The sequence below is a fragment of the Salmo salar genome, chromosome ssa07, assembly GCF_905237065.1.
Source record: "Salmo salar chromosome ssa07, Ssal_v3.1, whole genome shotgun sequence".
Taxonomy (NCBI): domain Eukaryota; kingdom Metazoa; phylum Chordata; class Actinopteri; order Salmoniformes; family Salmonidae; genus Salmo; species Salmo salar.
This window is the reverse complement of record NC_059448.1, coordinates 13,497,412-13,641,590: the sequence shown is the minus strand read 5'-3', so window position 1 is coordinate 13,641,590 and position 144,179 is coordinate 13,497,412. Positions and strand designations below refer to the sequence as shown.

Here is a 144,179-nt window from a genome sequence, read left to right as displayed (position 1 = left end):
TCTGGCACCCCAATGGTGGAACAAGCTCCCTCACGACGCCAGGACAGCGGAGTCAATCACCACCTTCCGGAGACACCTGAAACCCCACCTCTTTAAGGAATACCTAGGATAGGATAAAGTAATCCTTCTAACCCCCCCCCTTAAAAGATTTAGATGCACTATTGTAAAGTGGTTGTTCCACTGGATATCATAAGGTGAATGCACCATTTTGTAAGTCGCTCTGGATAAGAGCGTCTGCTAAATGACTTAAATGTAAATGTAAATGTAAATAACCATAACATGATGCAGCCACCACTATACTTGGAAATATGGAGAGTGGTACTCAGTAATGTGTTCTATTGGATATGCCCCAAACACAACACTTTGTTTTCAGGACAGAAAGTGAATTGCTTTGCCACCTTTTTTACAGTATTACTTAAGTGTCTTGTTACAAAGAGGATGCATGTTTTGGAATATTTGTGTTCTGTACAGGCTTCCTTCTTTTCACTGTCAATTAGGTCAGTATTGTAGAGGGACTACAATGCTATTGATCCATCCTCAGTTTTCTCCTATCACAGTCATTAAACTCTGTGACTGTTTAAAAAGTCACCATTGGCCTCGTGGTGAAATCCATGAGCGGTTTTCATCGTCTCCGGCAACTGACTAGGTGTATTAATACACCATCCAAAGTGTCATTAATAACTTCACCATACTCAAAGGGATATTCAATGCTTTTTTAAATGTATTGTTATCTACCAATAGGTGCCCTTCATTGCGAGGCATTGGAAAACCTCCCTGGTCTTTGTGGTTGTGGTGACTTGTCAAGCAAATGTTGACTCCTGAACTTCTTTAGGCTTGCCATAACAAAGGGGTTGAATACTTATTGACTCAAAACATGTCAGCTTTTCATTTGAATGAACTTGTAAACATTTCAAAAAACATTATTCCACTTTGACATTATGGGGTATTGTGTGAAGGCCAGTGACACAACATCTAAATTGAATACATTTTAAATGCAGGCTGGAACACATAAAAATGAAGAAAAAGTCGAGGGGTGTGAATACTTTCTGAAGACACTGTACTCTCTCTGTCTCTCACACACACACACATCCCTACAGGTCCACAGCCTGGTATCGCAGAGCAGTATATACAGCATGTACCGTGCAGTAGCAGAACGGGCAGCTTTGGGCCTACTGATCAATGGCTGTGGCAGTGTAGTGTGGGGGAGAGAGGGAAAGAGTGTGTGTGTGTGTGTGTGTGTGTGTGTGTGTGTGTGTGTGTGTGTGTGTGTGTGTGTGTGTGTGTGTGTGTGTGTGTGTGTGTCTTTCTCTCTCTCTGTAAGACTACTTCTAATTCTGTCCAGTGTTTAATTAATCCTGTTGATGGTCTCTGCGTTTGGTGTTTCCCTCCATCATCATTACGGCCTGGCATGTGCCTTGTGGTGTCCATTCTCTCCCTCTCCCTCACCCCCTTGGGGGGACCGAGTGGCGCAGCGGTCCAAGGCACTGCATAGCGGTGCTGGAGGCGTCACTACAGACCCTGGTTCGATCCCGAGCTGCATCACAACCGGACATGATCAGGAGTCCCATGGGGCGGCGCACAATTGTCCCATCGTGGTCCGGGTTTGGGGAGGGTTTGGCCGAGGTAGGCCGTCATTGTAAATAAGAATTTGTTCTTAAATGACTTGCTAGTTAAATAAAAATAAATGTTAAACATTTGCGAGAGGGATGACAAATGTTTTCTCGCCCTCTGTTATGAGATGTCTTTCAGAAGCAGCGTAAAACCCTTGTGGCATTGAGAGCTCCGAAACACGTCTCTCTCCCCCACTGTTGCATATCTATTTTCGTTCCACATACAGATGAGGCACATCTACTGTGTTTTCCACAGCTCTGAGGTGTTGGAAGTTAGTGTAAATAGGATATCATGAAGACAGGTGTGTTCTGTCTATTCCCTCTGAATGGAAACAGAACTACTGAATGTAGGGAGGATATGTATTCTGTATTCATTACATGTAACATAAGAACTGACAAACAAACTGGAAAGGTTAAAAGTACAAAGCGAACAAATACCAGCTGTAATTTATACAGTGAGACTGGTGATCGGTTCAGTGTAAGGTTGATCTCCCATAGTCAAGCTAAATGACCTGTGAATGATACTACGCCGAATGTAAGCATCACCACACAAGCAGATGGAAAAATACACAGTTAAAAAGTACCTAGCCATGCGTGAATGCTAGCGTTAATTGGAATAGGAATACTATGACTGTTAACATCCATGCTGCAAGTGTGTGTAGTGAACTTGTGCATTTGTATGTTTGATATGCGTGAGTAGAGGCCTTAATTGGGATTTGTGTGTGTGTGTGTGTGTGTGTGTGTGTGTGTGTGTGTGTGTGTGTGTGTGTGTGTGTGTGTGTGTGTGTGCGGCTCTGGCTGTAAGTGTATAGTGCCTCAGACCACATCAGCAGTATACCAAATGAACAAAACATTTCATAAAGCCAATAGAAGATTAGACTGCAAATTACATCTGGCTTCCCTGGCTAGAGGCTACTGAGTGAGAGAGAGTGAGAGAGAGAGAGAGAGAGAGAGAGAGAGAGAGAGAGAGAGAGAGAGAGAGAGAGAGAGAGAGAGATTTTACTGTGGCCTTTGCTACCTCCTCTGAGCCTCTCCTTAAACAGCTATTATTCTAAACAGCACTATCTCAGAGAAGGGCTCACTAGAAGCTAGACACACATAAATCAGAAATACGTATACACACAACCTATGGGCTGCTGTCGATAAGTGTAGATTTATTTAAGCAGATAAACAGTAAAAACAGTAAAAAATACAACCATCCTCATTGTCTTCAGTATTTCACGAAAACGGTGTATATTTTCTTCCCACTAGGCACACACTGGTTGAATCAGATAGATGAAATTGCGTTGAACCAATGTAGAGTAGACGTTAAATTGACATCTGTGCCCAGTGGGTTGTCTCTCTCTGTTTGTTGGTGTCACATCATCGTTATGCGACCAAAAACAACAACAGCAGCACCACCAGGGGCCATAATGCCAAGGGTCAAAGACCTGTCAGAGTCCCCTGGCCCCTGTATGTACCGTCTGTCTCAGGAAACTGACAGGTGAGCAACACAGGGGTCAACCTGGAGACTCAGCTGTCTCACGTCCCACTGTCGCTGTGTGTGTGTGTGTGTGTGTGTGTGTGTGTGTGTGTGTGTGTGTGTGTGTGTGTGTGTGTGTGTGTGTGTGTGTGTGTGTGTGTGTGTGTGTGTGTGTGTATTTCTCTTCCTTCCTCCCTCTCCCTCCAGTATTTCTCTTCCTCCCTCCCTTCCCCTCCAGTATTTCTCTTCCTCCCTCCCTCTCTCTCCAGTATTTCTCTTCTTCCCTCCCTCTCCCTCCAGTATTTCTCTTCCTCCCTCCCTCTCTCTCCAGTATTTCTCTTCCTCCCTCCCTCTCCCTCCAGTATTTCTCTTCCTCCCTCCCTTTCCCTCCAGTATTTCTCTTCCTCCCTTCGCTACCTGACAGATGGAAGTGTTGGGGAAATAAACCTGTCACTATTTACCATATTATTTATTAGCTTCAGCCCCTTAGTCAGACCAGACCTAAAATCCCTCCACACAGATCAGCTGGAGCAGGATTTATGAGGGCCAACTGTTTAGTCAGAGCAATTTAGTGCCTTGATCAAAGAGATGTCAGGCTGAGTAGAGATTCACCTCAGACAGTGACCTATGGGTTAAGAGTACATTTCCCACCGCTGAGTTCCTAGACATCAAACAGTCATCAGAGGCTAGAGATGATGGGGTGGGGGAGGGGGGATAGGTCTCATCTGGAGATATTAATCCCACTAGAAATACAGTTGCTATATCCATTTAATGCACATCTGTTAAAGTAATAGAACAGGAAAGGAGGTGTTGTATTGTGACTAGTCATGTGAAGGGTAATAGGTCACAGCTGAAGCTGTGTTAATGTAGTCTTCGTTTTAACCCCACAGGACTCATAAAGAGACGCTAACCACTGTATCTAGAATGTTTAACCGCCGCAGCCGCAATATAAACACGTACCGTAGTCATCTCCAGTGTAGCGATTGACAGGCTTGACCCGATGACCCTGCGGCTACAGGACAAGTGCAATACCTTCTGTGCCATGACTGTTCCGACCACTTCAGAGAAGCCTTAGTGCGATACACTTACTGACAGGCAGGCTTTATAATATAACCGCATTGACCATCTTCACACGTTTGTCCATCTTCCTATACTGTCCAGCTCTCTATACTGTGCTGGGTGGAGGGCGTGTAGTTGAGTGAGTGAGTGAGTGAGTGAGTGAGTGAGTGAGTGAGTGAGTGAGTGAGTGAGTGAGTGAGTGAGTGAGTGAGTGAGTGAGTGAGTGAGTGAGTGAGTGAGTGAGTGAGTGAGTGAGTGAGTGAGTGAGTGAGTGAGTGAGTGAGTGAGTGGCGACCTGGCGAGGTGAGGGTGAGGGTTTGTGAGGTGGAGTCTGGAGGTGCGAGGGATTCTGAGGTGTGTAATCATGGTCACATTAGGGGGAGATGTGGCCGGCATGGAGCAGTCTTTGATTTAAACACTCAATTACCCTGCTAAATCTGTCTCTCTACCCCTCTCAGGTTCACACACACACACACACACACACACACACACACACACACACACACACACACACACACACACACACACACACACTCCTCTACTACCGACTCTGCCTCCATTCTGTCTGAATTACAGTGTATGCTCTCTCTGTCTCCCTCCCTCCTCCCTCCTCTCTTCTGCTCCCCTCTACCATTCTGTCTGAGTTACAGTGTATGCTCTCTCTGTCTCTCTCCCTCCATGCCTCTCTTCCTCCCACTCTTCCTCCCTCCCTCCACCACAAACTCACTCAATCTTCTCTTTTAAATCTTTTCAATGTTTTTATTTTCCATTTTAACCATTATTATCTCTATCTCATATATATATATACATATATATATATATATATATATATATATATATATATATATATATGCACTGTAAGCAGGTACTATCTTATTCCTATGCTTGCCTTTTACTGTAATGTATTTTTCCTTACCTGACACACCCCGAGATACAGTGCAGTATCTATCCAGGGTAGTTAAATGGAGAACCAGGTGACTGTGTGGTTGAGTTTACAGGCTGCTGAGTGATTCCATGTAGAGCCCAGGCTTCATGGTAAGTGTATGGTGAGTGGAGGAGCACTGAACAAATCCTGGAGCCGGGGACGGGCTGTGTGTGTGTGTGTGTGTGTGTGTGTGTGTGTGTGTGTGTGTGTGTGTGTGTGTGTGTGTGTGTGTGTGTGTGTGTGTGTGTGTGTGTGTGTGTGTGTGTGTGTGTGTGTGTGTGTGTGTGGCCTATTACTGTGGGTCTGGGAGCAGGTAGATTGAGGGTTAGCTTCGATAGAAAGGTCAGGTCTCCTATAAGGACCATTCTGCCATTTTTATTTGGTCATTTGGAGGGGGGGGGGGGGGGGGAGTCCCTCTTACCATCGCTCTCACGCTGATGTAAAACAAAATCAATCGTTGTGGAGTGGAACCAAAAGATCAAGTGGCAGGCAAAACGAGGGCCTGTTTTTGAAATCTGAATAACTTCAATGTTTTGAGTACTAGTAGACAAGCACTCTGCTTCAATGTCAACCATTTACGTCCTGCTAAAGATTAAATTGCTGTAGAAAAAATAGCACCCAGCCATGTTAAAAAAGAATGTATAAAACTTAAAATAGATGCTTTTTCAACTGCAATTGAGAACAGATTGAGGTAGTCATTGTCTTTAGATTGGTATTGTGATTCATAAAACAATAATATTGGTTCTCATCTGAGACAATTAATAAAAACATTGGAAGATGTGCTACCACCATCACAAACTGCAAGACGGTGTCATTTTAGCACATATAGCCTCTCCGCACTCATCTTCCATCCAGCATCTGTTGAGTATTGGAGATAACAACTTTACACATGACTGTTTATTCCAGAAAAAAGGAATGAAGGTGAGAATAGTGTGAGAAAGAGAGTCAGTAATGACCATCATCTTGATCAAACAGATGGCACCTCATTGGATAGGCTCATTATAATGGCGACTGTACATGACTCTGTTTGTCTTTGGGTAAATCTCTGTGTTTGTTTCAATGAAGTTGAGTGAAAAATAAAACAATCCATTGGTTTGTATGGACAGTGTGTCTTGATTCCAGCCTTTAAATGCATTCTTGTTTTATTATTTTTTGGAATTTTATCTAGTTTAGCCAATAGAGTGAGAGATATGGCATCTGTTTAGCAGGGTCGGAGTACTGAACAGGCACACAGTGCACTTGCCCCGGGGACCCCGACCTCGAAGGTAGTATGAAAAAGACAAAAGAACTGGAGGTCAGGTAGCTTGGCATATGATATCAAAATGTGTAGAAGATCAGGAAATTTGCTTTAAAACTACAAAACAAATTCTTTGTCTCATGGCATGAGATGAGCTATAAAACAGCTAATTTTTATCCAAATAACTGTTACCCCATTTTTTTTCTCTGCCCCGTGGAAAAAAGTGTAGAATTGCAGGACATTTGCTTTAAAACTGCAACATTTATTTTAGCCTCATGACAAAATGTATAGAATATAATTATAAAACTGCAGATTTTTATTTCATTTTTTAGGGAGGGGAGATCAGTGCCCCGGGGCCCAAAATGCGGTAGTCCAGCCCTGTGTTTTAGGATTGCTTTTTAACACACCTGCAGTCTTTTTTCATAAATCTTACAGCCTTAACAAATGTCCACATGATAGCCATTTATGGTGTGTGAAAGTTCATATCGTCACATCAACAAACACACACACATCAGTCCTTTTCCACTCCCCTGAAGGCTGTGTTCTTTATTTGATCTCCTCGGCAGTTGGAAGAATCACACGGCAGTGACATTTTTGTCTATAGCCCTAATGGACTATAAACCCAAAGGTCACTCATTTTTTCCACAGCGATTACTCACCAAAGTGAGAAAAAAACAGTTGGATGGGGAAAACAGGAGATTGGTTGTGGGGGAAATGCAATCCACTAGCTACTTTAAGGTTGCCAAGTCAGAGGCAATAAGGCTTGATGGCTAAGGGAGAGAGAGTGTGTCACGACTTCCACCGAAGGTGGTTCCTCTCCTCGGCGGTCGGCATCGCCGGCCTACTAGCCATCACCGATCCATTTTTCTTTTCCCGTTCGTTTTATCTTTGGTTCATTCACAACTGGTTTTCATTTGCTTTCATTTCTGTGTGTATATTTACCCTGTTTCCCGCTTAGGTTTGTGCGGGATTATTTTCATGTAGCTCGTTGAGGTTTTCCTCAGTTTATTCACGTGTGTACAGTGTTTGTTGGATAAGTAAGGAGCGTTGTTTTTTCCTCCTGTGAATGACTGTTTGTTCCTATGTCTTGGTTGTTTATTGGTATTGTACCTGACCCATTTTGGACTTGCCTATTAAAGACGCTACTTTGACATCTTTGCTCTCCTGCACTTGACTATTTTGACTACCCCAAGTACAAAGTCGCTACAGAATCCCGCACCCGTTAAAATTATGGAGTCAGCAGGAGCAGACGCTCTCCCGATATCAATGGAGGAGCGCTTTCAACAACACACGGCAGTACTGCAACGTCTGGGGACAGCGATGGATCAGGTGATGGCAACGATGGATAGGTGGGAGAGAGGTGGCCTTCCTACACCTCCACCAGCCACACTACAACCAGCCCCACAACCCTCTCATTCGTTGCCTGGTTCCAGCGGTATTGGGCTCGCGCTCCTGAGGGAGTACGATGGGACGGCTGCCGGGTGCCAGGGGTTCCTACTCCAGCTGGAGCTCTACCTGGCAACCGTTCACCCGGCTCGTTCGGGACGTGAGAGCGTGAATGCCCTCGTCTCCTGCCTCTCAGGGAAAGCCCTGGAGTGGGCCAATGCGGTGTGGAATGAGGTAGACTCGGTGAGGGATCACTACCCAGAGTTCACCCACCGCTTTCGGGCAGTGTTCGACCACCCACCTGAGGGCCGAGCGGCAGATGAACGTCTGTTCCATCTGAGGCAGGAGATGAGGAGGGCGCAGGACTTTGCACTGGAGTTCCGGACCTTGGCCGCCAGCGCGGGATGGAACGACAGGGCCCTGATCGATCACTATAGGTGCAGTTTGCGCGAGGACGTCCGTCGGGAGCTAGCCTGTAGAGATACCACCCTCACCTTGGACCAGCTGGTGGACATGTCCATTCGGCTGGACAACTTGCTGGCTACCCGCGGACGTCCAGATCGGGCTCTGTCACTTTCATCCCCCAGCACCTCCGCTCCGACGCCCATGGAGCTAGGAGGTGCTGCAGCGAGGGCGACTGGAGGAGGAGCCCGTTCCTGCACCAGCTGTGGTCTTAGAGGGCACACTGCTGACCAGTGTTGGAGGGGCTCTTCTGGGAGTCGAGACGACAGGCAGGACAGTGTTCGGTCACCCCAGGTGAGTCGACACCAGGCTCACCCAGAGTCTTCTGTTGCTCACATGTATGTGTTGATTTATTTTCCTGAGTTTGCCCCACATTCCCAGCATAAGGCGCTAGTAGATTCATGTGGGCCATATGCATAGGGCCATATGCAGCGTTCCTCACTGAGTTCCCTGAATTCCTATTGGACCTTGTAGTCATCGCAGATAATATTCTAATTTTTGGTGACTTTAATATTCACATGGAAAAGTCCACAGACCCACTCCAAAAGGCTTTCAGAGCCATCATCGACTCAGTGGGTTTTGTCCAACATGTCTCTGGACCTACTCACTGCCACAGTCATACTCTGGATCTAGTTCTGTCCCATGGAATAAATGTTGTGGATCTTAATGTTTTTCCTCATAATCCTGGACTATCGGACCACCATTTTATTACGTTTGCAATCGCAACAAATAATCTGCTCAGACCCAAACCAAGGAGCATTAAAAGTCGTGCTATAAATTCTCAGACAACCTAAAGATTCCTTGATACTCTTCCAGAATCCCGCTGCCTGCCCAAGGACGTCAGAGGACAAAAATCAGTTAACCACCTAACTGAGGAACTCAATTTAACCTTGCGCAATACCCTAGATGCAGTTGCACCCCTAAAAACTAAAAACGTTTGTCATAAGAAACTAGCTCCCTGGTATACAGAAAATACACGAGCTCTGAAGCAAGCTAACAGAAAATTGGAACGGAAATGGCGCAACACCAAACTGGAAGCCTTCCGACTAGCTTGGAAAGACAGTACCGTGCAGTATCGAAGAGCCCTCACTGCTGCTCGATCATCCTATTTTTCCAACTAAATTGAGGAAAATAAGAACAATCCGAAATTTCTTTTTGTTACTGTCGCAAAGCTAACTAAAAAGCAGCATTCCCCAAGAGAGGATGGCTTTCACTTCAGCAGTAATGAATTCATGAACTTCTTTGATGAAAAGATCATGATCATTAGATAGCAAATTACGGACTCCTCTTTAAATCTGCATATACCTCCAAAGCGCCGTTGTCCTGAGTCTGTACAACTCTGCCAGGACCTAGGATCAAGGGAGACACTAAAGTGATTTAGTACTATATCTCTTGACACAATGATGAAAATAATCATGGCCTCTAAACCTTCAAGCTGCATACTGGACCCTATCCCAACTAAACTACTGAAAGAGCTGCTTCCTGTGCTTGACCCTCCTATGTTGAACATAATAAACGGCTCTCTATCCACCGGATGTATACCAAACTCACTAAAAGTGGCAGTAATAAAGCCTCTCTTGAAAAAGCCAAATCTTGACCCAGAAATTATAACAAAAACTATTGGCCTATATCGAATGTTCCATTCCTCTCAAAAATGTTGGAAAAAGATGTTGCGCAGCAACTCACAGCCTTCCTGAAGACAAACAATGTATACGAAACGCTTCAGTCTGGTTTTAGACCCCATCATAGCACTGAGACTGCACTTGTGAAGGTGGTAAATGACCTTTTAATGACGTCAGACCGAGGCTCTGCATCTGTCCTCGTGCTCCTAGATCTTAGTGCTGCTTTTGATACCATCGATCACCACATTCTTTTGGAGAGATTGGAAACCCAAATTGGTCTACATGGACAAGTTCTGGGCTGATTTAGATCTTATCTGTCGGAAAGATATCAGTTTGTCTCTGTGAATGGTTTGTCCTCTGACAAATCAACTGTAAATTTCGGTGTTCCTCAAGGTTCCGTTTTAGGACCACTAATGTTTTCACTATATATTTTACCTCTTGGGGATGTCATTCGAAAACAGAATGTTAAATTTCACTGCTATGCGGATGACACACAGCTGTACATTTCAATGAAACATGGTGAAGCCCCAAAATTGCCCTTGCTAGAAGCCTGTGTTTCAGACATAAGGAAGTGGATGGCTGCAAACTTTCTACTTTTAAACTCGGACAAAACAGAGATGCTTGTTCTAGGTCCCAAGAAACAAAGAGATCTTCTGTTGAATCTGACAATTAATCTGGATGGTTGTACAGTCGTCTCAAATAAAACTGTGAAGGACCTCGGCGTTACTCTGGACCTTGATCTCTCTTTTGAAGAACATATCAAGACTGTTTCAAGGACAGCTTTTTTCCATCTACGTAACATTGCAAAAATCAGAAACTTTCTGTCCAAAAATGATGCAGAAAAATTAATCCATGCTTTTGTTACTTCTAGGTTGGACTACTGCAATGCTCTACTTTCCGGCTACCCGGATAAAGCACTAAATAAACTTCAGTTAGTGCTAAATACGGCTGCTAGAATCCTGACTAGAACCAAAAAATGTGATCATATTACTCCAGTGCTAGCCTCCCTACACTGGCTTCCTGTTAAGGCAAGGGCTCATTTCAAGGTTTTACTGCTAACCTACAAAGAATTACATGGGCTTGCTCCTACCTATCTTTCCGATTTGGTCCTGCCGTACATACCTACACATACGCTATGGTCACAAGACACAGGCCTCCTAATTGTCCCTAGAATTTCTAAACAAACAGCTGGAGACAGGGCTTTCTCCTATAGAGCTCCATTTTACTCAGTCTCAACCTTTAAGTCTTTACTGAAGACTCATCTCTTCAGTAGGTCCTACGATTAAGTGTAGTCCGGCCCAGGGGTGTGAAGGTGAACGGAAAGGCTGGAGCAACGAACGTCCCTTGCTGTCTCTGCCTGGCCGGTTCCCCTTTCTCCACTGGGATTCTCTGCCTCTAACCCTATTACAGGGGCTGAGTCACTGGCTTACTGGTGTTCTTCCATGCCGTCCCTGGGAGGGGTGCGTCACTTGAGTGGGTTGAGTCACTGACGTGGTCTTCCTGTCTGGGTTGGCGCCCCCCCTTGGGTTGTGCCATGGCGGAGATCTTTGTGAGCTATACTCGGCCTTGTCTCAGGATGGTAAGTTGGTGGTTGGAGATATCCCTCCAGTGGTGTGGGGGCTGTGCTTTGGCAAAGTGGGTGGGGTTATATCCTGCCTGTTTGGCCCTGTCCGGGGGTTTCATCGGATGGGGCCACAGTGTCTCCTGACCCCTCCTGTCTCAGCCTCCAGTATTTATGCTGCAGTAGTTTATGTGTCGGGGGGCTACGGTCAGTCTGTTACATCTGGAGTATTTCTCTTGTCTTATCCGGTGTCCTGTGTGAATTTAAATGTGCTCTCTCTAATTCCCTCTTTCTCTCTTTCTTTCTTTCTCTCTCTCGGAGGACCTGAGCCCTAGGACCATGCCTCAGGACTACCTGGCATGATGACTCCTTGCTGTCCCCAGTCCACCTGGCCGTGCTGCTGCTCCAGTTTCAACTGTTCTGCCTGCGGCTATGGAACCCTGACCTGTTCACCGGACGTGCTACCTGTCCCAGACCTGCTGTCCCAGACCTGCTGGAACCCTGACCTGTTCACCGGACGTGCTACCTGTCCCAGACTTGTTGTCCCAGACCTGCTAGAACCCTGACCTATTCACCGGACGTGCTACCTGTCCCAGACCTGCTGTTTTCAACTCTCTAGAGACAGCAGGAGCGGTAGCGATACTCTCAAAGATCGGCTATGAAAAAGCCAACTGACACTTACTCTTGAGTTGCTGACTTGTTGCACCCTCAACAACTACTATGATTATTATTATTTAACCATGCTGGTCATTTATGAACATTTGAACATCTTGGCCATGTGCTGTTATAATCTCCACCCGGCACAGCCAGAAGAGGACTGGCCACCCCCCATAGCCTGGTTCCTCTCTAGGTTTCTTCCTAGGTTTAGGCCTTTCTAGGGTGTTTTTCCTAGCCACCGTGCTTCTACACCTGCATTGCTTGCTGTTTGGGGTTTTAGGCTGGGTTTCTGTACAGCACTTTGAGATATCAGCTGATGTAAGAAGGGCTATATAAATCAATTTGATTTGATTTGATTCAGGCGCAGCGGGGAATTTTATTGACCGCGGTTTTGCGTATAGTTTAGGGATCCCACTTGTTCGGATTGATAAGCCCTTCCCAGTGCACACTTTAGATAGTCGACCATTAGGGTCAGGGCTAATCAGGGAAGCCACGGCTCCACTGGGCATGGTTACGCAGGACGGTCATGAGGAGAGAATTAGTCTCTTCCTTATTGATTCTCCTGCCTTTCCCGTGGTGCTGGGGATACCCTGGTTGGCCTGTCACAACCCCAGGATTTCGTGGCAACAGAGGGCTCTAAAGGGGTGCTCAGATGAATGCTCAGGCAGGTGTTTTGGAGTTTCCATCGGTGCAACGACGGTGGAGAGTCCAGACCAAGTCTCCACCGTGCGCATTCCCTCAGAATATGCCGATTTGGCTATCGCCTTCTGTAAAAAGAAGGCGACTCAATTACCACCTCATCGACGAGGGGATTGTGCGATAAATCTCCTGGTAGACGCCGCACTTCCCAGGAGTCACATGTATCCCCTGTCACAGGAGGAGACGGTGGCTATGGAGACATATGTCTCTGAATCTCTGGGGCAGGGGTACATTCGGCCCTCCACGTCACATGCCTCCTTGAGTTTCTTTTTTGTGAAGAAGAAGGAGGGAGGTCTGCGTCCGTGCATTGACTATAGAGGTCTAAATTCCATTACGGTGGGGTACAGTTACCCGCTACCTCTCATCGCCACGGTGATTGAGTAATTTCACGGGGCACGCTTCTTCACAAAACGATCTCAGGAGCGCATATAACTTGGTGCGTATCCGGGAGGGAGATGAGTGGAAGACAGCGTTTAGTACCACATCCGGCCATTATGAGTACCTCGTCATGCCATACAGGTTGAAGAATGCTCCAGCAGTCTTCCAATCCTTTGTAGACGAGATTCTCAGGGACCTGCATGGGCAGGGTGTGGTGGTTAATATCGATGACATTCTGATATATCCCGCTACACGTGCCGCGCATGTGTCTCTGGTGAACAGAGTACTTGGACGACTGGTGGAGCATGACCTGTACGTCAAGGCTGAGAAATGCGTGTTCTTCAAACAGGCCGTCTCCTTCCTAGGATATCGCTTTTCCATATTAGGGTTGGTGATGGAGTGTGACCGCATTGCAGCCGTTCGTAATTGGCCGACTCCCACCACGGTAAAGGAAGTGGGGCGTTTTTACCTCACTGCTGAAGGGGGAACCCGTGCGTCTGCGGTGGTCGGCTGAGGTGGACAGAGCTTTTGGTCGCCTGAAGGCTCTGTTTACCTCGGCTCCAGTGCTGGCTCATCCGGATCCCTCTTTGGCATTCATAGTGGAGGTGGACGCGTCCGAGGCTGGGATTGGAGCCGTGCTCTCACAGCGCTCGGGTACGCCACCGAAGCTCCGCCCCGTGCTTTCTTTCCGAGGAAGCTCAGCCCGGCGGAGCGGAACTATGACGTGGGGGACCGGGAGTTGTTGTCTGTCGTCAAGGCTCTGAAGGTGTTGAGACATTGGCTTGAGGGGGCTAAACACCCTTTTCTCATCTGGACTGACCACCGTAATCTGGAGTACATCCGGGTGGCGAGGAGACTGAACCCTCGCCAGGCAAGGTGGGCTATGTTTTTCACCCGGTTTAGGTTTACGATGTCACATAGACCAGGTTCCCAGAACACTAAGGCAGACGCACTGTCACGACTGAATGATACAGAGGAGCAGTCCATCGATCCCACTCCCATACTTCCGGCCTCTTGTCTGGTGGCACCAGTGGTATGGGAGGTGGACGCGGACATCGAGCGGGCATCACGTTCAGAGCCTGCTCCACCACAGTGTCCAGCCGGACGGGTGTATGTTCCATTCGATGTTTGCGACAGGTTGATTTGGTGGGCTCACACGTCACCCTCCTCTGGTCATTCGGGCATCGGTAGGACAGTGCAATGTCTTAGTGGGAAGTACTGGTGGTCCACTTTGGCCAAGGATGTGAGGGTTTATGTTTCCTCCTGCTCGGTGTGCGCTCAGTGCAAGGCTCCTAGGCACCTGCCCAGAGGGAAATTACAACCCCTTCCTGTTCCACAGTGGCCTTGGTCACACCTGTCGGTGGACTTCCTGACTGATCTTCCTTCGTCACAGGGCAACACCACGATCCTGGTCGTTGTGGATCGGTTTTCTAAGTCCTGTCGTCTCCTCCCTTTTCCCGGTCTCCCTACGGCCCTACAGACTGCGGAGGCCCTGTTTACACACGTCTTCCGGCACTATGGGGTGCCTGAGGACATAGTTTCTGATTGGGGTCCCTAGTTCACGTCCAGGGTTTGGAAGGCGTTCATGGAGCGTCTGGGGGTCTCGGTCAGCCTTACCTCAGGTTTTCACCCGAATAGTAATGGGCAGGTGGAGATAGTAAACCAGGATGTGGGTAGGTTTCTGTGGTCGTATTGCCAGGACTGGCCAGGGGAGTGGGCAATGTTCATCCCATGGGCAGAGATGGCCCAGAACTCACTTCGCCACTCCTCTACTAACCTATCGCCCTTCCAATGTGTGTTGGGGTATCAGCCGGGTCTGGTACCGTGGCATCAGAGCCAAACCGAGGCTGCTGTGGTGGATGAATGGGTGAGGCGCTCGAAGGAAACCTGGGAGGCCGCCCATGGGTACCTTAAATGGGCCGAAGAAGGCGAGCGCTGACCATCACCGCAGTGAGGTCCTGGTGTTCGCACTGGGTCCATGGTTTGTGGGGCCATTTAAAGTCCTGAGGAGAATAAACAAGGTGTGTTACAGGTTACAGCTTCCCCCTGATTACCGTATTAACCCCTCGTTTCATGTGTCTCTCCTCAGGCCGGTGGTGGCTGGTCCGCTTCAAGAAGCTGAGGTGCGGGAGGTTCCTCCGCCCCCTCTGGACATCGAGGGGGCCCCGGCGTATGCAGTTCGGTCCGTACTGGACTCGAGGAGTCGGGTGGGGGACCTTCAGTACCTCGTGGATTGGGAGGGGTACGTCCCGGAGGAGAGATGCTGGGTGCCGGTGGAGGACGTAATAGACCCATCGATGCTGAGAGAGTTTCACCGCCTCCATCCGGATCGCCCTGCACCTCATCCTCCAGGTCGTCCTCGAGGCCGGCGTCAGCGCGTTGCGGGAGCCGCGCGTCAAGGGGGGGTACTGTCACGGCTTCCACCGAAGGTGGCTCCTCTCCTTGTTCGGGCGGTGCTCGGCGGTCGGCATCGCCGGCCTACTAGCCATCACCGATCCATTTTTCTTTTTCCCGTTCGTTTTATCTTTGGTTCATTCACAACTGGTTTTCATTTGCTTTAATTTCTGTGTGTATATTTACCCCTGTTTCCCGCTTAGGTTTGTGCGGGATTATTTTCATGTAGCTCGTTGAGGTTTTCCTCAGTTTATTCACGTGTGTACAGTGTTTGTTGGATAAGTAAGCAGCGTTGTTTTTTCCTCCTGTGAATGACTGTTTGTTCCTATGTCTTGGTTGTTTATTGGTATTGTACCTGACCCATTTTGGACTTGCCTATTAAAGACGTTACTTTGACATCTCTGCTCTCCTGCGCTTGACTACCTTGACTACCTCAAGTACAAAGTCGCTACAGAATGCCACTCCTGAAAGATGCTCACAGCAACAACCTCACAACTCCAAAGGCAGCTTAGCTATGTTAACAAATAACAAAAACTTCTGCTCAACCTCCCTCTTCCCCCCCTTCTCTCCTGTCCCTCATCGCCGTTCCGCCCCTCCATGCGTAATTATCCACGTTTACTATTTAGCCGCTAATCAAGGATGAATTAAGAATATTCACGACTTCACACATTACTAATTTACACAGTATATTGCTCGTGAGGCGAAATGAAGCTTAATAAGTGCCTAGGCTGTGCTTGTCTTGAGGCTGTGTGACAGTGTTTTGAAACCTGACTACAAGTGCAGTTCTGTGTCAAAACTGTTCCTCATGTTCTCTGATGCTATTATCATCCCAACACTACAGACCTGTGAAGCTAGTATCCATGACTTGGGGCTAGAAGCAAGATAACACCACATGCTTGTCAGATACTATATAGGACCGTAATCATTGCAGGCCATTGCAATCGACTGGGACTTGAACCTTGCTCCCTTGACTTAGCCGGCTGAGTTTAAGCCTGAGCAAAAACTGCAAAATGGTTATTAAACGTGATGACCAAACCTGCTCTGCGTGTGTGTCCGCGTGTGCCATCGTGTTCATGTTGACTTTATCGATCTCCACCAGACACGATCAGGACACGCATGTTGAAATATCAATACAAACTCTGATCCAACTATATTAATTTAGGGACAGGTCGAAACATATAAAACATTCATGGACATTTAGCTAGCTAGTTGCTATTGCTAGCTAATTTGTCCTGGAATATAAACATTGGGTTGTTATTTTACCTTTCTTTTTCTGGGTCCCTGTAGAATCTACTCCAAACATTCATCCACAGATTAAAGGGGAAACCTAGATAGTTTCTAGTAATCTCTCCTAGTTCAGTCTTTTTCTTCTGTGGATTTTATATGACAACATTGGCAACCAACTTTAAGGTGCATTACTTCAACCAACTTCATCTTTCAATCACCCATCACCCACCCGTATATGCTCCTAAAAACCAACGAGGAAATGGGAGAGGCGGGACTTGCAGCACGTCAAGCATCTAAAATAGAACCAAGTTCTAGAAGTTCTAGAACCAAGCAGACGCTCATTAATGCACGCAAGCAGTTTGGATTAAACTATTGTAAAACATCTATGTGTACCTTTATTTTGCAACGCTCGCACACGCAAGGCAGTCGGTGTTGTCAGCATGTAACCAAGAAACACATGTACACTGTAAGGTCCCTAATGAATTGAAATACAACCCCAGTATACATAATGCCAGTCTCAGTTAGTGTTAACCGAGCCACCATGGTGGAGCACTGTTCAGCCAATATGGCCGCCGCCACATCCAGCAGCAGCAGAAGCAGACCCCTAGGTAGCACAGTAGGGGGGGCAGGTGGCAGCCAGCCCCAGCCCCAGCCATCCAGAGATAGAGGCACTGATTTAGTGAGACAAAAGGCAATGGTCGCTATCCTGGCTTGTCAAAACCGCTCTCAACCCCCTGACGCTGAGGCCGTCACAAGCCACACACAGCAGAGAGGACCCTGAGAGAAGGGGACACACATACATTCTACACTGTTACCCAGAGGTCTCCAGGGGCCGAGACCATTTATGATCACCTGCGGAGATGGGAAGGATGAGTGCTTTTTTCTCTCTCTCTCCATCTATCTCTCTCTCTCTCTCCACTCTCTCTCTCTCTCTCTCTCTCTCTCTCTCTCTCTCTCTCTCTCTCTCTCTCTCTCTCTCTCTCTCTCTCTCTCTGGTGCACTTGTCACACTCACTTACAGACAGACGTAAGTGAGATGAGAAATGTGTGTGTGTGTGTGTGTGTGTGGTGGGCGGGGGGCGTCATGGTGGGATCCCAGCAATCTCACTGTGATTTCCCACCAACTAAATCATGTGTGGCCAACAACTGAATGAAAAGCACCTTGCAAGGAAAGCAAAGGACCAACATTTAAATATGCATCCTCTCCTTTTGACTCTATTCTGCTATCCTCCCTCCCCTCATTGAACCCACAGTGGGACTCCACATGATTCCCACTGCCCTGGTTGAGGCTGCCACTCAGCCAGCAGCAGGCCAAATCCACTGGCCTCTCTGATCAGTCACAATTGAAAATACCATCAGAGTAAAATAAGAAAGGGGGATGGTGGGAAAAAAAGAAGAGCGACAAATTGATCAATATTACATTTTTCTCCCCAGGTGATATGTTCAGGAGCTAATCAGCAGAGATTGGAAAGATGACACCTGGAATATCAACTAAGTCGAAGTGGCCCACTCTCTCTCTCCCCCTCGTTCACCCTTTCTCTGTCTGTCTGTCTGTCTGTCTGTCTGTCTGTCTGTCTGTCTGTCTGTCTGTCTGTCTGTCTGTCTGTCTGTCTGTCTGTCTGTCTGTCTGTCTGTCTGTCTGTCTGTCTGTCTGTCTGTCTGTCTGTCTGTCTGTCTCTTCTGGCTGTCTGGCTGTCTTCCTGCCGGCTGGCCTGCATGTCTCTCTCTCATCCCCATTACAACTCACTGTTCCTCACCTCTACTTCTTTAATTCTCTCTCTCTTCCTCGCTCTCTCCTTCTCCCTCTCTACTCTCCTTCACCATAACCCCTCACCTCTCTCTCTCTCCTTCTCACCAATCGCTCTCCTATGTGTCAGAGGCCATGAGTCATTCACACGATGCACTGCATGTGTGTTGCATTAACACAGGCATAGAAGTGTTAAAGCACACATAGAATTCCTAGAACCTGGGGGAATGGTGATTTGAATGGGAATATCTGCTCTATGTATTCTAATTCTATGACAGTATCATTCCATTAAAATGTTTTCTGGATGGGCTATAATCCCCTGGTGTGCTGATAATGGATTATATTTGTTTTATACCATTATTCCCCCTCATTAAAAAATGTACACCTGTGTCAGTGCTTCTCAAAGATTGTACTTATGAGTACAATGTGACAATATACACTGAGTGAACAAAAAATTGGGAACACCTCCCTAATATTGAGTTGCACGCCCTTCTACCCTCAGAACAGCCTCAATTCGTCAGGGCATGGACTCTACAAGGTGTTGAAAGCGTTTCACAGGGATGCTGGCCCATGTTGACTTCAATGCTTCCCACAGTTGTGTCAAGTTGGCTGGATGTCCTTTGGGTGGTGGACCATTCTTGATACACACAAGAAATTGTTGGGAGTGAAAAATCCAGCAGCGTTGCAGTTCTTGAAACACTCAAACCGGTGCGCCTGGCACCTACTACCATACCCCGTTCAAAGGCACTTCAATCTTTTGTCTTGCCCATTCACCCTCTGAATAGCACACAGACACAATCCATGTCTCAATTGCCTCAAAGCTTAAAAATCCTTCTTTAACCTGTCTCCTCCCCTTAATCCACACTGATTGAAGTGGATTGAACAGGTGACATCAATAATAGCTTTCACATGGATTCACCTGGTCAGTCTATGTCACGGGAAAAGGTGTTCATAATGATGTGTCCACTCAGTGTATGAGCCTGCTCAAGCTTTTAAGTGCCTGACAAAATCCTCTAACCACAGTGCCGTCTCTCTGAAGATAAAATAATTCAATCAAATAAAATCTGCCATTTTTTACCTTATATGTCTGGTTCTTGATTGAGCATTAGGGTTTCCATTTTCTGAAAACGGAAAAGAAGCAGAGAATTTCTATCAGTGGTGAAAAAAGTACCTAATTGTCATACTTGAGAAAAAGCAAAGATGCCTTTATAGAAAATGACTCAAGTAAAAGTGAAAGTCACCCAGTAAAACTCTACATGAGCAAAAGTCTAAAAGGATTTGGTTTTAAATATACTTAAGTATCAAAAGTACAGTCGTGGCCAAAAGTTTTGAGAATGACACAAATACTAATTTTCACAAAGTCTGCTTCCTCAGTTGTACATGGCAATTTGCATATACTCCAGAATGTTATGAAGAGTGATCAGATGAATTGCAATTAATTGCAAAGTCCCTCTTTGCCATGCAAATGAACTGAATCCCCCAAAAACATTTCCACTGCATTTCAGCCCTGCCACAATAAGACCAGCTGACATCATGTCAGTGATTCTCTCGTTAACACAGGTGTGAGTGTTGACGAGGACAAGGCTGGAGATCACTCTGTCATGCTGACTGAGTTCGAAAAACAGACTGGAAGCTTCAAAAGGAGGGTGGTGCTTGGAATCATTGTTCTTCCTCTGTCATCCATGGTTACCTGCAAGGAAACACGTGATGTCATCATTGCTTTGCACAAAAAGGGCTTCACAGGCAAGGATATTGCTGCCAGTAAGATTGCACCTAAATCAACCATTTATCGGATCATCAAGAACTTCAAGGAGAGTGGTTCAATTGTTGTAAAGAAGGCTTCAGGGCACCCAAGAAAGTCCAGCAAGCGCCAGTACCATCTCCTAAAGTTGATTCAGCTGCGAGATCGGGGCACCACCAGTACAGAGCTTGCTCAGGAATGGCAGCAGGCAGGTGTGAGTGAGTGAGGCAAAGACTTTTGGAGGATGGCCTGGTGTCAAGAAGGGCAGCAAAGAAGCCACTTCTCTCCAGGAAAAACATCAGGGACAGACTGATATTCTGCCAAAGGTACAGGGATTGGACTGCTGAGGACTGGGGTAAAGTCATTTTCTCTGATAAATTCCCTTTCCGATTGTTTGGGGCATCTGGAAAAAATCTTGTCTGGAGAAGACAAGGTGAGCGCTACCATCAGTCCTGTGTCATGTCAACAGTAAAGCATCCTGAGACCATTCATGTGTGGGGTTACTTCTCAGCCAAGGGAGTGGGCTCATTCACAATTTTGCCTAAGAACACAGCCATGAATAAAGAATGGTACCAACACATCCTCCGAGAGCAACGTCTCCCAACCATCCAGGAACAGTTTGGTGAAGAACAATGCCTTTTCCAGCATGATGGAGCACCTTGCCATAAGGCAAAAGTGATAACTAAGTGGCTCGGGGAACAAAACATCAATATTTTGGGTCCATGGCCACGAAACTCCCCAGGCCTTAATCCCATTGAGAACTTGTGGTCAATCCTCAAGAGGCGGGTGGACAAACAAAAACCCACAAATTCTGACAAACTCCATGCATTGATTATTCAAGTATGGGCTGCCATCAGTCAGGATGTGGCCCAGAAGTTAATTGACAGCATGCCAGGGCGGATTGCAGAGGTCTTGAAAAAGAAGGGTCAACCCCGCAAATATTGACTCTTTGCATCAACTTCATGTAATTGTCAATAAAAGCCTTTGACACTTATGAAATGCTTGTAATTATACTTCAGTATTCAATAGTAACATCTGACAAAAATATCTAAAGACACTGAAGCAGCAAACTTTGTGTAAATTAATATTTGTGAAATTCTCAAAACTTTTGGCCATGACTGTAAATGTAATTCCTAAAATATACTTAAGTATCAAAAGTAAAAAATAATATAAATAATTTCAAATTCTTTATTATAAGCAAACCAGTCTGCATAAGTTTATTTTTTTATTACAGATTGCCAGGGGCACACTCCAACACCTAGACACCATTTACAAACAAAGCATTTGTGTTTAGTGGTTCCGCCAGATCAGAGGCAAATTTTAAGATAAGTGTGTGACCATTTTCCTGTCCTGCTAAAGATTCAAAATGTAACGAGTCAGGGAAAATGTATGGAGTAAAAAGTACATCATTTTATTTAAGAACATAGTGAAGTAAAAGTAAAAGTTGTAAAGAATATATAAATAGTACAGTAAAATACAGATATCCCAAAAAACTACTTAAGTACTTGACACCACTGGTGTCTTAAAACAACAAACTCCCAGTCCAAAACTAGAACAAATAAGTTCTTATCAATTCAAATTAGATTTTTGATTCCGATAATATTTTACATTTTAGTCATTTAGCAGATGGTCTTATCCAGAGCGACTTACAGTAGTGAATGCATACATTTCATTTCATTTCATGCATTTTGTTTTTGTACTGGCCCCCCGTGGGAATCGAACCCACAACCCTGGCATTGCACACACCATGCTGGCGTTGCAAACACCATGCTCCACCAACTGAGCCACAGGGAAGGCCGATAATAGCATCGTTATCCTCAGAGCTTGACTAAAATAAGTCTGTGTATTTCTACTTTATTTCTCTACTGCAGGACTGTGATAGACACAGTGTGTGTATCAAGTTTGAAGGTAAGACCCAGGTGCAGACATTGTCGAAGTAACAAAAGTTTATTAAATCGAACATGGGCAAGCAAAGGTACAGGACGGCAGGCAGGCTCAGGGTCAGGGCAGGCAGAGGTCGGTAATCCAGAGTAGAGGCAAAGGTACAGGATGGCAGGCAGGCTCAGGGTCAGGGCAGGCAGAAAGGTCAAAACCAGGAAATCTAGGAAACAGGCACTATAGACAGGACAGGAGCAAGGATAAAAACGCTGGTAGGTCTGAATGAAAAAAATGAACTGTCAACAGACAAACAGAGAACACAGGTATAAATACACAGGGGATAATGGGGAAGATGGGCGACACCTGGAGGGGGGTGGAGACAATTACAAAGACAAGTGAAACAGATCAGGGTGTGACAGTGTGGTTCTGAGTAAGTATATAACTGTCTTTTCTAGTATAGTGGCTGATGGTGAAAGAGAAAAGGTGAGAAAGGGTGATTGGAGGTGGTTGTGTAGTGGACAATCAGGCATAGCGGTGGGCCAGGCTGGCTGAAACCCGCTCCACTTGACACCAGTCATAACAGGCTCAGGCCGTCCCACTCAACCTGGATGAGGTCCCTACAGACACGTGTTGGATGCATAATTATGCACGTACACACACATGAAGTATGCATATATGTGAGAACACACACATACACACAGATGCAAACACACACACATACACACAATCACAATAATGCCTCTACAAACATTACCTTAACCTCTCTGGGCTAGGCAGGACGAATTCGTCCCACCTACGTAACAGCCAGTTGAATCCTGTGGCGCGATTTTCAAAACCTTTGAAATGCTATTACTTCAATTTCTCAAACATATGACTATTTTACAGCTATTTAAAGACAAGACTCTCGTTAATCTAACCACACTGTCCGATTTCAAAAAGGCTTTACAACGAAAGCAAAACATTAGATTATGTCAGCAGAGTACCAAGCCAGAAATAATCAGACACCCATTTTTCAAGCTAGCATATAATGTCACAAAAACCCAGAAGACAGCTAAATGCAGCACTAACCTTTGATGATCTTCATCAGATGACAACCCTAGGACATTATGTTATACAATACATGCATGTTTTGTTCAATCAAGTTCATATTTATATCAAAAACCAGCTTTTTACATTAGCATGTGACGTTCAGAACTAGCATTCCGGAGGAATTTGCTAACAATTTACTAAATTACTCACGATAAACGTTCACAAAAAGCATAACAATTATTTTAAGAATTATAGATACAGAACTCCTCTATGCACTCGATATGTCCGATTTTAAAATAGCTTTTTGGTGAAAGCACATTTTGCAATATTCTAAGTACATAGCCCAGGCATCACGGGCTAGCTATTTAGACACCGACCAAGTTTAGCACTCACCAATATCAGATTTACTATTATAAAAGTTTGATTACCTTTTGTTGTCTTCGTCAGAATGCACTCCCAGGACTGCTACTTCAATAACAAATGTTGGTTTGGTCCAAAATAATCCATCGTTATATCCGAATAGCGGCGTTTTGTTTGTGCGTTCCAGACACTATCCGAAATGGTAAAGAAGGGTCGTGCGCATGGCGCAATTCGTGACAAAAAAATTCTAAATATTCCATTACCGTACTTCGAAGCATGTCAACCGCTGTTTAAAATCAATTTTTATGACATTTTTCTCGTAGAAAAGCGATAATATTCCGACAGGGAATCTCCTTTTCGGCAAACAGAGGAAAAAATCACAAAGGCGGGGGCTTCTCTCCCTCTACCATGAGTTATGGTTTCTCTCCATCTACCATGAGTTGTGGTTTCTCTCCCTCTACCATGAGTTATGGTTTCTCTCCCTCTACCATGAGTTATGGTTTCTCTCCCTCTACCATGAGTTATGGTTTCTCTCCCTCTACCATGAGTTGTGGTTTCTCTCCCTCTACCATGAGTTGTGGTTTCTCTCCCTCTCCCATGAGTTATGGTTTCTCTCCCTCTACCATGAGTTGTGGTTTCTCTCCCTCTACCATGAGTTATGGTTTCTCTCCCTCTACCATGAGTTATGGTTTCTCTCCCTCTACCATGAGTTGTGGTTTCTCTCCCTCTACCATGAGTTGTGGTTTCTCTCCCTCTACCATGAGTTATGGTTTCTCTCCCTCTACCATGAGTTATGGTTTCTCTCCCTCTACCATGAGTTATGGTTTCTCTCCCTCTACCATGAGTTGTGGTTTCTCTCCCTCTACCATGAGTTGTGGTTTCTCTCCCTCTACCATGAGCTGTGGTTTCTCTCCTCTACCATGAGTTGTGGTTTCTCTCCTCTACCATGAGTTATGGTTTCTCTCCCTCTACCATGAGTTATGGTTTCTCTCCCTCTACCATGAGTTATGGTTTCTCTCCCTCTACCATGAGTTGTGGTTTCTCTCCCTCTACCATGAGTTGTGGTTTCTCTCCCTCTACCATGAGCTGTGGTTTCTCTCCAATACCATGAGTTGTGGTTTCTCTCCTCTACCATGAGTTATGGTTTCTCTCCCTCTACCATGAGTTGTGGTTTCTCTCCCTCTACCATGAGTTATGGTTTCTCTCCCTCTCCCATGAGTTATGGTTTCTCTCCCTCTCCCATGAGTTATGGTTTCTCTCCCTCTACCATGAGTTGTGGTTTCTCTCCCTCTCCCATGAGTTATGGTTTCTCTCCCTCTACCATGAGTTGTGGTTTCTCTCCCTCTACCATGAGTTGTGGTTTCTCTCCTCTACCATGAGTTGTGGTTTCTCTCCCTCTACCATGAGTTATGGTTTCTCTCCTCTACCATGAGTTATGGTTTCTCTCCCTCTACCATGAGTTGTGGTTTCTCTCCCTCTACCATGAGTTATGGTTTCTCTCCCTCTCCCATGAGTTATGGTTTCTCTCCCTCTACCATGAGTTATGGTTCCTCTCCTCTACCATGAGTTGTGGTTTCTCTCCCTCTACCATGAGTTGTGGTTCCTCTCCCTCTACCATGAGCTGTGGTTTCTCTCCCTCTACCATGAGTTATGGTGCCTGTCCCTCTACCATGAGTTATGGTTTCTCTCCCTCTACCATGAGTTATGGTTCCTCTCCCTCTACCATGAGTTATGGTTTCTCTCCTCTACCATGAGTTATGGTTCCTCTCCCTCTACCATGAGTTATGGTTTCTCTCCTCTACCATCAGCCACGGTTTCTTTGTCTCTCTCTTTATTTCTCTGAATAATGCATTGTTAATGCTTTGTTAACGCTTTGTAACTTAAGCTGTATTCCTTGTATGTGAATACATTCATTTTGCAAAGTAATTAAATACACTTGTATTTATAATTACATTCTCAACCATTTCTTGACTGCCAATTAAAGTTACTCAACTATAGTGTTCTATTACTGTAACTGAACAATAGTGTTCTATTACTGTAACTCAACTATAGTGTTCTATTACTGTAACTCAACTATAGTGTTGTATTTCTGTAACTCAACTATAGTGTTATATTACTGTAAATCAACCACAGTGTTCTATTACTGTAACTCAACTATAGTGTTCTATTACTGTAACTCAACTATAGTGTTCTATTACTGTAACTCAACTATAGTGTTCTATTACTGTAACTCAACCATAGTGTTCTATTACTGTAACTCAACTATAGTGTTCTATTACTGTAACTCAACTATAGTGTTATATTTCTGTAACTCAACTATAGTGTTATATTACTGTAACTCAACCACAGTGTTCTATTACTGTAACTCAACTATAGTGTTCTATTACTGTAAATCAACTATAGTGTTCTATATCTGTAACTCAACTATAGTGTTCTGTATCTGTAACTCAGTGTTCTATTCCTGTTACTCAACTATAGTGTTCTATTACTGTAACTCAACTATAGTGTTATATTACTGTAACTCAGTGTTCTATTACTGTAACTCAACTATAGTGTTATATTACTGTAACTCAACTATAGTGTTCTATTACTGTAACTCAACCACAGTGTTCTATTACTGTAACTCAACTATAGTGTTCTATTACTGTAAATCAACTATAGTGTTCTATATCTGTAACTCAACTATAGTGTTCTGTATCTGTAACTCAGTGTTCTATTCCTGTTACTCAACTATAGTGTTCTATTACTGTAACTCAACTATAGTGTTATATTACTGTAACTCAGTGTTCTATTACTGTAACTCAACTATAGTGTTATATTACTGTAACTCAACTATAGTGTTCTATTACTGTAACTCAACCATAGTGTTCTATTACTGTAACTCAACTATAGTGTTATATTACTGTAACTCAGTGTTCTATTACTGTTACTCAACCATAGTGTTCTATTACTGTAACTCAACTATAGTGTTCTATTACTGTAACTCAACTATAGTGTTCTATTGCTGTAACTCAACCACAGTGTTATATTACTGTAACTCAACTATAGTGTTCTATTACTGTAACTCAACTATAGTGTTCTATTACTGTAACTCAACCATAGTGTTCTATTACTGTAACTCAACTATAGTGTTCTATTACTGTAACTCAACCACAGTGTTCTATTACTGTAACTCAACCACAGTGTTCTATTGCTGTAACTCAACCACAGTGTTCTATTACTGTAACTCAACTTTATTGCTCTTGCATATTGCTAAATCATCTTTAGGGAATCAGATAAACATTTTAATAAGCTAATTGTATTTTCTATGCATAGTCACTTTACCCCTACTTACATGTACATATTACCTCAATTACCTCATCTAACCTGTACCCCCATACATTGACTCAGTACTGGTACCCCCTGTATATAGCCTCATTATTGCCTGTATATAGCCTCATTATTGCATGTTTACTGCCTCATTATTACTTGTATATAGCCTCATTATTGCCTGTATATAGCCTCATTATTGCCTGTATATAGCCTCATTATTGTCTGTATATAGCCTCATTATTGCCTGTATATAGCCTCATTATTGCCTGTATATAGCCTCATTATTGCCTGTATATAGCCTCATTATTGCCTCTATATAGCCTCATTATTGCCTGTATATAGCATCATTATTGCCTGTATATAGCCTCATTATTGCCTGTATATAGCCTCATTATTGTCAGGGATTTCTTCATCGTCAGACGATATGGCGAAATCATCGTCAGAAAAAGATGACCAATATGCAGCAGAGTTGATATAGTTCATTTTGAACATTTAATAAACTCAAAATGAATCTACAAAATAACAAAAAAACGAACTCACTATATACTGACAGTCCTGTTAGGCTTACACACGCTAAACACGAAACAATCTCCCACAATTACACAGACAAACACACCCAACTAATATAGGACTACCAATCAAAGGCAACACCACACAGCTGCCTTCAATTGGAAGTCCACCCCAATTAACCAAACATAGACATACAACCAACTAGATCAACATAGAAATACGTAGACAAGGAACAGTGCCCAAAAACCCCGGAATACATAAATCAAATGCCCTTTTAGAAAAAACACCACCCCGAACCACATAAACCAAATACCCTCTGCCACGTCCTGACCAAACTACAATAACAATTAACCCTTATACTGGCCAGGTCGTGACAATTATTGCCTGTATATAGTCTCATTATTGTCTCTATATAGCCTCAATATTGTTATTTTATTGTTGCTCTTTTATTTTTTTATTTTTTATTTTACTTAGTAAATATTTTCTTAACTCTTATTTTTCTTAAAACTGCGTTGTTGGTTAAGGGCTTGTAAGTATTTATTTCACAGTAAGGTACCTGTTGTATTCGGCGCATGTGACAAATACAATTTTATTTAATTTGATTTGATTTAATGATTTAGTCTTATTACTAGTCGCATGTGAGGTATTTATAATATCATCCATACTTTATATACACATGTAAAATATTATAGCCCACTACAGTTGTTTGTGTTGATGGGGTCTTTCCACTCCCCTCAGGGCCCTGGGGGAAGCAGAGAGCCATCGGGCCCAGTGGGTGGTCCCTCCAAGCTGCTTCCTGTCAATCTGTCTGTCTGTACAGTCAACCTGCCCACAGACACCTGTGGAGCCCTGGGCGCACTGCAGCCACAGGCCTTAACCATTACACCACAGGAGGGTGTGTGTGTGTGTGTGTGTGTGTGTGTGTGTGTGTGTGTGTGTGTGTGTGTGTGTGTGTGTGTGTGTGTGTGTGTGTGTGTGTGTGTGTGTGTGTGTGTGTGTGTGTAGGCAGGGGTCCAAAATAACCAGGTCCACTGAGCATTGAGCACATGTAACTTCCCTCTTCCAGATTCCACCCCCCCCCCAGCCCCCTGCTCAGTCAGTCAGACAGTCAGACAGACAGTTAGACAGTAAAAGAGAGAGAGACTGCTACAGAACAGGAACAGAGCATCTCACAGAGCGGTGCGGTCAAGGGCAAAGTCATTAATTAATCCTGACAAGACATCAAAAACCTGGACTACTGTGGGGACTGGTGGGGGATACAGTACGTGGACTGAGGGGTGTGTGTGTGTGTGTGTGTGTGTGTGTGTGTGTGTGTGTGTGTGTGTGTGTGTGTGTGTGTGTGTGTGTGTGTGTGTGTGTGTGTGTTTTCATCTGCGTGTGCACGTGCACGTGCGTGTGTGCATGTGTATGTATTTAGACTCCAGCTACGCCCATAATATTCAAAGCTCGTTCTCATACACTGAAGGCAATCTGAATCTCAATGTCACCTACAAAGTCTTAACAAGGTTTCAATTAACTGGTTAGCAGAGCAGCCATGCTTAAGAGGAGGGCTAATTAGATAACAGCAGATAGGAAATGAGCATGATGGAGGGAAGGAAAGACATGGAGGGAAGGAAAGACATGGATGGAAAGACATGGAGGGAAAGATATGGAGGGAAAGATATGGAGGGAAGGAAAGACATGGAGGGAAAGATAGGCAGGGAAGGAAAGACATGGAGGGAGGGAAAGATATGGAGGGAAGGAAAGACATGGAGGGAGGGAAAGATATGGAGGGAAGGAAAGACATGGAGGGAGGGAAAGATATGGAGGGAAGGAAAGAAATGGTGGGAAGGACAGACATGGAGCGAGGGAAATACATGGTGGGAGGGAAATACGAAATACATGGTGGGAAGGACAGACATGGAGGGAGGGAAATACGTGGTGGGAGGGAAAAAATGGTGGGAAGGAAAGACACGGAGAGAAGGAAAGACATGGAGGGAAGGAAAAACATGGAGGGAGGGAAAGATATGGAGGGAAGGAAAGAAATGGTGGGAAGGACAGACAGAGGGGGTGAAATACATTGTGGGAGGGAAAGAAATGGTGGGAATGACAGACATGGAGGGAGGGAAAGACATGGAGGGAAGGAAAGATATGGAGGGAAGGAAAGAAATTAAGGGAAGGAAAGACACAGAGGGAGGGAAAGACATGGAGGGAAAGACATGGAGGGAAAGACATGGAGGGAGGGAAAGATATGGAGGGAAGGAAAGAAATGAAGTGAAGGAAAAACATGGAGGGAGGGAAAGACATGGAGGGAAAGACATGGAGGGAAGGAAAGACATGGAGAGAAAGATAGAGGGAAGGAAAGACATGGTGGGAGGGAAAGGCATGGAAGAAAGGAAAGAAAGACATGGAGGGAGGGAAAAAACATGGAGGGAAAGATATGGAGGAAGGGAAAGACATGGAGGGAGGTAAAGACATGGAGGCAGGGAAAGACACAGAGGGAGGGTGTCACACCCTGGCCATAGAGAAGGTTTTATTCTCTATTTTGGTTAGGCCAGGGTGTGACTAGGGTGGGCATTCTATGTCCTTTTTTCTATGCTTTGTATTTCTTTGTTTTGGCCTGGTATGGCTCTCAATCAGGGACAGCTGTTTTCCTTTAGGGTTTTGTGGGTAGTTGTTTTCTGTCTTGTGTTTTTCACCTGACAGAACTGTTGGCTTTCGTTTTTGTTTCTTTGTTTAAGTGTTTCGTCATTTATAATAAATTATGACCACTTACCACACTGCATCTTGGTCCCCTCTTTCAGACGATTGTTACAGAGGGAAAGAAATTAAGGGAAGGAAAGACATGGAGGGAGGGAAAAAACATGGAGGGAAAGATATGGACGGAGGAAAAGACAGAGAGTGAAAGATATGGAGGAGGGGAAAGACACGGAGGGAAAGGTATAGAGGGAAGGAAAGACATGGAGAGAGGGAAAGACATGGAGAGAGGGAAATACATGGATGGAAAGACATGGAGGGAAGGAAGGACATGGAGGGAGGGAAAAAAACATGGAGGGAAAGATATGGACAGAGGAAAAGACAGAGGGAAAGATATGGAGGAAGGGAAAGACATGTATGGAGGGAAAGACATGGAGGGAAGGAGAGACATGGATGGAGGGAAAGACATGGATGGAGGGAAAGACATGGAGGGAAGGAGAGACATGGATGGAGGGAAAGACATGGATGGAGGGAAAGACATGGAGGGAAGGAAAGACATGGAGGGAGGGAAATCAGAAAAGGAGCATCAGAACATCTCCCAGTCAACTTGGTTGTGTCATTGTGTTTTTTTGAGAGGTTTGTCTTGCAGTGAAATTGGTTGATTTGGTTCTGTGGTCAGCAGGTGTGTGTCTACCCAGATCAGATCACCTGTAGTATTATGTCAGGTAAGACTATACATATATTGAAATATCAGTGTCAAGCCGGGCCGGCTCTGAGTTTTTCCCCCATCTTTTCTGTCTGAAAATACCCCCTTTCGCTTAATTACATTCTCTTGTTCTCCCATCCTCTCTCCCTTCCTTCTTTCCCTTCTATCCTTGCTCCCATTCCCTTACTCACATCCCCTTCTCTCTTCCTCACTCCCTTTTTTACCCCTCTCTCTCTCCTTCCCCTTTTCTGACTCGCTCCTTTTCTCTCTTCCCCTGACTCATGGTATTTTTCTCCCAGACCCTCAGTCCCTCTTTCTCAATCTCTTGCGTTCTCTATCTCTCTCTCTTCCCCTGACTCATGAGCTGTGTTCGAATACCCATGCTAGCATACTGTATACCAGTGGTTCAAAAACTTCTTATAGTCCCGTACCCCTTCAAACATTCAACCTCCAGCTGCGTACCCCCTCTAGCACCAGGGTCAGCACACTCTCAAATATAGTTTTTTGCCGTCATTGTAAGCCTGCCACACAGACACAATACGATACATTTATTAAGCATAAGAATGAGTGTGAGTTTTTGTCACAACCCTGGCTCATGGGAAGTGACAAAGAGCTCTTATAGGACCAAGGCACAAATAGTAATAATATAATAATCAATAATTTCGCTCTTTATTTAGCCATTTTACATATAAAACCTTATTTGTTCATCGAAAATTATGAATTACTCACCACAGGTTAATGAGAAGGGTGTGCTTGAAAGGATGCACATAACTCTGCAATGTTTTGTTGTGTTGGAGAAAGTCTCAGTCTTAAGCTATTTTCCACACACAGTCTGTGCCTGTATTTAGTTTTCATGCTAGTGAGGGCCGAGAATCCACTCTCACATAGGTACATGGTTGCAAATGGCATCAGTGTCTTAACAGCGCGATTTGCCAAGGCAGGATACTCTGAGCGCAGCCCAATCCAGAAATCTGGCAGTGGCTTCTGATTAAATTCAATTTTCACAGAACCGCTTGTTGCAATTTTGATGAGGATCTCTTGTTCTGATATCGGTAACTGGACTGGAGGCTGGGCATGAAAGGGATAACGAATCCAGTTGTTTGTGTCATCCGTTTGGGGAAAGTACCTGCGTAATTGCGCACCCAACTCACTCAGGTGCTTCGCTCGCTATATCACATTTGACATTGTCCGTAAGCTTGAGTTCATTTGCACTCAAAAAAATCATACAATGATGGAAAGAACGGTGTGATGTCCTTGTTAATGCAGACAGAGAAGAGCTCCAACTTCCTAATCATAGACTCAATTTTGTCCCGCACATTGAATATAGTTGCAAAGAGTCCCTGTAATCCTAGATTCAGTTCATTCAGGCGAGAAAAAACATCACCCAGGTAGGCCAGTCGTGTGAGAAACTCGCCATCATGCAAGCGGTCACACAAGTGAAAATTATGATCAGTAAAAAAAACTTTAAGCTTGTCTCTCAATTCAAAAAAGCGAGTCAATACTTTGCCCCTTGATAACCAGCGCACTTCTTTATGTTGTAAAAGTGTTACATGGTTGCTGCCCATATCATTGCATAATGCAGAAAATACACGAGAGTTCATGGGCCTTGCTTCAACAAAGTTAACCATTTTCACTGTAGTGTCCAAAACGTCTTTCAAGCTGTCAGGCATTCCGTTGGCAGTAAGAGCCTCTCGTGGATGCTGCAGTGTACCCAAGTAGCGTCGGGAGCAACTGCTTGCACGCGCGATACCACTCTACTATGGCTCCATGTCATGGCTTTTGTGCCATCAGTACAGATACCAACACATCTTGACCACCAAAGTCCATTTGATGTCACAAAGCTGTCCAGTACTTAAAAAATATCCTCTCCTGTTGTCCTGGTTTCCAGTCGGTTTGCAGAAGAGGATGTCTTTTTTAATTGACCCCCCATAAACGTAACGGACATATACCAGGAGCTGTGCCAGGCCCGCCACGTCTGTTGACTCATCCAGCTGTAACGTATAGAATTCACTGGCTTGTATGCGAAGTAGTAATTGGTTCAAAACATCTCCTGCCATGTCCCTGATGCGTTGTGAAACAGTGTTGTTTGATGAAGACATTGTCTGTATAGTGTTTTTGGCCTTTTCCCCCAGCATTGTCTCAGCCATATCCGCGGCAGCAGAAAGTATTAAGTCCTCCACAATAGTATGGGGCTTGCCTGTCCTTGTCACTCAGTAGCTCACCATATAAGACGCTTCTAGCCTGTTCTTATTAATGGTATCTGTTGCTTTTATACATGTCTTACTACTCGAAAGTCGTCTTAATTCTCGCTCAAAAAACTCCTGTGGCTTATTTTTCAAATTGGCATGTTTTGTTTCTAAATGTCTGCGCAAGAGTGAAGGTTTCATCGAGTTGTGAGATAGTACTTTTACACATATAACACACTGTGGCTGAGGAAAGGCACTACTCCCCATATCAGTGAACCCCAAATCAATGTAGTTCTCATTATATTTGCGCCTCTTCGATGGTACATTGTCCCTGACTGTTGTTCAGTACTTTCCCGGGTAAGGGGCAGGAGCTCTTCGGCTGCATCAGATTCACAACTGTCAGTGTCCATGCAGCTGGGCTAACAACAAATGTAGAATTACTGATGCTAGCATTGGATGTGCTCGTGGAAGCACAACAACTTGTGTCGTCGACAGGTGCAGGTGTAGTACTGCTGGTAGTAGCAGTACTACCAGTAGAGCTGGTATGTGTCTCTATGGATGCGAGCCTTACTTTTTTAACCATTAATCAATTTTCGAGCAAACGGAATGAGCAGCAGCTACGTTTGGCTACATACGGACCGTTAGTGGAATTCCCAAGAGAGAGTAACGGTTAATGTGATTGGATGTTAATTATTTGACTAGGCTACCTGTATTTGACATTGTGTTGTTATTTCGCTGAACACTAGATGGTTTCATTATATTTTTGGCAGTGAAACGAGGCTACTCAGGCGAGAAAAAACCTCACCCAAATGTATTGCCCCATTGGAAAATGTAAATGGACTGTTTGAAAATGTGAAGAAAAAAAACAAATATATATAAATATATTTTTTATTTTTTAAATGTGAATCCCATTTTTATTTGGCGTACCCCCGACGGCATTGCGCGTACCCCTGTTGTATACTACATACTTAATGAGTATATACTACATACTATTAATTAATTTTAGTTAACTGTAAACTAACGGTATCCTTTCAGTTGAGCGTACTAGCGCTTCGCCTTTCTACCGGAAGTTGATGCTGTTGCTATGCAACATCTTGCTAGCTTGCAAGCACAACAAATGACTAGCTAGATATCATACAGCGTTGGGTGTGTTCGTTAATTCAATCTGGAGTGCTCTGGGCATTTGTAAATTTAGAGCATTTCGCTCTCGGAGCGTTCAGAGCGCATACTGGACACTCTAGCCGAGGAGAAGGGTTGATCCGAGAATTCTGACCTCACAACGGCAATCAAACACCCCCGCTAACTGACTAACGTTGGCTAGCTTGCTAGCTACTTCCAGACACAAACGACAGAACACCTCACTCTGACCATTTTACTCACCCAAGCAGAGCTGGTTAGGCTGTTTTTATGTTATCCAGAGCGTTGGTGACTGTAACTGTACTGCTGGCAACAATTTAGTTATGCTTTTTTTGTCAACGTTTACGTTTACTATATTCAACGGGTGTTGAGCATTCGTAAATTCATCAGTTATTCGAGCGAATTAACAATGTCCATTGCGAACGCACAACGACCATAACACTTAGCTAAGCTAAGAATGATGTGAATAATCAAGTCAATAAACGCTGGGTAGTTTGTAAGATAGCATATAGTTAATATACTGGAAAGTTCGATGTATTAGTAGCCAACTAACATTACGTTAGGTAGGTAACATACTGCTGTAATGATATGCTATGCGGTTCGTAAGGATAGCGTAGCTAACAAATTGTCAGCCAACGTAACTTATTTGAAAAGTCATTACTTTATTACATTGCTTAACATTTGTCATAATTATTTAAAGCAATGAATTTGTATCCTCTCTCGTCAGACTTCAGCTGCATATTTCCCGCCATTTACTTCAAATCTGAGAACGTTGTGAAGCCAAGCCCATTTTCTGAAGAATTGCATTATGGGCCACTGCTTGCATACATCCGGGAACTTTTGGCATACTAACTATATCCATACTATGACCAATAAGCATACTACATACTCCATTTACATTACAAATATTACGGTTAGTGTGGTTAGTATGTATGAGTATTCAAACACAGCTATGGTCTTTTTCTCACGGACCCTCAGTCCCTCTCTCTCTCTCTCTCTCTCCCTTACTTATATTCTCTTGCTCCCCTACCCTCTCCGTCCACCTCTCCCTCTCTCCAAGGCAGCAGCCTCTGCACAAAGTGATGCGATGGCACTAATTGGCAACCCTCCGCAGGCTGCAGCCAATCAGATCACAGCAACAGGGATTACTGAGGGCCACTGCCGAAGAAAAAAAGAGAACAGAAGGAGAAAAGGAAATGGTTAGAGGAGTAGAACATACTAATTCTATCCATTCTCACTCATTTCACTCTCATCAGCACTCAATGTTACCGCTGCTCTTCTTCATTGATCCAGAGGGCGTCTACAAAAGACGGCTCAGCTGAATAGGCTTCCACTCTGTACTGTCTGTGTGTGTGTGTGTGTGTGTGTGTGTGTGTGTGTGTGCGTGCGTGCGTGCGTGCGTGCGTGCGTGCGTGCGTGCGTGCGTTTATGTGTGTTTGAGCATGCACATGTGTGTGTGTGTGTATCCCAGACTGTTGGCAAGCTGAATAGCATTGGCTTCAGCTCTAAATTCTTGCTCTCCAGATACCCTTGTCTGACCACCTGAATACCTGACCACGGTTAGACCCACGCTCCTATTCTAATGACCCTTTTCTCTCTATTGTCTCTCCCATCTCTCCATCTACTCTACAGAGAGGGGGGGCTGATGAGCAGTGTTGGGGAGTAGTGTCTTTCAACTAGTAATTTAACTACATTTTGCAGTAGCTTGGTGGTAGTTTAACTAAATAACTACTGTAACTACACACTTCTTTTTCAAAAAATACAATAAAATATGGGTGAAGTAGGAAATAATTTCCTTTTCTTTTTCAGCATCAGACCTGCCTAATTCTCACTTGAAACATCTCACTTGAGACGACCCGGAGGGCAAGGCGCAGGGCGATCCGAACGGAGACGGTGGAACTCCTGTAGTATTGAAGGGTCCAACACATCCTCGACTGGAACCCAGCACCTCTCCTCCGGACCGTACCCCTCCCACTCCACGAGGTACTGAAGGCCCCTCGCCCGACGCCTCGAATCCAGTATGGAGCGAACGGAGTATGCCGGGGCCCCCTCGATGTCCAGAGGGGGTGGAGGAACCTCCCGCACCTCAGACCCGGTCACTGCGGTGACGGTCTGCGCTGTTTTTCTGGCGCAGCATGGCCCGCTGAAGGTGAACACCCGCTGAAGGTGAACAAGGGCAGCTTCCCATGTCTCCTCCGTGCGCCTGAACCAGTCGTCCACCGCAGGAGCCTTGGTCTGACTCTAATGCCAAGGCGCCAGAACCGGCTGGGAACCCAGTACGCACTGGAAGGGGGAGAGGTTAGTGGAGGAGTGGCGGAGCGAGTTCTTTGCCATCTCGGCCCAGGGCACGAACGCCGCCCACTCCCCCGGCCGGTCCTGGCAATAAGACCGCAGAATCCTGCCCACATCCTGGTTTACTCTCTCCACCTGCCCATTACTCTCGGGGTGAAACCCCGAGGCTGATCGAGACCCCCAGACATTCCATGAACGCCTTCCAGGCCCTCGACGTAAACTGGGGACCTCGATCAGACACTATATCCTCAGGCACCCCGTAGTGCCGGAAGACGTGCGCAAACAAGGCCTCCGCAGTCTGTAGGGCCGTAGGGAGACCGCACAGAAGGAGGAGACGGCAGGACTTAGAGAACCGATCCACAACAACCAGGATCGCGGTGTTACCCTGTGAGGGAGGGAGATCGGTAAGGAAATCCACCGACAGGTGCGACCACGGCCGTTGTGGAACGGATAAGGGGTGTAGCTTCCCTCTGGGCAGGTGCCTAGGAGCCTTACACTGTGCACACACCGAGCAGGAGGAAACATAAACCCTCACGTCCTTGGCCAAAGTAGGCCACCAGTACCTCCCGCTCAAAAAGCGCACTGTCTGACCAATCCCAGGATGACCAGAGGAGGGTGACGTGTGGGCCCAATAGATCAACCGGTCATGGACAGCAGACAGGACGTACAGACGCCCAGAGGGACACTGGATGGGAGCGGGCTCTGCACGCAACGCCTGCTCAATGTCCGCTACCAGGCAGGAGGCCGGAAGTATGGGAGTATGATCCATGGGCTGCTCCTCTGTGTCATACAGCCAGGACAGTGCGTCTGCCTTCACGTTCTGGGAGCCTGGTCTGTAGGACAGTGTGAAAACAAAACGGGTGAAAAACATGGCCCACCTTGCCTGACAAGGGTTCAGTCTCCTCGCTGCCCGGATGTACTTCAGATTGTGGCGGTCAGTCCAGATGAGAAAAGGGTGTTTAGCCCCCTCAAGCCAATGTCTCCATAACTTCAAGGCCTTGATGACAGCCAACAACTCCTAGTCCCCCACGTCATAGTTTCGCTCCGCTGGGCTGAGCTTCTTCGAGAAGAAGGCACGGGGCGGAGCTTCGGTGGCGTACCCGAGCGCTGAGAGAGCATGGCTCCTATCCCAGCCTCAGATGCGTCCACCTCCACTATGAATGCCAAAGAGGGATCCGGATGGGCCAGCATGGAAGCCAAGGCAAACAGAGCCCTCAGGTAACTAAAAGCCCTGTCCGCCTCAGCCGACCACTGCAAAGGTACCGGGCCCCCTTTCAGCAGTGAGGTAATGGGAGCCACTACCTGACCAAAACCCTGGATAAACCTCCAGTAGTAGTTGGCAAACCCTAAGAACCGCTGCACCTCCTTTACCGTGGTGGGAGTCGGCCAATTACATTTACATTTTACATTTAAGTCATTTAGCAGACGCTCTTATCCAGAGCGACTTACAAATTACGCACGGCTGAAATGCAGTCACTCTCCATCTCCACCCCTGAGGTGGAAATGCGATACCCTAGGAAGGAGACGGACTGCAGGAAGAACAGGCATTTCTCAGCCTTGACGTACAGGTCATGCTCCAACAGGCGATCAAGCACCCTGCGCACCAGGGACACATGCTTGGCACGTGTAGCGGAGTATATCAGAATGTCATCAATATACACCACTACACCCTGCCCATGCAGGTCCCTGAAAATCTTGTCTACAAAGGCTTGGAAGACTGATGGCGCATTCATCAAACTGTACGGCATGACGAGGTACTCCTAGTGCCCTAAGGTGTTACTGAAAGCCGTCTTCCACTCGTCTCCCTCCTGGATATGCACCAGGTTGTAAGCACTCCTGAGATCTAGTTTGTGAAAGAAGCGCACCCTGTGCATTGACTCAATCGCTGTGGCTATGAGCGGTAGCGGGTAACTATACCTCACAGTGGTCTGGTTCAGGCCTCGATAGTCAATAGACGGGCACAGACCTCCCTCCTTCTTTTTCACAAAAAAGAAGAGAGGATACACGTGACTCCTGAGAAGTGTAGCATCTACCAGGAGATTTATCGCCCAATCGCCCCATCAATGTGTTTAGGAAACCCCTAAACACCCCCCCGAGCACTCTCGAGCCCTCCATTGCCAAGAAACAGTGGGGTCATGACAAGCTAACCAGGGTAGGCCTAGCACCACAGGAAATGCAGGAGAGTCAATGAGGAAGAGACTTATTCTCTCCTTGTGACCCCCCTGCGTCACCATACCCAGAGAAGCGGTGGCCTCCCTAATCAACCCTGAGCCTAATGGTCGGCTGTCTAATGCGTGAACGGGGAAGGGCACAGCCACGGGAACAATGGGGATCCCTAAACTAAGGGCGAACGATGTCTATAAAATTCCCAGCCGCGCCTGAATCGACGAGCGCCTTATGCTGGGAATGCGGGGAAAACTCCGAAAAAGTAACATACAAAAACATATGTGCAACTGAGGGCTCTGGGTGAGAATGGTGCCGGCTCACCTGGGGTGACGGCAGAGTGCCCTGCCTGCTGCCTCGATCCCCAGAGGAACCAACGACCGACAGTGTGACCTCTGCGGCCACAGATGGTGCACGAGCTGGAACCTCCTCCGGTCTCCCTGCGCACCGCACCTCCCAGCTCCATAGGTATCGGAGAGGTGGTGGAGGGGGATGGAACCGACAGACCCCGATCTGGACGTCCACGGGTAGCCATCAGGTTATCCAACCGGATGGACAGGTCCACCAGCTGGTCGAAGATGAGAGTAGTGTCTCTGCAGGCCAACTCCCGACGGACGTCCTCGCGCAAACTGCAACGATAATGGTCAGTCAGGGCCCTGTCGTTCCATCCCGTGCCGGCGGACAGGGTCCGAAACTCCAGGGCGAACTCCTGGGCGCTCCTCGTCCCCTGCCTCAGATGGAAGAGGCGCTCACCCGCGCGCTCTACTCTCGAGCGGGTGGTTGAAGACCCGGAAGCGGCGGGTGAACTTCTCGAAATGGTCCAACGCTGCATCTCCCTCTCCCCACACGGCGTTGGCCCAATCCAGGGCTTTCCCAGAGAGGCACGAGACGAGGGCAGACACCCTCTCACGGCCCAAAGGAGCCGGGTGGACGGTTGCCAGGTATAGTTCGAGCTGCAACAGGAACCCCTGGCAGCCTGCAGCCATCCCGTCGTATTCCCGGGCGAGACGAATCCCACTGGGACCAGGAGAAGGGGGGGCGAGTAATGGAGACCCCGGTTGTGCTGGTGGAGGCGCTGGAAGAACTCCCTGTCTCTCCCAGCGGTCCATTGTTTTGACAACGTGGTCCATGGTGGTGCCAAGATGGTGGAGCATCGCCACGTGCTCCCGGACGCGCTCCTCCACCCCTATACCAGGGACACCTGCTCCTGCTGACTCCATTAGCGGGTGCGGAATTCTGTAAGGGAGTGCGTAACTAGCGGCAGGGAAGGCAGGCGCAGGAGAGCAAAACTTGGTAATCAACGGAGCAGTTTTATTCATAAAACCACCGGTAACCAGAACCACAAACAAATGGGTACAAAACCCGTCGCGCACCAGAGAAAACATGCACATGCACTTACAATAAACAATTCCGTGACATTTTCTAAGGCTTCCATTGGCTCTCAGAAGGCGCCAGAAAGTGGAATGACGTCTCTCCTGTCTCTGGGTGAAAAACAGCAGGAGATTTTGTGAGTGGTCAGGTTGAGAACAGTGACACTGGAGATGCGCGTTCATGTGAATTCTCAATTTTTTTCTTTCAGCCTTTGAATGAATACAACGTCGCCCGGTTGGAATATTATCGCTATTTTACGAGAAAAATAGCATAAAAATTTATTTTAAACAGCGTTTGACATGCTTCGAAGTATGGTAATGGAATATTATTTTATTTTTTGTCACGAAATGCGCTCGCGCGTCACCCTTCGGATACTGACCTGAACGCACGAACAAAACGGAGCTATTTCAATATAACTATGGATTATTTGGAACCAAAACAACATTTGTTGTTGAAGTAGAAGTCCTGGGAGTGCATTCTGACGAAGAACAGCAAAGGTAATCCAATTTTTCTTATAGTAAATCTGAGTTTGGTGAGGGCCAAACTTGGTGGGTGTCAAATTAGCTAGCCTTGATGGCCGGGCTATCTACTCAGAATATTGCAAAATGTGCTTTCACCGAAAAGCTATTTTACAATCTGACACCGCGATTGCATAAAGGAGTTCTGTATCTATAATTCTTTAAATAATTGTTATGTATTTTGTGAATGTTATTCGTGAGTAATTTAGTAAATTCACCGGAAGTTTGCGGTGGGTATGCTAGTTCTGAACATCACATGCTAATGTAAAAAGCTGGTTTTTGATATAAATATGAACTTGATTGAACAAAACATGCATGTATTGTATAACATAATGTCCTAGGAGTGTCATCTGATGAAGATCATCAAAGGTTAGTGCTGCATTTAGCTGTGGTTTTGGTTTTTGTGACATATATGCTTGCTTTGAAAATGGCTGTGTGATTATTTTTGGCAGGGAACTCTCCTGACATAATCTAATGTTTTGCTTTCGCTGTAAAGCCTTTTTGAAATCGGACAATGTGGTTAGATTGTAAAAGCCCTAAGTAGTGAGTTGGTACAGTTCCAAGTCTGGAAGGTTAAAACCACCCTCAGACTTCTTATTCTTACAACCAAATAAGGAATAAAGTAGTCAAGTAAATCAAATCAAATCTTTTTGGTCACATACACATGTTTAGCAGATGTCATTGTGGGTGTAATGAAATGCTGGTGTTTCTGGCTCCAACAGTGCAGTAGTATCTAACAATTCACAACAACATACACAAATCTAAAAAGTTAAAGAATGGAATGATGAAAAATAGAAATATTAGGATGAGTAGTAGACAGAGTATACTGTATAGAATTGTGTTTAAGTGAATCGTTGAATTTCCAAAGATGTATAACTGACAACTGAGTCTGATGATATGCGATTTGAAATCACACCTGAAATACTAAATACTTTTTTTTTTTAATTGACAACTGGATGTAAAAAATTCAAGACTAACTTACTAAATTCAACCAAAGTAAATAGATAACATTTTCCAACACCTGCATCTTCTCCCTAGTTTTCTCCTGTCCTCCCACTGTTTGTTGACCAGAGGGCATAACAGAGATATTTCGTCAATGTTTAGGCGATGTCAGGACTGATTCACTGTTCAATTATGGGCTCAATAACACACACTATTGATTTATCGATCTGCTGGGATGAAAACCTGCATACCCAGGGGTGCTAAAGGACTGGGATAAAGAAACAACGACAGATAACATGACCAATAGCACTGGTCCACCAGGGATCTCAGTGCTGTTAAATCATCCCCTTCTCCCTTACACAGAATGGACTGCAGACCAGTGTAGGCCAAGTGTAGTGATAAAGCCACCATCCATGTCAGTGGGGGGGGGGGAGAGAGAGGAGAATTCACGTTAGTCGACAACTGAATTCTAGACGTTGAACTGACGTCTGTGCCCAGTGGGACTTACTCTCACATGCGTCCAATTTTTGATTCATGGCAGGCGTATAGCCTAGCTGTCGCACATGCCTGCCATGTCAGGACAGGCATCCCCTAATTATTACACTACAGCACTGCATCTCACAGCAGCTCAGACACACATCTCATATCTCACAGTCTGAATCAATAGACCCACAGCCCCACCAGCCACATTCTAAATGTCATCTCTATACATACACCATCCATATCTTGCCCTCAATTCTATAGGGGAGTAGGGGGAGAGTTGGAGATGTTGAGGGCTGTATAGTTAAGACCCTTCTGAATACACTAAAGCCCCAGAGAAGATATTCATCGTGGTGTCTCTTTTGGCTTAGATTCCACTATTCCACTATTCCTCGTCCACCATCTTTGAAATTGAGAGAGAGAGTGTGTGTGTGTGTGTGTGTGTGTGTGTGTGTGTGTGTGTGTGTGTGTGTGTGTGTGTGTGTGTGTGTGGAGTGTGTGTGGAGAAAGAGAGTGAAAGGGAGAGAGAAAGAGAGAGAGAGATGGTATCAGTCAGATATCATCTTAATCTATCTCTTCCTTCATCTCTCTCTCTCTCTCCCTCCCCGCCTTCCTCTCTCCCACTCTCTCTCTCTCTCTCTCTCTCTCTCTCTCTGCGAAGCGGACCCCTCTCAGTCCTCTCCTCCTTATCCTCCTACTCTCCAGCCAACTTGGGGCAGTGTGCGGTGCCCTTAAAAAAGCAAACTAGTAATCGGATAATGAACAATCTACATTTCTCCAAAGAAAACAGTAATGAAAAATATCTACCTCATGCCTGTGAGTGGACTGACCTTTCTGAGAGTTTGGGATGGCAGGCGAGGCGAGGCGACTCACTTATAAGGATTTAATTAGCTGCGCTCGGGGGTGTATGGGCTGTGAGCGGACAGAGAGAGGACAAGGAGAGAGGGGAGGAGGGAGAGAGAGAGAAAAAGAGAGAGAGAGTGAGAAAGAAAACAGAAAAGGCTCTAATTCCAGATGCTTCTCTTCTCAACCCCTCCCTCTACTCCTTCCTTCCCACTGCACCACCAACATCCTCTTTCATTTTAAATGTTTTTCCAATCCCATGTAACATTCATCACTAACTCAAGATGGTTAGTGATGGGGGGGTTAAGCCTACATGAAACAGGAAGGCTTCATGACCTGAGGGAGGGCTGGATCTTTGTTGTTGTTGTAGTTTCTTTCTGGATCGTCTCTCTGCTAGCCGGAGGATGACCTTTAAGGTCAGGAAGCGTGGCTTCATAGTGTGACTCAACAGACAGAGCAGAGCAGAGAGCCTGACTGACTGACTGGCTGGATTAGGCATTTGTTCTTGTTCTGTTGCTTTGTTTTATCTCTCTCTGTCTCTCTCTGTACTCCACTGCTCTACGGAGTAACCACAGAGGAACAGCGGTACAGAGACATACAGTGAGTGTATAAAGCATTAGAAACATCTGCTCCTTCCAGGACACAGACTGACCAGATGAATCCAGGTGAAAGCTATGATCCCTTATATATCACTTGTTAAATTCACTTCAATCAGTGTAGATAAAGGGGAGGAGACAGGTTAAAGAATCATTTTTTTAAGCTTTGAGATAATTGAGACATGGATTGTGTATGTGTGCCATTCAGAGGGGAAAATGGACAAGACAAAATATTTAAATTCCTTTAAAGGGTATGGTAGGTGCCAGGCTCACCGATGTGTGTATTTCAAGAACTGCAATGTTTTTCACGCTCAACAGTTTCCCGTGTGAATCACCACCCACAGGACATCCAGCCAACGGCAGGTCAGTGGTCGAAAACGGGTCATTGATGAAATAGGACAAAGGAGGCTGACACGAATTGTGCAGAGCAGCAGACAGGCTACAGTTAGTCAACTGACACTCTAGTACAACATTGGTGCCCAAAGACCCATAAAAAATGCACAACTCATCGTATCTTGACACAAATGGGGTATGGCAGCTGACGTCCTTGCAGATTTCCACTTCTTCGAGCAAAAAACACCAAGCTGCGGTTGCAGTGGGCTAAGGAAGGAAAACACTGGACACTGGAGAATTGGAAAAACATTTCCTGGTCTGATGAATCCTGGTTCCTGCTGTTTCACGCAGATGGGAGGACTAGGGAATGGAGAAAACCACGAGTACATGCATCCGTCATGCCGCGTGTCAACATTGCAGGCTGGTGGTGATGGTGTAGGAATGGTTCCACGAACATGACAGTGATTTCAGCTTACTGAAGTGGCCTGCCCAGTCACCAGATCTTAAACTCAGCCACAACGCTAGTTCTGAGCATTAAAACGCATTGCTTTTTATCATATCAGTGAGAAATTCTGAAAAAAATGATTTTACAAAAAGGTTCAATTACTATACACCTTTAAAGGGTTAGGGTTAGTGTTCCCATATGGCCATATCTCTACATTACAGCGCTTTACTGAAGACAGACAGAAGACATTCACTCATAGAAAAAAAGGTGCTGTCTAGAACATTGAAGGGTTCTTCGGCTGTCGCCATAGTAGAACACTTTAAAGAACCCTTTTTGGTTGGAGGTAGAACCGTTTTGGTTCCAGATAGAACCCTTTTGGATTCCATATAGAATCCTTTCTACAGAGGGTTCCAAATGGAAGCCAAATTATGGCAGTTGGACCCTTTAAAATGGCTGTCTGACTACATGGGGCGGTTACTGACAGGAATGGGCTCTGACATAATTTTGTGAGCCTATCTCCCTCTCTCTTTCTTTACAGTTTTCAACACTAGTGAAAAAAGCTGCAGCGGAAGATTTGCATAACCAATTGAGCAGAATATGCTAATCCTTACAAATGTAATTTGGTGTAAGAAGAGAACCTTGCTAAAGACAAAGCCTGTGTATTAATTTGTTATGATTATTTCCTTCTGTGAGCACAAACAACAAACACGGGCAGTGTGAGAGAGACGTGGGGAGGGGAGAGGAAGAAGAGAGTTAGTGATCTTCCCATTTCTGGCGAAGCACTTTCAGTTGAGATATTCCACAGAGCTGTGCATATTATAAACGACGCCATTAAAAAAATGTAAATAGACCTTTTGATTCAGACTCGGAGAGGAATGTTTGCCTAAATCAAAACAATTAGCACCACCTGTTACAGAAGATGGATTATGTCTTTACTCGCTCTCTCTCTTCTCTTGCTTCCCCTCTCTGTTCTCTCTCTTCTCTTGATTCCCCTTTCTGTTCTCTCTCTCTCTCTCTCTCTCTCTCTCTCTCTCTCTCTCTCTCTCTCTCTCTCTCTCTCTCTCTCTCTCTCTCTCTCTCTCTCTCTCTCTCTCTCTCTCTCTCTCTCTCTCTCTCTCTGTTCTCTCTCTCTCTGTTCTCTCTCTGTTCTCTCTCTGTTTCTCTCTCTCTCTCTCTCTCTCTCTCTCTCTCTCTGTTCTCTCTCTCTCTGTTCTCTCTCTGTTCTCTCTCTCTCTCTCTCTCTTCCCCTCTCTGTTTTCTCTCTCTCTTCTCTTGCTTCCCCTCTCTGTTTTCTCTCTCTCTCTCTTCTCTTGCTTCCCCTCTCTGTTTTCTCTTTCTTCTCCAACGTTTTTTAGATGCTAAGATCTTCCGGTTTCACAGAAAGGGGGGGGGAAGGGGAATTAGTTGCAGCTCATAAAAGCTATACCTGTGGCTGTGATCTAAATGTGTATTTAACTGATGGTTAAATTAACCCAGCATGTGTTCTATCCAATATTTACCCAGCACTGGGTTCCCAATTAACCCACATTGGGTTGTGTTTAACCCATCAGCTGACGCAGAACCATAGTCCTATGGTATACATTCAGACTAATATAGGGTCATCAACCTGGTAACTTAACCAAGTCAACCTCCAGATGAAAACGTCCCCTGGACTGGAGGTTGGGTTGCATTAAACACCCTCATAAGAGTATTTTCCAGTATACTAGCTCTCTTATTAAGTCATGCGTCAGTCTAAAGTATCCCCGAATAAGACTCAATAGAAGGGGCTTCAAACAAGTTAAGTTGCCCACATCCTTCTCCTCATTCCCATTCAGACAGCGGTCTGTAAACCACCCTCTGACATGCATTTTATTAGTACGTCTGCCTGCATAGCTCTCTGGCTCCTTTCCAGCTACATGTGGTGATATGCAAGAGTGAAGGCTATATAAATGCTAACAACATCACATTGATTTTCACTGGGTTTGTAGCCTCATCTAATACATCAATCTCAATAACTAGTGTGTGTGTTGTGTTGTGTTTTGTGTGTGTGTGTGCGTGCTTGCGGGTGTGTGATACCGAGCCGAACAACGTACGATGTAGAGTTAAACTGTCTCGGGTACAAAATAATGTGAACCAACCATCCCTCTGTGATTGGTCTCCATTAGAGCAGTAAAACAGAAACGGGCCGTAAAACTTAGCCACACTCAGAGGTCGGTCGATTTGGTAACACAAACACATCTAGTTTAACAACGTGAGAGCCTAAAAGTGTCTGTTAAAGAAAGCCACTCTAACAGACGGCTCTAACAAGGTATCGGCCCATCTTTTAGTTCCATCGTGTAGAAATTCTTAGAAAAAAGGGTTCTAAAAGGGTTCTTCTGCTGTCCCCATAGGAGAAGAACCCTCTGTGGAAAGGGTTTTACACGGAACCCAAAAGGGTTCTACCTGGAACCAAAAAAGGTTTCTACAAAGGGTGCTTCTATGGGAACAGCCAAATAACCTTTTAACCTCAGAACCACTGGACTTCGAGCAACACCCCCTTCAAGATAATGATAATTATAATTTGGTTGGGTAAATGAAAACCTTAGGCTAACATTAGAATACTAGTTATTTTAAATAACACAATAGCATTGTCATTAGTTTATGTTTCTGTAGGCTATATGTAAAAACAAAAAACACAAAAAACAAAAATTCAAGTGTTCCATTTTATTCATGGAGTTCCTTTGTTACAACTATGAAACAGAAAGCATATGTGATGGAACACGGTAACAGCTTATTTCTATACCGACAAAATAAAATAAAAAATGAAAAAAATGGAAGTAACAATAGCAGATTGCCCCTTAAACATTATACATTGAATGTCTTGTCTATATATTTTCTCAACTTAATTGAAACAGGTGTTTTATCTGTGATACAGTAAATTGTTTTAACACATATAAAATGTTTTATCATAGGATGTGATCTTAAGTTACAAATCTTTAACATTGTTCATTGTTTGAATCTCTTTTGTTAGTTTATATATTAGAACCTAGTTTTTCTTCAACTGTAGACTTGATGGCACATTTGGAATTAGGTGTTTAATCTGACTCACAAGAATTTCTGCACCTTGACACCAATGAATGATTCAGGTGAAAGTCCAAGTAGAAAGCACAGGACAGATTACCACCCTAACGACGCTGTCTTTCTTTATTGGAAGTTTATTTAGATTGGAAGAAATAATCACTAACTCATCAAGGTTTTATTTTAATTAAACTGCTATTTATATTTGACCAAATAAAGGTTTGTTGAAAATGTAAATCTGGTGTTTTTTTTATAGTTAGTTCTTATTCCATTAGTACATTACTCATCAAGACCCATCTGAACCACTAAACAGGTGTCAGCTGTAGCCATGACGTGCTGACCAATGGTTTGCATTTGGAGAAGAGGGAAGTTTTTAAATAATTCACTGTAAATGACAGAGGAGAGGGAGGGCAGAACACACAATGACAGAGGAGAGGGAGGTCAGAAAATACTCAATGACAGAGGAGAGGGAGGGCAGAACACACAATGACAGAGGAGAGGGAGGGCAGAACACACAATGACAGAGGAGAGGGAGGTCAGAGCACCCAATGACAGAGGAGAGGGAGGTCAGAGCAGCCAGTGACAGAGGAGAGGGAGATCAGAGCACCCAATGACAGAGGAGAGGGAGGGCAGAACTCAAGACAGAGGAGAGGGAGGGCAGAGAACTCAATGACAGAGGAGGGGAGCAGACACAATGACAGAGGAGAGGGAGGTCAGAGCACCCAATGACAGAGGAGAGGGAGGGCAGAGAACTCAATGACAGAGGAGAGGGAGGGCAGAGCACCCAATGACAGAGGAGAGGGAGGGCAGAGAACTCAATGACAGAGGAGAGGGAGGTCAGAGCACCCAATGACAGAGGAGAGGGAGGGCAGAGAACTACAGCACCCAATGACAGAAGAGAGGAGGCAGACACCAATGACAGAGGAGAGGGAGGTCAGAGCACCCAATGACAGAGGAGAGGGAGGTCAGAACACCCAATGACAGAGGAGAGGGAGGTCAGAGAACCCAATGACAGAGGAGTTTATGTTTATCTTTGTTCCTTTTTACCATCGCAACCCAATAATACCCTTGAGAAAATTCACATATACACAGGAGCATATAAAAACAATCCCAGGAACTCGTCATTTAAAAAAAAAATAACATTTTCAGAGAGAGAGCGCTAAGACCAGGGCAGTTGTCAGTGCATGTCAGAGCAAAAACCAAGCCATGAGGTTGAAGGAATTGTCCGTAGAGCGCCAAGACAGGATTGTGTCGAGGCACAGATCTGGGGAAGGGTACCAAAACATTTCTGCAGAATTGAAGGTCCCCAAGAACACAGAGGGCTCCATCATTCTTAAATGGAAGAAGTTTGGAACCACCCATACTCTTCCTACAGCAGGACACCAGGCCAATCTGAGCAATCAGGGAGAAGGGCCTTGGTCAGGGGGGTGACCAAGAACCCGATGGTCACTCTGACAGAGCTCTAGAGTTCCTCTGTGGAGATGGGAGAACCTTCCAGAAGGACAACGATCTCTGCAGCACTCCACCAATCAGGCCTTTATGGTGGGAGTGGCCAGACGGAAGACACTCCTCGGTAAAAGGCACATGACAGCCCGCTTGGAGTTTGCCAAAAGGCACTTAAAGACTCTCAGACTATGAGAAATAACATTCTGTGGTCTGATGAAACCAACATTGAACTCTTTTGCCTGAATGCCAAGCGTCACATCTGGAGGAAACCTGGCACCATCCCTACGGTGAAGCATGGTGGTGGCAGTATCATGCTGTGGGGATGTTTTTCAGTAGCAGGAACTGGGCAACTAGTCAGGATCGAGGGAAAGATGAACGGAGCAAAGTACAGAGATCCTTGATGAAAACCTGCTCCAGAGCGCTCAGGACCTCAGAGTAGGGCGAAGGTTCGCCTTCCAACAGGACAATGACCCTAAGCACACAGCCAAGACAACGCAGGAGTGTCTTCGGGACAAGTCTCTGAATGTCCTTGAGTGGCCCAGCCAAAACCTGGACTTGGACATCTCTGGAGAGACCTGAAAGTAGCTGTGCAGCAACACTCCCCATCCAACCTGACAGAGCTTGAGAGGATCTGCAGAGAAGAATGGGAGAAACTCCCCAAGTACAGGTGTGCCAAGCTTGTAGCATCATACCCAAGAATCGCTGCCAAAGCTTCTTCAAGAACGTACTGAGTAAATGGTCTGAAAACTTATGTAAATGTGATGTTTCATATTTTTTTTTGTATAGATTTGCAAAAATGTCTAAAAGCCTGTTTTGCTTTGTCATTATGGGGTATTGTATGTAGATTGATGATAAAAAACAATTTCATAAATTGTAGAATAAGCCTGTAACATAACACAATGTGGAAAAAGTCAAGGGGTCTGAATAGTTTCCAAATGCACTGTATGTAAGATTTACAGGGTTTTTCAGATGTAAGTGGTACATTTTCAAAACTCTTGGCTCTCAACTCAAATTGTGTAATAACCTCTCTTATGTTCAAAACCTTTCATTGTGCTTTCATTGTCTTTAAAGTCAGAGAGTGTGTGACCATAGGAAGCCTCCTCAGTGGAGCCTGTTTCTTGCCATTCATTTAGCAATATTTTATTCATGCCCAGTTTTTAAGGACCCAGTGTAGTATAATCATCCATGCGTTCCAACCCTCGTTGGCGCTCTGAAAATGTTGGGTTTATTTTCCTTCCAGCGTAATCGCTGATTGTTCATGTCTCTGAACAGGTGAAAATCCTCTATGTGGGGAGCCTTATCTTCACCTGCCCTGTCACGTCATATCAGTAAAGAAGGAGAAAGACAGTGTGCGTTCGTAAGGTTTTGCAACCATAGGGGTCTCTGCATGAATTTTAATCAAGTATCCTTTGAATTTCACAGTGATGGAAATGTTTTTGTATCTCACCCTGCTAACCTAGGTCAATTCAGTGTGTGTGTGTGTGTGTGTGTGTACAACTGAGTGTACTGTACGGGCATGGATGCATAGATAATGTGGTTGGGGGTGAGGGGTTGCTGGAGAAAATGCCCATCATGAATCATTATTCTATTCACAGGTTTCTACACACCTTCCTCATGTCTTCATCAATATCACAAAGTGCCAGGGCTGCCAATGAGTTGAAACATAGCTTTAAGTTGTTAATCAGTTATTGATCTGTTATCAAATCAATGAGAACATGGTTTCTCATATTGATTATTAAATTTGACTTTTGCAGGAAAACAAGACACCAACCTAACACACGTCTTAATTCAGGAGAACAAGACCTGGATAGATGCTCAGAGTTACTGCAGACAGCATCACACAGACCTGGTCAGTGTGAGGAACCAGACTGACAACACAGAGATAGATCAGAAGATATCACTGAGGGGACTTCCTGTGTGGTTTCAAGATTCCTGGAGACCGGAGTGACTCCTCATTCAGAAACTGGTGGCCAGGATAGCCTTCAGCAGATCAGAATAACAACAACACTGTGGTTTAGGCTTCTCCTTCCTATTCTAATAAATGGTGGAATGAGCCGTGATAGAAGCTGTCCTTTCATCTTCTATGGTAAGTTACCATATTCTCATCCAGATATTATGATGACAGGAGAACTCGAATGTTGCCCCATGATTCACTACTGTCATTGTGGGATTTTATTATCTTGTAGGCCCAGCTGTGGAGACCCCTCATAAACCTCAATTTAAGAGACAGGTGGTGAGAGTCAAGGTGACCCCAAAATATGAAAATCTGAACCTCAGCGGTCCTGCTGTTCAGGACGCCATCTTACAAGAGGTGAGTTTCACCCTGTTCATGAAGAATGAACTCCTTAAATGATACAAACTGTACAGACCTCTTCTCTGGTCTGGGTCCTAGTCTGTTGTGGATGATTTCCTCTCTGGTCTGGGTCCTAGTCTGTTGTGGATGATCTCCTCTCTGGTCTGGGTCCTAGTCTGTTGTGGATGAGCTCTTCTCTGGTCTGGTTCCTAGTCTGTTGAGGATGAACTCCTCTCTGGTCTGGTTCCTAGTCTGTTGTGGATGACCTCCTCTCTGGTCTGGGTCCTAGTCTGTTGTGGATGACCTCCTCTCTGGTCTGGGTCCTAGTCTGTTGTATCTGTCTTCTCGTGGAGTCAAAGGGTTGAAGTCAAGAATGACAGTATAGGTCTAGAGTTGTGATTCTTCAAGTTTCAACTTAATATTATTTTAATGTTTATTTGACACATTTCACCTTAGTGATAAAGACATCTAGACATAATGTGTAATCAACTCCTCTCTTCAGGACTCTGATACACTGGTACCAGTTAGAACCATGTCCTGCTGACCAGAGATTTAGTTACGTTTTACATCACTTCCTCAAATTAGACAGAGGGGAACTTTACCACATCAAGCCAGACCCAGGATATTTCCTGGAACACACAATGATGTGACAGGCAAACCTGGTCCCAGATCTGTTTGTGGTTGTGAAATTCATTCATTAGCTACCTTCTGCAGACACAGCCTAGGCTTTCAGTGCAGTGGATAGGGACTGACTTGAGGTCAGATCTAATGCCAAGCTGACCTTGGCTCATGTCTGATGGCTGGAGTTTGCAATTTTGGAACTATCCATTGGTTCCATTGTGCCTGGCAATTTCTAAGTGTAGCTATTTACTATTTGAAATACAATTATTTGAACTAAGTGATGGAGATGACCAACCTATATTTTCGTCAGTATTAAGTTATTTGAAGGGATAATAGTATGTGTTGTGTACGGTAAGTGGTACCATTGGTAGCCAGCATTTCCCTCCGAGCTGAAGAACCCCGGCAATAATGATATCACTGATATCACTGTTCGGGAAGGAAGCCATTGTAGAAAGAACAGAGTAGTGGAGAAAATGAAAGGAGGCATTGAAGGCCTTTTTTTTACTTTTTGCAAGTGTATGGCCGGTTACAATTAGTATGATAATTAGCCCATCTGTTTGGATCACCCACAATCATGCTAGAGCGATTATGAACACCCCACAGAATTAGAACGCACTGCCTAGCAACCGTTAGCACGTTAGCATTCTGTTAAACAACTGATCCCGCTGAGAAGTGGTGCGGACACGATCGTTTTTGAGGTATTAAAGGCGCTAAAGGTCGAATTGGACTATACTTAGCCAATTATGTGAATTTCACGGCTGATGTACAATTTAGCGCAATTCACTGCAAAGGGGCCGCTGCAGAAGGTAGCTAATGAATGACTTCACAATCACAAAAGTGAACACACTGTGAATAAGAAAATGGATGCCCATTACCGCCAGCTCTACCCAAATTGCATGTATTGATTTAATTAAACATAAAGGATCAATTTCATTACAGGTGACTTATTTATTATAATCTCATTCAAAAAGCTTGATAAAATCCCGATGCACATTGGCAATTGGTCAAGTGAGGATCAGTCTATCCTCACTAAATCCTAAACTGAACCGTTCAGTGAACATACAAAACAGACATCAGAGCAGTATAAGTCCTGGAGGGGCAATTTCATCCTATACCTATTCTCCAATTCCCCATACCAAGACCCCTTCCCAACCGTTGTCCAACTGGTTTCTCTCTACCCTCTCCCTCCATCCCTCTCCTCTGCAGTGGGGAGAGGCTAAGAGAGGGCTGCCTGGAATTATTTATTAAAGGCGGTCTCCCAAAAACTCTGTAAAACATCCCTGTCGAGCTCCCGGAGGTGAGCACTGAGCTTCAAAGCAATTAAATCCGAGCTAGAGAGTAGAGAGAGAGAATAGGGCGAGCCTTAGACCGAGCTCTGGCCTGATCAGTCATACTATTTATACTCTCCAGACCAGCCTTCGTGCCTGGTAGGGCAGGGGGACCTCTGAGACCATCTTCCCAGGTCAGGATCTCCTAGCCTGGAATTAAACCTGCCATGACCCAGGGTGGCTGGAGGAAACCCTCCAGAGGCTCCATGGAACCACATGGTCAATGGGAAAGTGGTGATCCCTTTACCAGGCTTAGTGTGTAGGAAATGTTCAGAAGATATACAGATGTAGGATCTTAATCTGATCACCCTGTTGCAGGAGAACTTTCCTGCAATGTAGGATAAAATGTGTATTTAACGTTTAAAAAGGCTTCTGAAGTGTGCAATATCACTGATTTTCCCTTAAGAAAAATGTATCAACCCCTACAAAAAAGTCCATTAATTATAATCCACATGACAATTCAAATGTCCTGTTGCTGCAGGTTTATTTCCCTGCTGTAGCAAACTGGCTCAAATTAAGATCCTAAATCTGTGGTGTCTCATGGTACTGTACATAGAATTGGGCAAGAAAATAGATTCAATATAATGTTGATGAATGGGTAGATCTGAGGACAGGTTAATTTGTCTATTAAGTAGTCCCTGTGTTATTGACAAACAGCTAATAGCTATTCTACTACTATAGCCAAAGACCCTATAAACCAACAGGAAGCAACATACAGATGTAGGATCTTAATTTGAGCCAGTTTGCTACAACAGGAAAATAATCCTGCAGCAACAGGAAATGTGAATTTGTCACACCCTGATCTGTTTCACCTGTCCGTGGGATTGTCTCCACCCCCCTCCAGGTATCGCCCATCTCCCCATTATCCCTTGTATTTATACCGGTGTTCTCTGTTTGTCCGTTGCCAGTTCGTCTTGTTTATCAAGTCAGTATTTGTTCTCAGCTCCTGCTTTTCCCAGTCTCTCTTTTTCTCACCCTCCTGGTTTTGACCCTTGCCTGTCCTGACTCTGAGCCCGCCTGCCTGACCACTCTGCCTGACCCTGCCTGCCAACCTGTTGTACCTTTGCCCCACCTCTGGATTATTGACCTCTGCCTACCCTGACCCTGCCTGCCATCTGGTACCGTTGCCCCACCTCTGGTTTACTGACCCCTGCATGCCTTGACCTGTCTATTGCCTGCCCCTGTTGGAATGTTAAACCATTGTCAATTCGGCGTGTTTGCATCTGGGTCTTACCTTGATTCCTGATAGAATTCTTATGTGGATTATAATTAATGGACGTTTTTGTAGAGGTTGATACAAGTGACCTTTCAAAGTGGAAATTAAACTTAAGAAGCCTTTTAAAAATCAAATACACTACAAATTCTCATAAACAAAAGTGTGATCAAATTAAGATCCTACATCGGTAATGTCTAAATCCATCCGTTGGAAGTGTTAGCTGGCTGTCATAAACCGAGTCTAAGTGGTCTTTAATAAACCCATGGTTTTACATGTCTCCCAGGCGTTTTCCCTTAAAACAACTAAAGAGGTTTTGCTCTTTAGCTCTGCAGCCTAATAAATCTAAGTGAAGTGAACTGATCGTAACCGCAACAACGGGTTCACTTCAATTGAAATACCTCTTAACGCATCTTAACCCTGTGGATAATTGCTTCCCCCTGTCTGTTTCTCTGTCAAAGTCGTCATCCCATTTTTGGGGGCAAGAAGGCTGTTTTCTTTCTTCAGTACTATAAGCAGGAAGCGGGTTGATGCTGTCGGTTGAACCAAAGAAGAGAGAATGTAAAGAGAGGGATGAAAGAGGAGGAAAGGAAGGAAGGAAGCAGTGAAGGAAGAGGAAATAGAGGTAGAAATTGAAAAGGAGAAGAAATGTCAAAATGTTTGAGGAAGAAGCAAGGAAGAAACTTCTTCAGAAATACTTTACTGACCTCCCTTCATAACCATGGCCAGTGTGGTTGACCTTCATAACCATGGCCAGTGTGGGTTGACCTTCATAACCATGGCCAGTGTGGTTGACCTTCATAACCATGGCCAGTGTGGTTGACCTTCATAACCATGGCCAGTGTTGGTTGACCTTCATAACCATGGCCAGTGTGGTTGACCTTCATAACCATGGCCAGTGTGGTTGACCTTCATAACCATGGCCAGTGTGGTTGACCTTCATAACCATGGCCAGTGTGGGTTGACCTTCATAACCATGGCCAGTGTGGGTTGACCTTCATAACCATGGCCAGTGTGGTTGACCTTCATAACCATGGCCAGTGTGGGTTGACCTTCATAACCATGGCCAGTGTGGGTTGACCTTCATAACCATGGCCAGTGTGGTTGACCTTCATAACCATGGCCAGTGTGGGTTGACCTTCATAACCATGGCCAGTGTGGGTTGACCTTCATAACCATGGCCAGTGTGGTTGAGTCAGAGAGGTTCAGGCTAAAGATGGGATCAACGATGTTCCCATCGAATCCATGCCAGTGGCGAGACACATGGCTGTTGTGTCCGCAAATTAGTTTTTCGAGGTTGTATAATACAGTTTATGAGCTCTGTGGTGGTATAAAGAAGCTCTGTCTGGTGATGTAAGAAGAGGCCTCGTCTTTCTTTAGTGAATACATCTAGTTTCTGAGAGACAGAAATGATGATTACTATGACGAGTGAATCTTGTATAATCTGTCTGATAGACATTTCTTTTTAACATACTGTACATTCATCCACTCGCTATATCCTCAAATTGTAGTTTGCATGAACTGATGAGACATCATGGAGTTGGTACAGACCTATGTAATAACATGCATTTGAAGTAAAAGCTTTGCCACAGACGTGTCATGTATAACATGTCAAATGCATGTTATTTGATAGGCAATATACTTTAAGTACATAAATATATTGCCTATCAAAGACAAACATGCGATCAAGGTGACATGATGTGAATATCCTTACATTGCCCAAGACCTTCATCCTCCTCTTCCAGTCCCAGATACAAAATACAGGAGACAGCGTTTATTACTATAAGCAATTTACATTTCAGTCATTTAGCAGACGCTGCTATCCAGAACGACCTTCAGTAGTGAGTGCATACATACATACTCTCTCCCTACTGGTCCCCAGTGGGAATCAAACCCACAACCCTGGCATTGCAAGTGCCATGCTCTACCAACTGAGCCACACAACCTATGTATAGGCCTAAGGCTTTGGCCAGACTGATCCGTGGAGAACGGACACCAAATTACAACAGATTCATTTTTGGTCCATGCTCCTCTTTTAATTGGCTAACGTATCCATCGGCCAGTCAAAAGTTAAACTCATCTGAACTTTTTTCCTGTGGAAATTGTATGGATATTGTACTCGTCATCTCCGCTGATTGTTAACGGACGACTCCCATAGGAAATCACATGTGGATGACATCAAAGGGCTAGTTTGGCCGCGCCCAAAGACCCCTCAACCTCACTCACAGGTACAAAAACACAGGGGACAGCGGGGACATTCAGAGCCATAAACAAATAGGGAATAAGCTCCTCTTCTTTTTTACCATCATCCTCCCGGGTAGCTATTGACAACAGGCCCGGGCCCAGCGGCGCCTCAGCCTGGAGCTGTAACTAGATAAGTCAGAGGCATGCTATCGCTGATCCCTCGGTCGGGAGATCCAATCTGCCGGCCCATCACTCAAATGCATGGCCCAGGCAAGGAGCGAGCGGCGAGCCCCTCCTCCTCGCCTTCCATTCCTGCAGCTTGACGGATATTAAATACGCGCCCTGTCCCAGTAGCCGATGCAGTGTTATTGATTATGTGTCAATCCCGGCCGGCCACTGACGGTCGTTGCGGTATCAGTGACGGTTCTCTCTCAACTCGAACCCAACCAACTCTGTTAAATGAAAACATCTGAATGAGAAGAAGACACATGAAAGGAGTGTGTGTTTTGGGGAGGCGGGATCAGATAGGACAGTCTTAGGGCCCTCTGGGTTTCTGGAGCTAAAAGACAAATATTAGAAATAGACACTTTATACTACTAACTGATTCCCTTTTATGATGTCTCATATACCACGGCTTTCAGCCAATCAGCATTCAGGGCTCAAACCACCCAGTTTATAATGAGGATTCTAGCAGACTAGCACACTAGAGTGAGGAGCACTGGGACGTTTTGCACTGAGTCTCGTGCAATTAAGGCTGCAGCACTGTCTTTCTGTGAGAGTGTACTCACCAGCCAAAAAGGAAGATACTGTCAGAAATAGCTTTTTTTTTTTAACGTGGACAAGATGAGAAGCTAATTCGTTAACTAATAAAAGATCCTCTCTCTAATCATAAAGACTGAGGCTCTATCTGGAAAGTGTGTGGCATAACATATATACTCAATATTCCAGTGGCGTAAAGGTACCGTAGAGAGACACAGTGGGAACATGCCACTCAAGATCCTCCTCTCTCCCTCCCCAAACCAATCAACAAACTCATACATCACTACTGAGGAAGGGTGAGACAATAAATGGCAGGCAGTGATAACCGAGCAGTGATAACAGAGCAGTGATAAGAGTAAAATAAATCTGTTGGTTTTCTTTTAATATTTAATGACTACACCCAGCAAACCTGTGTGTGTGTGTGTGTGTGTGTGCGTGGTGGGGGGGGGACGAGTTTAAATGCAAAAAGTGACTGATTCAATAAATCCAACACGTTTATTAACTTGTGTTTATAGGAATGCTACCCTTTCCTCGTGACAGAGAATGTGTTATGCTTTTCCTCTATGTGCAATGCTCTTTCTACCCAATGACTGTGCCCGAGTGAGTGCCTATCCCTTTAACAGCTCAACAGCGCCATCAAGTGGTCTATTCTGGTACTAGTAACACTGCAGAGGGTGCATATACGTGTCTGTGCCACTAGGGGCCCTGTTGTGACTGTAAATGTACATGTATGACTATGTTTTCTAATTTCTCAAGCTGTTTGACGAATAAACATTAAATCAATAACGTGTTTTAACATGCTGAACATGAGAAACCTACCACTCTAACAATGTCAATATCATGTACACAGTCTACATGGAATCAAATCCCTGTCAGTCACTCAACATTATCCACATCCATGGCAACTAACATAGCCTACAAATCAATATACACAGTGTACAAAACATTAGGAACATTTTCCCATGACTTAGTATTCACCTTGATTCACCTGGTTAGTCTAAGATCCCTTATTGTTGTCACCTGTTAAAACCACTTCAATCAGTGTAGATGAAGGGGAGGTGACAGGTTAAAGAAGGATTTTTAAGCCTTGAGACATGGATTGTGTATGTGTGAATGGGTAAGACAAAAGATTTAAGTGCCTTTGAACGGGGTATGGTAGCAGGTGCCAGGCGCACCAGTTTGAATGTGTCAAGAACTGCAACGCTGCTGGGTTTTTCATGCTCAACAGTGTCCCGTGTGTATCAAGAATGGTCCACCACCCAAAGAACATCCAGACAGCAAAAGGGGGGGGGGGGCTGCAACTCAATATTAGCAAAGTGTTTCCCTAATGTTTGGTACACTCAGTGTACTTTTCTTTAATAACCATCTGTTATTCTGATGGCATTTGAGTCAGAGCTGGGTCAAATACATACAGAATTTAAATAGTATGAGATGTGCCTTACTATTCCATTCCTTCCATTGTACCGGGCAAGCTAAATTGATCGCAGCTCTAAAGTGCACTCCACACCAGAATATCAAAATAGGGCCTGCACGGTGTCCGTATTAGGACATCCTCAACTCCTGCTGAGACTGAAGCTGTCCTAATATGGACACCGTAGGTTTGAAACATTGTAGACTGAAGAGCAACAGTGCTTGTTCTACTGAACCAGTCTTCTCAAGGATCTGAGAATCCATTTTTGATCCAAATGGAATTCCTTCACACCAAGGTCGATGATGGAGATTGTTAGCCAATGTGGGGCTATTTCCTGCAGCCTTCATTACAATGTAATTATCTCCGGCACTATTCGATTTCTGTCACTGAGATCAATACCAGTCAGGGCCACAGCTAAACGACGGAGCAGGCCGGGCCTTCATGTAGCTGAGTGGAAAGTATCAATCATGGGCCAGACTACACTCCTATCATACTGTTACTGTGGCCACACACAGTAACAGGAATTTTAGAAGTAGGCATATGAGGGTGGGTTGAGTGTTTGGATAAAATTGTGATTTTCTTTTTACAGGGATTTTGAGAATAAAAGGCAAATATGTGAGATAAGCATACACAACCATATTGGTAGTCATAAGACACAAATATTAAGCAGCTAAGCTTTGAGGAAAAACCAATCAAACTGCTATCACAGTACTGTTATTGGTTTCTCTTCAAACAGAGAAAACCGAGGTCAAAAGTCGGACAAAATCACAACAAGAGCACTGTGATGTAATCAGTTCACTACATATCTAATTCATTTGATTAGTGTTGAGTGCAGGCGTTAACACAGGCCTTAACACAGGCCTCGTGTGTGTGTGTGCATTCTAAGGACACAGTCTAACCCTCAGTTCAGACAGTCCTTGACAACTCTGCTAATGTAATTACACCACAGCTAAGAAAATAAGTGAAACATCCCCACTCAGTCAATAAAGCAACAGAGACAAAGAGACTGCAAGGTGAGAAGAACTCTCCATTCATCCCACATGAGAGAATTCAATACAATAACATCAGATGAAATAGCTGCATGAATCAATGTGTGAGATGGAAGCTGAGGAATCAAATAGCGGTTATTGACTGACAGTGCATTTCCACACACCAAATTGGGGGGCGGTGAAACAACAGAGCCCCATTCATTTTCAAAGGAGGGAAGTGAAGTGTGCAGGGGGGGGGGACGACTGTTGGGCGAGGGAGCGTGAACAGGGCAGGACCAAAGTTGGGGAAAGCTGAACTTTATGCAAATCCTCTGCGCTATCGCAATGCTATTGTCCAATCAAAGCTCACTCTAGCTTCCAGACCCTACTTGATTGGATGTTGATAGCTAGCACTACCTTGCCTGCTTGCTAACACCCACGAGGGCGAAGCTGAAGCGTTACAGATCGCCCACTAGAAATGTAAACGTCATTTCACATTGAGTCGACACATACTACGTTTACAGTGAATGCGGTCTTGGCTAACGCAGGAACATTGCCTTTAAATTTCAATCACGCTGTAACTTCTGCAATACGGACTGAATAGAGCCCTTAGTTTCTTTGGTAATTACAGAGCGCATGGCCGGCTGGTTAAGAACTCCAATACCGGACGCCAAGCAACTATATGACGGTAGGGAAAGTGGGTTGGATATAAACTTTAGACAAGGAACGTGTGGCGGGAATGGATTCTGTAAGAGTCACAAACACACACGACGCGTCACTGGGTTGCTGTGCTATTAGTCCTATCATGTTGTAAATCCTTCTTAAAGCAAATAGCAGAGTGATGCATTTAACACTGAGAAACAGCAGAGACATGTCCACAGAGTTACCAACATGACATCAGCTTAAAGCATCAGGTCCTTTACTGTAACATATTATACCCTTGTCCAGGAGAGACTGCCATGGAAGGGCTGGCAGTTTAGTTTTGGACATAAGTAAATAAGGAGGATATACTATACAGTATTAATGAAAGGCAGAGGAAGTACTTCATTCAAAGATACACAAACAGCTAACATTGTGGGACTGTCCCTCAGAGGACACAGACCCCAAACTAATACAATGAGGAGAGTCTCGCCTACAGGATTTCATGTTGCAATTAAAAAAGAAATATATGTGCGACATTAAAAATACACTTAACAGACATTTTGGCAAATGTGGATCCCCTTGAAGCATGCTTGATAAAACAATAGACTTACATGTCTCGTATTAAAATAGATGTCAATTCTCAGGACAATATATAACATTCACCGTTTCAAACTACATTGAAAGCTACTGAGAGAGGAAAGGCCCTGTGTCGGTGCACTGAAACATAACAGTATTACAACAGTACACCGTGCATACACACCACAGTCAAATTACCATAGGAACAGCATTGATATTCAGGTAAACAGGAGGACAAAAATACAACAGCATTCAAATGCCATTCAAATTCAGGATGTACGTTCCACAGTCCATTTGAGTTGTTGTTGTTGTGATAGAAAGCGGTTTGATACCCAATCCACGAAAGCAGCCGTAGTTCTGGTGCTGAAACGTTTCATCTCTGACATGGAGCACACTGTGTGTTTTAAAGTTTCTCCCATAACATTTACAAAGAAACAAGATATCAAACTACTCAGACAAAGCAAAGCTTTTTTTTTCCAGAGAAAGAAGTTGGAAGTCCAGTTGGCATGCATTCTTTCTTGGCAATAACAGCACCTCTTGTATTTTGGAGAGACATCGTTTAGGTTATTAATATAGGCATAATAATAATAACATATAGCTAAATGCATAGCTAAAACATACCACTTAGACTTGAAGGTAATAACATTACACTAAACACAATGTGATTTTATTTTCTATATTCAGTGTTTAAACTAGGTAAGGGATATGAAAACATGGGCCTACATCCAGATTTTAAAATATAGATTTAACACACAAAGACATTTCGTACAAATTCACTTAAATTGAGGGAGTTGAAATCTTGAGTGCTTGAAAGGTATGCATTTGCAGTATTTTTCCACTATGTGGCGGCATCTCTCTCTCTCTCTGTGTGTGTGACATGCCTTGAATAAAGTGGACAATGTTCTCTCTTCTACAGTACAGACAATCATATCTGTTCTACCTAATGGCAGTCTGAATGTTGCAGATAGAAATGGAATGAATAGAGCTGAAACGATTCCCTCTTTTACACGACAGACAATCATATCTGTACTAGATGATACATTTATATCTGCGTTATGTAACGTTGTACCCTACTGAACAGACCCCAGTAGGCTTCTGGCTCCCGACAACTGTTGTTTCCTCCCGCCAGTGTTTGGCTGTATGAATGCCAGAGTACGCAGGACTTCTAGGAAAGTTATCAAAGAGAAGTCATTCATTAATCTGACTACCGGTACTTGAATACGTGAATTGATTGTTCATTGAAATCACATTAGGCTACTTCAGTCATTGGCTAGTGATCTTCCAAGGCTCCAAAATTAACTATTATAGTAGCTACAGAATGCATTTTACCTGGAGGGACATATCAGGCCAGGCCTGCCTATTGGTTATCATCTGGTTATAGATGGACATCAAACACACCTTCCTCCACTGCCTGGAGATCTTCCTCTACAATCACTGAGAGCGAGAGCGAGAGACAGACAGACAGACAGACAGACAGACAGACAGACAGACAGACAGACAGACAGACAGACAGACAGACAGACAGACAGACAGACAGACAGACAGACAGACAGACAGACAGACAGACAGACAGACAGACACACAGACAGACACACAGACAGACACACAGACAGACACACAGACAGACACACAGACAGACACACAGACAGACACACAGCGAGAGAGACAGAGCGAGAGAGACAGAGCGAGAGAGACAGAGCGAGAGAGACAGAGCGAGAGAGACAGAGCGAGAGAGACAGAGCGAGACAGAGACACAGAGACAGAAGAGTTCAGTGACCATGGTTACTACGGTCTACTGTCTCTTCCACCCATGAACATCATTGCATACTCTCTCCATTAGACAAGGGCATTGTTGAACGGCATACAACTCTAAAACAATATAATTCTATAACACAGCGCTATACAGAGGGAACCGTCCATTCCCAGCGGCTTAATTGTGCCTGGATGTATTATTCATGCTGCAGTAGTTTGTGTCAGGGGGCTAGGGTCAGTCTGTTATATCTGGAGTATTTCTCCTGTCTTATCCGGTGTCCTGTGTAAATTTAAGTATGCTCTCTCTAATTCTCTCTCTTTTTTCTCTTTCTTTCTCTCTCTCAGAGGACCTGAGCCCTAGGACCATGCCTCAGGACTACCTGGCCTGATGACTCCTTGCTGTCCCCAGTCCACCTGGCCGTGCTGCTGCTCCAGTTTCAACTGTTCTGCCTGCGGCTATGGAACCCTGACCTGTTCACCGGATGTGCTACCTGTCCCAGACGTGCTGTTTTCAACTCTCTAAATACAGCAGGAGCAGTAGAGATACTCTCAATGATCGGCTATGAAAAGCCAACTAACATTTACTCCGGAGGTGCTGATCTGTTGCACCCTCGACAACCACTGTGATTATTATTATTTGACCCTACTGGTCATCTATGAACATTTTAACATCTTGGCCATGTTCTGTTATAATTTCCACCCGGCACAGCCAGAAGAGGAATGGCCACCCCTCATAGTCTGGTTCCTCTCTGGGTTTCTTCCTAGGTTCCGGCCTTTCTAGGGAGTTTTTCCTAGCCACCGTGCTTCTACACCTGCATTGCTTGCTGTTTGGGGTTTTAGGCTGGGTTTCTGTACAGCACTTTGTGACATCAGCTGATGTAAGAAGGGCTTTATAAATACATTTGATTGATTGATTGATTGATTGATTGATTGATTGATTGATTGATTGATTGATTGATTCATACGCTCGTCACGTTGGTGTGATTTTTGTCACATTTACATTGCAAATCACAGGCTGGTAAGAATGCCCCAAATGTCTTTGTCTGCGTGTCATATCTGCGTGTCACAGAAACAGAACACACACCAATGGAATCACAGAAACTTTGACTAGTGAGCATGGTAAAATGAATGAAAGGGATCCTCGAACAAAACGAACAACGACCCAATCATTCATTTGAACTACATTCTAATGGTGGACCCGTTTTCAAATGAGATTTTGGACCTGATTTATTAGACATTTGTGCCAGGCACATTCCTGGGGGACCTGTTTTTGAGTGACACCAAATCCTTAGAATTGTGGTCAGATATGGCCATAGTATTAGTGGTTGGAGGGGGGGGGGGTGTCTCACCTGTGTTCTGTAGGCTGGGTGGGGTGTTGGCCAGGGGGGGGAAGCTGTAGGAGCGAGCCTGAAGGGAGGGGGCATGCTCATGGCTGATGCTCTTGGTCCGTTTACGGCACTCCACAGCCAGACGACCTCGACACGCCTTGTGACAATTAATTCCACACGCTGTCCGAGGGAGGGAGAGACGGAGGGAGAGAGTGGGAGATAGAGAGAGGAGGGGGAGTAGGAGGATAAGAGAGAGGGAGAGAAAGAGGAGGAGAGAGGGTGAGAGGGAGAGAAAGAGGGTGAGAGATAGGTAGAGAAAGGAGGGGATAGAGAGGGTGAGAGAGAGGGAGAGAAAGAGGGTGAGAGATGGGTAGAGAAAGAGGAGGAGATAGGGTGAGAAGGAAGATAGGGAATGAGGGAAGAATGCAGGATGAGATGGGGAGTAAGGGGTGGAGAGAGTTGGAGAAGAAGTATGCGAGGTTGAGAAGGAGAGAGAGACAGGGGATGGGGAGAAGAGAGGGAAAGTTTGATAGAGAGGGAGGGGTGCAAATAGAATCATTGGGGCAAAGGGCAGAGTGAGTGGTGAGAGGTAGGTGCGCTTACACGCAGTGCAGACACACACACACACACACACACACACACACACACACACACCGCCATGCAGACAGACCCTGACAACAGTTGACAACAAAGGACACTCTAGGAGCAGGGAGAAAAGGGGGAGCAGGGATGTCCAGGGGGTCAGTGAGAGAAATTCAGAGTAATGAAACACATACCTAGACACACACACACCTATACTCATTCATTTACACACACCTATACTCATTCATTTACACACACCTATACTCATTCATTTACACACACCTATACTCATTCATTTACACACAATCACTCAAAACACCTTTTGCTCTCAGTAAAATGTCAGCGAAAGTTAGTTTTAACAAATTTCTTCTCTCCCATATACCATCCAGACTGATCGAGACTCCACACACTCTCTCTGTCACACACACACACCAACACACACACTACTGTTCTGTGCCAATTCATTTCAATTATCTCTGCCACCGTCTCCCCCACTCGGTGACTGGGCCCAACAACGGTAATGGAAGTGAATGGCTGGGACTTCTCATTGAATTCCACACAAGGCCCTCAGCAGAGTAGAGCAGCCTGGTACACTCACAACCGGACTCACACCCAGCACCCTAAATGGCACCCTACGAAGTGCACTACTTTTGACCAGGGCCCATAGCGCACGGGACAAAAACAGTGCACTACATTGGGAATTGGGTTCCATTTGGGACACTAACCTGAGAGACAGACACAGTCTACTGACTGTAGTACAGACAGAGTTCAGGTGTATGCTAAAGGGGGGTTGGAGCTAGTGGAAGTCTGCCATGTGACTCATTCAGGGCTCCCAATGTCAACATGGTCAGACATCCTTACATTATCCTCATTCAGGGCTCCCAATGTTAACACGTGGTCAGACTACCTTACATTATCCTCATTCAGGGCTCCCAATGTCAACGTGGTCAGACTACCTTACATTATCCTCATTCAGGGCTCCCAATGTCAACACGTGGTCAGACTACCTTACATTATCCTCATTCAGGGCTCCCAATGGCAACACGTGGTCAGACTACCTTACATTATCCTCATTCAGGGCTCCCAATGGCAACACGTGGTCAGACTACCTTACATTATCCTCATTCAGGGCTCCCAATGTCAACACGTGGTCAGACTACCTTACATTATCCTCATTCAGGGCTCCCAATGTCAACACGTGGTCAGACTACCTTACATTATCCTCATTCAGGGCTCCCAATGTCAACACGTGGTCAGACTACCTTACATTATCCTCATTCAGGGCTCCCAATGTCAACACGTGGTCAGACTACCTTACATTATCCTCATTCAGGGCTCCCAATGTCAACACGTGGTCAGACTACCTTACATTATCCTCATTCAGGGCTCCCAATGTCAACACGTGGTCAGACTACCTTACATTATCCTCATTCAGGGCTCCCAATGGCAACACGTGGTCAGACTACCTTACATTATCCTCATTCAGGGCTCCCAATGTCAACACGTGGTCAGACTACCTTACATTATCCTCATTCAGGGCTCCCAATGTCAACACGTGGTCAGACTACCTTACATTATCCTCATTGAGGGCTCCCAATGACAACACGTGGTCAGACTACCTTACATTATCCTCATTCAGGGCTCCCAATGTCAACACGTGGTCAGACTACCTTACATTATCCTCATTCAGGGCTACCAATGTCAACACGTGGTCAGACTACCTTACATTATCCTCATTCAGGGCTCCCAATGTCAACATGGTCAGACTACCTTACATTATCCTCATTCAGGGCTCCCAATGTCAACATGGTCAGACTACCTTACATTATCCTCATTCAGGGCTCCCAATGTCAACACGTGGTCAGACTACCTTACATTATCCTCATTCAGGGCTCCCAATGACAACACGTGGTCAGACTACCTTACATTATCCTCATTCAGGGCTCCCAATGTCAACACATTTAATGATGATCCTTTGTGCTCTGTTCAAGTGTTGACATAGGGAGCCCTGTAAGCAGATAATGTCATGTACTCTGATATATTTGCCATGGTTTCCATGCCGTTGACATTAAGCTCAAAGCCACCTTTGGTTTGAGTGATGATTGTTTGCAATCGATGATGACAAAGGGAATTGGTAATTCGATGACGCCATGTTCGGAAGAATTCATAAAAAATGTATTTCATAGACATGTTGGGGCAGAATTAATAATAGTTTTTATATCATAGACATGTTGGAGCTATTTGAACTATTCAAGTTAGATAAATGTATTGATACTCTTACCTTTACACTTGTATCCCTGTTTGTAGAAGCCCCATATCTGGAGAGAGGGAGAGAGAGAGAGAGAGAGAGAGAGAGAGAGAAAGAGAAAGAGAAAGAGAGAGAGAGAAAGAGAGAGAGAGAGAAAGAGAGAGAGAAAGAGAGAGAAGAAATGTGTCACTTCTTTTCATAAGAATCTTGGAACATGAAGGAGACACAGGGAGGTGGGGGAAGTGACAGATGAAGGAAGAGTAATAAGGAGGAAAGAGAAGAAAGAGAGAGAAGAAAGAGAGAAGAAAGAAGAGAGAAGAGGATGAAAAATGCGGAGGAGGAGCAGGTGGTTGTGGGGAGAGAGAGGGAGAGGTAGAAAGAGAGACAGGTAGAAACAGAGTGACGGCTGGAAAAAGAGACTTGTCGGCAAAACAAAATACGCTACACAAGGTGAGCTGTTTTTGTGTCTGTAAAATTATGCGCAAATATTGATATAATAATCATCACATCAAAGTCACGCGATGATATTGTGTGGTCAACCCACTACGATTGAGGCAAGCATGCAGTTTATTAGGCTCCAGATGAAATAAGTTATGATGAACTTTACAGGATGGTGAAAGTGGTTGCTTGAAGCTAGATGCTCCTTTCTAATTAATATCAAGAGTCTTATTTGAAATGTATTATAATTTAACCTTTATTTAACTAGGCAAGTCAGTTAACAACAAATTCTTATTTACAATGACGGCCCACCCCGGACGACGCTGGGCCAATTGTGCGCCGCCCTACGGGACACCCGATCGCGGCCGGTTGTGATACAGCCCGAGGTCTGTAGTGACGCTGTAGCACTGAGATGCAGTGCCTTAGACCGCTGCCCCACTCAGGAAGGTTATTCTGGTGACACGATCATCGATTGGCTGCCGTAAAAACAACAGCTTTTTTTGTCCATAATAACCTCATCATGTAGGCTATACCCTCACTGTATCTGGTAGCTGGAGGCTATACCCTCACTGTATCTGGTAGCTGGAGGCTATACCCTCACTGTATCTGGTAGCTGGAGGCTATACCCTCACTGTATCTGGTAGCTGGAGGCTATACCCTCACTGTATCTGGTAGCTGGAGGCTATACCCTCACTGTATCTGGTAGCTGTAGGCTATACCCTCACTGTATCTGGTAGCTGTAGGCTATACCCTCACTGTATCTGGTAGCTGTAGGCTATACCCTCACTGTATCTGGTAGCTGTAGGCTATACCCTCACTGTATCTGGTAGCTGTAGGCTATACCCTCACTGTATCTGGTAGCTGTAGGCTATACCCTCACTGTATCTGGTAGCTGTAGGCTATACCCTCACTGTATCTGGTAGCTGTAGGCTATACCCTCACTGTATCTGGTAGCTGTAGGCTATACCCTCACTGTATCTGGTAGCTGTAGGCTATACCCTAACTGTATCTGGTAGCTGTAGGCTATACCCTCACTGTATCTGGTAGCTGTAGGCTATACCCTCACTGTATCTGGTAGCTGTAGGCTATACCCTCACTGTATCTGGTAGCTGTAGGCTAGAGTGCACGTGCCAAGACCAGAGTGGGCACATTCGCTATATAATGCAACATTTTAGAGTTGAAAATGCGATGGAAACCACTGTATTTATGGCCTGTATTTATGGGCTGTTTATTTTTATCCGGTACATGGGAATTTAACCGCAAAAGTTCTTATATGTGCACTACTTTTATCTGCACCAAGTTCATTTGATGGAAACACTTCTCTGGTAAAAAAAAAATAATAGATTAAAAAAAATATATGCAGATTTTCGAACATTCGGATGAAAATCTGTCAACAATTGGACCGAAACCGAGCTACTGATAGGAAGTGTGAGAGAGAAAGAGAAAATGAGCATTAGAGGTAGAAAGAGAGAGGTGGAAGAGAAGGGAGGTGGTGGGAGAGTGAGATCAAGCAGGCACTAGGAGCCCACCGCGGGGGAACAATGACATGAAAGACTGGTCCAGGAGATCACAGCCACAGCAGAGATCTGAGGACAGAATACCCTGACCACACACACACACACACACACACACACACACACACACGGACGGACACACACACAGGACGGACACACACACAGGACGGACACACACACAGGACGGACACACACACAGGACGGACACACGGACACAGGACGGACACACGGACACATGGATGGACACACGGACACACACAGGACACACAAACACACACATGGACGGACACACACACACACAGCAGGAACCAACAAACAAACACAAACAAGCCTCGATGGCACCAAAACACTGACCAGACATGGCTTCAAAGAGTTTACCTTTTCTTTCCTAAACTAGACCAACAGGACATAAACACCTCCCACCAGTCAGACACCAAGAACAAGAGCCACATCCCAGATCCACAGACATGGCTTTATAGAGAACTAAACACCAATCCTTCCCACTGACCCCTTGTTTAACCTATATCTCCAGCCCCTGGAGCATGACAACACTCTGTCCCTCCCTGGCTACATACCAAATGGGCCCTAGTCAAATATAGGGAAGAGGCTGCCAGTTGGGAAGGCACTGTCCTATCTCCCAGTGTTGAACTACACAGTGAGTAACAAGACCCATTCACAGGAAGCTTCAGTAAGTATGTGATAAGACTACAGCGGTGGCTGTCAGAGGAGAGACATTAAAACGATGTTGGATTACGAAGAGAAGTCTGAGCCACACCGTAATGGTGGCGGGTGGCTTGTTTTTTCAGTGCAGAAAAATGGGAAGTTGAAATGTTTGACCCGAAGCCAACAGGAAAGCAGGCAGACAGGAAGTAGCTGGTGGCCCTGTCGCTCCGCCACACACTGTTACCGAGCTAATCTTTTCTTCCTCCCTCCGTTTCATTTTTGATTACAATTTTCCCAGAAGGGCATGGAAATTCCACTTAGCGCCCCTTGTGTGAATCATCAGTGTGTGTAGAAGGTGGGGGTGGGGTAAGTGTAAGGGTGTTTTTTTAGTTTTTTAGAGAAAGTGTGTGTGTGAGTCAGACGCTGTGTGTGTGTGTGTGTGTGTGTGTGTGTGTGTGTGTGTGTGTGTGTGTGTGTGTGTGTGTGTGTGTGTGTGTGTGTGTTTGTCGATGTGCTGCACCTCATCTGTCTCTGTCTGTGCACCTGTTCGTTGTCTCAGGAGCGGTCACCCAGTCACCTCAGTATAAAGCCATCATTGGCTCTCATTATACACTCTGCTGACTCACTGGCCGTGTGTGAGGCAACAGAGAGTTCCTCTGAAGAACTCAGACACCACTCGGTCTGTCTCCTCACACAAGCACATGAAAAACCAGGCTTGTCAAGGACCCAATTACCTGCCTGCTGTGTTACAGTAATGGGATGGTGAGGTATCTCCAAATAATTGGCATGGCCTCTAGACCAGACCAAATATTAATACAGAATAATAAATGGGGTTACTGTGCAAATGTTGTAATTTATGCATTTGTCCGGAACTTTCACAAAAATTTGTCAGAATACTCAGAGCGACAGGGCGTGTCCATTTATTTTATTTATTTAACCTTTATTTAACTAGGCAAGTCAGTTAAGAACAAATTGTTATTTTCAATGACGGCCCACCCCGGCCAAACCCTCCCCTAACGCGGACAGCGCTGGGCCAATTGTGCGCCGCCCTATGGGACTCCCAATTACGGCCGGTTGTGATACAGCCCGGGATCGAACCAGGGTCTGTAGTGACGCCTCTAGCACTGAGATACAGTGCCTTGGACCGCTGTGGCACTCGAGAGCCATCAATGTTTATCAATGACATTCTGTCCAAACAGCCCTTTCACCAACCAATTTAATCAATCCAGTTAAAAATGCATTGAAGACAGTAGGGAATAGTACGGGAATAGAGACCTATACAAAATCATAGCAATTTTGACCAAGGCTCTCTTTTGCGATTCAAATCATCTATTTTAAGACATTGTGGTAATTAGTCTGTATGAGTCTGCATTGTACTTTAGAGGGAGGATGGATGGTCAAACTGACCAGTGGATAAGATACTCACAAAGCCAGCGCAGTGTTCACAGAAGGTGGGTTTGACGTAGGTGGTCTCTGTGAAGGTGTGGATGAAGCCCATCTTACAGTTGAGCAGAGAGCTGGCCTTCATGAAGTAGTCGATCATCTCTTCCCGGCTGATCTGCCCATCTCTGGAGGGAGGGAGAGGAGAGGTGGGGAGGAGGAGAGGAGAGGTGGTGGAGAGGAGGAAGGGGAGGAGGAGAGGAGAGGAGGGGAGGTGGAGAGGAGGAAGGGGAGAAGAGAGAGAAAGGTCATCTACCATTGGACTAAAGAGCCGGGAACCCAGACTTCATCAAAGAAATTGGAAATACAGACATTTCCATCTTAAAAGAAATGTGGTATAGAGAAAACGGGCCCACTGGTTGCTGTCTAGTTTACAGAGAGCTGGTAGTCCCATCAACCAAACTACCAGCAGTAAAACAGGGACCAGCAGTACCAGCCATAAAACTCAGGGGGTACGCTCATTTGGTGTAGAGCAGATCTAACCATCTCTAGTAAATTTGTCAAAACAGCAACATTTTACATCTGGCTAGAAATGAATTATCAAACGATCTCAACAGAGAGAAATGTCCTGATGTCTGCTACCTCTATCCCCCTAACAGAATCCCCATACTTTAATGAAGACAGCTTCTCCATCCTAGAAGGGGAGATCAACCATTTCCAGGTACTAGTCTGTGGCCACCTAAATGCCAGAACTGGACAAGAACCTGACACTCTTATCACCCAAAGGGACAAACACCTACCTGACAGCCTTCCCCTCCCAAATATACCCTCCTAGACACGACGGCAAAACAACCACTAACAACAAAAAGGTCACAACTCCTGCAGCTCTGTCGCACACTGGGTTTGTACATAGTCAATGGTAGGCTTTGTGGGGACTCTTACGGTAAGTGCACCTATAACTCATCCCTTGGCAGTAGTATTGTAGATTACATTCTCACTGACCTCAACCCAGAGTCTCTCAGAGTGTTCGCAGTCAGCCCACTGACACCCCTATCAGATCTCAGCAAAATCAGTCTAATTGAACAGAGCAATACTCAATCATGAGGCATCAAAGCTAAAGGAACTGCATAATATTAAGAAATGGACATAACGTTTCACTGTAATAGTGAAGGTAGTAGAAAACCTAAACAGTATATTTGACCTCTAAGCTCCCATATCAAATAAAAAAATTAAGCAAGACAACTGAAGAAAATGAACAACAATGACAAATGGTTTGATGAAGAATGCAAAAACCGAAGAAACAAACAACACGAAGAGTTATCTATCCAAAATGGAGATGAACGGATAAACCACTTCTCCAATCTTTTTGGCTCGATAACAAAGAACCAACAACAAAAACATATCTTAGAATCAACTATTAAAGACTACCAGAAGCCACTGGATTCTCCAATTACATTGAATGAACTACAGGACAAAATACAAACTCTCCAACCCAAAAAGGCCTGTGGTGTTGATGGTATCCTGAATGAAATGATCAAATATACAGACCACACATTCCAATTGACAAACAAACAAACCAAAACAACGGCGAAGACTTCTCATGTTTTGTTGATGTAAAAAAAAAAAGGTTGGACTAAATTTGGCATGAGGGTCTGCTATACAAATTGATGGAAAGCAGTGTTGGGGGACAAACATTCAACATTATAAAATCCATGTACACAAAACAAAATTGGCTAAAAACACAAACTTCTTTCCTCGGGGCCGTGGGGTGAGACAGGGATGCAGCTTGAGCTCCACTCTTCAACATATACAGTGCTTTCGGAAAGTATTCAGACCCCTAGACCTTTTCCACATTCTGTTACATTACAGCCGTATTCTAAAATGTATTCAATTGTTTTCTTTCCCTCATCAATCTAGACACAATACCCCATAACGACAAAGCAAAAACAGTTTTGGAGAATTGTTTGCTTATTTATAAAAAATAAAAAAAACAGAAATGTCACATTTACATAAGTATTCAAACCCTTGACTCAGTACTTTGTTGAAGCATCTTTGGCAGTGATTACAGCCTCGAGTCTTGGGTATGACGCTACAAGCTTGGAACACCTGTATTTGGGGAGTTTCTCCCATTCTTCTCAGCAGATCATCTCAATCTTTGTCAGGTTGGATGGGGAGCGTCGCTGGACAGCTATTTTCAGGTCTCTCCAGAGATGTTCGATCTGGTTTAAGTCCGGGCTCTGGCTGGGCCACTCAAGGACATTCAGAGACTTGTCCCGATGCACCTCCTGCGTTGTCTTGGCAGTGTGCTTAGTGTCGTTGGCCTGTTGGAAGGTGAACCTTCGCCCCAGTCTGAGGTCTTGAGCACACTGGAGCAGGTTTTCATCAAGGATCTCTCTGTACTTTGCTCCATTCATCTTTGCCTCGATCCTGACAAGTCTCCCAGTCCCTGCCACAACATGATGCTGCCACCACCATAGGGATGGTGCCAGGTTTCTTCCAGATGCGACGCTTTGCATTCAGGCCAAAGAATTTAATCTTGGTTTCATCAGACCAGAGAATCTTGTTTCTCATGGTCTTAGAGTCTTTAGGTGCCTTTTGGGAAAACTCCAAGCGGGTTGTCATGTGCCTTTTACTGAGGAGTGGCTTCCATCTGGTCACTCCACCATAAAGACCTGATTGGTGGAGTGCTACAGAGATGGTTCTCCCATCTCCACAGAGGAACTCTAGAGCTCTGTCAGAGTGACCATCGGGTTCTTGGTCACCTCCCTGACTCCCCCGATTCCTCAGTTTAGTCGGGAGCCAGCTCTAGGAAGAGTCTTGGTTGTTCCAAACTTCTACCATTTAATAATGATGGAGGCCACTGTGTTCTTGGGACTTTCAATGCTGCAGAAATGTTTTGGTACCCTTCCCAGATCTATGCCTCGACACATCCTGTCTCTGAGCTCTACGAACAATTCCTTTGACCTCATGGCTTGGTTTTTGCTCTTACATGCACTGTCAACTGTGGGACCTCATATAGACAGGCGTGTGCCTTTCCAAACCATGTCCAATCAATTGAATTTTCCACATGTGGACTCCAATCAAGTTGTAGAAACATCTCAATGATGATCAATTGAAACAGGATGCACCTGAGCTCAATATCGAGTCTCATAGCAAAGGGTCTGAATATATATATATATTTTTTTTTTTTACAAACATTTGAAAACTGTTTTTGATTTGTCATTATGGGATATTGTGTGTAGATTGAGTATTTAAATTTTTTCCCCCATTTTTTAATAAGGCTAATAAGGCTGTAACATAACAAAATGTGGGAAAAGTCAAGGGGTCAGAATACTTTCCGAAGGCACATCAACGAATTGTCGAGGGCTCTAGAACAGTCTGCAGCAAATAAGGTCTAGTTGCCAGGACCACAAATACAAATTCCATCCAGACATCGTTGTCGTAGAGCACCCAAAAAACTATACATACATCGGCCTAAACATCAGCGCCAAGGGTAACTTCCACAAAACTGTGAACGGTCTGAGAGACAAGGCAAGAAGGGCATTCTATGCCTTCAAAAGGAACATAAAAATCGACATACCAATTAGGATCTAGCTAAAAATAATTGAATCAGTTATAGAACCCATTGCCCTTTATGGTTGTGAGGTCTGGGGTACGCTCACCAACCAAGACTTCACAAAATAGAACTAAAACGAAATTGAGACTCTGCATACAGATTTCTGCAAAAAAATATCCTCTGTGTACAATGTAAAACACCAAATAATGCATTCAGAGCAGAATTAGGCCGATACCCATTAATTATCAAAATCCTTTTAAAGAGCCGTTAAATTCTACAACCACCTAAAAGGAAGGGATTCCCAAACCTTCCATAACAAAGCCATCACCAACAGAGAGATGAACCTGGGAAACCGTCCCCTAAGAAAGCTGGTCCTGGGGCTCTGTTCACAAACACAAACAGACCCTACAGAGCCCCAGGACAGCAACATAATTAGACCCAACCACATCATGAAAAAACAAAAAGATAATTACTTGACACAATGGAAAGAATTAACAAAAAAACAGAGCAAACTGGAATGCTATTTGGCCCTAAACAGAGAGCACACAGTGGCAGAATACCTGACCATCATGACTGACCCAAACTTAAGGAAAGCTTTGACTATGTACAGACTCAGTGAGCATAGCCTTGCTATTGAGAAAGGCCGCCGTAGGCAGACCTGGCTCTCAAGAGAAGACAGGCTATGTGCACACTGCCCACAAAATGAGGTGGAAACTGAGCTGCACTTCCTAACCTCCTGCCAAATGTATGGCAATATTAGAGACACATATTTCCCTCAGATTACACAGATCTACAAGAATTCTAAAACAAATCAAATGTTGATCAACTCCCATATCTACTGGGTGAAATACCACAGTGTGCCATCACAGCAGCAAGATGTGTGACCTATTGTCACAAGAAAAGGGCAACCAGTGAAGAACAAACACCATTGTAAATACAACTCATGTTTATACATTTTCTCTTTAGTACTTTAACTATTTGCACATCGATACAACACTGTATATAGACATAATATGACATTTGAAATGTCTCTATTCCTTTGAAACTTTTGTGAGTGTAATGTTTACTGTTAATCTTTATTGTTTATTTCACTTTTGTTCATTATATATTTCACTTGCTTTGGCAATGTAAACATATGTTTCCCATGACAATAAAGCCCCTTGAATTGAATTGAGAGGAGGGAGGGGGGAAAGGAGTGAGGGGAGGAGAGGGAGAGGCAGAAAGAAAATAAGAGTGAGCGATGGAGAGAGGGTGAGAGGGAGGGTGAGAGGGAGCGAGAGGGAGGGTGAGAGAGCGAGGGAGAGCGAGAGAGGGAGAGCGAGAGGGAGCGAGAGAGGGAGAGCGAGAGGGAGAGCGAGAGGGAGAGCGAGAGGGAGAGCGAGAGGGAGAGCGAGAGGGAGAGCGAGAGGGAGAGCGAGAGGGAGAGCGAGAGGGAGAGCGAGAGGGAGAGCGAGAGCGAGAGGGAGAGAGGGAGAGAGGGAGAGCGAGAGGGAGAGAGGGAGAGCGAGAGCGAGAGCGAGAGCGAGAGGGAGAGCGAGAGTGAAAAAGACGGAGAGGGAGACGGAGAGGAAGAGAGAGCGAGAGGGAGGGAAGGCGAAGGCGAGAGGGAGAGTGAGGGAGGGAGGGAGGGAGGGAGGGAGGGAGGGAGGGAGGGAGGGAGGGAGGGAGGGAGGGAGGGAGGGAGGAGGGAGGGAGGGAGGGAGGGAGGGAGGGAGGGAGGGAAAGCGAGAGAGAGAGAGGGAGAGCGGGAGGGAGGGAATGAGGGAGAGCGAGAGGGAGTGAGAGGGAGAGAGAGCAAGACGAGAGGAAGAGAGCGAGAGGAAGAGACAGCGAGAGCAAGACGAGAGGAAGAGAGAGCGAGAGGAAGAGACAGCGAGAGCAAGACGAGAGGAAGAGAGAGCGAGAGGAAGAGACAGCGAGAGCAAGACGAGAGGAAGAGAGAGCGAGAGGAAGAGACAGCGAGAGGGATGGAGAGCGGGAGGGAGAGGGATGGAGAGTGGGAGGGATAGAGAGCGGGAGAGCGAGAGGGATGGAGAGAAAGACGAGAGGAAGAGAGAGCAAGAGGAAGAGAGAGCGAGAGGGAGAGCGAGCGGGAGAGAGACAGAGAGTGGGAGGGAGAGGGATAGAGAGCGAGAGGGATAGAGAGCGAGAGGGATAGAGAGGGAGAGGGATAGAGAGGGAGAGGGATAGAGAGGGAGAGGGATAGAGAGGGAGCGGGATAGAGAGGGAGCGGGATAGAGAGGGAGAGGGAGCGAGGGGGAGAGGGAGCGAGGGGGAGAGGGAGCGAGGGGGAGAGGGAGAGCGGGAGGGAGGGAATGAGGGAGAGCGAGAGCGAGAGGGAGTGAGAGAGGGAGAGAGAGCAAGACGAGAGGAAGAGAGCGAGAGGAAGAGACAGCGAGAGCAAGACGAGAGGAAGAGAGAGCGAGAGGAAGAGACAGCGAGAGCGAGAGGGATGGAGAGCGTGAGGAGAGGGATGGAGAGTGGGAGGGAGAGGGATAGAGAGCGGGAGAGCGAGAGGGAGTGAGAGAAAGACGAGAGCGAGCGGGAGAGCGAGGGAGAGGGATAGAGAGGGAGAGGGATAGAGAGCGAGAGGGATAGAGAGCGAGAGGGATAGAGAGCGAGAGGGATAGAGAGCGAGAGGGATATAGAGGGAGCGAGAGGGATATAGAGGGAGCGAGAGGGATATAGAGGGAGCGAGAGAGAGCAAGGGCGCGAGAGAGAGCAAGGGCGCGAGAGAGAGCAAGGGCGCGAGAGAGAGGGAGAGCAAGGACGCGAGAGAGAGGGAGAGCAAGGACGCGAGAGAGAGGGAGAGCAAGGGCGCGAGAGAGAGGGAGAGCAAGGGCGCGAGAGAGAGGGAGAGCAAGAGCGCGAGAGAGAGGGAGAGCAAGGGCGCGAGAGAGAGGGAGAGCAAGGGGGCGAGAGAGAGAGAGAGAGCAAGGGCGCGAGAGAGAGAGAGAGCAAGGGCGCGAGAGAGCGAAACAGAGAGAGAGCGAGAGCCAGAGCGAGACAGAGAGAGAGCGAGAGCCAGAGCGAGACAGAGAGAGAGCGAGAGCCAGAGCGAGACAGAGAGAGAGCCAGAGCGAGACAGAGAGAGAGCCAGAGCGAGACAGAGAGAGAGCCAGAGCGAGACAGAGAGAGAGAGCCAGAGCGAGACAGAGAGAAGCCAGAGCGGAGACAGAGAGAAGCCAAGCGAGACAGAGAGAAAACCAGAGCGAGACAGAGAGAGAGCCAGAAGCGAGACAGAGAGAGAAACCAGAAAGCGAGACAGAGAGAAAACCAGAAAGCGAGACAGAGAGAGAAAGCCAAAGCGAGACAGAGAGAAAACCAGAGCGAGACAGAGAGAAGATCCAGAGCGAGAAAAGAAGATCCAAGCGGAGACAAGAAAGCCAAGCGAGACAGAAAGCGGAAGCGAGACGAAAGCGAGCGGCGAAAGCGAGACAGAAAGCGAGCGAGCGAAAGCGAAAGACAAGCGAGCGAGCGAGACAGAAAGCGGCGAAGACAGAGAGAAAGCGGCGAGACAGAGAAGAAAGCGAGCGGCGAGACAGAGAAAGCGGCGAGCGAAGACAGAGAAAGCGAGCGAAGCGAACAGAGAGAAAGCGGCGAGGAGACAGAAAGCGAGCGAGACAGAAAGCGAGACAGAGAGACAGAGAGAAAGCGGCGAGCGAAAGCCAGAGAAAACAGCGGCGAGACAAGAAAGCGAGCCGAGACAGAGAAAGCGAAGGCGAGAGAAAGCGGCGAAGAAGCGAAAGCCAGAGAAAGCGAGCGAGCCAGAGAGAAAGCGGCGAGCGAAGAAGAAAGCGGCGAGCTAGAGAGAAAGCGGCGGCGAAAGCCAGAGAGAGAAGCGAGCGAGCCAGAGAGAGAAAGCGGCGAAAGCCAGAGAGAAAGCGGCGAGCCAGAAGAAAGCGGCGAACCAGAAGAGAAAGCGGCGAGCCAGAGAGAGAAGCGGCGAGCCAGAGAGAAAGCGGCGAGCAAGCAGAGAAAGCGGCGAGCGAAGAGAGAAAGCGGGCGAGCCAGAGAAGAAAGCGGCGAGCCAGAGAGAGAGCGAGCGAGCCAGAGAGAGAGCGAGCGAGACAGAGAGAGAGCGAGCGAGACAGAGAGAGAGAGCGAGCGCGACAGAGAGAGAGAGAGCGAGCGCGACAGAGAGAGAGAGAGCGAGCGCGACAGAGAGAGAGAGAGAGAGAGAGCGACAGAGAGAGAGAGAGCGCGACAGAGAGAGAGAGAGCGCGACAGAGAGAGAGAGAGCGCGACAGAGAGAGAGAGAGCGCGACAGAGAGAGAGAGGGAGCGACAGAGAGAGAGAGCGACAGGGAGAGAGGGAAAGAGAGCGAGAGAGAGGGAAAGAGAGCGAGAGAGAGGGAAAGAGAGCGAGAGAGAGGGAAAGAGCGAGAGAGAGGGAAGAGCGAGGGAGAGGGAGGGAGGGACTGTTGCTACGTAGCCTACGGTTACAATATCAGTTATACGTGACTGTTGCCATGTAGCCTACGGTTACAATATCAGTTATACGTGACTGTTGCCATGTAGCCTACGGTTACAATATCAGTTATACGTGACTGTTGCCATGTAGCCTACGGTTACAATATCAGTTATACGTGACTGTTGCCATGTAGCCTACGGTTACAATATCAGTTATACGTGACTGTTGCCACGTAGCCTACGGTTACAATATCAGTTATACGTGACTGTTTCTACGTAGCCTACGGTTACAATATCAGTTATACGTGACTGTTTCTACGTAGCCTATGGTTACAATATCAGTTATACGTGACTGTTGCCATGTAGCCTACGGTTACAATATCAGTTATACGTGACTGTTGCCATGTAGCCTACGGTTACAATATCAGTTATACGTGACTGTTGCCACGTAGCCTACGGTTACAATATCAGTTATACGTGACTGTTGCCATGTAGCCTACGGTTAACAGTTGCTGAGATGCTGGTTTTGTCTCTCACTGGTTTTTGTCCAGTTCTCCAAACTTGCTGAGGTAGGGGAAGTTGTTCCTGATGATCTCAAACTCCTCCCTGGAGATGTGACCGTCCCCGTCCATGTCAAAGTTCTTGAAGACAGACTGTAACCAAGGAAACACATCACTACAGCATATCAAAACAGAGTACTACGGTTGTCATGACTGGGACTCATTGTGATTAATAACAGGGAAGCTGTGAGGATAACTACTATGTTCCAAGCCAATTACATGGCCTCAACAAGTTGTAATTAGCCATCAATTGGATGTGAGTTAAACCAGACTAAATGCTGCGCTCAACATTGAGAACAGCATTCAATCTGGTTCAACCAGGCTAGATGTGAGTCTTAGCGTAACGCACGTCCACCATCTTCTCTATGTGTTTGTTGATGACCGCAGGGTCGGCTTTGGGCTTCACCGACGCAGCCCACTCGTCAATCATCGATGGCTTGGGGGCAGGAGCAGGGGCGGAGCCGGAGCCGGAGTTCTGCCAAACCAATGAAAAGACGGGAACATAAATCAATGACTCATAAAGCGGAAATTGTTGTCATTTCAGCAAAGATAGTTCTTAGAAGAGAGAGTTCTCCAGAGACTTCCTAGAAGCAATAAAAGGGAAAAGTTCAGAACAACAGTGTTCAAGTCACATGATTAACACAAGGTTTCCTATAAGCTGTACAATAAGAAATAATGTGTTTTCTATAAGCTATAACAAGAATACGTTGACTTCCTATATAAGTTATAAAAACACATAGAAGAAGTTCAATAAGATATAAGCTGGAAGAACACATTGGCCCCTATTGGCCCCCATTGGCCCCTAGCTCTCACCGCTGGTTTAGCACTCCGTGGCTCTTTCTGTAGAGACAGCTGGTAGATCTCCTCTTCTGTGTGGTACTGGTCCAGAGACACCTGCAAAACATGGCGACTTGATTAATATAGCTACTGCATGTAGATACCATGACAACAGAGAAGGAGAAGAAGAAGAATGTATTGATGTTTCCAGAGGTTCACAGCTCTCTCTCATATCGAATAGATAATCATGTAATCAGTTTCCATTTAAGGATCATGAATAAACCTAAAGAAGTGTATTGATTGGACGAGGAGGCTTAAAGCATGTTTGGTGAGTTTACTGTGGAGAGCCAATGTTAACTGTACTGCCATGGTTTCACAGACGTATTGACTTTTAACTCCATCTTCTAACATCTATCCAAACGAAGCTGAAGTTGAATAAACCGTATAAAGCCAGTGAACTTTATGATTGAGTATCGACCACTTCTAAGCAAACTTCCACAGGTGTCCTTCAACTCATTGATGATGGTCAACAGAGTCTCTAATAAAAAAAAGAAAGCACACAGAGCATATTTTGCAATAAAAAAAAAATCCCTGTCCACATCCAACCCACCATTTATAATTTTAGTCCGTCATAACTTAAATCCTGCAGCAAATTTTGGGGACCCCTTTCCAATTGAAAATATACATCATGGGATAAAAGCCCCACTGGAATTTTACACGTGGAATTTGGTAAAAATATTGTAGGTGTGCACAGAAATACCTAACACACTGTGATCCAGAATGTTATCATCACAAAGCTTTCTTCTTAAAACACCGCACCCCTAAACCATGAAAAACAAAATTCAAACCAATAGAAATCTATAACCAAAATACAAGCGCTGATTATTGGCTAAATGAAATTCAATTTCATCACAAACTTCAATGATGCCAAATTATAAATATCGATTTCAAAATAGCACAACACCTCGTCAAGAAATTTGAATTAAGAATGGATTTGTTGAACTACCTGTTGAGGAGAAAATCGGCATTATTTTAGGAGAAAACGTAGACAGTAGATATTTCTGCAGATGAAACCCTGGCCTGTCATAATATTAGACACACAATAGCACCCTCCATGTCATACACATGGAGCCTTGAAGATTTCATTTCTCAACTGTTGCCTGATTATTCTATTTGATGTGTATAATTGTATTTGCTGATATACACTATATATACACAAAAGTTTGTGGATTTGCCTATTTCAGCAACACCCGTTGCTGACAGGTCTAAAAGCAATCGAGCATACAGCCACGCGATCTCCATAGACAAACATTGACAGTAGAATGGCTCGTACTGAAGAGCTCAGTGACTTTCAATGTGGCACTGTCATAGGATGCCACCTTTCCAACAAAATCAGTTTGACAACATTTCTGCCCTGCTAGAGCTGCCCCGGTCAACTGTAAGTGCTGTTATTGTGAAGTGGAAACGTCTAGGAGCAACAACAGCTCAGCCATGAAGTGGTAGGCCACACAAGCTCACAGAACGGGACCGCTGAGTGCTGAAGTGTGTAGCGTGTAAAAAAACGTCTGTCCTCGGTTGCAACACTCACTACCAAGTTCCAAACTGCCTCTGTGAGCAAGGTCAGCACAAGAACTGTTCGTCGAGAGCTTCATGAAATGGGTTTCCATGGCCGAGCAGCCTCACACAAGCCCAAGATCACCATGCGCAATGCCAAGCGTTGGCTGGAGTGGTGAAAAGCTCGCTGCCATTGGACTCTGGACCAGTGGAAACACGTTCTCTGGAGTGATGATTCACTCTTCACATCTGGCAGTCTGACGGATGAATCTGGGTTTGGCAGATGCCAGAAGAACACTACCTGCCCGAATGCATAGTGCCTACTGTTAAGTTTGGGGGAGGAGGAAAAATGTTCTAAGGCTGTTTTTCATGGTTCGGGCTGGGCCCCTTAGTTCCAGTGAAGGGAAATCTTAACGCTACAACATACAATGACATTCTAGACTATTCTATGCTTCCAACTTTGTGACAACAGTTTGGGGAAGGCCCTTTCCTGTTTCAGCATGTCAATGCCCCCGTGCACAAAGCGAGGTCCATACAGAATGGTTTGTCAAGATCGGTGTGGAAGAGCTTGACTGGCCTGCACAGAGCCCTGACCTCAACCCCATCGAACACCTTTGGGATGAATTGGAACGCTGACTGCGAGACAGGTCTAATCAGCTATGTTCCAAATTCTAGTGGAAAGCCTTCCCAGAAGAGTGGAGGCTGTTACAGCAGCAAAGGGGGGACCAACTCCATTGTAATGCCCATGATTTTGGAAAGAGATGTTCGACGACCAGGTACAAAACATTAAGAACACCTCCCCTATCCATGACATAGAGTGACCAGGTGAATCTAGGTGAAAGCAATGATCCCTTATTAAATCCACTTCAATCAGTGTAGATGAAGGGGAGGAGACAGGTTAAAGAAGGATTTTTAAGCCTTGAGACAATTGAGACATGGATTGTGTATGTGTGCCATTCAGACGGTGAATGGGCAAGACAAAATATTTAAATGCCTTTGAATGGGGTATGGTAGTAGGTACAGTGGGGGGAAAAAATTATTTGATCCCCTGCTGATTTTGTACGTTTGCCCACTGATAAAGAAAGGATCGGTCTATAATTTTAATGGTAGGTTTATTTGAACAGTGAGAGACAGAATAACAACAAAAAAATCCAGAAAAATGCATGTCAAAAATGTTATAAATTGATTTGCATTTTAATGAGGGAAATAAGTATTTGACCCCCTCTCAATCAGAAAGATTTCTGGTTCCCAGGTGTCTTTTATACAGGTAACGAGCTGAGATTAGGAGCACACTCTAACTGCAGCTTGTTACCTGTAAAAAAGACACCTGTCCACAGAAGCAATCAATCAATCAGATTCCAAACTCTCCACCATGGCCAAGACCAAAGAGCTCTCCAAGGCTGTTAGGGACAAGATTGTAGACCTACACAAGGCTGGAATGGGCTACAAGACCATCGCCAAGCAGCTTGGTGTGAAGGTGACAACATTTGGTGCAATTATTCGCAAATGGAAGAAACACAAAAGAACTGTCAATATCCCTCGGCCTGGGGCTCCATGCAAGATCTCACCTCGTGGAGTTGCAATGATCATGAGAATGCTGAGGAATCAGCCCAGAACTACATGGGAGGATCTTGTCAATGATCTCAAGGCAGCTGGGACCATAGTCACCAAGAAAACAATTGGTAACACACTACGCCGTGAAGGACTGGAATCCTGCAGTGCCCGCAAGGTCCCCCTGCTCAAGAATACATATACATGCCCGTCTGAAGTTTGCCAATGAACATCTGAATGATTCAGAGGACAACTGGTGAAAGTGTTGTGGTCAGATGAGACCAAAATGGAGCTCTTTGGCATCAACTCAACTCGCCGTGTTTGGAGGAGGAGGAATGCTGCCAATGACCCCAAGAACACCATCTCCACCGTCAAACATGGAGGTGGAAACATTATGCTTTGAGGGTGTTTTTCTGCTAAGGGGACAGGACAACTTCACCGCATCATTTGACGGGGCCATGTACTGTCAAATCTTGGGTGAGAACCTCCTTCCCTCAGCCAGGGCATTGAAAATGGGTCATGGATGGGTATTCCAGCATGACAATGACCCAAAACACATAGCCAAGGCAACAAAGGAGTGGCTCAAGAAGAAGCACATTAAGGTCCTGGAGTGGCCTAGCCAGTCTCCAGACCTTAATCCCATAGAAAATCTGTGGAGGGAGCTGAATGTTTGAGTTGTCAAATGTCAGCCTCGAAACCTTAATGACTTGGAGAAGATCTGCAAAGAGGAGTGGGACAAAAGCCCTCCTGAGATGTGTGCACTACAAGAAACGTCTGACCTCTGTGATAGCCAACAAGGGTTTTGCCACCAAGTACTAAGTCATGTTTTGCAGAGGGGTCAAATACTTACTTCCCTCATTAAAATGCAAATCATTTTATAACATTTTTTACATGCGTTTTTCTGGAATTTTTTGTTGTTATTCTGTCTCTCACTGTTCAAATAAACCTACCATTAAAATTATAGACTGATCATTTCTTTGTAAGTGGGCAAACGTACAAAATCAGCAGGGGATCAAATACTTTTTTCCCCCACTGTACCAGGCGCACCGGTTTGTGTCAAGAACTGCAACACTGCTGGGTTTTTCACGCTCAACAGTTTCCTGTGTGTATCAAGAATGGTCCACCACTCAAAGGACATTCAGCCAACTTGACACAACAGTGGGAAGCATTGGAGTCAACATGGGCCAGCATCCCTGTGGAACGCTTTCAACACCATGTAAAGTCCATTCCCCGACAAATTGAGGCTGTTCTGAGGGGCAAAGGGGGGTGCAACTCAAACAGCACACAGCGACTGGCGGTATCGATCTCCCTCTAGATGACCAGGCTAATAAAGGAACTTGACAGGAAATCAACATTTACATATCCCAATTGGAAGTGGGTATTAGGTGAGGTTGAATCATGAATGGCAATTAAGAATGTGTGTGTGTGTGTGTGTGTGTGTGTGTGTGTGTGTGTGTGTGTGTGTGTGTGTGTGTGTGAGAGTGAGTGACTGAGTGAGTGAGTGAGTGAGTGAGAGAAAGTCTACCCACAGACGTCAGCTCAATGTCTAGATTTGATTTACATTTGGTTGAGTTGTCAACTAACGTGAATTCAACAGGAAATCAACACAAATGTCACCATGTCATTGGATTTAGGTTAAGTGCTGGGTGACAAAAAACACTAAATTCCCTTATGTTATGATACATTGTTTTTGGATGTTGAATTTAAATGGAAACAACGTTGATTCAACCAGTTTTTGCCCACTGGGTAGCTGAAAATGCAGAACGAGAGAATCGTTTTTCACTGTGCAAGCCAGAGTGCAGTACACCTTTGGATCTTAGCCAGAACACCAGAGGAACACACAGGAATCATGAGAGTATTCACTATCACTTTTCACTGGAATGGAAATGACATGGCAATATCACAGTCTTACGGTGTAAAATAAGCTTTATCAGAGGAAACAGGAGTGGGAATACATTTGAATAGCAGAAATCGGAATGCCCTTTCGAGGTAGTCATTAGCTATTTCCCAGTAGAACCTATTGGAATTTGCAATTCCTATTAGACCATCAAGCTCCCTCTCCATCCTTGCACTCCCAACAGGTCACTTTCAATATATTCCCTAATGTTGAGTAACAGTCCTCCTCTTAGCCACACGCCATCATTGACTCCATTCATTTGTGGTAGATTACTGTATTAGTATGTTACAGATCTCTCTCTCTCTCCCTCCCTCCCTAAGGATTAATATGCATTCTTAACTGCCAATTAAGCTCCAACCTCTCTCTCATTAACATTTTCTTGGAAGTCCTTAACTGAAGGTAACCCCTGCATACATAACCATATTATTTTATTGTCAATTATGCATATTCTTGTATGTCCTCTAGTTCACCATGGTAACACGTAATTGCCAGAGATTTGTTGACAGATTATATATCAGTGTGTAAAAAAAAGTTATAATTGCTAAACGAATCATCCTCCCTCTGCCATCTTGGGCCAGCAGTTTATCTCAATGACAGTAACCAGGAAAACCCCAGATAAATGAAGGTTACATCCAGATGAAATCTGCAACAGCTAAATGAAGGTTACATCCAGATGAAATCTGCAACAGATAAATGAAGGTTACATCCAGATGAAATCTGCAACAGATAAATGAAGAAACACGCACGGTAGAGTAAAGGTTGAATATATGTCAAATGAAAACGTAGATACAATGATACATGAGCAACATACCAACCCCCATTTAGCAGGAATATCTGTCAAACACATTTAATACATTTTGAATATGAACCCCCCCCTGGTCATTGTCACTACAAACTTGTCAAGACCGTACAAACAGATCTGGGACCAGGCTGTGTGACACTAACCGTCAGTAGGTTAAGTAGGTCTGTGTTGGCATCGATGCTGGGTGGCGTGGTCTGGATCAGCGCCAACTCCTGGAGAATGACATACAGCTGTTGGCTCTTGGCCAGGTTGACCCTGCTCTTGCCTGGGTCGGCCCAGTCGGACAGCGCCACATGCACGGCGATCAGGTCCTTGAGGTGCACGCCCAGGATAGGAAAACGGAAGCCTGTGCAGTCGGAGAAACGACGTCGGTACTGGCTGTAGTTGCCGCACGACGTCACCAGTTCGATCAGGCTGTTGAACACCTGAGGGGATGGATGGATGGATGGATGGATGGATGGATGGATGGATGGATGGATGGATGGATGGATGGATGGATGGATGGATGGATGGATGGATGGATGGATGGATGGATGGATGGATGGAGGAAGGGTGAAGGAGAAGAGGGAGGAAGGATGAGGCATATGTGGGTTAGCGTGTGCTAACGTTTCTAAATCCTTCCTGTTTTCAGATAGTAATTGTAGTGGTAACACCAGGTTGTTTGTAAAGCGATAGCATGGAGTGTAGATAAGGCATGAGATGCTAGTTCACCTTGTTGGTCTCGTTGCTGATGTGTGACTGGGTGTCTTTGAGGCGAGATATAGAGCTGTTACTGAGCCCCCCCACCACGGCCATCAGAGTGTTGAAGTTCTGAAGCTGGAGCAGTTTCTACAGGAGAGAGAAGAGAAGATGGAGAGAGATGTACTGTCTTACCCCTCCTACTTTCCTTAGTTTGCTACTGTACCTGAACTCCAAATGATCAACTAGGCTAGACCTACCTGAACACCTACCTGAACTCCAAATGATCAACTAGTCTAGACCTACCTAAACACCTACCTGAACTCCAAATGATTAACTAGCCTCGACCTACCTGAACTCCAAATGATTAACTAGCCTAGACCTACCTAAACTCCAAATGATTAACTAGCCTAGACCTACCTGAACTCCAAATGATTAACTAGCCTAGACCTACCTGAACTCCAAATGATTAACTAGCCTAGACCTACCTGAACTCCAAATGATTAACTAGCCTAGACCTACCTGAACTCCAAATGATTAACTAGCCTAGACCTACCTGAACTCCAAAATGATTAACTAGCCTAGACCTACCTGAACACCTACCTGAACTCCAAAGAGGAGAGAAAAATCAGAGGGAGAGGGGAGTGGATGAAATTTGAGGCACACAATAAACCAGGAGATAGACAACAAAAATCCTGGGAAGGTCACACACACAAACACAGAAGCAATAAGAGGCTCTCCTTGGCTACACTAGAACATTGCAGGGTCTTGTCTAATAATACCACTGAAACAGTAGGCAGAGCAGCACACATTCTAATCATTGTGTCACAGTTGCAGTAGTACTTTGTGAATGGAGCTCCGCAGGGGAAAAAGCCTTGCCCTTCAGCCCACATGACATCCAGTGAAAATCAATGGGGTCGCAGCTGTTTGGGAGGACTGCCAGCGGGCATTATTTGGTTAAGCTCAAATACCCGCCTGGTCGCTCCAATCAATGGGCAAAGCTCTGTGGTAGCCTTTCAGGCTGGAGGCTCTACTAAACTGCTGTATAAAGACCGACTAACAGTGACACTGACTAACAGTGACAGGTATCAATAGCACAGGGAATATCAGCGTCTCTTGTCGATATGCCGAAGCGTTCCACTGTGTGACATAAGTGATGTTCTGCATTAAAGCTGTGTGTGTGGGGCATTGTAACAAACAACTTAACGACTGACATATACAATATCTGATGTATGATGGGAAATACAGGCAAGCAATATGTTGACAAACAAAAAGGGATGTATGGGTAAAAACCTATGGATAATGATGAGACGTTACAGGAGAGAGAAGAGAGAAACTAAGACTACCAAGAAAAGTAGCTAGTTCAGACGAAACCCTGAATAAATCAGAAGATAAATGAAAGGAGGAATACCGCTGTGGTAGGGAGGATATGCAGAGTGACAGAGGAGGGAGGGTGTGAAAGGAGAGAGCGAGGAAGCAGGAGGAAGGAGAGAGCAGGAGGTAACCCTTCCCTGGGGTCTATTGGAGCTGTATCACAGCTTTGGAAAATACTCCCACCCAACTTTTAGGAGGGTATATATTTTTTTTATTTTCTCACTATCCCAAATAACAGAGAGATAATTCTTTGATCCTTGGCAAAGAGTTTTATTTAGCAAACTCAGTCGGGGTGCTAAACTAGCTAGCGAGAACCCAGCTGGGATATTTGAGCTTGGGGCATATTTGTCAGAGAAGGGTTGAGAAAAGGGGGGGGGTGAGCCTACTGTGGCGTCAGTGAATAAATCATGAAGAGTTTGTTTTGGAGAGGAGAGAGTGGCGTTGGGGAATGAGTGAGCCACACTCCAAACATTCTTCTAAACTTTCTTCTCTAACAAATCCAAATATAGCCTCCCGTCTGGCAGTAGTAGTACTGTGAAAATAACACTACTGTTAAGCACACTTGGATAAGTTCTGTTAGGAATAATGGGCAGCAATTGTCTACGAACACAGTTCATAACAATCGAAGCGTAACTGCCTGTTGTGTGTAAGGGTAGATTGGTATCTATCCAATCTCTGTCCATATCTCATCTCCCCCCCGTCCTCCCTATTCCTCTCCATGACAGAACTCCTCTGTCTCATCTCAACCCCTAAGGCTTTACTACGATCCATGTCACTGCTTTAAGTGGCCCAGGACCCAACCCCTTACCCTAACCAATTGGGATTATTTGTCTGAATTTAACCAGTCACATGACTGTCCTACTAACCAGTCACATGACTGTCCTACTAACCAGTCACATGACTTGCCTACTAACCAGTCACATTTGCTTCGGCCCTGGAGACGAAGCGTCCTAGCCTGGTCCCAGATCAGTTTGTGCTCTTGCCAGCTCCATTGCTGTCATTGTACAACCAAACATGACAATGCGTGACAAGTAGATGACATAATAGAACAAACAGACTGACACTCAGACTAATAGCTTCCCTCAGAACAAGAGTGAATAATAGTCCAATGTGCCCCAGCCTACATACCTGAGCCACCCTGATGAAGTGGGAGATGACTGCAGCCCTCTGGGGGGCGGTGGGCTTGCTGAGCACCATCAGCTGGATCCACTGAGACACACTATTGAAGAGTGTGATGAAGCGCTCCAGGATGGGGTTGTCTACCGTGCAGCCATGCATCACAAAGCTGTGGTAGTCCTGGAACTGGAGGAGGGGAGTGGGGGGCATGTATTCAGTGGGCATACAGAAGCTGTTAAACTCACATATAAGTCAGCATAGGTCCCATGTTGAATGACCAATGCAAAGGCAATTTGGACAGCAGACCAGGGTTCAAAGAGTATGTGTTTTCTTTCAAATACTTTGAGTGTTTCATTGAGCCTGCCTGGAGTGCCAGATAGATGGGATTTTCACTTTTGGGAATATTCCATTAGTTCCATTCCACTAAGCAAGCTCAGTCAAGTGCAGGTTTAAGAATTTGAAAGAAAACAAATATTATTTGAACCCAGATCTGGTGGACAGACACACTGCTCCCCACAGACCCACATACCAGTATCTTGCAGAAGGACTTGTACTCCAGGTAAGTGAGGTGTGTGGCAAGCTCGCTGGAGTCCAGGTGGTCAAACAGCAGAGACATCTTCCTCTTCTTAGACATGGATGGCTGCCTCTGGGTCACCTGACGCTTCCACTTGTATGACGGCCTGAGAGGGACAACAAGCACACAAGGTTACTGTCATGAATGAGTCGAGCACACAAAATGCAAACGTGGAATCCAAACTTAATAATGCACTGTTTCACTATGTTTCTGAAACAGAGCGATATTCAGTTTTGCATCCCAGGCTAACAAAATACAGCATGCTGAATCAAGTCTCCGCAATGAAACTAGGAAGAAAGAAGACACTACAGAAGATGCAAGAGAAGAAATACAACTGTTTATGAAACTCTGCTGTCCCATGAAAGCACCCTATAGCAATAGATCTACCCTAATGACCAACTAGGGATACCAGGGTCACAGACAGACAGAAAGGCACTGAACTTTCTGTTGTTTTCTAAACTTTCGTCTGTTTTAATGCTGTTTTGTTTTTAGATCTCCGTTGAGTATTTCTTATACGGCAAAATCAAATGTGTGTAACATGGGGGACACTCACACACTGGTGGAAGCTGGTGGAGGGAGAAATCACAGTAGAACGGAGAGACACTTCACAGACACAAACACTTTAGTGAAGTGTAACGTGGGGACACTTACACACTGTCGATGTCGATGAGCTGACTCTGGTGCTCGCTCCCCTCAGTGGTCAAGAGGTCCTTGAGGTCTTTGATCTGCTCTGCCAGCTCTGGGTTTAGATTGAACTCCGCTGGGAACTCACTGATCCAGTACCTAGGGAGAGGGAGAGAGGGAGAGAGGGAGAGAGGGAGAGAGGAAGAGAGAGGGAGAAAGGGAGGGAAGGGAAAGAGATAGAGATCGAAAGAGAGAAACACAGAGACAAAGTGAGAGAGAGGTAAGCAATAAAGAAACTTCCCCAACCTAGTAACAAAAGCAATTGTGAATGTGTCTTACTTCACCAAGTGGCAGATTCTTGTCCTGAGCTCAGCGGTGCAGCTCTCCTCCTGTGATCTGATCAACAGTTAAGGTACATAAAACATCTACTAAAACATTTCAAAAACATCCTTTTACAATCAGCATACAACCTGACCATGGCCTGACTACAAAAGACGTCATTGCAACCAGTTTTGCACGCTAGGAACATTCCATCCATCTTACCCTTTCCATTCCATTCACTGGCACCTTAAAGAGTATCTGTTGATCTTACAGTAGCTGACAAGACGTGATAAGCTGTAAGCAGGTGACTAATGGTGAAGGATACTTGAGCAGTAGTTTCTTTGCCATGTCGGTGGAGGGAAGGTACCAAGGGTGCATCATAAGAAACATACGCACTAGGGAGGGGTCCTTCAAAGTGCCCGTCTCATCTGAAAGAGGACAGACGCATTGCTCATCACTCAACAGCCCCTGTATGTCCTTTCAGACAAATTCTAGAAGTCTTACTGCAAATAAGACAACCAATTATTATTGATTTGAGACCGACAACATTAGCTACTTCAGGTGGTGCATGGACATATGGGAAATTGTATATTATTTATCTTCTTCTCCTTGCAATCTGTTCCTGGAAATGTTATTCTGATTGCACAAAGAGTATATGTTGTTTATTTAGACATTGAGTAGTATGTATATTTCAGTGATCATGGACAAATAAAGAGACTGACTGACCAAAGGCTTGGATGCACGCTTCCACCAGCTCATCCACCGTCGCAGACTGATCTAAAGATATGGCCTCCATTTTTCTCCTCCTCCTCTTGTTTCCCAGTGTTCTTTGTCCTCTACCCTTTCTTCCCAATTCAAATGCACTCCTGGGCACAAAACAAAGAAGGTGAAGATATAGAAGATTAAAGGTATTGCACAGAAACACATTTCACCCAAGAAATGTAACTCCTGTACAAAGAAACGAGTGCATAGTAAGAAAGCAAAATAAATGTTGCCGGGTTTGAATGGTTGCCAGTAATAGTCTTATGTCGCTCTGATCTAGTTATGTAAGATATCCAGGAAGTATACAGGAAATGTTGACTAAAACAAAACAATGGAATTAGAACAATAACATGTCTGGATACTGATGGATTGTGGTTAGGTTACATTTGAAAACAGCATACTTCAGCAAACCAACAGATCAAGTGACATACAGTATAACTACAATGGTTCAGTGTCACTACTCTGACATTTTCTAATGAGACGATGTTGCCTATAGAGTATAGTTCTCTCTCTGTGGGTCTAACCCCAAGAAGTTCTGGAAAATGGTTAAAGACCTGAAGAATAAACCCTCCTCCTCACAGCTGCCCATGTCCCTTAAAGTTGATGATGTGGTTGTTACTGACAACAAGCACATGGCTGAGCTCTTTACTCACCACTTCATTAAGTCAGGATTCATATTTAACTCAGCCATGCCTCCTTGCCCGTCCAACATTTCCTCATCTCCCACCCCCAATGCTTCTCCCTCTTTTTCCCCTGCCCCGCAACAAAGTTTCTTCCTGCAGGCAGTCACTGAGTCCGAGGTGCTAAAGGAGCTCCTGAAACTTGACCCCAAAAAAACATCTGGGTCAGATGGTTTAGACCCTTTCTTCTTTAAGGTTGCTGCCCATATCATCGCCAAGCCTATCTCCGACCTGTTTAACCTGTCTCTCCTTTTTGGGGAGGTTCCCATTGCCTGGAAGGCAGACACAGTTCGTCCTTTATTCGTCCTTTATTTAAAGGGGGAGATCAAGCTGGTCCTAACTGTTATAGACCTATTTCTATTTTGCCCTGTTTATCAAAAGTGTTGGAAAAACTTGTAAATAATCAACTGACTGGCTTTCTTGATGTCTATAGTATTCTCTCTGGTATGCAATCTGGTTTCTGCTCAGGTTATGGATGTGTCACTGCAACCTTAAAAAGGTCCTCAATAATGTCACCATTGCCCTTGATTCTAAGCAATATTGTGCTGCTATTTTTATTGACTTGGCCAAAGCTTTTGATGTGGGCCGGCTAAGGAGTATTGGTGTCTCTGAGGGGTCTTTGGCCTGGTTTGCTAACTACCTCTCTCAAAGAGTGCAGTGTATAATGTCAGAAAATCTGCTGTCTCAGCCACTGCCTGTCACCAAAGGAGTATCCCAAGGCTCGATCCTAGGCCCCACGCTCTTCTCAATTTACATCAACAACATAGCTCAGGCAGTAGGAAGCACTCTCATCCATTTATATGCAGATGATACAGTCTTAATACTCAGCTGGCCCCTCCCCAGATATTGTGTTAAATGCTCTACAACAAATCTTTCTTAGTGTCCAACAAGCCTTCTTTACCCTTAACCTTGTTCTGAACACCTCCAAAACAAAGGTAATGTGGTTTGGTAAGAAGAATGCCCCTCTCCCCACAGGTGTGATTACTACCTCTGAGGGTTTAGAGCTTGAGGTAGTCAACTCAACTCATACAAGTACTTGGGAGTATGGCTTCTCTCAGCACATATCAAAGCTGCAGGCTAAAGTTAAATCTAGGCTTGGTTCCTCTATCGTAAATCGCTCCTCTTTCACCCCAGCTGACAACATAACCCTGATTCAGATGATCATCCTTCCCATGCTAGATTACGGAGACATCATTTATTTAGATGTTCTTTACCGTTCGGCCATCAGATTTGCCACCAATGCTCTTTATAGGACACATCACTGCACTCTATACTCCTCTGTAAACTGGTCATCTCTGTATACCCGCCGCAAGACCCACTGGTTGATGCTTATTTTTAAAACCCTCTTAGGCCTCACTTCCCCCTGTCTGACATATTTACTGCAGCCCTCATCCTCCGGAAACAACACATGTTCTGCCAGTCACATTCTGTTAAAGGTCCCCAAAGCACACACATCCCTGGGTCGCTCGTCTTTTCAGTCCGCTGCAGCTTGCGTCTGGAACGAGCTGCAACAAACACTCAAACTGGACATTCAAAGACTCAATCATGGACACTCTTACTGACAGTTGTGGCTGCTTTGCGTGATGTATTGTTGTCTCTAACTTCTTGCCCTTTGTGCTGTTGTCTGTGCCCAATAATGTTTGTACCATGTTTTGTGCTGCTACCATGTTGTGTTGCTACCATGCTCTGTTGTCATGCATTTCTGCCTCGCTATGTTGTCGTCTTAGGTCTCTCTTTATGTAGTGTGGTGTCTCTCTTGTCTTGATGTGTGTTTTGTCCTATATTTTTATTTTTATTTTAAATCTCAGCCCCCGTCCCTGCAGGAGGCTTTTTGCCTTTTGGTAGGACTTCATTGTAAATAAGAATTTGTTCTTAACTGACTTGCCTTGTTAAATAAAAGGTTAAATAAAAAAACATAAATAAATATGACCCAATACTCAGAAATATGTATTTTACAGTACGCACAGGGAACCTCATTGAGATTCGTAGGGACACAACATCCCATACAGAAAAAAAGTACCTTTAAAATACATTTTTAGATTAAAAAAATGTGGATACATGTGAAACATTTAAAATTGGGTAAATAACGTATTATTTTTTTAAATATTTAATAGATTTTAAATACACTTCCCACTTGGTTACGAACACACCATAACACCGCTAACCATCCACTGTAAAAACATATAATACCATTCATTGGAAGCACAAGACCTAGACCTACACTTGGTGGCCAGAAAAAGTATCCCCATTGAACAATACATAAAGAGTAATTTAAGAAGCCAAATGAGGAACCACTTTGGCCACCCTGTAGACTAGATGTCATAGCCATGCATTTCTGTACCATTTCCAAGCATTTGAGCAAAGATGCAAATGTATGTACATGCATATCTGGAATACATTTAAAGGCTTTACATGCAGTTGAGCAAAGATGTAATAAATATACATGTATTTGAAATGTAATTTTTTACCGAATGGGATGTGACTGATAAAAACCCACAGACAACAAGCAGCTGATACAACTGTCAGTCTTGCAATAACCCCCTTTTACCCGGAAAACCACATCTTATCACTTCCTGGAATAGCATTGCAGTCATTAACTTGCACACAGGGGAAAGAATACAAGGCATGTCAATCATCTCACCCTGTAGTTCCACATTCTGTTTTTTCTCAGTATGCTATTTTAGTTAGGTACTGCTCAGCAGGATGGCAACAAATTCTCATGCCTACCTTCCCCATACACACACACACACACACACACACACACACAACTTAGAGAGAAAGAGTGCATTCAATGAGGTCACACTGTTGTCACATTTATGGGGCAGTGAAATACAACTTTTGTCACCAGTCAGGAGATAAAATAGGCCAAACTGAACTCTTAATAAGCACAGTGGGGAGATGAGGTTAGAGCATACAGATGTAGATCTTCATTTAACACAGCTTGCCTTTTTAAACCACAAATACACTACAAGTTTTACATTTTTTGCATTGCAGGAAAGCTCTCCTGCAACAGGGTGATCAGATTAAGATCCTACATCTGTATATTTTGCCTCCAGTTCCCAGGAATTCACATTAGCTCTGAGGCAAGTAAGTAAGTATGTGCATTAGGTCTCCACTGCATAGTGGGTAGAGATGGAGGGTTTCTGTGTGTGTGTGTGTGTGTGTGTGTGTGTGTGTGTGTGTGTGTGTGTGTGTGTGTGTGTGTGTGTGTGTGTGTGTGTTTGGACTCTAGCCTGCACCAGCAAGAAGGGTGATCTTTGGTGTCTGGTTTGCATAGGAATGGATGATGGCACTGCAGCCGAAGTGTGTGTCACAAAAGAAAGAAGCCTTCTTCCCTTGACTGATTCTGCTGCAGAGAGGTGGGTGGACACACTCAATTACAGGCTTCACAAGCAGTCTGAGACACAAACATACACAGGGGCTCAGAGCGGGAGAGAGCGAGAGAGAGAGCGAGTGAGACAGAGACCTCAAAGCCCTTAACCATCAGTCAGTGAAATCAGGATGACAGAGGTGCTGCTGCCACACAGCCTAGTAGTGGGACCCATACCTCTATTAAAAACAAGTGAGAGGTAGGCATTTGTCTGAAGCTGAAAAAGGGTATTCACATGAGCACTACAATGCCTACTTCACCCATGCTCTACCAAGGTTTCCCAGCAACCAGCTTTGACCTACTACATTAGCTATGTTGGTCTATTGTACTTCAAACCATGTGTATGCAAGTTGCTTAGGATTCAAACCTTCTCAAACAGCCTAATTCATACTCTAAAGCCTTGTTCACACTGCAGGCCTTAATGCTCAAATCATTAATCATCCATGGACGTTTCCCAGTTGATTTGAATGTTCAAAATCATAGGGTAAGAACACTTTTAAACCCTCAAAGGATAAGATGATCCAACTTTCAATATGAGTCCTTTTGGCCACAGCAGTCAACTACCTAGCTAGCCACAGCAGTCAACTAGCGAGCTAGCCACAGCAGTCAACTAGCGAGCTAGCCACAGCAGTCAACTAGCGAGCTAGCCACAGCAGTCAACTAGCGAGCTAGCCACAGCAGTCAACTAGCTAGATAGCCACATCAGTCAACTAGCTAGCTGGGTAGCTTTCTAGCACATTCACTCATTTGTTTGTAAACAATTCACAAGCTAGTTAGCTACCACAAGTTCATGTCAAACTGTCAACAGAATAGCTAGCATACAACAAGATATTCCAAATAACAGTCTAAAAACCACTTGAGGGCAAATAAATCAGATTTGACCGTTCAGACACAAGTCACATGGCCAGGAATCAGATTTGTATCTGACTTCAAACCACCTATGAATGTGGTTTGAAACGTCGCTTGAAAATCCGATTCCATGTGCTTTTTGGTTGGCCAGACTGCAGGAAAAAGAACAGATTTGATTCAGATATGCAAATAAATAGGATTTGAGTCACTTCAAAACTGCCAATGTGAAAACGGCTTTAGAGCACATGCTCCCACAATAACGTGATGTGTTCCTCATACAAGGTCATATATTGCATTCTTCCCTCCCCCACACTAAGACATTACCCCATTCCACTAAAAAAAATTGTTTTATTATATGCAAGCTTTGCTTTTATACTTACAATACCGTCAGGCTTAACAGCAGGTATATTTCACTGGTCACCCCCAAAGTTTCCTTCCAGTTCTCTGCTGCCAATGACTGGAACGAACTGCAAAAATCACTGAAGCTGGAGACTCATATCTCCCTCACTTTAAACACCAGCTGTCAGAGCAGCTCACAGATCACTACACCTGTACATAGTCCATCTCTAAATACGCCACCCAACTACCTCATCACCATACTGTTATTTATTTTATTTGTTTTGCTCCTCTGCACCCTAGTATCTCTACTTGCACGCTCATCTTCTGCACATCTATCACCCCAGTGTTTAATTTGCCATACTGTAATAATCTTACCACTATGGCCTATTTATTGCCTCACCCCCCTTATCCTACCTCATTTGCACACACTGTATATAGACTTTCTCTATTGTATTATTGACTGCATGTTTGTTTATTCCATGTGTAACTCTTTGTTGTTGTTTGTGTTGCAGTGCTTTGCTTTATCTTGGCCAGGTCGCAGTTGTAAATGAGAACTTGTTCTCAACTAGACTACCTGGTTAAATGAAGTTGAAATTAAAATAAAAAAATTGAGTGAGCTGTTTTGTCTTGTAGTAATGTGGTGCCTGCCTGTATTTCCTTAAACTTTTATTTTAACAATACATGTCATTTAAAAATAAATATATTTCATTACATCTTTGTTGGTCAGTAGGTACCCAACATAACAGGAAGTGCTGTGTTCGACTCAGTCACTCAGAGATATAGAGGTCTATAGAGCCTGTCTGCATTCCTGATAGCTGTAACCGTTAGCTTATTGGTGTAATACTGACATAAGCTAAGAACCCCTTATTTTCAAAGCATGGGTAAAGTACGCATTGTGGTGCTCATGTGAATTTCCTTTATTTTTCAGTTTCAGACTAATGCCTACTGCTCACTTAAAACATGTTTTTTGGTGTTTTATCTCTATGGTTTTTACACCGGAACAACAAAATTATAATACAGCAAAACACAGCAATAAAAGTAACAGAAATAATGTAGTTATTAGTATTTGTTTAATATTAACAGCTGATTTTCAAGTGGGAAGCAAAAAAAAAAAAACAGAAACCCATTTAAGCCAATATGGAGTAAACTGGAGAAGAAAAATCCCTGATATATCTTTTAACAAGACAAGAGAAAGCTCCTGGAAAAAGACACAAAATAATTGACATGTACTCAATTATTTACATGAAAATCTACTTTAAAAAGTTTACTGAAGAAAGGCCTAGTACTACATTACCTGTAAATAATAGTGAGTTATTACAAAGTACACAATTTACAATCAAATGTACATTCATCAGATATAGTAAATGTTGTACATACAATTCAGGGATGGCCACAATTGCTCTTGAAGAGCTACAGGGTTATGCAGGATTTCTTGTTCAAGCCCAGTTCTACCACACCTGATTCTACTACTCAAGGTCTCGATGAACAGCTGGGGTCTCGATGAACAGCTGGGGTCTCGATGAACAGCTGGGGTCTCGATGAACAGCTGGGGTCTCGATGAACAGCTGGGGTCTCGATGAACAGCTGGGGTCTCGATGAACAGCTGGGGTCTCGATGAACAGCTGAGTAGTAGAATGATGTGTGATAACACTGCATAATCCTGTGGTTCGTCAACAGCAATTTTGGTAACACCTGATACAAACACTGACGAATGACAAACTGCTGAGAAACACCTTTAAAATGAAAAGTTATTAGACGAGTACATAACACTTTTTATGAATACATATTTACACATTTGACATTGGATAGGTAGTCTAAATCCTTTAGCCACAAATGTTCTAAGTTGTTGTACACAGTTGTTGTACACAGCTGTCCGACTCCAGTGAAAGAGCACCCACTACCGCATTTATAAATGCAGTAGAAATATGAAAACAGATGGGAGTACTCACCGATTTGGAACAGAACATACGTAAGTGCTACTGATAGTGTGCGCGTGTGAATAAGCCTAAATCAGCTCCATGTGGGCCTAACAAATTTCTTAGCTTCTCAAAATGACCGAAAGTTGTGCCTGAAAAGTAGAACCGTTTACAACCTGTACAACTTATCGCATGCCTTTGTACCGGAGGGATGGCGTGCATCTGACGGATGAGGGCAACGACGTCTTCCTTGAGAGTGGGTCTCTTCACCGTTCTCTATTCCGTAGTAGCAAGACACACGCACTAGTACACGTCACGCTCCCTGTCCCTTGTCAATCAACCATGCCAAACAAACCCAAATGCTCTTTTAAGAGACACCTAATACATTCAAATAAGCAGAAACTGTGGGAGAATGGTCAAAATATCCCCTCCGGTAGGACAACCCAGGACCTTCAAATACCAGGGCGTTGACGCTATCCGTTACGTTATAGATATGTCAACTTGACACTATTTAAATGGACAGTCTTGGTGAAGACGTAACTTGACGTAATTTGCTCCAAAAAAAATTAGTTCATTCACTCAGTGTCGATTGAACGTTTATTTATCTTGCTTGGTTAAAGAAACATATTTCTAAAACAGTTAACCAAATTGGCAAACATTCCGTTTTCTTTTGACTGAACACAGGTCACGCAAGCAAGCAATGATCATTATGATGTTGTGGATGCTTCGTGTACAACTCGGACCCCTGATACTTTTTACTTGCAACTTCAGGTTTTCGGGAGGACATTGAAAAGTAACTTGACACTGTTGATCAGTCTGAGAAAATTTGGATTATAAAGACAAGAAGAAAATTGCATTGAGAGAGGAGCGAGCATACTGAATTAAAGTAAGGGCTTAAGTCTGTTCTGGTGTGTGCATGTATTATAAATTAGCACGTGGCAGTTCTCCCAAAGTTGTCTAAGTTTGGTGCATCTAACTGGCTCTAGCTGCCAAGGACATTCGCTAGCGTAATTGTTTGTGCTCTGATTACATGAAAGTGTCCAGGTCAACAGTTTACACAGATTACTTAAACCTTCCATAGCAAAATATACCTAGCTAGCTTCCTTCTGCTTCTAATCCAACTGGTGAAAGCTAGATAGCTGAAACTGCTAGCCTTCTACTAGCTAGTTGCTACTGTTGTACAGCAACCAAGTAAGTTATAAACGGTTTGAGAACTCAGAGATTCGGCTGAAAAGATGTTAGCATTGTAAGAAATGCTACAAAAAGGTAGCACATCATTGGATTTTATTGGGCAGAAATGTACATGTGAGAGCAGTAAATAGTGAATTTAATCAAAACTGTTGAACCTACAAACCTATTTAGTCCAAATGGAACTAAGTCACCTTATGGATGCTGTAGCCTCGTTTTAATCCGTCGTCTAGAATTTGAGCTAGGTTTGGGCAAAACATTTTCTGACGACCCTAATGCTAACAACCCTTTCAAAAATACAGTATAGTGGTTCTTGGTAATGGCCAGACGGATCATGGCGAGAGGTGGGCAGTGTACCTAAATTCAAGTTGATTGTCATCAACATTGGTGTCGTATTGTCTTAGATATAATAATTATTTTAATTGATTGGGATTATATAGCACTTTTCTACCAACGAGGTACACAAAGCACTTTACATAGTAGGGGGAAAGTCACCTCATCCCCTAGCAATGTGTACCACCCACCTGGGTAATGCACAGCAGACATTTTGTTCCAGAACACTCACCACACATCAGCTGGAGAGGTGAGGAGTGATATATAAAATTAGGGGGATGATTAGGTGGCCAGGTTGCGAGTTTTGCCATGACACCAGGGTTACAACCCCTACTCTTACAATAAGTGCCATGGGATTTATTAATGACCACAGAGAGTCAGGACACCGGTTTAACTTCCCATTCGCAAAATGTCCCCTTCACTGCCCTGAGATCTACACTGAACAAAAATATAAATGCAACATGTAGAGTTGGTCCCATGTTTCATGAGCTGAAAAATAAAATACATTTTCCATAGACACACAACTTTTTTCTCTCAAATTTTGTCAACAAATGTGTTTACATCCCTGTTAGTGAGCATTTCTCATTTGCCAAGATAATCCATCCACCTGACAGGTGTGGCATATCAAGAAGATGATTAAACGGCAAAATCATTACACAGGTGCACCTTGTGCTGGGGACAATAAAAGGTCACTCTAAAATGTGCAGTTTTGTCACAACACAATGCCACAGGTGTCTCAAGCTTTGAGGGAGCGTGAATTGGCATTCTGACTTGCAGGAATGTTCGCTAGAGCTGTTGCCAGAGAATGTAATGTTAATTTCTCTACTATAAGCCACCTCCAACGTTGTTTTAAAGTATTTTGCAGTACGTCCAACCGGCCTCACAACCGCAGACCACATGTATGGCGTTGTGTGGGCGAGCAGTTTGCTGATGTTAATGTTGTGAAGAGAGTTCCCCATGGTGGCTGTGGGGTTATGGTATGGGCAGGCATAAGCTACAGACAACGAACACAATTGCATTTTATCGATGGCAATTTGAATGCACAGTGATACACACGGAGGCGGACACACTGATTTATGCACACACACACACACACACACACACACACACAGAGACACCTGCCCTACCACACACACACATACGCACACACACCCTCCTTGCACCATCAATGACATCCATCATGGTATTGAAAATCCCATGATGAGCCAATGCAAATGTCAGCAGTAAATCCCCAGGGCTGATGTGATATGCCCATGCCTCCCACACATACTGCCATTGATTGGTCTAGAATAGATTCTCCCCAGCATTCCGGGAAAAGGCTCATGATTAATGTCATCAGTGATAATAGCCATGGGCCGCCACTGTAAAGGAACCAGAGGAAGGATGCATTCCTTAATTCAGACTAATGAGTATTCTATATGTACCAGACCCCGCTCACCCGCTCACTCCACCCCAGGCTCTGATTGGTGACCCTTTCCCCAATCTGAATAGGTATTTTAAAGAAATGCACACATTACCTTGAATTGCAACAGGCTGCCTCAACCCTAATCCATTTCGGAAGATGTAAAGGTATCTGAGCCTGTAACAGTGGTTGGCGTTGGGAGAAATATATGATCGCCATCTACCCAGCACCCACTGGGGTTCAAGTCCAGGAAGTGGTGCAGGGGAGGGGCTGTTGTTGCATGACAGATATAGACTTCTATATAGGCACCTTCTGAAAGCTAGTTTCTATTTTGAGTGTCGAGTACGAGGATCAGGAAGGGCCACACATCCTGCCCGGGGCTGTGGTATCTCTGGGACAGGCATGGTACAGAGGGAGGTTAGGTTACTGCTGCTAACAGAGATTAGTGATGAGAATCGCCAGAGGGAGGGAGAGAGAGAGAGTGAGAGACAGGGAGCAAGAGATGGAAAGAGAAATGGAGGGAAAGTGTGTAGGAAAGAAAGACATGGGAAACAGAGTGGGAGACGGAGAGATGATGGGAAAAGGGAGTAGAAGACAACAGAGATCGCTCCCATAAACTAGTGACAACAATCCCTAAAGTGTGTGTGGGGAAAGCAACACATACTCCCTGTCATACTTATGAATACAGAAATAAAAGAGGGAAGTTTCTTCAGAGGAACTTTGTTTCTTGATTGTAAAATGCACTGTAGACAGAACACAGCTGCAGAAAACAGACCTGGATTCAAATACTATTTGAAATCTTTCAAATACATAGGAACATTTTGCCAGGCAAGCTCAATCATGCACAGACAACGCATTTAAAATGATTTCAAATAGTATTTGAACGCAGGTCTTCTATATAATCATGTATATTATGGCAGGCATTGTGGTATGAAAGCCTGTATGTTTTCATTTCTTTATACAGATGCTTCCTGTTCAACTTTTGTCCTCTGCCAGATGTGACAACTAGCTACATAAGTAACATAACAAATGCCGGAAGTCTGTGGGTGGGTGTTTTTACTATCCTTGTGGGGACCAGAAGTCCTCACAAGGATAGTAAAACAGGGAACATTTTCACTGGTCCCCACGAGGAAAAAAGGCTATTTTAGGGTTAGGTGACAATTAGGGTTTCAATTTGGGTTTAGGGTTCGGGGTTAGGGAAAGAAGGATTTTGAATGGAAATCAATTGTTTCGTCCCCACAAGAACAGTAAAACAAACGTGTGTGTGTGTGTGTGTGTGTGTGTTTGTATTTTGAATAAGTTGCTCAAGGATTACATGAACAATGAGTTTAGCTGATATTGATATCTCTTCTTCATACTCCTCATTGAAATCACCAAGTAAAAAGACAGTACGGTTAACACATTCTCTCACTTAGCGTTATCTCCTCACACACACACACCCTATAATGTTAACATATTTTGCATTACTCATCTCATATGTATATACTGTATTCTATTCCATTCTACCCTATTTTAATCTGTACTGCGCCGACATTGCTCGTCCAAATATAAAAAATAAAAATAAAAATATATATATTCTTAATTCCATTATTTTAGATGTGTGTGTATTGTTGTTAAATTGTTAGATATTACTTCTTAGATATTACTGCACTGTCGGAGCTAGAAACACAAGAATTTCGCTACACCTGCAATAACATCCGCTAAACATGTGTATGTGACCAATAAAATTTGATTCGGTACTCCTATTTCTATGCTGAAAGATGTGTGAGATGAGAACACACGCACCCAGAGCAAGACGAGAGTGACAGATCAACTGAGAAATGACTCGCCTCGGCCTGGTTACGGTAACTACCCACAAGGCACTATGCCAAGACACTTTTGTTTTTCTTTAATTTCTCTCTCTCCCCCCCCTTCATCATTCCTCTCTTCTGTCTCTAACTCCCCGCAGTGCTGAATTGAGAGTTTCAGAATTTGCTACCTGTTATTGATGGACTGTCGTGGTCCCTGAGGCAGGCTAACCGTCTCTCAGCCAGCTATCATTAAACTCCCCACAATGCAAATATGGGACAATTTTTTTACCCCGCGGGCAGATGACGAACAGCACCAGGTCCACTATAGCCAATATGATACATGCATTATAGACCGAGATAAGCTTTGACTATCCCAGGAGGACATCCTCAAAATATCCTCACTCAAAACGCCAGTACAGACCTGGGATTAAATAATATTAATTTGCTTTCAAATACGGTTTTTTGATTGAGGGTTTGCACTTTTGGGACTACTCCGTTGGTTCCATTTGCTCCCCTGGGCAAGCTCAATCAAGCGCAGATAAAGTTATTTGTACGAAGACAATTACTATTTGAACGCAGTCAGAACTATGAATCAGTTCCATTGACATTCTCAAGTAACAACGAGTAATGTCTAGTATTAAAGTCACATACCTCCCTTTTCTTTAGTCTTGTTTAAAAGCCAACCACACATACTGCGTTTTCTCTAGATGGCGCCAGAGAAGGCAGACGTTTTACATGCCCCCAGCCGATTGTGTTTTTTTGTTTGTTTATTTGCGTTGTTTGGATCTTAATCTTTTACTTATTTTGTACACAATGTTGCCGCTACCGTCTCTCAGGACTGTGATTACTCACCACGAACTAGCAGAGTCCATGAATCTGACGAGCCCGACGCAAAGAATATACTGCTTCCTCGGGAATAGGCCCCCCTCCCCGTGATCTGTGTGAAGAGGAGAAAGAGGGGCCCAAGGTCGGGCTGCATTCTGAGAATTAGTCCGATTAATTGGTATCAGCTTTCTTTGGTCCTCCAATAATCGGTATCCGTGTTGAAAAATCATAATCGGCCGACCTCTAGTACATACCCCAACCAGAAGCCATGGATTGCAAGCAGCACCCTCACTGAGCTAAAGGCTAGAGCTTCCGCTTTTCAAGGAACGGGACTCTAACCCGGAAGCTTATAAGAAATCCCGCTATGCCCTCCGACGGACCATCAAACAGGCAAAGCATCAATACAGGACTAAGATCGAGTGGTACTACACCGGCTCTGACACGCGTCGGATGTGGCAGGGCTTGCAAACCATTACAGACTACAAAGGGAAGCACAGCCGAGAGCTGCCCAGTGACACGAGCCTACCAGACGAGCTAAACTAATAACACTGAAACATGCATGAGAGCACCAGCTGTTCCAGAAGACTGTGTGATCACGCTCTCCGCAGCCGATCTGAAGGCCGCAGGGCCAGACGGATTACCAGGACGTGTACTGCGAGCATGCGCTGACCAACTGGCAAGTGTCTTCACTGACATTTTCAACCTCTCCCTGTCCGAGTCTGTAATACCAACATGTTTTAAGCAGACCACCATAGTCCCTGTGCCCAAGAACACTAAGGTAAACTGCCTAAATGACTACCAACACGTAGCACTCACGTCTGTAGCCATGAAATGAAGTGCTTTGAAAGGCTGGTAATGGCTCACATCAACACCATTATCCCAGAAACACTAGACCCACCCTAATGTGCATACCGCCCCAACAGATCCACAGATGATGCAATCTCTATTGCACTCCACACTGCCCTTTCCCACCTGGACAAAAGGAACGCCTATGTGAGAATGCTATTAATTGACTACAGCTCAGCGTTCAACACCATAGTGCCCTCAAAGCTCATCAATAAGCTAAGGACCCTGGGACTAAACACCTCCCTCTGCAACTGGATCCTGGACTTCCTGACAGGCCGCCCCCAGGTGGTAAGGGTAGGTGGTAACAACACATCCGCCACGCTGATCCTCAACACAGGGGCACCTCAGGGGTGTGTGCTCAGTCCCCTCCTGTACTCACTGTTCACTCATGACTGACTGGCCAGGCACGACTCCAACACCATCATTAAATTTGCTGATGACACAACAGTGGTAGGCCTGATCAACGACGGTCTTGAGGGAGGAGGTCAGAGACCTGGCCGTGTGGTGCCAGGACAACAACCTCTCTCAATGTGATCAAGACAAAGGAGATGATTGTTAACTACAGGAAAAATAGAACCGAGCACGCCCCCTTTCTCATCGACGGGGCTGTTGTGGAGCAGGTTGAGAGCTTCCTTGGTGTCCACATCACCAACAAACTACCATGGTCCGAGCACACCAAGACAGTCGTGAAAAGGGCACAACAAAACCTATTCCCCCTCAGGAGACTGAAAAGATTTTGCATGGGTCATTAGATCCTCAAAAGGTTCTACAGTTGCACCATCGAGAGCATCCTGACTGGTTGCATCACTGCCTGGTATGGGAACTGCTCGGGCTCCGACCGCAAGGCACTACAGAGTTCCGGTCTACTTAATGGGGTGGGTCTCCCATAGACACCAACGCAATAGCAGCTGGGTCTGGTCTACTTAGTTCATTGACTTTCATTGAACCAGAAAAAAACCTCAGAGTAGGGTGTCTTGCTTGCTCTTCCATCTCTGCTATGGCTGTGTGCAAGATGGGGACTTGGGGCATGATAGGAATGAAGATAACTCTGAAAAGTCCACATTTGTATCTAGCTATTAGATAAACACTGAGCAATAGAAGGGTCTCTGTGTGGATTTTTGTGGACACAGACATAAACTGAGGTCAAAACAGGAATAATGAAATGTACGAACACACGCTCTATTGCAGGAGTATGGTAAATTAGTTTAAACAAGTGAAGCGTATACTTTCACACCTGTTGCAGATACTGGATGTAGACAGTGCACTCTAGTCAGAATAAGCATCAATACTCTGCTTTTACTACTCAACAGGGCAGATACTCCTGTGTGGTCACCCATTGTCTTTCCATTTGTTCTCCCAGCCACCTCATTGACTATGTATCACCTGGCTGCTTTTGCCCTTTAAGGTGAAAGGAGCACTGACAGGATGAAATTGCCCAGGTCCTCTCTGGCTCCTCTCAGGAACGTGTGGGGGAGTGAAGGCGAGAGAGAGAGATGAACGAATGAGGGAGAGAAATAGAGGTAGAGAAAGTAGGAGATGGAGGAAGGGAGGGAAAGAAAGAAAAAGTGAAAGAGAACGAGAGGAGGGAGAGAGTAGGAGAGGAGGCAGTGAAGCGTACCCCAGTGATGTGACTGCATGCCTCTGGTTAGCTGCTTCCCTGTAATTACTTTCTTTGTTGGTTTATTTTGCTCTCCTGAGATTGATTTTACTTCCTCTGTCTTTCTACTGATCAGCTTCTGTACTTCCTTCTTCCATCCTTCTCTTTCTCACTCTCCTCCACTCCTAAATCCCTCTCTACCACCACCCCCCACCACCACTTTCCTTCTCCCTCCCCCCCCCCCCCTCCTCCTCTAACCAGATCTCAGTCCTTTGGCATAAATTAGCCCTTTACAAAGAATCCAATTAAGGCCAGTTTGCCTAACAAGGCACTGGGGCATGGCGGCGTTGACGCAAGTCAGAGAGGTCGCTGGCTGCTCTAGGAGGCTTTGGGAGAGGCAATGTGCCCGCAGAAAGAGGAGAGAGGAGGTGAGTTACTGTATATACGGGGAGAGATCTATTTCCTAACTATCCATCACACCCACCCTTGTGAATTCCTTTTGTTCATGCTGCTGAGGTGTGGATCACCAAACAAATGACTTGTAGGTTCTATCACGCCACATGTAACGGAGGTTCTTTTGATGGATTTACCCACCCCATTAAGTATTTTATTGGTTCCGGTAAATTGACTGAGAACACATTCTCATTTACAGCAACGACCTGGGGAATAGATACAGGGTAGGCAATTGGTGAATGAGCCAATGAGTAACCTTGCCTGAGATCTAAAGACTTGCGTTAACTCCTGAGCTAATGCGCTGGCTTCAGCTCAGAGGGATAACGATCTGGCAGCATGCAGGAGAACCAGGGTTCAAACACTTCTCTCAGTGGGCCTTTGAAGGAACATAGCGCAAGAAGAAGGCATAATATAAAGTAAATGGCACATGGATCAATCAACTAAGAAATTGGTTGTTTTGATTTTGACTAATTGTCTGATTTGATTGTGCAATGGCGTTTGTATTGAAAGTGCTGCATACTATGTGCGGTGGCTAAAGGGAGGACAGTGGATGGATGCAAGGACAGTGGATGGATAAAAACATATTTTACATGATGGCGCAATTCTCTCAATCAGAAACGGATTCGCAAAAAGAGCAGAGTAAGAAGCATGTTACCCAATATTAAAATAATTGCAGCAGTTAATCAACAACATAAACACTCAGCTCGTCATGCAACTTGAACAGAATCTCGCCAAAACAAGCTGATAAGGTTTGACTTTAGAAGACCTGTACATATACACTACATGGTATGTGGACACCCCTTCAAATTAGAGGATCCGGCTATTTCAGCCACAACCGCTGCTGACAGGTGTATAAAAATCGAGCACACAGCCATGCAATCTCCATAGACAAACATTGGCAGTGGAATGACCTTACTGAAGAGCTCAGCGACTTTCAACGTGGCACCGTCATAGGATGCCACTTTTCCAACAAGTCAGTTCGTCAAATTTCTGCCCTGCTAGAGCTGCCCCACAAGCTCACAGAACGGGACCGCCGAGTGCCGAAGCGTGTAGCGCGTAAAGATCGTCTTTCCTCGGTTGGTGTATCTGTACTTTACTATTTATATTTTGGACAACTTTTACTTCACTACATTCCTAAAGAAAATATTGTACTTTTTACACCATACATTTTCCCTGTCAACCAAAAGTACTCGTTACATTTTGAATGCTTAGCAGGACAGGAAAATAGTCAAATTCGTGCAATTATCAAGAGAACACGTGGTGATCCCTACTGCCTCTGGCAAACTCACTAAACACAAATGCATCTTTTGTAAATAATGTCTGAGTGTTGGAGTGTGCCCCTGGCTATTCATACATTTTAAAAACAGTCTGCCCCTTTACCCCTACCTACATGTACATATTACCTCAATTACCTCATCTGACCTGTTCCCCAAGACATTGACTCGGCACCTGTACGCCCTGTATATACTGTAGCCTCGTTATTGGATTCTGTTACTTTAGTAAATATTTTCTTAACTTTACTTTTCTTAAAACTGCATTGTTGGTTAAGGGTTTGTAAGTAAGCATTTCACGGTAAGGTCTACACCTCTTTTAGTCGGTGCATGTGGCAAATACATTTTGATTTGATTAATATAAGGATTTATACTTTTACTTTTGATACTTAAGTATATTTGAGCAATTACATTTACTTTTGATATTTAAGTATATTTAAAACCAAATACTTTTACTCAAGTAGTATTTTACTGGCTGACTTTCACTTTTACTAGAGTAACTTTCTATTACGGTATCTATACATTTACTCAAGTATGACAATTGGGTACTTTTTCCACCACTGGTCGAGATCAGTCTGGAAGAACTTGACTGGCCTGCACAGAGCCCTGACCTCAACCCCATCGAACACCTTTGAGATTAATTGGAACGCCGACAGCGAGCCAGGCATATTCACCCAACATCAGTGGCCAACCTCAATAATGCTCTTTTGGCTGAATGGAAGCAAGTCCCTGCAGCAATTTTCCAACATCTAGTAGGAAGCCTTCCCAGAAGAGTGGAAGCTGTTATAGCAGCAAAGAGGGACCAACTCCATATTAATGCCCATGATTTTGGAATGAGATGTTCGACGAGCAGGTGTCCACATACGTTTGGCCATGTAGTGTATATCTCCCATCATCCCACTGTATTGCTGTAATGTTCTTTGTCAGAAGCTTTATTGAAAACCCCCAGACAGACAGACTTACAAGTCAAAGCCTTAAAGGCTTTGGTTGTTACAATTCTAATAGTTCGCCGAATTTCAGTTTGTGACAAAACAAGCAAGTATAGTGTAGAGAATAATTGTAACATCTAACCGCTGTGAAATATCTTTTCCATAACCAAAAGTATTGTATTTTCAGCTTTTTGAAGCTGGTGTACAAAACTGAAAGTAAAAGACGCCAACATGAAACTTAAGAACGGGAAGCATAGAAATTGTGCACATAGAACAGATCTACCGCTACTTAGACTTGCATTCAATGAGAATGACAGATTTATAACTCACATTTTTATGTGGATTTGGTTGCTCAAAAAGTTACATATTGCAGCTTTAAGTCTGACAGAAAACATCCTAGCAGGTCAAATCAGTGAGGCTGCAGACCAAAAAAAAACATCCAGAACACCAGGCCCTGTCCTAATCCCCGCTGCTCCGTGGACAGTTGGAGGAAAGTGCCTGACAGAGCCGGTGGAGTCAAGCCGCCCACGGCCCTGTCTGCGCTCCCACACACACAGAGTAATGTAGGGGTTTTCTCCAACAGTGAATTCAGCAGAAGTTCCACCCCCATTCATTTTCAACAAGGGCACACAGAGAAAATGTGCAGGGGATTGTGGGAAGGTGAGCGGCGAGGACCCTACTAGTGGAGCGGTAGAAAAGGTTGAACTTTATGCATATTTCAAGCGCAGCGTTGGAGACGCGGCGGAATTAAGCGTTGGAGCGAAGCCTTGTCAAGATGAGGCGTCGCTCTGGTCAAAACCCACTAATGAGGCCGGTGGACTGATACCCAAACAAAGTAAGCCTGGGTTTGACCTGCGGAGCCACACATAGCATGGTGCACAGACTGGAATGTAACCCAATGCTCATAGCTGATTCATATCACTGTGTATAGAGATTTATATGCTGTAATCAGTGGTGGGTAGCAGCACTCCAAAGCGCTTATGAATAACATTAGACCTAATAGTTAGTGCACGTGTGCTGTGTAGCTATTATTGCCCTTGTACCCTGTACCCTGGGTCTCGACCCGCCCTGTGCAACTGGGTCCTGGACTTTGACGGGACGCCTCCAGGTGGTGAGGTTAGGAAACAACATCTCCACCCCGCTGATCCTCAACACTGAGGCCCCACAAGGGTGCGTTCTCAGCCCTCTCCTGTACTCCCTGTTCACCCATGACTGCGTGGCCATGCACGCCTCCAACTCAATCATCAAATTTGCAGACGACGCTACAGTAGTAGGCTTGATTACCAACAACGACGAGACGGCTTACAGGGAGGAGGTGAGGGCCTTTGGAGTGTGGTGTCAGGAAAATAACCTCTCAATCAATGTCAACAAAACAAAGGAGATGATCGTGGACTTCAGGAAACAGCAGAGGGAGCAGCCCCCTATCTACATCGACGGGACAGTAGTGGAGAAGGTGGAAAGTTTTAAGTTCGTCGGCGTACACATCACAGACAAACTGATTTTTTTTTTACATATATATTATTCATACTAATTCTGATTGGCTGAGCCTGGTACCCCAGTGGGTCGGCCTGGCTCCCAAGTGGGTGGGCCTATGCCTTCCCATGCCCACCCATGGATGCGCCCCTGCCCAGTATGTGAAATCCATAGATTAGGGCCTAATTAGGGCCTAATTCATTTCAATTGACGGATTTCCTTATATGAACTGTGACTCAGCAAAATCTTTTAAATTGTTGCATGTTGTGTTTATATTTTTGTTCAGTATAGATAAATAGCCATACAGTGAGTTGCTCCGTGTTGAACAATGATGTAATGAGGTCTATAGCTGCTATTGTACCTCCCTAATTACAAAGAGGGTAGAATAGCCAGCCCAGACTAAACAGCTGTGGTAACATTATCTATGGCAGTCTTAACGTGATAACCCTGTCTGTCTCATACACAAATATAGCCTATCTATTTCATCCAATAGGCGTGAGAATACGCTCACCCTGGTACTCGTCTACTGTGAAAACCACAAAGGTGCGGTTTGCTAGAGAATGCAATAACGCGCCACTGCCTACTGTTCACTGATAATTTGATTTCATGGGGAAATGTGTGTGGTTATGATGTATGAAGCACAGTACATACCCACTGCATGAGTTTACATGATTAACCCTCTCTTGCGCGATTGCCCGTAAATCATATCCAATCATTGCGCAAATTGGGGATCATTGAAAGAGCCATTGGAAAAGAAAACACTATTCAAATATAACTTGCGTCACAGCTTGCCTCTTTTCAAATAACCCTCCACAAGCTTGCCTTATGAGGTAAAGAGAAAAGTGAGTTGAGTGATGCCAAGAGCCGTCCAAACCACGAGAAATCAGTCATGTGTAAAGGTAATAAAATAACGCGGGTCATGCATTACATCGCAGGTGTATACCCCTGCACTCTGCTGTGGACTAGAGATAGATGTCTTACCTTCAGAGTTTGGAGAGTCCCATCACACGAAATGTCTGTCCAGTCAATAATGTCAGACTGTGTGCCAGGATACCTTTCATAAACAAATTACCAGACCTTGTAGGCTGGCTGTTCCGATGATCTAACTGATAGGGTATAGCCTTTTTGGTAGCCCCTAAACCAAACGATAAAGCCCATGCAAGCACTTGCAAGTCCTTGGAAAAAAACGCTGAAAATTATTCGGAAAATGAAGTCATAAGTTTCAGATAAGAGATCCGTTGGAGTTGATGCTACAGGTCCCAAATGCACATTTCTGCCCGTGCAACTTACTACCGCCTGCACTTAGCACCAAGTTAAAATAAATGCCTGTTGCCGCTTAGGCTACCCTCATTTCTGTTGATCGCTAGAGCCGTACTAACTCACGTGTGCTCTGCTATGTGGTTCACAATGCTATGGTTTAGCTCAATCCACTGTCTCAAAGTCCCGCCTATTGGCGATGCCTCATCATAGCACCCCACCGGCAATAACAAAAAACTGGATATGTGCATGACTAGCCTTGCAAAATTATTGGAACTTTTAAAAACAATCCCTGTTTTTCCCGAAATCTCGGATGGAGGTTTTACAGAATTATGAGGGAATGAGAAGGGATCCTGAATACTCCAACCAGGATACCTTGAAAACATTCCCGAAATGTTGCATCCATATGTGTAGCAAATGGTGATATGTGAAACTGACTCCTCAGATTGCCACTTGAGCCAAGTATTTAGCGTGGTGCTTACTGGTAAGAAGCTTCAGTAAAGTGTCAAATTCGATTAAAAAGTGAAACTCGCATGAGATTGCCTGTACAAGCAAGATGAAACATCTGCATGAGCAGACACTGAGTTGTGAGAGAATAAATGTGGTCAAGCGAGCAAAGGACAGGTGTGACATTGTGCAAGAAGAAAATCAGATCAAAAATAAATATGTTTTAAACAGTACATATAGACAGTGGAGACCCGTCCTTCAACTCAGTGTTTGCTCATGCTGTTTCATCTTTCTTGTGCAGGCCATCTCATGCATGTTCGACTTTCGAATCGAATTTGACACAAGCTTGTTACCGGTCAGCACCACGCTAAAAGCCAGCTATTCACTTGTCGCAAGTAACAGTTTTAGGAGTAAGTTTTGAGCCCCACCTGTTTAGCTAAATATATATATACATACATATATATATATACACAGTACCAGTCAAATGTTTGGACACACCTACTCATTCAAGTTTTTGTCTTTATTTTTACTATATTTCTACATTGTAGAATAGTAGTGAAGACATCAACACTATGAAATAACACATATGGAATCATGTACTAACCAAAAACAAATCAAAATATATTTTAGATCCTTCAAAGTAGCCACCGTTTGCCTTCATGACAGCTTTGCACACTCTTGGCATTCTCTCAACCAGCTTCATGAGGAATGTTTTTCCAACAGTCTTGAAGGAGTTCCCACATATGCAGAGCACTTGTTGGGTGCTATTCCTTCACTCTGTGGTCCAACTCATCCCAAACCATCTCCATTAGGTTAAGGTCGGGTGATTGTGGAGGCCAGGTCATCTGATGCAGCACCATCACTCTCCTTCTTGGTCAAATAGACCTTACACAACCTGGAGGTGTGTTTTGGGTCATTGTCCTGTTGAAAAACAAATGATAGTCCCACTAAGCACAAATCAGATGGGATGGTGTATCGCTGCAGAATGCTGTGGTAGCCATGCTGGTTAAGTGTGCCTTAAATTCTAAATAAATTACAGACAGTGTTACCAGCACAGCACCCCACACCATAACACCACCTCCTCCATGCTTTACGATGGGAAATATACATGCGGAGATCATCCGTTTACCTACTCTGCGTTTCACAAAGACACGGCGGTTGGAACCAAAAATCTCAAAATTGGACTCTAGACCAAAGGACAAATTTACACAGATCTAATGTCCATTGCTCGTGTTTCTCGGCCCAAGCAAATCTCTTCTTATTATTGGTATCCTTTAGTAGTGGTTTATTTGCAGCAATTTGACCATGAAGGCCTGATTCACACAGTCTCCTCTGAACAGTTGATGTTGAGATGTCTGTTACTTGAACTCTTTGAAGCATTTATTTGGGCTGCAATTTCTGAGGCTGGTAACTAATGAACTTATCCTCTGCAACAAAGGTAACTCTGGGTCTTCCATTTCTGTGGCGGTCCTCATGAGAGCCAGTTTCAGCATAGCGATGGTTTTTGCGACTGCACTTGAAGAAACTTTCAAAGTTCTAGAAATATTCCATATTGACTGACCTTCATGTCTTACCAAATACCAAATAGGGCTACCTTCTGTATATCATCCCTACCTTGTCACAACACAACTGATTGGCTAAAACGCATTAAGAAGGAAAGAAATTCCACAAATTAACTTTTAATTTATTAATTGAAATGCATTCCCGGTGACTACCTCATGAACCTGTTTGAGAGAATGCCAAGAGTGTGCAAAGCTGTCATCAAAGCAAAGGGTGGCTATTTGAAGAATCTCAAATATAATTTATATTTTGATTTGTTTAACACTTTTTTGGTTACTACAAGACTCCATATGTGTTATTTCATAGTTTTGATGTCTTCACTATTATTCTACAATGTATAACATTTTTTTAAATGAAATAAAAACCATTGAATGAGTAGGTGTGTCCAAACTTTTGACTGGTACTGTATATATCCTGTTGCCTAGTAACCTTATCCCCACCTACAGTGGGGGGAAAAAGTATTTGATCCCCTGCTGATTTTGTACGTTTGCCTACTGGCAAAGAAATTATCGGTCTATAATTTTAATTGTACGTTTATTTGATCAGTGAGAGACAGAATAACAACAAAAATATAGAGAAAAACGCATGTCAAAAATGTTATAAATTGATTTGCATTGTAATGAGGGAAATAAGTATTTGACCCCCTCTCAATCAGAAAGATTTCTGGCTCCCAGGTGTCTTTTATACAGGTAATGAGCTGAGATTAGGAGCACACTCTTAAAGGGTGTGCCCTAACCGCAGCTTGTTACCTGTATAAAAGACACCTGTCCACAGAAGCAATCAATCAATCAGATTCAAAACTCTCCACCATGGCCAAGATCAAAGAGCTCTCCAAGGATGTCAGGGACAAGATTGTAGACCAACACAAGGCTGGAATGGGCTACAAGACCATCGCCAAGCAGCTTGGTGAGAAGGTGACAACATTTGGTGCGATTATTCGCAAATGGAAGAAACACAAAAGAACTGTCAATATCCCTCGGTCTGGGGCTCCATGCAAGAACTCACCTCGTGGAGTTGCAATGAGCATGAGAACGGTGAGGAATCAGCCCAGAACTACACGGGAGGATCTTGTCAATGATCTCAAGGCAGCTGGGACCATAGTCACCAAGAAAACAATTGGTAACACACTACGCCGTGAAGGACTGAAATCCTGCAGCGCCCGCAATGTCCCCCTGCTCAAGAATACATATACATGCCCGTCTGAAGCTTGCCAATGAACATCTGAATGATTCAGAGGACAACTGGTGAAAGTGTTGTGGTCAAATGAGACCAAAATGGAGCTCTTTGGCATCAACTCAACTCGCCGTGTTTGGAGGAGGAGGAATGCTGCCTATGACCCCAAGAACACCATCTCCACCATCAAACATGGAGGTGGAAACATTATGTTTTGGGGGTGTTTTTCTGCTAAGGGGACAGGACAACTTCACCGCATCATTTGACGGGACCATGTACTGTCAAATATTGGGTGAGAACCTCCTTCCCTCAGCCAGGGCATTGAAAATGGGTGGTGGATGGGTATTCCAGCATGACAATGACCCAAAACACACGGCCAAGGCAACAAAGGAGTGGCTCAAGAAGAAGCACATTAAGGTCCTGGAGTGGCCTAGCCAGTCTCCAGACCTTAATCCCATAGGAAATCTGTGGAGGGAGCTGAAGGTTCGAGTTGCCAAACGTCAGCCTCGAAACCTTAATGACTTGGAGAAGATCTGCAAAGAGGAGTGGGACCAAGTCCCTAATGAGATATGTGCAAACTTGGTGGCCAACTACAAGAAACGTCTGACCTCTGTGATTGCCAACAAGGGTTTTGCAGAATGACCTCTGTGATTGCCAACTCGTGTTTTGCAGAATGTCAAATACTTATTTATTTATTTTTCCCTCATTAAAATGCAAATCAATTTATAACATTTTAGACGTGTTTTTCTGGATTTTTTGTTGTTATTCTGTCTCTCACTGTTCATATAAACCTACCATTAAAATTATAGACTGATCATTTCTTTGTAAGTGGGCAAACGTACAAAATCAGCAGGGGATCAAATACTTTTTTCCCCCACTGTATATATACACCTATCTACCTCCATTTTATCGTAAGCCTCCACATCGACTCGGTACCCGTGTGTATAGCGAAGCATTGTTGGAAAGGGCCATAAGTCAGCATTTCACTGTTAGTCTACACCTGTTGTTTACGAAGCATGTGACAATGTACATTTGATTTGATGGACTCGATGATGGTCGTTTAGAACTGAATTACTACACAGCGTTCAAAGGAGGACTGAGGATAAAACAACACCATGCATTCACCAAACATTGCACCTAGGAAAACAGATTTTTTTTTATTGTAATTGTCTGATTTGGAATTACCATTGTCTATCAGTTACAGAATCAAAAAATATTTCAATTTGGCATTGGAAGTTTTATTGAATACAGTCAGTAATACAGGAGTCAAATTGCAAGGAGTCAGATCAGATGTTATCAGCAAGCCAGAGCCATCTGTGGAAAGAGCACAAGTAGAAGATATAAGTGAAAACAGAATAAATGTATCATTCAACATCTGTTTCCACCTAAAACAATGACATGAACTCTGTCCCAATTCATCTTTGCTTAACTCCTCACTTCCTCTCTACACGCATCCTTCTCAAAAGCCATTGGAGGAGGTCTGAGGCGAGGAACCTTGGGTCGTCTCCTCCATTGGGCTTTTAGAAGAAGGCGTGATGGTCAGTCCTTGCATCCATAGCTCTATGAATTTGAGAGTGGCTACATTTCTCCAGCCCCATCCCTAAGCTTTTCACTGAAACAGACGGGGACACCGCTTTGTTATTGTTATAACTGCTGATTGCCACTTTAAGAAACACACAAACGATGAAGTATGTTTAAGCATACATGACTGTTGGGAGTGTGGTGCCACACCTTTATCTCCCAGGTGCAGCAGAGCTGACAAACTAAAGATGAAGTTGCAGTAGATGTCTTGACCACCCTTTGGCTGTTGTCCAGAGAGTGGTAGCGCTGTAAGGTGTCCCAGGCACTGATTTGTGGCCACGTCACCTCCCACAGAACCAGTGAAGAGCTCCAGGTTCTTACGGTGGGGCATCAGCATAATCTATAGAGAGGGCAGAACTATACTAGTGATGGAATTAGATTTAGTATGGAGTTACAGTCCCAACTTAAAATCATTGTACAATCCATAGACATTGGTAAAAAGGTCAACAAAAGTATGGAACAATGATTTTAAGTTTGAGGAAGGTGGAGCAATACATACTATATGTGCTGAGGTGTTTAAGGCATAAAATTAGTTGGTGACTCACTGGTCCAAACTTGGCGTCCTCTGCCTCGTTGGTGTAGTGGTCCAGGGCAATGAAGTAGAAGCCTGACTCCACCTGGTCAAATATGTTCTACACACACTGAAATCTCTCCTGAGAACAGCTGGAGTGAGAGAGAGAGGAAAATAAGATGTGAGAAAATGTCACAGGCAGAGTTCAATTGGATTGTAAAGGTTTTAACATCTTAAAGTTGCCTCCAAGGCAACAGTCCATTTACAGACTGCTGTGGCTGGATCAAAAGAGGCAACTATGGATAATCATTTAGCCAAATAAGTGATAACACATGATGTGGGACTGAATTGCCATGTACCAATCCACACCATCTGTCAGTCAGCATGGCTCAGTGTTGAACAGCCTGCTGTCATTTCATGCTCATCCCACCTCGTAGAGAGCTATCCTCCTATAGGTTTTCACTTCATCACTTACCTACACCACTCATATTGTTTAGCAGTAGCTAGGTTTCCATCCAATTGTTGACAAATTTTCATGCGAATATTCTAAAATCTGCATAAAGAAAATATGTGCATTTTCCCACCAGTGGGTTATTTCCACCAAACTGACTTGTTACGGATAAAAATCAGTGTGTAGCTTAAGTTTTCATGTACCGAATAAAAATCTAATGTACAATGTGTTTCCATTGCATTTTCAACTTTACCGATAGTTTTTTCACAAACTATTGCATTAAAGAGCAAATGTGCCTCCTCTGGTCTTGGCACGGGCGCTCTAGCCAACAGTTCGCAGATAGGCCTATAGTGCAGGTAGGCTCTGCAGGTAGGTTAGTCTACATTAGGGGTGTCAATCTCATTCCATGGAGGGCCTAGTGTCTGCTGGTTTGTCCTTTCAATGAAGCCCTAGACAACCAGGTGAGGGGAATGAAAGAAACAAGTTCTAAACTGGGTGACATTAAAGCTATTGAAACTGTAAGAATAATTACATGATTGGTCTTTGTATGGACATGTTTGACGAAGGATGACGTCATCGTCTTTCTCCAGGAAGACACCGTCGTAGACGCCCTTCTCAACACTACATAGAGAGTCAGACTGCAAGATGATATCACAAAATTATACATCAAATCAAACCACCAAGGTGTGGCAAGTAGCATAGAGCAGGTAGTCTCAAACTGGGGTACGCACAATGCCGTTGGGGTTACGCCAATAAAAATGTGATTGACATTTTAAAAAAATACAAAAGAAATAATAATATTCTTTTTTTTTTCTTTTCTTCACATTTTCAAACAGTACATTTATATTTTCTAATGGGGCTATACATTTGGGTGAGGTTTTTCTCTCGCCTGGGTAGCCTCGTTTCACTGCCAAAAATAAAATGAAACCATCTAGTGTTCAGCGAAGTAACAACACAATGTCAAATACAGGTAGCCTAGTCAAATAATTAACATCCAATCACATTAACTGTTGGAGCTCTTCTCTGTCTGCATTAACAAGGACAACACACAGGTCTTTCCATCATTGTATGATTTTTTTGTGTGCAAATTAACTCAAGCTTACGGACAATGTCAAATGTGATATAGCGAGCGAAGCACCTGAGTGAGTTGGGTGCGCAATTACGCAGGTACTTTCCTGAAAAGGATGACACAAACAACTGGATTCGTTATCCCTTTCATGCCCAGCCTCCAGTCCACTTACCGATATCTGAACAAGAGAGCCTCATAAAAATTGCAACAAGCGGTTCTGTGAAAATTTTATTTAATCAGAAGCCAGTCAGATTTCTGGATTGGGCTGCGCTCAGAGTATCCTGCCTTGGCAAATCGCGCTGTTAAGACACTGATGCCCTTTGCAACCATGTACCTATGTGAGAGTGGATTCTCGGCCCTCACTAGCATGAAAACTAAATACAAGTACAGACTGTGTGTGGAAAATAATTTAAGACTGAGACACTCTCCAATACAACCCAACATTGCAGAGTTACAGAGTTATGAGCATCCTTTCAAGCACACCCTTCTCATTAACCTGTGGTGAGTTATTCACCATTTTCAATGAACAAATAAGGTTTTATATGTAAGATGGTTAAATAAAGAGCAAAATTATTGATTATTATTATATAATTATTTGTGCCCTGGTCCTATAAGGGCTCTTTGTCACTTCCCACGAGCCGGGTCGTGACAAAAACTCACACTCATTCTTATGTTTAATAAATGTATAGTGTGTGTGTGGCAGGCTTACAATGATGGCAAAAAACAGCATTTGAGAGTGTGCTGACCCTGGTGCTAGAGGGGGTACACAGCTGGAGTTTGAGTGGGAACCACTGGCCTAGAGATTAGAGAGGTGGGTTGCTGGTTCAATAACCCAAAACATAGTAAAAATAAAGAAAAAACCTGAAATGAGTAGGTGTGTCCAAACTTTTGACTGGTACTGTACAGTGTCTTGCAAAGGTATTCATCCCCCTTGGCATTTTTCCTATTTTGTTGCATAACAACCTGTAATTTAAATTGATTTGGATTTCATGTAATGGACATACACAAAATAGTCAAAATTGGTGAAGTGAAATGAAAAAAGTAACTTGTTTAAAAAATAAAAAATGTTACATGGAAAAGCGGTGCTGCATATGTATTCACCCCCTTTGCTATGAGGCCCCTAAATAAGATCTGGTGCAACCAATTACCTTCAGAAGTCACATAATTAGTTAAATAAAGTCCACCTGTGTGCAATCTAGGTGTCACATGATCTGTCACATGATCTCATATAAACATGTTCTGAAAGGCCCCAGAGTCTGCAACACCACTAAGCAAGCGGCACCATGAAGACCAAGGAGCGCGCCAAACAGGTCACGGACAAAGTTGTGGAGAAGTGCAGATCAGGTTTAGGTTATAAGAAAATATCTGAAGCATTGAACATCCCACGGAGAACCATTATTAAAAAATAATAAGAATATGGCACCACAACAAACCTACCAAGAGAAGGCCACCCACCAAAACTCACGGACCAGGCAAGGAGGGCATTAATCAGAGATCAAATGATAGAAACCCCCTAAAAAAATATATTTTAATTCCAGGTTGTAAGGCAACAAAATAGGAAAAATGCCAAGGGGGTGAATAGTTTTGTAAGCCACTGTATATGTCGTTAGACTACATGTGCATAACTGTGGTTTAAATGTACATTAGCTGTTTTTCCTCTTATTTTGGAAGTAATATAACATTTTAAAATCTATTTTGAAAACATGCAACCTAAGAGTTCATGCCTTCAAGACAGAGGCTTAGGTTACAGTCAATTGGTCTGAGGATTTTAAAGTCTTATAGCACTACTTTGTATTTAATCCCACATTGAAATCAAAGTCAGTGAGCCAGTTAAAATTGGTCAGTATATTACAACTGCATTTAGTAGTAGTTAGAAATGTCCTAACAAGGTAGTCATGCTGCCTGACAAGTAGGCGCGACGTTAGCCTTGATGAGGCCCTTACTCTCTCGGGGTTGTTGTGTGTAGTGTGATTTCCTTAGGGTCAAGCGACGTGGCTTCAACCCTCCATCAGGTAAATACCCCCTTCTACCATTTTCTACTCTCACCCAGAGGCGGCGCTCCTAGTGGCCGGAGACTTTAATGCAGGGAAACTTAAATCAGTTCTATCAACATGTTAAATGTGCAACCAGAGGGAAAGAAATTCTAGATCACCTGTACTCCACACACAGAGACGGGTACAAAGCTCTCCCTCGCCCTCCATTTGGTAAATCTGACCACAAATCTGTCCTTCTGATTCCTGCTTACATGCAAAAATTAAAGCAAGAAGCACCAGTGACTCGGTCGATAAAAAAGTGGTTAGATGAAGCAGATGCTAAACTACAGGACTGTTTTGCTATCACAGACTGGAACATGTTCCTGGATTCTTCCGATGGCATTGAGGAGTACACCACATCAGTCACTGGCTTTATCAATAAGTGCATCGAGGACGTCGTCCCCACAGTGACTGTACGTACATACCCCAACCAGAAGCCATGGATTACCGGCAACATTCGCACTGAGCTAAAGGGTAGAGCTGCCGCTTTCAAGGTGCGGGACTCTAACCTGGAAGCTTACAAGAAATCCTGCTATGCCCTGCGACGAACCATCAAACACGCAAAGCGTCAATACAGGGCTAAGACTGAATCATACTACACCGGCTCCGACACTCGTCTTATGTGGCAGGGCTTGCAAATTATTCCAGACTACAAAGGGAAGCACAGCCACGAGCTGCCCAGTGACACGAGCCTACCAGACGAGCTAAATCACTTCTATGCTCGCTTCGAGGCAAGCAACACTGAGGCACGCATGAGAGCATCACCTGTTCCGGACGACTGTGTGATCACGCTCTCCGTAGATGACGTGAGAAAGACCTTTAACCTCTTACATCTAGACGTTCCGCTAGCGGAACACCTGCTCCCATATCCAATGATAGGCGTGGCGCGAATTACAAATTCCTCAAAAATACAAAAACTTCTATTTTTCAAACATATGACTATTTTACAGCATTTTAAAGACAAGACGCTCCTTTATCTAACCACACTGTCCGATTTCAAAAAGGCTTTACAGCGAAAGCAAAACATTAGATTATGTCAGCAGAGTACCAAGCCAGAAATAATCAGACACCCATTTTTCAAGCTAGCATATAATGTCACAAAAAACAAAAATGTCACAAAAAACAAAACCACAGCTAAATGCAGAACTAACCTTTGATGATCTTCATCAGATGACACGCCTAGGACATTATGTTATACAATACATGCATGTTTTGTTCAATCAAGTTCATATTTATATCAAAAACCAGCTTTTTACATTAGCATGTGACGTTCAGAACTAGCATTCCCACCGAACACTTCCGGTGAATTTACTAAATTACTCACGATAAACGTTCACAAAAAACATAACAATTATTTTAAGAATTATAGATACAGAACTCCTTTGTGCAATCGAGGTGTCCGATTTTAAAATAGCTTTTCAGTGAAAGCACATTTTGCAATATTCTGAGTAGATAGCCCAGCCATCACGGCTAGCTATTTTGACACCCACCAAGTTTAGCCCTGACCAAACTCCGATTTACTATTAGAAAAGTTTGATTACCTTTGGTGTTCTTCGTCAGAATGCACTCCCAGGACTTCTACTTCAATAACAAATGTTGGTTTGGTTCAAAATAATCCATAGTTATATCCAAATAGCGGCGTTTTGTTCGTGCATTCAAGACACTATCCAAGGGTGACGAAGGGTTACGCGCCCGACGCGTTTCGTGAAAATTTCTAAATATTCCATTACCGTACTTCGAAGCATGTCAACCGCTGTTTAAAATCTATTTTTATGCAATTTTTCTCGTAAAAAAGCGATAATATTCCGACCGGGAGTGGTGGTTTTCGTTCAAAGACGAAATAATAAAAACATGGAGTCAACTCGTGCACGAGCCTTAGTCTCATAGTACTCTGACCGGCCACTATCCAAAAGCGCTAATGTTTTTCAGCCAGGGCCTGCAAAGCCACGATTCAGCTTTTTGCCGCCTTCTGAGAGCCCATGGGAGCCGTAGGAAGTGTCACGTAACAGCAGAGATCCCCTGTTTTGGATAGAGATAATCAAGAAGGCCAAGAAATGGTCAGACAGGGTACTTCCTGTACAGAATCTTCTCAGGTTTTGGCCTGCCAAATGAGTTCTGTTATACTCACAGACACCATTCAAACAGTTTTAGAAACTTGTTTTCTATCCAAATCTAATAATTATATGCATATTCTAGTTTCTGGGCAGGAGTAATAATCAGATTAAATCGGGTACGTTTTTTATCCGGCCGTGAAAATACTGCCCCCTAGCCATAACAGGTCAACATATACAAGGCTGCGGGGCCAGACGGATTACCAAGACGTGTGCTCCGGGCATGTGCTGACCAACTGACAGGTGTCTTCACTGACATTTTCAACATGTCCCTGATTGAGTCTGTAATACCAACATGTTTCAAGCAGCCCACCATAGTCCCTGTGCCCAAGAACACAAACGCAACCTGCCCAAATGACTACAGACCTGTAGCACTCACGTCCGTAGCCATGAAGTACTTTGAAAGGCTGGTAATGGCTCACATCAACACCATTATCCTAGAAACCCTAGACCCACTCTAATTTGCATACCGCCCAAACAGATCCACAGATGATGCAATCTCTATTGCACTCCACACTGCCCTTTCCCACCTGGACAAAAGGAACACTTATGTGAGAATGCTATTCATTGACTACAGCTCAGCGTTCAACACCATAGTACCCTCAAAGCTCATCACTAAGCCAAGGATCCTGGGACTAAACACCTCCCTCTGTAACTGGATCCTGGACTTCCTGACAGGCCGCCCCCAGGTGGTGAGGGTAGGTAGCAACACATCTGCCAAGCTGATCCTCAACACTGGAGCTCCCCAGGGGTGTGTGCTCAGTCCCCTCCTGTACTCCCTATTCACCCACGACTGCATGGCCAGGCACGACTCCAACACCATCATTAAGTTTGCAGACGACACAACAGTGGTAGGCCTGATCACCGAAAACGACGAGACAGCCTATAGGGAGGTGGTCAGAGACCTAGCCGGGTGGTGCCAGAATAACAACCTATCCCTCAACGTGACTAAGAAGATGATTGTGGACTACAGGAAAAGGAGGACCGAGCAGGCACCCATTCTCATCGACGGGGCTGTAGTGGAGCAGGTTGAGCGCTTCAAGTTCCTTGGCGTTCACATCAACAACAAAGTAGAATGGTCCAAACACACCAAGACAGTCGTGAAGAGGGCACGACAAAGCCTATTCCCCCTCAGAAAACTAAAAAGATTTGGCATGGGTCCTGAGATCCTCAAAAGGTTCTACAGCTGCAACATCGAGAGCATCCTGACTGGTTGCATCACTGCCTGGTACGGCAATTGCTTGGCCTCCGACCGCAAGGCACTACAGAGGGTAGTGCGTACGGCCCAGTACATCACTGGGGCTAAGCTGCCTGCCATCCAGGAACTCAACACCAGGCGGTGTCAGAGGAAGGCCCTAAAAATGGTCAAAGACCCCTGCCACCCCAGTCATAGACTGTTCTCTCTACTACCGCATGGCAAGCAGTACCAGAGTGCCAAGTCTAGGACAAAAAGGCTTCTCAACAGTTTTTACCCCCAAGCCATAAGACTCCTGAACAGGTAATCAAATGGCTACCCTGACTATTTGCATTGTGTCCCCCCCACCCCCTCTTTTACGCTGCTGCTTCTCTCTGTTTATCATATATGCATAGTCACTTTAACTATACATTCATGTACATACTACCTCAATTGGGCCGACCAACCAGTGCTTCCGCACACTGGCTAACCGGGCTATGTGCATAGTGTCCCACCACCCGCCAACCCCTCTTTTAGACTACTGCTACTCTCTGTGCATCATGTATGCATAGTCACTTTAAACCATATCTACATGTACATACTACCTCAATCAGCCTGACTAACCGGTGTCTGTATATAGCCTTGCTACTTTTATAGCCTCGCTACTGTTTTTTTTCACTCTTTTTACTGTTTTATTTCTTTACTTAAATTATTATGGGAATAATAGGTTTTTGCACTATTTGTCAGAGCCTGTAAGTAAGCATTTCACTGTAAGGTGTACACCTGTTGTATTCGGCGCATGTGACAAATAAACTTTGATTTGATGAGCAGAAGAAGGATAGTGTTTGAGGCTCAAAAGCATGTCCTGTTAAGGCGTGAGGGATTTGTGATAAAGAAGCATAGGTTGTGTTTTCTGAACTAAAGGAGTAGTGTAACGATCCTAGCCTTGAGAAATCCCCCATGTGAGATTTTGCTCTTGGCATCTCCCTTGGGGTTCCTTTAGGGCAGGGTTTCCCAAACCTCTCCTCGGCCCCTCCTGACGTTTCACTTTATTTTTAACCCTTAACTGACACGCATGGGTCAATTAGTCAACTAATTATCAAGCCTTTGACAAATTAAATCAGGTGTGGCTGTTTAGGTGTCACGTGTGTTCCCCCTCTGGCCTCTAGGTCACCAGGCTGCTCGTTATGGCGCACAGCTGTCACCATCATTACGCGCACCTGCACATCATCAGACTCACCTGGACTCCATCACCTCTCTGATTACCTTCCCTACATATGTCACTCCCTTTGGTTCCTTCCCCAGGCGTTATTGTTTATGTTCCAGTGTTAAGTCCGTGCGCTCTTGTATTGTTTTGCGTTTATTTATTGAAACACTCACTCCCTGAACTTGTTTCCCAACTAGGCGCACATTACATTAGGGTTAAAACAAAAATTTGAACTTCTGGGGGGTGGAGAAACCCTGTTTTAGGGTCAGATGCCCCAGGGAAAAGCTCTATTTAGGGTGATACTCACCCCTGCCATTAGCTGCAATATGGTCATCTGTTCCGGTTAGGTCCATGTCCTCCGCTGTGACTTTTGATTACAATAATATACAATTAACATGAGGCAGCCATGACTTGCATATGTTATCTATTTAGAAAACAATAGTTACACTTTACATGCGTAAACAAACACCAACTAAATAGGTACCGGAACTGACCTGAGAGTGCGAGCTGTAAAGAGACAGTCAGCTGCTCTTACCACTAGCCTTGCCCATGGCCAATGGCTAGAGGGACATCAGAGGCAGCATAATTCACCCATGGCCTGGACAAAAAAGCTCTAAGGCCTGAAGACATGCTAAGTGTTATGTAACTATTTAGTTGTTTGTTTACCATGTAAAGTGTGAGGCCTTAGACCTTTTTGGTCCAGGTCTTTAGTGACTCCTTTAAGTCATGAAATAAATGTATTTCCTTGTGCTTCCACGATGTGGTATTATTGAAAATCTTTCACATAATTAACGGCAAGCAGCTATCTAGGCCCAATGTTCACTGGGGTTGCTAACGTTAGCATACAAGATACTGTCACAGATAGATGAGAACATGTTGTAGAACATCTTTGATAGTTGGCCAAGCGAATACATATCACTCCCTGTCTACAAGATGAACCAATATCCGTAACTGATTGAAATAAAATAAGAGTTTAGAATTATGCCGACCGAAGTACAGAAAATACTAGATTATTTGCATTTTCTTGTCCGATAATTTACCTCGCGTTCTCACCGTAAAGTAGATATCTGCATCCAAATAAGCAGTTGTTTATTTGTACTAATAGCGCAAACTCAGGGCGCGTCGAGTTTAACGAGGTTAAGGGACGTGGCATCAGGTCTCTCTTATTGAGTTTGATGCGCCGTGAGTTTGTGCTATTACTACCTAGAAACATTGTGCTTATTTGTTCATGTACTACATAGTTAAGGGTAGACTGTGTTGGTATACGCACAGATAGAACAATGAGACAGATTTCACCGAACGTATAATTATGAAGCATTCCCGTGCCCGTTATTTCGCCCACCAAGCAAGGAGTTTTTGTATGGAGGTCAATGACTGTCGAATTTGGTCAACAAAAAAATGTATGCTTTATTTGTTACGTGAGGTGTATTTGATCGAATAAACGTTTCGTAATGCTTAAGTTGTTACGAGTGTACTAATATAAGTAGGGCACGTGACATCCCGGCAACTTTGAGAGAAAAAAACACTTTATATCGCAGTTCGCTCGAGATGGCTACACATATTCATGACATGAGGCTCGTAGCAAATAATCTCTCTCCAATAATCTATTTGAGCACCAGGCTTGTCGGTATGTTCTCAGTAGACCTCAACGGTCCGAATAGCCTCTCTCTATTTGGTGGGGAGTGGACATTTCAACCGGATGCTTCAGATTTCATATCCGGTGAAACATCTGACTCCTTGTTTTGTCTTTGGCGTTAAAAGTGGGCGAATGTGGTATTTGGTATAAAGTGCGATAGTTTCAGTGACGGTGTTCGATCGGTTGGTCAGTCTTGACAGTAAAGATGCCATTGTGTGGCGGAACAACTGGTCCAAAGGATGCCACTGAAGAGGTGCAGAAGATTTGTGATGAGGTGAGAGAGGAAAGGGGACTGGCTGTGTCTCTGTAGATCGAGTAATGAACTTGATTATCGCCATTCGCCACCAAATGTAGCCTGTTAGAATTGTAGCTACTAAAAGATAACCATGTTTTTACCCACAGATGAAGCCGCATGCGGAGCAGAAAACGGGGAGGAATTTTGACGTTTTCACAGCGAAGACTTACAAGACTCAGTTGGTGGCAGGGACCAACTTCTTCATCAAGGTATCAACTTTACATTACTGCCCCCTTATTACTATGGTATGTAATTATAGTGTAACAAGTATTGTAATTACTCATTCTTGTTAACCTTGCCCTAAGGTACAGCGCTACAGTACTCACTTCTTAGCCCTATCCACGCTGTATCACATCTGACCGTGACAGGGAGTCCCATAGGGCGGCGCACAATTGACCCAGCGTCTTCCGGGTTTGGCCGGAGTAGACCGTCATTGTAAATAATAATTTGTTTTTAACTGACTTGCCTAGTTAAATAAAGGTTAAGTAACCCTAGTACAGGGTAAATAGTGTAGTAATGGCTCATTACAATACATGTTACACTTTAATTACAGGAATACTTACCCAGTAATAAGGGCACTGTAATGTGTCCTAGCCACCGTGCTTCAACGCCTGCATTGCTTGCTGTTTGGGGTTTTAGGCTGGGTTTCTGTACAGCACTTTGAGATATCAGCTGATGTAAGAAGGGCTATATAAATACATTTGATTTGAACTAAAGAGGGTGGTTTATGGAGTTTATTTGATAGTACCTTTTCAGTATCCTACATTGTTACACTGTAAGCCAAGAGTCCAGTGGACACAGACTGCATTTCAGTGCATTGATACTGGATTCCATTTCACATGTTCCATGAAACATGGATGGATGTAACTTGTCAGTTGTTAGAGACCTCTAACCCTAACACTCATCCATATATGTACATATTCTTATTCCTTTACTTAGATTTGTGTGTGTTAGGTCGTTGTTGTGGAATTGTTAGATATTGCTGCACTGTCGGAACTAGAAGCACAAGCATTTCGCAACACTCGCAATAACATCTGCTAAGCATCTGCTCATCTGCTAACTATATTGTTACAAATGTGTGTGACCAATTTGATTTGGCCTGTTCTCTGTTCTTACCACTGTGTCCAACTGCCTCACTCTGACCTCGTCTCTCTGTGTCTTACAGGTTCATGTTGGTGGTGAAGACCATGTCCACCTGCGCGTGTATAAAATGCTGCCACACGCCGGATGCAAACTGGAACTGACCAGCCTGCAGGAGTCCAAAGCCCACAGCGACCCCATCGAGTACTTCTGATGACCCCTGTGACCCAGCCGCAGTCCGAGCCGAACCCCGGTGTCTACCCTACCCAATACACCACAGCCTACTTTCCCTACACATAATAGATCTGTGGTCATTCTACAGCCCAGTTATCCTTTTAATATCAGTTTTCAGTGTTTCTTAAAATGATTTTATTATATGTAGCTGATAGGAAACCTTCATGTATGAAGGGAAATTGAAATAATGAATGAGCTCCAAACTTGAATGTATATTTGCCTACTCAATTAAAGACAATATACTATTTTGCCACATGGTTAATAAATCATAATACTTTCTAACAAAGATGAATTCCTTGTCCATTATCGATGGTCTTTGAACACAATTTCAAACCTAGATCAGCCCATCGACCTCAGGTGACATGTAACGCCAGCCTGTTTACTGGAGTGTAACCTCTACCAGATGACAGGTAGTTATAGTTCCCCGGTCCTACATACTTCTGGGAAAAGGGTTAGAAGGGATCTATCTACAGTACACACATCTGAGAGAAGTCTGGGGGGAACATGTTTTAAAAACCGGGTAAAATCGTGACATTAGTGATCTTCTGGTCGGAGCTCTAGGATGATTCCTGAGTTTATGACTTGGAATTCCCCGTCTGAGCTAGTTTTTCACCCAGTTGTCTTCAAAACGCTGAAGTCGGATGTCAGAGATTTCCAAGTTCCCAATTGTCTTGAACGCGGCATTAGTACCAGACCAGTAGCTGTCCATTGACAGAGCTGAAGCCATCTAATCAGTCAAATAATAGTTGGGTGTGATTAGCTGAGAACAGTCTGTGTTAAGACGGTCAGATCACAGATATACTGTAAATGTTCAGATAACCTGGGATAAGTGTCGGAGAAAGAACCCGTTCAACACAAAGGAATACTCTACAACAGGTGGGGTATATCAGGATGAGGAAGGAATACTCTACAACAGGTGGGGTATATCAGGATGAGGAAGGAATACTCTACAACAGGTGGGGTATATCAGGATGAGGAAGGAATACTCTACAACAGGTGGGGTATATCAGGATGAGGAAGGAATTCTCTACAACTGGTGGGGTATATCAGGATGAGGAAGGAATACTCTACAACAGGTGGGGTATATCAGGATGAGGAAGGAATTCTCTACAACTGGTTGGGGTATATCAGGATGAGGTAAGATAGTGTTAAAGTGCTTCAGGTATAATCAGGGGCGCAACTTTGGTTTTAGAAGTGGGGGGGCATATTATTATTAGATTTTTTTTATCCAGTAGGATAAAAACTCCAAACAGCCTACCCGACCGCTCGGAGGTGTCCACATAGTCCTAAAGCATACCGTTGCCTCGTTTTGTATCATTGTTCCAGTGATAAAACTGGGGGACAAAAATTCAGTTTCAGAATGTGGGGGCATGTCCCCCTGTCCCCAGTGAAAGTTGTGCCCCTGGGTATAATGCTCATCTGCCTATCCTCTCCTCTAGTGAGATCAGTGTTTACCAGTCCAGGTTTGCAGGTATATTGAATAAAAATAGAAACGCAACAATTTCAACCATTTTTGAAGTTCATATAAGGAAATCAGTCAATTTAAATAAATCATTAGGCCCTAATCTATGGATTTCACATGACTGGGAATACAGATATGCATGTGTTGGTCACATTTACCTTAAAAATCTGAAAACCAGTCAGTATCCAATGTGACCACCATTTGCCTCATGCAGTGCAACACATCGTCTTCGCATAGAGTTGATCAGGCTGTTGATTTTTGCCTGTGGAATGTTGTCCCACTCATCTTCAATGGCGATGCGAAGTTGCTGGATATTGGCGGGATTTGGAACGCACTGTCATACTTGTCGATCCAGAATATCCCAAAAGAGGTTCAATGGGTGACAAGTCTGGTGAGAATGTAGGCCATCGAAGAACTGGGGTCATTTTCAGCATCCAGAAATTGTGAATAGATCCTTGCGACATAGGGCCACGCATTATCATACTGAAATATGAGGTGATGGCAGCGGATGACTGGCACCACAATAGGCCTCAGGATCTCGTCACAGTATTTATGTGCATTCAATATGCCATCCATTAAATGCAATTGTGTTCGTTGTCCGTAGCTTATGCTTGCCCATACCATAACCCCACAGCCACCATGGGGCACTCTGTTCACAACGTTGACATCAGCAAACCGCTCACCCACACAACGCCATACACATCGTCTGCAGTTGTGATGCTGGTTGGACGTACTGACAAATTCTCTAAAACGACATTGGAGGCAGCTTATGGTAGAGAAATTAACATTCAATTCTCTGGCAACAGCTCTGATGGACATTCCTGTAGTCAGCATGCTAATTGCATGCTCACTCAAAACTTGAGACATCTGTGACATTGTGTTGTGTGACAAAACGTCACATTTTAGAGTGGCCTTTTATTGTTCCCAGCACAAGGTGCACCTGTGTAAGGATCATGTTATTTAATCATCTTCTTGATATGCCACACCTGTGTGTTGGATAGATTTTCTTAGCAAAGGGGAAATGCTCACTAACAGGGATGTAAACAAATGTATGCATACAATTTGAAAGAAATACACATGACCTGACCAAAAGTATGTGGACACCTGCTCGTCGAACATCTCATTCTAAAATCATGGGCATTAATATGGAGTTTGTCCCCCCTTTGCTGCTATAACAGACTCCACTCTTCTTTCCACAAAATGTTGGAACATTGCTGCAGGGACCTGCTTCCATTCAGCCACAAGAGCATTAGTGAGGTTGGACACTGATGTTGGGCGATTAGGCCTGGCTCGCAGTCAGCGTTCCAATTCATTCCAAAGGTGTTCGATGGGGTTGAGGTAAGAGTTCTGTGCAGGCCAGTCAAGTTCTTTCACACCAATCTCAACAAACTATTTCTTTATGGACCTTGCTTCATGCAGTGGTTGAAAAAGTACCTAATGGTCATATTTGAGTAAAAGTAAAGATTTCTTGATAGAAAATGACTCAAGTAAAAGTGAGTCACCCAGTAAAATACTACTTGAGTAAAAGTAAAGATATCTTAATAGATAATGACTCAAGTAAAAGTGAAAGTCACCCAGTAAAATACTACTTGAGTAAAAGTAAAGATATCTTAATAGATAATGACTCAAGTAAAAGTGAAAGTCACCCAGTAAAATACTACTTGAGTAAAAGTCTAAAAGTATTTGGTTTTAAATATACGTAAGTGTCAAAAGTAAATGTAATTGCTAAAATATGCATTTGTGTTTCATAAGTCTGCCTGATCAGAGGCAGTAGGGATGACTCTTGATTAGTGTGTGAGTTTAGCTATTTTCCTGTCCTGCTAAGCATTTCAAATGAGTACTTTAGGGTGTCAGGGAAAATGTATGGAGTTAAAAGTACATTGTTTTCTTTAGGAATGTAGTGAAGTAAAAGTAAAAGTTGTCAAAAATATAAATAGTAAAGTAAAGTACAGATACACCAAAAAACCTACTTACAGTTGAAGTCGGAAGTTTACATACACCTGAGTCAAATACATTTAAACTCAGTTTTTCACAATTCCTGACATTCAATCCTAGTAAAATTTCCCTGTCGTAGGTCAGTTAGGATCATCACTTTATTTTAAGAATATGAAATGTCAGAATAATAGCAGAGAGAATTATTTATTTCAGCTTTTATTTCTTTCATCACATTCCCAATGGGTCAGAAGTTTACATACACTCAATTCGTATTTGGTAGCATTGCCTTTAAATTGTTTAACTTGGGTCAAACATTGGGTGAATTTTGCCCCATTCCTCCTGACAGAGCTGGTGTAACTGAGTCAGGTTTGTAGGCCTCCCTGCTCGTACACGATTTTTCAGTTCTGGCCACAAATGTTCTATAGGATTGGGGTCAGGGCTTTGTGATAACCACTCCAATACCTTGACTTTGTTGTCCTTTAGCCATTTTGTCACAACTTTTGAAGTATGCTTGGGGTCATTGTCCATTTGGAAGACCCATTTGTGACCAAGCTTTAACTTCCTGACTGATGTCTTGAGATGTCTCTTTAATAGCTTACAATTGGCTCATTCATCCCCCTCCTCTCCCCTGTAACTATTCCCCAGGTCGTTGCTGTAAATGAGAATGTGTTCTCAGTCAACTTACCTGGTAAAAGAAAAAAAGAAAAAGAAAATCAACATAATTTTCCTTCCACATGATGCATTCTTTTTTGTGAAGTGCTCCTGCAGCAAAGAACCCCCACAACATGATGCTGCCACTCCCGTGCTTCATGGTTGGGATGGTGTTCTTCAGCTTGCAAGCATCCCCCTTTTCCTCCAAACATCACAATGGTCATTATGGCCAAACAGTTCTATTTTTGTTTCATCAGACCAGAGGACATTTCTCCAAAAAGTATGATCTTTGTCCCCATGTGCAGTTGCAAACCGTAGTCTGGCTTTTTTATGGCGGTTGTGGAGCAGTGGCTTCTTCCTTGCTGAGCGGCCTTTCAGGTTATGGCGATATAGGACTCATTTTACTGTGGATATAGATACTTTTGTACCCGTTTCCTCCAGCATCTTCACAGGGTCCTTTGCTGTTGTTCTGTGATTGATTTGCACTTTTCGCACCAAAGTATGTTCATCTCTAGGAGACAGAACGCGTCTCCTTCCTGAGCGGTATAACGGCTGCGTGGTCCCATGGTGTTTATACTTACCTTCAGTCATTTGGAAATTGCTCCCAAGGATGAACCAGACCTGTGGAGTTTTTTTTTCTGAGGTCATGGCTGATTCTTTTGGATTTTCCCATGATGTCAAGCAAAGAGGCACTGAGTTTGAAGGTAGGCCTTGAAATACATCCACAGGTACACCTCCAATTGACTAAAATGATGTCAATTAGCCTATCAGAAGCTTCTAAAGCCATGACATCATTTTCTGGAATTTTCCTAGCTGTTTAAAGGCACAGTCAACTTAGTGTATTGTACACTTCTGAGCCACTGGAATTGTGATAGTGAATTATAAGTGAAATAACCTGTCTGTAAACATAACTCACCACGCACTATCGACTTGAGCTCTAGAACAGGTTTCTAAAGTTTCAGAGCTCTAGGTCTGACAGTTCTTTGATAGTTTGAACAAAGGTAACTATTGCAGGCTCTGTGTGTCTCTAAGCCCCACACTGTGTCACTCCATCCTTGCTGTGTGAGTGTGTGTGAGCTTTTCTTGGAAATCTGATGGGATAAATGACTGATTTACAGTTCATGAGGGTTGCCTAATCAAACATATGAAGTTTTGGAAAAATGTGACCTTTTTAACCCTTCGAAACAGCCCCTATGACCCCAATTTAAGGCACTTCCGGCTGACACAGGAAGCTGAAAGTAAACACATATCCTCCTTGGGGTAGGCTCTTACAGAATTTTGAGTTTTAAGTCTTTACGTTAAGAACTTACTTATTTACAGAGGGTTGAATGAGTGAGTTCCGAAACCCACCTTAACGGATTCGTCTAAACAGTAACTTTTTTGGGGAAAAAAAAAATTTCTTTGAGCATCACCAATTGTACGATTTCAAATTAGCGCTCTATTTTCGTTTTTGACCTTTAATCCCAGAAAAATGGCCTTAACTCAAAAAGCGTTGAGGCCTTGACGCCATCTTGTTTCGGGGCAAACAGCCCATTAGTGCCAAACCTATGCTCACCAAGTTTCGTCCTCTAAGTTTTTTCTGTTTAGGAGAAATGGCCATGTCGTGATTGGTGATGTTTTGTACATTTGCAATAAGATTCCATTCGCCATCTGCTGGAATTTACCGGTACAGTGGAGAAATGACCAAAATTTGAAAATGTTATAAAACGGGACCCGAATGTCCAAGAGACTTCGTTCGATGACTTCCCGGAAGATCTGGCCCTGGTGCACGGCTCGCTGCTGTCGGAGAATTTTAGAAACATTCGCGGACGTCTAGTAAGGGAATATGGAGTTTCTCATCGATCATACAGCAAATGCCGAAAAGTGCCCTTTGTGTATGTAAACTACTTGTAAGTATTACTTCAAAATATTTTTACTTAAATACTTTACACCACTGGCTTTATGCACGGGGGCATTGTCATGCTGAAATAGGAAAGGGCCTTCGCCAAACTGTTTCCAAATAGTTGGAAGCACAGAATCGTCTAGAATGTCACTGTATGCTGAAGCGTTAAGATTTCCCTTCACTGGAACTAAGGGGCCTAGGCCGAACCATGAAAAACATCCCCAGACCATTATTCCTCCTCCACCAAACTTTACAGTTAGTACCAAGCATTGGGGCAGGTAGAATTTTCCTGGCATCTGCCAAACCCAGATTCGTTCATCAGACTGCTAGATGGTGAAGTGTGATTCATCACTCCATAGAACGCTTTTCCACTGTTCTAAAGTCCAATGGCGGCGAGCTTTACACCACTCCAGCTGATGCTTGGCATTGCGCATGGTGATCTTAGGCTTGTGTGCTGCTGCTGAGCCATGGAAAACCATTTCATGAACCTCCCAATGAACAGTTCTTGTGCTGACCTTGCTTCCAGAGGCAGTTTGGAACTAAGTAGTGAGTGTTGCAACTGAGGATAGATGATTTTTATGGGCTTCAACACTCAGTGGTCCCTGACGAACTGACTTGTTGGAAAGGTGGCCAAAGGATGCCATGTTGAAAGTCACTGACCTCTTCAGTAAGGCCATTCTATTGCCAATGTTTGTCTATGGAGATTGGAGAGTGGGTCAGAGCAGCTCAGACAGTCACTTGTCTGTAGAGGGGGTGAGGGGGGTTAGTGGGTCAGAGCAGCTCAGACAGTCACTTGACTGTAGAGGGGGTGGGGGGGGGGGTAGTGGATCAGAGCAGCTCAGACAGTCACTTGACTGTAGAGGGGGTGGGGGGGGGTGAGTTGGCACCGCTGTGTGTGTGTGCGTGTGTGTGCGTGTGTGTGCGTGTGTGTGCGTGTGTGTGCGTGTGTGTGTGTGTGTGTGTGTGTATTATGGATCCCCATTAGTTCCTGCCAATGCAGCAGCTACTCTTCCTGGGGTTTATTAAGGATCCCCATTAGTTCCTGCCGAGGCAGCAGCTACTCTTCCTGGGGTTTATTATGGATCCCCATTAGTTCCTGCAAAGGCAGCAGCTACTCTTCCTGGGGTTTATTATGGATCCCTATTCGTTCCTGCCAACGCAGCAGCTGCTCTTACTGGGGTCCAAACAAGACTAAGGCAATTACATCACCCAAAATGGTATGGATAAAATAAAACAGTACACCATACAACACATTATTACACCACTACTCTACCACTACAATACAACACAACACATTATTACACCACTACACATCTACAATACAACACATTATTACACCACTACTCTACCACTACATATCTACAATACAACACATTATTACACACTACTCTACCACTACAGATCTACAATACAACACATTATTACACCACTACTCTACCACTACAGATCTACAATACAACACATTATTACACCACTACACATCTACAATACAACACATTATTACACAACTACACATCTACAATACAACACATTATTACACCACTACACAGCTACAATACAAAACATAATTACACCACTACTCTACCACTACATATCTACAATACAACACATTATTACACACTACTCTACCACTACCATATCTACAATACAACACATTATTATACCACTACATATCTACAATACAACACATTATTACACCACTACTCTACCACTACCATATCTACAATACAACACATTATTACACCACTACATATCTACAATACAACACATTATTACACCACTACACATGTACAATACAACACATTATTACACCACTACATATCTACATTACAACACATTATTACACCACTACTCTACCACTACATATCTACAATACAACACATTATTACACCACTACACATCTACAATACAACACATTATTACACAACTACACATCTACAATACAACACATTATTACACCACTACACATCTACAATACAACACATTATTACACAACTACACATCTACAATACAACACATTATTACACCACTACTCTACCATTACATATCTACAATACAACACATTATTACACACTACTCTACCACTACAGATCTACAATACAACACATTATTACACACTACTCTACCACTACAATACAACACATTATTACACCACTACTCTACCACTACATATCTACAATACAACACATTATTACACACTACTCTACCATAACATATCTACAATATAACACATTATTACACCACTACTCTACCACTACATATCTACAATACAACACATTATTACACACTACTCTACCACTACATATCTACAATACAACACATTATTACACACTACTCTACCACTACATATCTACAATACAACACATTATTACACACTACTCTACCACTGCACATCTACAATACATTATTACACACTACTCTACCACTACACATCTACAATACAACACATTATTACACCACTACTCTACCACTACACATCTACAATACAACACATTATTACACCACTACACATCTGCAATACAACACATTATTACACCACTACATATCTACAATACATTATTACACCACTACATATCTACAATACAACACATTATTACACACTACTCTACCACTGCACATCTACAATACATTATTACACACTACTCTACCACTACACATCTACAATACAACATGTATAATACCACAATATTACATTACAATGTACGTGTGTGTAGAGTGAGTAAGTTAGCGTGTGCGTGCATATGCCGGTGTGTGTCTCTTCCCAGCTATCAGGTATGAAAGTAAGACCCAGATGCAGACAACGTTGGATTAACAATGGTTTAATAATCCAACAGGTGCAGACAATAGACAGGTCAAGGCAGGCAGGGGTCAGTAAACCAGAGGTGGGGCAACGGTACAGGATGGCAGGCAGGGTCAGGGTAGGCAAAGGTCAACGATCCAGAGGTGGGGAAAAGGTACAGGTCGGCAGGCAGGCTCAAGGTCAAGGGCAGGCAGAGTGGTAAGGCAGACGGGCTCCGAGTCAAGACAGGCAAGGGTCAAAACCAGGAGGGCGAGAAAAAGAGAGACTGGGAGAAGCAGGAACTGAGACAAAAACGCTGGTTGACTTGACAAACAAGACGAACTGGCAACAGACAAACAAAGAACACAGGTATAAATACACAGGGGATAATGGGGAAGATGGGCGACACCTGGAGGGGGTGGAGACAATCACAAAGACAGGTGAAACAGATCAGGGTGTGACAGTACTCCCCCCTCTAGAGGCGCCACCTGGCCTCCTACCTGGGCACATACCTGGTCGGCCAGGGTGCTGGCGGTGGAAGTTGGCGATAAGGGATGGGTCCAGGATGTCTCTAGCGGATAACCAGCACCTCTCCTCCGGGCTATAACGCTCCCAGTCAACCAGGTACTGGAAACCCCTGCCCCGTGATCGAACACTCAGGAGGCGTCTCATAGTGTACGCCGGATGGCCATCGATGACACGGGGAGGAGGGGTGGGCCTGGAAACAGAAGACAAAGGGCTACGAGTCACGGGCTTAATCCTAGACACATGGAAAGTAGGGTGAATATGGAGGGTACGGAGTAACAAAAGACGAACAGCAGTGGGGCTAATGACTCTAGAGATGGGGAACGGAACGATGAAATGGAGGGAAAGTTTACGGGACTCCACCTGGAGGGGCAGGTCCCGGGTGGAGAGCCATACCCTCTGCCTGAGCCGATAGAGTGGAGCAGGGGTCCGGTGGTGATCCGCTTGTTGCCTATACCTGGAAATGGTCTTCAACAGAGCAGCCCGGGCTCTCTTCCAGGTACGGCGACAGTGGCGGATGAACATCTGGGCAGAGGGATTGCTCCTCTTGCTCAGGGAAGAGTGGAGGCTGATATCCCAAGGAACACTCGAAGAGCAAGAGACCCGTGGCAGAGCAATGAAGGGTGTTGCGGGCGTACTCAACCCATACTGACTCCAGGTGACTCCAGGTGGTAGGGTTGGCGGAGACTAGGCAGCAAAGTGTCGTCTCTAAGTCCTGGTTGGCTCGCTCCTACTGGCTGTTGGACTGGGGTTGGATACGGAAGACAGGCTGGCCAACGACCCAATGAGGGAGCAGAACACCTTCCAGAACCGGGACGAGAACTACGGACTAAGGTTGGAGACCATGTCCACCGGGAGTCCGTGGATCCGGAAGACGTGCTGCACCATAAGCTGGACCGTCTCTTTGCCCGAGGGTAGTTTGGGGAGAGGAATGAAGTGGGCGGCTTTGGAAAACCGGTCGACCACAGTCAGGATGGTAGTGTTGCCCTCAGACGGGGGGAGATCCGTGACGAAATCCAGGGATAGATGGGACCAGGGACGGTGAGGGACAGGCAGCGGCGACCAATGTGGCAACATCCGGAACCATAGTAGGCCACCAAAAGCATTGTCGCGCGAAGGCCAGGGTCCGACGGGAGGCTGGGTGACAGGCAAGCCTGGAGGAATGGGCCCACTCCAGGACCGCGGAGCGGACAGCATCAGGCACAAACATCCAGTTATCTGCAATCCAGGGATATATGGGACCAGGGACGGTGAGGGACAGGCAGCGGCGACCAATGTGGCAACATCCGGAACCATAGTAGGCCACCAAAAGCATTGTCGCGCGAAGGCCAGGGTCCGACGGGAGCCTGGGTGACAGGCAAGCCTGGAGGAATGGGCCCACTCCAGGACCGCGGAGCGGACAGCATCAGGCACAAACATCCAGTTATCTGGGTTTGGCTGGGGACCACTGCGCCTCCCGCACCTGTTTCTCTATAGCCCAGCTGAGTGCCATCGCCAGGCACAAGGTGGGAAGGATGGTCTTGGGCTCTGGGGCGGTAACTGTGGGCGTTATAGCAGCAAGACAGGGCATCCGGCTTGACGTTCTTGGACCCCGGCCGGTAGAAGAGGGAAAGGTTGATCCAGGTAAACAGTAGGGCCAATCTCGCTTGCCTGGAGTTGAGGCGCTTGGCGGTGCGGAGATACTCCAAGTTTTTGTGGTCGGTCCACACAATGAATGGATGTTCCACCCTTTCTAGCCAGTGCCTCCATTCCTCCAATGTTATCTTCACCGCGAGAAGCTCCCGATTCCCCAAATCATAGTTCCTCTCCGTGGCATTGAAGTGGTGGGAGAAGGCAGTGCAGGGATGCAGCTTACGGTCCAGGGCAGAACGTTGGGACAGTACAGCTCCCACTCCGACATCCGAAGAATTGGCCTCCACCATGAACTGACAGGAAGGGTCAGGATGAACCAGGATAGGAGCAGTGGTGAAGCGATGTTTAAGGTCCCGGAACGCCCAGTCAGCGGCAGAGAACTGGTAAAGTTGGTAGAGTTGTGTACAGACAGGGGGGAGGCCAGGGTGCTGTAACCCTGGATAAAGCGGCGATAAAAGTTGGTGAACCCCAGGAAGCTTTGCAGCTGCCTCCTCTACCTGGCTGAGGCCAATCCACCGCTCTCACCTTCTCAGGATCCATCTGGACACTCCCAGCAGAGATGATGTAACCCATCTCTGCTGGGAATGGTGGAGCAATGGGAATGGTAGATGGGAAAGGGAATGGTGGAGCGATGGAACTCGCACTTTTCCGCCTTAACAAACAACTGGTTCCCCAGAAGGTGCTGGAGAACCTGTCGGACGTGGAGCACGTGTTCTTGGGGGGAGCGGGAGAAGACAAGGATGTTGTCAATGTAGACGAAGACGAACCTGTTCAACATGTCACGGAGAACATCATTCACCAGAGCCTGGAACATGGCAGGGGCATGGTGAGGCCAAAGGGCATGACCAGATATTCGTAGTGGCCACTGGCCGTGTTGAAGGCGTGTCTTCCACTCGCCCCCATCTCATATCCGCACCAAGTGGTAGGCGTTTCTTAGATCCAGCTTGGAGAAAACAGGAGTGCCTCGAAGGCTGAGGAAATGATTGGTAACGGATAATGGTTCTTCACAGTAATGTCAATGAGTCCCCGGTAGTCAATGCACAGAAGAACCCTGCGCCAGCTGGAGAGGAAGAGGGACAGATAAATCCTGCAGCTAAGGAGTCCCCAATGTAGGTCTCCATAGCCTTGGTCTCTGGCCCCGACAGAGAGTACAGACTTCCCCGGAGCGGTGTGGTGCTAGGGAGAAGGTCAATCCCGCAGTCATAGGGGCGGTGTGGTGGAAGGGAAGTGGCCCGGGACTTGCTGGACACCTCCCGGAGGGGCGTGACAGAACGGACTCCAGGTTATGATAGCACCCGTGAAACCAGTTGATGAGGGGATTGTGTCGCTGGAGGCAGGAGAATCCCAAAACCACGGGAATCTGGGGGGACTTGAATGAAATCTCATTGACATAAGTGTTCACAGCCCTGAGTCAATACTTTGTAGAAGCACCTTTGGTGGCGATTACAGCTGTGAGTCTTTCTGGGTAGGTCTCTAAGAGCTTTCCACACCTGGATTCCATTATTGTTTTCAAAATTCTTCAAACTCTGTCAAAATGATTGTTGATCATTGCTAGACAATCATTTTCAGGTCTAACCATAGATTTTCAAGTAGATTTAAGTCAAAACTGTAACTCTCCACTCAGTAACAATCACTGTCTTCTTGGTAAGCAACCCCGGTGTAGATTTGGCCTTGTGTTTTAGGTTATTGTCCTGCTGAAAGGTGAATTCATCTCTCAGTGTCTGGTGGAAAGCAGACTGAAACAGGTTTTCCTCTAGGATTTTGCCGGTGCTTAGCTCCATTCCGTTTATTTTTTATCCTGAAAAACTCACTAGTCCTTAACAATTACAAGTATACTGACAACATGATGCAGCCACCACTATACTTGAAAATATGAAGAATTTCTAAGAGGATGGTCTCTCTCAAAATAAAAATTCCAGTTGGTTTTTCTTTGGATTTTCTCCGACCATATCTATTGTGTTATATTCTCCTACATTATTTTAACATTTCAACAAACTTCAAAGTGTTTTCTTTCCAATGGTACCAATTATATGCATATCCTGGCGTCAGGGCCTGAGCTACAGGCAGTTTACTTTGGGCACGTCATTCAGACAGGAAGTGGAAAAAAAGGGGCCTAGCCCTAAGAATTTAAGATACAGTGTCTTTACTTTTACTCAAGTATGACAATTGGGTACTTTTTCCACCACTGGGCATGTGTTGTTGAAATGTGTGAATGGTAGACTATGGGTCATGGTCAAAAGTGATGCACTATAAAGGGAATAGGGTGACATTTGGGACGCAAACTACAACAATAAAAATATATATAATAATAGTATCTGAGTCTTTTGACTATGAATGTCTTACTGAAACAAGATGCAAGCCATAGCCATTTTTTTTTTAGATACTTCGAACTGTATTAAACTTTTGGTTGATTTTGATGTGTTAGGCTCTGCTCTGAAGGTGTCCATCTTGTCCAGTGATCCCCAGTGTGCGGCTGCTGTGGTCTTCCTGGTGGATTGGTTCCTGTACTGGACAGATGACGATCACCAAGCTCCTCCACAGACACTACCCAGAACCCCCATCGTCCCCAGCTGGTCATAGGACAGGCCAGGGTCTGATTGGTTATTTGTTTGTTTTTTACTGACTATGATATAAGAGTTTAGCATCTCATCATTCTGTGTCTCCAGGCTGTTAATTGCAATACTGGTTAGCTGTTTTTCATTTACCATAATATCAAGATAAATCTCCTTACCGTTATGAATGATGCTCTGTACCATTTGTCATGGTTTATTGTCTCAGGTCAACTCCAGATGGCAGTACAAACTGAGCAGTCTCATCAACACTAGAGGAAACAGCAGATACAACAGGTAGGCTTTCAAAATCTAATTTGTTCTTACCAACTGGTATGTAGTAGTCGTTTTTCCTACAAGGGTCTGTATTTACGTGTGTTTTATTCTGCAGGTTGATGGGTATATCACTATGATAGTGATAGGACCCTTATACAGGTGGTCAGATTGGAAGTGCGTGAACAGGTACTGTAAAAACTAGATAAGGAGAGAAAGACATCACGTTGTGACGTTATATACGTATGTATCCTTTCTCCCCATCTCTGAACTGTGTTCTGTCTCAGGACTGTGGCTGGAGGCTGCCGAGCTGATCTGGAACTCTCTGGTTAGCTATTACGCTCTTCCTCTCAATCTGATCGGTGGAGCCGAAATAACACAACAAATCTGTGAACTGCTCATATTTTCCTCCGTTGGTCTTTACTATGTGCTTTGATTTTTAGGGCATTGGAACATCCCTTGGAATTCTGGCCAACATTCTGGTGTTTATGAACGAGACTTCCATGTCTTTTTTATATACTTTATTTGTACATTTTCAAATAGTTTTTTTAGGTTCTATTTATTCGCACCAAAGAAAATAAGTAAAAAACAAAACAGTGGTAAAAACGGTGTGCAGGCGAGGTTGAAAGACCAAAACGGCTGAAATGAAAACCACACCACTAATATCAGTACACCAAGCTGACCACCAGTCTTAACTTATTGAGGGATGATGAGGTTTTGACAATGTGAAGATAAGAATTCCAGAGAAGAGACATTGATATCAATACAACATCCCAGTCCTTTATCTCCCACCCATCCCTCACACTATTTTGGTTACTACATGATTCCATATGTGTTATTTCATAGTTTTGATGTCTTCACTATTATTCTACAACGTAGAAAATGGTAAAAATAGTCAAAATAAAGAAAAACCCTGGAATGAGTAGGTGTGTCCAAACTTTTGACTGGTACTGTATATAAAACATATGTGGGCCTGTTCTGCATGTTATTTTGGCATTAATAGATGTCACATATCAGTTTGCAAACAATGTAAAAGAAAAACCATTGAGTTAATAAAGTCGCATACAAACATTATCTCTTTTTTGTTTTCTTGAGATAGGCAGTTCCAAAATGGAGGTGTTTCAGCCTAGCTCAGTGATTTCTGTGGTGGTGGGGCAGCCATTTGAAAATATGGAGCGTAGAAATTGGTCATTTTCTCTAGTTGCGCCGTGATTGGCTCAGTGTTCTGTCCCACATGGAAAGACTACGTCACCGTAAAATCTACGGGAGAGCTCGAAAATTCAAGCCCTTTGGGTGCTGCCATAGATTTACATTTGAAGTGCCCATCCAGGAAGGCTCAAGGTCCGCACTATGGGACTCCCAATCACGGCCGGTTGCGATACAGCCTGGAATCAAACCAAGGTCTGTAGTGATGTCTCTAGCACTGAGAGGCAGTGCCTTGGATCACTGCATCACTTGGGAGATCTGTATGCTGCTGCATAAAGATGTAATATGCAAGGGAGATATGTATACTGTAGCTAAGAAAGTATTACAAAGTGTATGTTGTGTAGTAAGCTGTTAGTAGCCCATGTGCCTCACCCTGATCATTTGGTCCCTTTCCCCCTCATAACTTAGCCTACTTTTCTGACTTGGTGGTGCACATGTAGCCTATAGCCTGTTTTAGAGAAATGTAATCATTGAATATTGTAAGAGCTACCATTGTCTGCTTATATGCCCCCTTCATTTATCCTACTGTTCTGACCTGGTGTACAGGGAGAATACTGTAAAAAACAACCCATGTTCTGCATATGGTCGATGTACATTTCAAAAGTGCTGAACAAATAGTTATATTGACTACATCTGTCCTAGCTCGCTCTATGTCTTAATCAAAATTATGAATTGCTCGTCGTTCCCTTATGCCATAGTTTGTACGTCTCAATTGTCAGTAGAAACCACATTTGTTTAAGCAAGTCAGCTATGTTTTTTTTAAAGGCAGTAAATGAGAAACTGCACATGGGGACAAAGATCGTACTTTTTGGAGAAATGTCCTTTGGTCTGAGGAAACAAAAATCGCCATAATGACCATCGTTATGTTTGGAGGAAAAATGGGGAGGCTTGCAAGCCGAAGAACACCATCCCAACCGTGAAGCACGGGGTGGCAGCATCATGTTGTTCGGGGTGCTTTCGCTATACGCGCTGACCAATGTGGTGAGTCCTCTCTTTCTCTGTTTTGGGGTTGTTGTTTTTTGCCGCTTGTGATGAATAAGAGAGAAAATAAGTATTCTAGAGAGGCTGGAGCTTACTGCTATAGGTGAGCACTGTAGCACGACTGCCTGTTAACATTTTACTTGATATTATGCCAATGTCATTCTCTCTCTCTCTCCTTCTCTATCATTATCTCGCTCTCTCTCTCATCCCTCTCTCTCTCCAGGTCACCAAAGGCACCTGTCTGTTGTCCTACAGTTTCTCAGTAAAATGCCCCCCGTCGGACAAACACTTGGCCTATTCACCAAAACAGAGGAGGGCATGGTCACTAGCAAACAGGAGCT

General features: G+C 44.5%; 2 protein-coding genes and 1 long non-coding RNA gene across 10 annotated transcripts; 1 reads left to right on the top strand and 2 right to left on the bottom strand.

The window, feature by feature from the left end:
* Window positions 1–59,238: 59,238 nt before the first annotated feature.
* LOC106608563 (RAS guanyl-releasing protein 2) lies at window positions 59,239–111,559 on the bottom strand. 6 transcript variants are annotated; one of them, XM_045721568.1, is made up of 18 exons: window positions 111,126–111,559; window positions 97,579–97,743; window positions 90,848–90,987; window positions 90,447–90,549; window positions 90,140–90,196; window positions 89,828–89,959; window positions 89,132–89,282; window positions 88,615–88,788; window positions 86,146–86,262; window positions 85,578–85,859; window positions 79,667–79,747; window positions 79,203–79,328; window positions 78,831–78,946; window positions 70,372–70,513; window positions 66,364–66,400; window positions 63,522–63,680; window positions 61,750–61,854; window positions 59,239–61,585 (listed from the first exon to the last, which is right to left on the bottom strand). In XM_045721568.1, the coding sequence occupies exons 3-17, from the start codon at window positions 90,915–90,917 to the stop codon at window positions 61,796–61,798; spliced, it is 1,806 nt and encodes a 601-aa protein (XP_045577524.1). In that variant the 5' UTR covers window positions 90,918–90,987; window positions 97,579–97,743; window positions 111,126–111,559; the 3' UTR covers window positions 59,239–61,585; window positions 61,750–61,795. The 6 variants fall into 6 exon arrangements, with proteins under 6 accessions (XP_045577524.1, XP_045577525.1, XP_045577522.1 ...); XM_045721569.1 differs by lacking the exon at window positions 111,126–111,559 and adding an exon at window positions 98,071–99,152; XM_045721566.1 differs by lacking the exon at window positions 97,579–97,743.
* Window positions 111,560–115,797: 4,238 nt separating this feature from the next.
* On the bottom strand, window positions 115,798–126,240 carry LOC106608600 (uncharacterized). Of its 3 annotated transcripts, none has more exons than XR_006770568.1 (5): window positions 125,026–126,240; window positions 117,657–117,762; window positions 116,708–116,825; window positions 116,019–116,502; window positions 115,798–115,895 (listed from the first exon to the last, which is right to left on the bottom strand). It is a non-coding gene; the product is annotated as an uncharacterized lncRNA (long non-coding RNA). The 3 variants fall into 3 exon arrangements; XR_006770567.1 differs by having other exon boundaries at window positions 115,798–116,193; window positions 116,313–116,502; XR_006770566.1 differs by having other exon boundaries at window positions 115,798–116,502.
* Window positions 126,241–126,316: 76 nt separating this feature from the next.
* On the top strand, window positions 126,317–128,249 carry LOC106608599 (cystatin-B). Its single transcript, XM_014206629.2, has 3 exons — window positions 126,317–126,628; window positions 126,757–126,858; window positions 127,815–128,249. Exons 1-3 carry the CDS (start codon window positions 126,560–126,562, stop codon window positions 127,941–127,943), a joined length of 300 nt encoding a protein of 99 aa, XP_014062104.1. The 5' UTR covers window positions 126,317–126,559; the 3' UTR covers window positions 127,944–128,249.
* Window positions 128,250–144,179: the final 15,930 nt, after the last annotated feature.

Coding starts and splice junctions, on each gene's coding strand:
- LOC106608599 (XM_014206629.2), top strand. CDS start 126,560: ATGCCATTGTGTGGCGGAACAACTGGTCCAAAGGATGCCACTGAAGAG. Junction 126,629..126,756: donor TGCAGAAGATTTGTGATGAG/GTGAGAGAGGAA, acceptor TTTTACCCACAG/ATGAAGCCGCATGCGGAGCA. Junction 126,859..127,814: donor GGACCAACTTCTTCATCAAG/GTATCAACTTTA, acceptor TGTGTCTTACAG/GTTCATGTTGGTGGTGAAGA.
- LOC106608563 (XM_045721564.1), bottom strand. CDS start 101,179: ATGGCGATCATATATTTCTCCCAACGCCAACCACTGTTACAGGCTCAG. Junction 90,550..90,847: donor AGCGTGCATCCAAGCCTTTG/GTCAGTCAGTCT, acceptor GTCCTCTTTCAG/ATGAGACGGGCACTTTGAAG. Junction 88,789..89,131: donor AGTCCTTCTGCAAGATACTG/GTATGTGGGTCT, acceptor CCCCTCCTCCAG/TTCCAGGACTACCACAGCTT.